The 144,179-nt window shown below is 41.1% G+C and overlaps 5 protein-coding genes across 5 annotated transcripts; 2 read left to right on the top strand and 3 right to left on the bottom strand.

The window, feature by feature from the left end:
* Positions 1 to 1,684: 1,684 nt before the first annotated feature.
* On the bottom strand, positions 1,685 to 7,408 carry gpr183a (G protein-coupled receptor 183a). The gene is made up of 2 exons (XM_073474331.1): positions 7,238 to 7,408; positions 1,685 to 4,575 (listed from the first exon to the last, which is right to left on the bottom strand). Exon 2 carries the CDS (start codon positions 4,550 to 4,552, stop codon positions 3,428 to 3,430), a length of 1,125 nt encoding a protein of 374 aa, XP_073330432.1. The 5' UTR covers positions 4,553 to 4,575; positions 7,238 to 7,408; the 3' UTR covers positions 1,685 to 3,427.
* An 18,464-nt stretch (positions 7,409 to 25,872) lies between these two features.
* Positions 25,873 to 27,466, bottom strand: LOC141001955 (G-protein coupled receptor 183). Its single transcript, XM_073473118.1, has 3 exons — positions 27,106 to 27,466; positions 26,229 to 26,743; positions 25,873 to 26,152 (listed from the first exon to the last, which is right to left on the bottom strand). Exons 1-3 carry the CDS (start codon positions 27,464 to 27,466, stop codon positions 25,988 to 25,990), a joined length of 1,041 nt encoding a protein of 346 aa, XP_073329219.1. The 3' UTR covers positions 25,873 to 25,987.
* A 17,403-nt stretch (positions 27,467 to 44,869) lies between these two features.
* On the top strand, positions 44,870 to 107,816 carry clybl (citrate lyase beta like). Its single transcript, XM_073473117.1, has 8 exons — positions 44,870 to 44,913; positions 78,981 to 79,194; positions 93,153 to 93,341; positions 98,102 to 98,203; positions 99,476 to 99,569; positions 100,409 to 100,576; positions 104,297 to 104,421; positions 105,946 to 107,816. Exons 1-8 carry the CDS (start codon positions 44,870 to 44,872, stop codon positions 106,039 to 106,041), a joined length of 1,032 nt encoding a protein of 343 aa, XP_073329218.1. The 3' UTR covers positions 106,042 to 107,816.
* Positions 107,817 to 122,389: 14,573 nt separating this feature from the next.
* On the bottom strand, positions 122,390 to 125,202 carry zic5 (zic family member 5 (odd-paired homolog, Drosophila)). Its single transcript, XM_073474014.1, has 2 exons — positions 124,137 to 125,202; positions 122,390 to 122,829 (listed from the first exon to the last, which is right to left on the bottom strand). Exons 1-2 carry the CDS (start codon positions 125,176 to 125,178, stop codon positions 122,390 to 122,392), a joined length of 1,482 nt encoding a protein of 493 aa, XP_073330115.1. The 5' UTR covers positions 125,179 to 125,202.
* A 5,449-nt stretch (positions 125,203 to 130,651) lies between these two features.
* Positions 130,652 to 133,359, top strand: zic2a (zic family member 2 (odd-paired homolog, Drosophila), a). The gene is made up of 3 exons (XM_073474010.1): positions 130,652 to 131,624; positions 132,835 to 132,998; positions 133,165 to 133,359. The coding sequence occupies exons 1-3, from the start codon at positions 130,652 to 130,654 to the stop codon at positions 133,357 to 133,359; spliced, it is 1,332 nt and encodes a 443-aa protein (XP_073330111.1).
* Positions 133,360 to 144,179: the final 10,820 nt, after the last annotated feature.

The following is a 144,179-nucleotide window of genomic DNA, read 5'->3' as shown; positions in this document are numbered from 1 at the left end:
GCGTGAGAGAGAGAGATCTTGATTATAATCTTAATCTTTTGGTGTACCAGCCAGGGGATTCACTGTCTAGGTTTCCTGTAAGTGCTACAATTACTGATTAGTATCACTTTTCAGACTAGTCTGCTGATCATTTTTTGTGATTAATCATTCAGCCTATGAAATGCAAATAGAGAAAAATTCTGATCACAATTTCCTTAACCCAAATATATTCAATTTACTTGCTCATTAAAAAAAACAAAAACAAAAAAAAAACCATAATGCACCACTTCATGCACTGTTTCAACGAATGCCACATCAACCGTTCCTGGAATTGAGCATTTTAAATAACTTTGCTTAGTGGCCCTCTTGTCATGTAATGAAAACTGAATAAATATTAGGGAAAAAGAAGTTCTATTGTTAAGTTCAAGTTTTCTTTTCAAGCAGGAAGTAATAAATTGTATTTTGTTCACTGTAAGCATGTTTTTCTCTGTGGTTTCTGTTGGAGCTTGGGCTGTGGTTATTATGTGGATGATGAACTTTGCCATCATGATCTCTACTGAACTTTTTTTCCAATGCTTCATCTTTGTCGGCTGTATCTTCATATACGGCTTGTTTTTTTTGTCATCCGTTGATGAGGCCTCCCGGATGTATGGGTGTGATCCATGGTTGAAGTGAATATTGTCTCTATTTGTCTTGCTATTCTGTCCTTAATGTTTCGCAAAGTGTTTGCAGCAAAGATTGAACAAAGTAACATTTTCTGCCAACGGCTTCGTGAATAATTAAATCCATTCCATTGTTACATGTCTCTTAGATATACATTCTGAATCTGACCTTATAATAATGAATGCAGAGGTCAGAATCGTAAATGTATTTATCGCTTGGAATGAACTGAAGAACACGTGGTAAGCACATCTAAGGACATGCAATATGAGTAGAGGTTTCATTATGTCTACAAACGACTTCCTTTAAAATGCAGAACTGAGAGCAAACATGTTCCAACAATCTTCTTCCTACAACTCAGCCTAGATGTCATCACAATTTGCAAACATGGTGGTCTGTTCAGTGTAAATTTTGTCCCTTTCAATAAAAGCCAGTCAATATTTGTGTGACTTTGAATCCCTGGGTCTTGAGAACAACGTGCATTTAATTTAATTTACTGATGTATTAATTTGGCATCGAAAAGAGCATCGTATATTGTATCAACGTAAATCAGCAGCACAATATGAAACTATATCATCTGCACATTGGAGTTGTCAATCACTCACACACACACACACACACGCACACACACACACATACACACACACACACACACACACACAGACGCGGTAGATTTCCACCTTCACTTACAACTTATGTGAAACGATAACCACATGTGCTCGCCTCTGCTAACCCCAAACCAATTGTTTTAGTTGCCATCTTAACCACACCCATGTACCATAACCCTGAGTGAGCATGATCTAGCTCTTAACTGTAACCATAATGTAGTAGCTTAGTTGTACTGTAGAAAGAAATAAACAATACACTTTTTTAAATGATCGCAGAAACATTGACCTCAAGGTTTTGCTTACCAATACTTTTGTTTATACTACACTTTGGTAGCATTTTCCATGTATGTTAAGTTGGACCAATGACGTGTATTTCTTCAATTTCTACATATAAGTTATGCTGAAGTGTATTTTAAAAAGACAAGTGATGCGCCATATACAAAATAAATCATATATTGTTTTGCTGGCTTGTACAGTGGTGACAGAATTGACTTGATTTGAACTGATGAACAACACTGACTCAAAAAATGATATTTGCGGAACCCTCCTAGTGACCAAATCAGGATTGGCCCATGTTATCTTATAACATGGACTCCTAAAAGAATAATGCATAATCGTAGAAATGGTTGAGACAGTGGATGGTTCACTGCAAGCGGGTTGATTTGGGTTTCTTGATCTAAAATTCTTCAACATTTCTCAAGACAGAACATTTTAACAACCAAACTACTTGTTGAATGAGCTGAAAGGAATGTTTGGAGGTGAACAGAAGAGGATTGAAGAGCAGACTATGAGTTGGATGTGTGTGTTAATCACACAGTCTACCAACCGTTTGACACCCAACATTCAGTCCCCACATCCCGTTACCGTTTCAACTGTCAGAGCTCTTAAAAGGGTAAAAAAAAACTCATCATGCCAACACAGGAACATTGAAACAGTTCATTTGTAAAGACAGAACAACATTCTTAAATCAATTCTTAAAATATGTATAAACCAGTTTGATCGATATTCCATGAAGTGCACAAAATACCCAAAACTGTTTTGACAACTGGGTTCACATTTTGTTCTTCTTGTCATCATGCACATGTCAGATGCCATTTCCGAGTCCTACCAATAGTTTCACACTATTTTACTGATCTACGGGTGGTGACAGCACACCACAATGTGATGCAGTTTGCCAGCAAATAAACGAAGAAGACAAGCAAGCTACTTAAACAAAGAATACTCAACATGTTTGTTAGACCCCAGGGATACACACATTGAATTATTATGAATAACACAACAATTTTAGCAAAACTTACAGCTTTACAAGCAAACTCCACATTTCCCCTTTAAATAAATGACATCATAGACCGTACCCACTGTTACTACAAGGAAAAGAATGTTAAAGCAGAGAAATATATGGAGCTTTTCTGACAAATTGAAGTCAATCTATTGATAAGCAGCTGTAACAATGGGTGTACAGTTTGCCTATTTTCCCTGAGATATTACGGTGTACTGAACTGAAACTTTCGGTAAAAACCCTGGGATTGTCTGGGTCTGAAACTCATATCTACTTCTGCTTTAACATTTCATTTCATTAAAGTTAGACTGTGGGGATGTGGTCAGATGTGAGGTCATTGTTTGGTTGCAAAAATTTAGTTGTTGCTTTCAAAAATGTTTTCGTTTTCAGCTGAGTATACTGCCTTTAGAAATATACTTCTTCACACACTGCACATGAAAACACTTTCTGACAACCCACCGATGTTCACCGATGGCTCTTTATCAGCTCTTTATCAGTTGACTGTCCACTTCCAACATGGTCTACCTCATTAAAACTCAGTCTATGATCAGGAGACAGCATGCTTTGTATGAAGAAGTATCCTCCGCTCCTCTCCTTAGCTGCAATAGTCTCTGCTTTCCTGAGTGATTCACTAATGTTAATAAGAAAACATACATAAACACAGGATGTGCTAGATTTTCCTTTTTCAAAATCCATGTTGTTGATGTACTATCAAAGAGCTTCCCTGGTGTAAAATAATCTGGTGCAAAAGAGCTGAATTTTTATGGATCCAGATGCTGAGTGGCTGCTTGGAGTCCCTGGTGACATGAGTGAGTCACATTATTTGACTGGTCTTGATTAAAGCAGGCCCACGCGTAAAAGGTCCTTCATCTTGTTTAACTCTGTGCCGCAGCTCTCTCATTCACTCATGCCTCAGTCCTCTCCTTTCTGTGAGTCTCTCACTGGTTGTACCCATAAATGAACTGTTGAGCTGGATCTTGTTGCCATCAATAATATCCTTCGAGGAGCCCTCAGGTGACGTCCTCACTGCACTGGAGAAGGACATGCTGACCTGTAGCTTAAACATCTTCAAGAGTTTCCTCTTGTAGCCCTTGCAGGCAAAGAAGTAGATGAAAGGATCCAAACAGGAGTTTAGATTCATCAGACACACGGTGATGTGCAGCGACACCTGAAAGGCTGTGAGATCAGCGCAGTCAGGCTTCGACGTCAGCTTGCGGATCATGTACTGCAGGATGTCAATGTGATATGGGCTGTAGCAGATGACAAACACTAGGGACACGCAGCAGATCACACCGATGGCCTTGCGGTTCCGGCCAGACTTTTCAGTCAGATGGTTCTTCTTGGCTGAGGAATGGAGTTTGGAGCACAAGACGGAGTAACAAATGAGGATGGTCACCACAGGGATGACGTAGCCAAGGAAGACGGCACCAATCAGTATAGTGGCAATGTGGTCAACCTTCTCAAAGTTGGGGTATTCCATACAGGTGATGTAGTCATCAGGTTCCTTGTTGGTCATATCCATGCCTAGTAGCGGAAGGGTTTGTGCCAGGACCACAAGCCACACAGCAACACAAATGTAACGCACGTTACTGACCTTCCTGAATCGGGAGAAACGCAGAGGCAGGACCACAGCGATGAAACGGTCTATGCTGAGGCAGGTCATGAAATTGACCCCAGCGTAGGTGTTGATATAGAAGATGAAGCCTGAGATCTTGCACAGCACCTCACCCAGAGGCCAGTGGAAGCCCTGAGCGTAGTAGGCAATCCTCAGAGGCAGAGAGAGGGCGAAGAGGATGTCAGAAATGACCAGGTTGAGAGAGTACAAGGTGGTGGAGTTGATCTTCTTCAGATTGGACCGGATGACGTGGAGGGCGAGACAGTTACCGAGCAGTCCCACAAAGAACACAATGCAATAGACAAGAGGCATGAGGACCCTGGCATATTCCCGGTGGGCGTACAGGGTCTCACAGGTAGAATTAGAGTCATTGTTGGTGGAGGAGGCCACAGACACAGCAGAAGAACCCATCCTGATAGTTTAGGAACCAGTAACTGCAAAAAGGAAAAATAAAATGTGTGAATGGTTTGGTTGAAAGAGCATTTCATTTCTTTATACATTTTCTTTTCTTATTTTCTTTTTCCTTTTTCCTTTATCCAAAAACATAATACAACTAGAATGGCACTCAGTAGAGCGCATACCTCCGCCAAGAACCAACAGTCCTCTTCTATTCAACTAAGCATAATCCAATATCAAACGTGATAGCCCTGTATCATTCTCAATTTTAAACCACCCATAACTGCTTAACCATAATTTAAGCCTGCTAAATATAGGATCTGCATCAAATTATAATCACTCATAGATACCAGCCACCTAAATATTACTGATTTTTTTCATCAGTATCCACGCATTATTACCTGATAAGATTAATGAAAATGTAGAAAAATGCTCTGTCTCGCTATATAAAAGAAAGTGAGAAAAAATTCCTGGATCCTCCTCTTTGTAGTCAATTGGCTCTATTCTGGGCTGAGACCTGTCCTCCATCCAAGTTTCATGGAAATACATTCAATAGTTTTGGGTAATACTGCTGAAAAACCAGCCAACCAACAAACCAACAGACATGGATATAAACATAGTGTGTATTTAAGGGGAGAAACCACAAGTGAAAACATAATTTTTTTCATACAATGGTCAATTTTAGGTTTGTGAGCTATTTGTACTTCTATAACTATAATAATATCTACTTTCAGACTATTGGAAAGAAAACCTCTAACATATACATTTAGGTGTTCTATAAAATGTATGCAAATGTGCACATTTCTAATCAGACAATGCCTCATTTGCACATTTAAGCATAACATTTCAGAAAACTTGCAATACAAAACATAATGTAATTAATCAACTAGGGGAGGGTTCGTGGCAATGTCTATCAATAAAACCCCTACACTACCCTTTTCACCTGCAAAGCATCCACTTAAAGGAAGCAAAATCAGACATACATTATGTCAATGAACGAAACACTGAGTCTGTCTCTATGTTGAAATGAAACTCTCCTGTCTCAGGCAAGACTGGCACAAGAGCACCAAAAGTTTACAGGTAAGAGCTTGCTTTCAAAAAGGAAGTTACTCGAGCACTTACTGGCAGTTTAATTTAAACATAACCTGACAATGACTGCCTGTTATAAAAGCGTGGGATTCTTTGAATTGTAATAAATTATAAAACACTCAAGACATGATTTAGATGATTTCATTAGATCTTGACCTTTCACCCTCAGCTAACTAAACATTGTTTTCAAGCATGTGAACTCTCAGCTGATTATTCATGAATAGGAGAGCTTCAGGGAATGAGAGGCAACCCATCCTGTCAAATACTGTACAAGTTGTTTTTTTGCTGTGTAGTGCCACCTTGTGGTTCTTTTGGAGCAAAGCTCGGCAGAAACCAAACTCTGCCTTTACTTTTGCCTCAGTTTCAATAACCAAGGCTTTGCACAATCAAGCCTGGGCATTTGCACAATCAAGCCTTGTTTTCAAACAAGATACCAAGATAAAATAGATAAAGGCCAAGGAAGGAACAACATTTTTTCTTTTTCTGACTGAACCTGTGTGTTTTTACTTACATACATTTAGCTTTTCATTCTGTTGTTTTAAGACTTAGCTCACTATTTGAACATCAAGGCATCATGTAGATAATTATGAGTACATTTTCAACCTGTTTACACATAAATATGACAATTAAAGAGTTAGGAGAAATGGTGTACATAAGCATCCGCCTCAACTATTAGCCCATTCCACCACTGATGTATTCATTTGACTCACAGGACATAGCTGTTTTTGTTTTTCAGGCCGTTTGTGGCTAAAAGTGACATGAAGGAAGTCGGTGAACAATACCAGGGCTTTACCGTGATTCTGAATGCAGCTGCAGCACTCTCACACGTATGCGGCAAAAAAAAAATTGGTGTTGAGAGATGGGCTTGCATATGAGGAAGTCAGCTTCCCCAGGGTGCTCTGCCCTTAGAAATGGCAGGCAGTTGGAAAGTCATATTGTTTGAGCTGAAATCATAACCCACGCGAGCACATGGTGCAGTGGAGGAACATGTTTCCTGACCCATTAACACAAGTGAAGAGTTATTTGGGGCAAACATGCAGCAAGGATACATTTCAGAAGCCTTTCTTATTAAAATAAAGTTATATTCATGAATGTAGCTATATGACATTAAATGCGTTTAAAGAAAAATACTTGTACTTTGTATAATTCTTTTACCTTTCTGATTACACAACTGTTGTGAAACTCTTGAGTGTCGTCACTGTGATTTCATTGCTTTCACTCGCATGTTAATAGGTATTTTCCAACACTGAATTCCCCAAGAAGACCGGTGTTATTTCACAATCCAATATTCTTTGTGTTAAACTAATGAGACTATTATTTATAAAGGTGTGATGAGTTACCATTTGAAAATGCCATGCTGCAGTTAAGATGCAAATTTTGTTTGTCATTTGTTTTGCAAGAGTAGATTTCAGACGCGCGCATATATCTGTACTATCTGTCCCTGGAAATACATCACATTTCTCACAACAGAAATCCAATTCAAGACGAACAGCCAACTGAAACAGTTACATATATCATACAAATACATTTTCCCACATGATGTCCCATCAATTTCACTATGAATTTTTCACCCTGACCCTAAAAAGAAAAAAAGTTGGAAAGAAAACTTACCTCACAGATGGAACAAGCTTTTCTTTATATTTACTGAAGACACATCGATCCACAAGTCATGACAAAGTTTATCTCAATTACAAGCTTCTGCCCTGACAGCCCTACAACTACACTGCCCTGAATGAGAACAGCATGACACAGAAATCAAGATCTGCTGCCAGTAACCATAGTGACAAAATATCCTGTTGCTCTCTCTCTCTCTCTCTCTCTCTCTCTCTCTCTGCCAGTGTGTGTGCGTGTCTCTGTGCCTCTCTCCCATTTGCTTAACGCTCTATCTCTAAGCACACACTTTTGAAACACCTACTGATTGCACCCAAAAAGTGTCAAACATCATGTGTCACTGGACTGACGTATGTAACATTTTGATTTGGCCTTTTTGATTAAGGGAGACGGGGGTGTTGAGCCATCTGTGACATATTTTGGGAAGGATAGGTTTCATAAGGCATGGCATGCCATGTGTGCACTCTTGGGAGGATGTGGCTTCAGCTGCACAGATAGAGCCAAACAGTTGTTTTTATCAGACAGCTTGTTGTATTGGCATACAAAGATTAATGCTAAAGCTGCTCATTAATTACATAACTCTCTCTGATTATTCTTAATATCCAAATTCAGACTTTATTCAGTTTCAGATCAGTTTCCTTTAGACTACGCAAATGAGTGACAGCAATAATGAGGAACTTCCCCTTTGCTCCAGAAGCACCTTTGTTATGATGTTTTGAGCTCAGAGTGACTTTCAGAAAAAAAAAAGTCACATATGACTCATTCTGGTACAGTTTCTTTTGAAGATAATTCAAGTCAGCCATAGATTAACAGTACTGACAAAATGTTCTTGCCAAGAACCACCAATCGCTTGTGCTGAGAGCACACTGATGCCACAGAGTCAAAAAACCTCAACAAACAAATAAAGGTAATGGTTTAAGGTGTAGGAGTGGCAGCATACAGTTTAGAAACACATACACTTTGGTGTGAGAGATCAGAGAACATTTGAAATGTAAGATGTGGTCAAGCCTTGATGCAATGTCTGGAAGAAAAAGAAAACAAAGAAAATGTGACTCAAACAGTGATCACCAAAATGTTTCATCATCATGTTAAGTAAAATAAGTAGCCTAATTGGCTTCCCAATATTTGAATCAGGGGTTACTGAATGCTTACTAAAAGTGTACATGCACTAGTGCACTGCTGTGTTACCATGTGGTTTTCACACCTTCAAATTTCTCCCGCCCTTTTGTTTCTACTATACATTTTCAACTATGCACTATTAACACATACATGACAGTATGATTACTCAGAAAAGGTCTAAACAGAAAAGGTCTAAACAGAGACAATTAATGAGTGCTCAACATTGACTTATAAACATATATTACTGTAAGGGGAATGTAAAAATTGTGCTGATACTGAAAAGCCTGCAACTTCCCCCCAGTTAGTTAGAACTGAAGAAGCCTCTTGGATCAGAGGTGAAATGTCTTCCAAGAAACCAAAACAAGTCCAGTGGCCTACGATCCAGCACTTAGATTTACCATGACCTGGATGACTGAGAACCTTCATCAACAAATTGTTAATATTTAAATACAAATCAAATATATCTACAAGAATAATGTATTTTTTTATTGACAACAACCTTCCTTTGTTCAAAACAAGTCCGGCGGTGAGACAGAGGAAGCAGTTTAACTTCCTCACAGCCTGGCCTTGTGGATCTGACTCACTGGGCACCAGACGGCCAGATCACACCCATCGCTGACAGACACCAGACATGGTATTCTGCCATGGCTATTCATAGAAGACAATGGGGCTGAATACCAAAGAAAAGTCCCTTGGTGTGACTTGACACTCTTCCTTGATGTTATTTGGATCTTATGTTTCAAATGAAAATATAAACAAATGATTGTTGTTTTTATGATAACATTTTTTTTTAAATTGATTGCACAGAAACTGTGAGACTGTGAGACACTGGCAGATCTCTCTGATCATTTGATACTAATCAGTACATCCTGTGCATAATAAAGGAAGTTGTGAGTGAGAAACTTAAAGAAGGAAATCCTCTTGAGGTGTAACTGTTGAAATATACAGCTATTTGCCATGGAGGACCATTGTAGCCTTCAACTGATGCTCTAATTTATATGTTGCCTGCCAAGAGTTAATAGGAGGTGGATGAACATAACAATGACCAGTTGAAATATGCTGTAATGGTGGTGCTTTAGTATATCCCCACCATAATCCACTGTTTTTTTCATGTATTTGTTTTATTTATGTATACATCTTATACATTTTATCAATATTCCCAGTTTGATTAATGTGTGACACTGCTGGCTTGAGTGAAAGAAAATCAGCAGCGCTTTTCCTTCGCAGTAACAAGATGAAAAAGTTCTTAAGCTACTACTTTCAATAGAAGACACATTCTCCTTACGGAAAATAAAAAACATGATTTTTAAATAACCTTTTCAAGTCTGAAAACAGCAATAATCTCATCATCAACACCCCTTTCACAGTATTCACAGTGTCCACTGTTACCAAACATGCTATAACTGTATTAACTATGGTAATGACTTAAGTGCCAATAGTTGGATAGCAGGACTCTGCTGGTGTGCTTTCAGATCAACACGTGGTTCAGATAAGATTGCAAAAGTTATACAGGAAACTACTGTGGCTGTTCTTCTCACTTCTTCAGAAAAAACAGCATTGGTTGGGTAACAACTTCCGACTGCTGAACTGATGATTTTTAACAGCACTTGATTTCAAAATTTGAATTTAAAATGTAAAGACTATTTTTTTTCATTCAAAGAAAAGTTTGAGTTTTGAACATATTAAGAAATCTTTAACATGTTTACTTTAGTGTTTCTACATTTTTACAACCATCAAATTATTGTAAAAAAAAAACTTTTTTGGTAACAGTTAAAATTTGACTTCATCTTCACCTTTAGTTGAGTCACTCACAGATTCTGATCAAACTTCAGACTAATTGAAGCATCACAGATGTAATATTTAGAGTAAGGTCAGAATGTATATATAAGACAGTGACTCATTTTTGTTTTGTAGGCTCTACACTCCAGCCCATTTGATATATATATATATGTATGTATATATATATATATATATATATATACATACATGGTGGCATGGTGGCATCTAGTTGTGAGGTTACAAATTGCAACCAATTAAATACCCCTCACCTCACCATCTCCACTAAAAACACAGAAAACATGTAAGGCACTGTCTGCAGTATGGTTTGGTTTGGCCACTGTAGAAACATGGCAGTGCAACATGCCAAACTCTGTGGAAGTGGAGCTGATCCCGAAAAGATTCTTAGTTTCAAGTGACACTAATGAAAACGATTATTATTTATAATTATGAATCGACAGTTTATATTCCATTCCTGCCAAGAGTTCTCCTTAAATCCTACACAATGGACCTCTAAAGTCAGTACTTTAACCTAGTCAATGTTTCACATGAAATCCAGTGTGATGCGTCTACACTGACCTTTTACAGTAGAGCAGTTGGATCTAGTTTCAGATCGTCAGAAGACACGTTTTCATAATTATGTTGTAATCCTGTACTACTAGGTAAGCTCTATACTGCTATACAGTATTTTCAAAACTGTATTTGGTTGCTTAGCAACTCATATATCATTTATTTTAATAAGACCCACAAGAAGTTTGAGGTGTAGACTCTTGAGCACATTTACCACATGGCCAGAAACTCTTTACCTCTACTTCCTCTGTGTGCAATAAACAACATTTTAGGACATTAAACTAGACAAATCTTAGACAAACATTCTTCTGCCAAAAATACTGAAGCTGTTGAGGTTAAGAACACTTGCAGAGGGTTCAAGGAGGACAGCATAGGGCAATGATTTGCATTTGACACCTGTTTATAGAAAACGTGCTGTAACTTCAGTAAGTCACAGGATGGCAGCAATGTCTCTGTCTGAGGCAAACTCTCCTCCAAATACATTCTCAACAGTGTTGCAGACAAAAGTTAAAGTCGGATAGATGTTCTGTCAAGTCCATGCATTTTGTTTCATAAAATCAATCTGAAATGAGATGAAATAGAGATAACCTGAAATAATACAAAATATCAAAAAAATTGAACATCTCGTATAAATTGTATATCCTAGGAAAATGAAAGACCAGAACATTATATTGCAGGCCATGTAACTGTGTATATAACTGTTTGGCTTTACTGATGACTGGTAGTTACATGTTAACAAGGGAATAGTTTATCTGATGAAACCAAGCCTTACTGGTAAGCGTGGCTTCCTGAAAGTTAAAAAACCAACTAAAAAACCACACAAAAGTATCAGAAAGAAATATGTAAATATCCCCTATTTATATAACTGGACTAAATTCAGGTGTACTTAGCTACTAAGAGAAACCACAAAGACAACAACAACTTTGTCTGCCCCCATTGCAGTCTGCGCCTGTCTGCTGTCTCTCCGTTTACATGCGAGAAGAGATAGAGAGCAGTGGCTACGTTTCTAAAGATTGCCAAGAAACTGATTTGTTATCTGTTGTTTTTAGTGTTATTATGGAAAGAACAGCCTTATCTTTAATCTAAGATGATTAAGTGTGAGTTTCCTGCCCAACCAGCAGTTAATGTTCACTTTAAAAAAAAAAAAAAAAACAGCAAGAGGAGGTATTATGAAAAACAAGATTTGACTCATATTCGGGTGGATTTAGTAATTCTTTACATAAATTATGATAATGCATAATGCTGTTACTGTATCTGATGTGATGTGATAATGTAATGAGCAACCGTTCTGAACAGCCCCTCTGTGTGATGTATCAAACAGAGAAACACACTCACAGATGTATTCTTTTGATAAAATATGTCAAGGGTTAGTTGAGGTGGTTCATGAATAATGAACAATAATTTTAATAAACGTCACACAGCCTATTTCCTGTTGGAAACCAAACAGATTTGACTGTGAATACACAACCTTAGAAGTGCCACTAGCATGCTTTATAACCACACGGTTATAGTGGCAACTATATAGATGGATACGTGTCAAACATTAGGAAAATATATCTCACTTTAATGAAGTGCTTATCATTTACTGTAGATGTCATGTGCAGATATTAAAGATTTTTTTCTTAATGTATTAAAAACTAAATGATTTGTAGTTAATGGCCTCAAACCTCAGCCTTCTTAAAAGTTACTAACTCCATACATTCTCCTAAATCTTCATATGAAATGTTCTATGGAAGATTTTCAATGCCAACATGAATGAAGTCAAATACTATACACATTATAATTTGCATTTGCTTTTTGTGTGTGCATTTACTGCATCATTACTAAAAGAAAAATATTTGTTCTTTAGTCTTTATTAGGTGAATTGTTTCTCATTGTCACACCTTAGAATCAAATCACAATACAGAACACCAAGCGAAAAGGTGTATTGCATTCCAGTGTTATCAAGCAGGGGGCAGTATACACCTGCCAATACTAAATGCAAAGTGCTGTCATTAGTTTTCATGAGGAGGTGCAAGAAAAAAATGTTTTTGACACAATAAATGCCAAAATGAAAAAAAAAAACAAAACCAGAAAACAACCGTCCAATCACATATTTAGGGACTGTTGTTGAGCTTATTGGCGCTGACATGAGCGGACGGTAACCAGTTTTGTTGTTGTACAAACAGACTCCTAGAGGGTTCTTCTTGGCTGAATTGTTCGCAAGAAAGATATCTAGAATAGATAGCTAGTCGCGTATACTACTACATACAGTACAGTACTCAATGGTAACTTGAATTTAAAGTATTTGAATCATATGAGATCATCATCGATGTTGTCTTCTGGGACAACATTATAGATAATACAATGCAAGGCAAGTGCACATAAAGTATTAGTTCATAATTTATATTATGTCAAATATTTACCATGAAGCCTGGTAAAACTACTCTTTGAGTTCGGTGACATTCAAGGATTCTGATGTAAGTAGTGTCTAATGCTACAGAAAGTCAAACGACCATATCTGATTTTATTTAATAAATATTTCTTTTTTTTTAAGTTAAGTAAAAAAATACAGAAATGCCCCTTTTGCCATCCCAGGGCTGTGTGCTCAGCCTCTTCCTGTTCAACCTGTACACCCATGACTGCAGTCCAAGACATCAGGAGCACTCTATTGTGAAGTATGCTGATGAGACCACCATCATCGGCGGCATTACAAACTATGATGAGAGTTCATATCGGGAGGAAACCAACAATCCTGCTCAACGTCAGCAGAACCATGGAGCTGATTGTTGATTTTAGAAAAAAGGAGGCAAAGACACACATCTCTGTCTACATCAGTGGAGCTGAGGTGGAGCAGGTGAACAGTTTTAGTTTCCTGGGAATCAACTTTACAGAGGAGCTGTCATTGTGATCACACATCACCACCCTGGTTTAGAAAAGGTTCTACTTCTAAGGGAAACTTAAGAAAGTTCATTTACGGAGCCAAACTTTCACCAACTGCCGGGGAGGCGTGAGGTAAAAGTGATAGCCAGCCAGATTGAAGCCAGGCTCACAACTAAATGGTCAATTCATCATTAAAAAAACAAAACAGGGGACACTAGGTTGAACCTGGTGTCTCACCAATCACAAACTGTCATCATAAAAAAAAAAAGAAACCCTGCCTGCACTGATCTCCAACCAGCCAGCCTAAATTTAGCATCAGCGGGCAGTTAGCAAGTCACCACAGAATGAATGGAGACGGGACCTCGAGTTTCTCCTAAAAAATTGCTTCACTAAACGTGCTTTTGAGGTGTAGCTGAAAATCAAACAGAACGGAAGGCCAACACCGAAGCTCGACCTGACTCAGGGGAGAGCTAAGGGAAAAGCGTGGTCTTGTTTTGAAGGTAACTACGCTAGAACTGAATGGCTAACGGAAAGTGCAAAGCTAAACCGGCTTTTCTGCTGGCCATGCCTCTTGTTTACAACCCATGTATTGTATTATTCAAATAAGAAACAATGCGTTTAACTCAACCCTCTTGTAGTGAATAAACAAAAGAGGAAAAAAAGGACAGCACTCCCATCACAATTGAATTCAATTCAATTGAATTCAATTCAATTCAATTCAATTCAATTCAATTCAATTCAATTCAAAACACTTTATTTGTCCCCGAGGGGCAATTTAAAAGGCATGAGGAGCAATGTTTATTCATGCCACATGGACGTTTCTGGGAAGATGCCCTTCCTCAGTGTGTATTCTGGCAATATCCTTGAGTTTGTATTATTACGTCATTAATATTGTAAATATTAAAATTCTGAGTTTGAATTTCTCTCCCAAAACTACATAGTGCCCCTTTAAACTAGTTGTTTACTGTTAGCTAATACTAGTTGGCACACACTAATCAGCTTAGCTGTAAACATTTAGAATTCAGGTAAGATCCTCTAAGCACCTGTACACTCGCTGCAGCCCAATCCATCTCTTAAAACTGCATATATCACCATTATCATGATTATCATGTCACAAATCATTCAATTATTAAAGACGAATGGCTAAATAACTGTCATTTTCCATGGTTTTCATTAAATGGATGGTAAATGCATACGTAAAAAAGAAAGTACATGTATTGTATTTTGTATTTGACTTTATTTCTGTATTTGATTTTTTTTATTTTAGCATTTAAAATCGTCCATATGTTCAATGAGGGGATTCTAAGCTAAAATGTTCAGCACTGGGTCACTGCCAGCACCTCCAGCATTCTTTGATGACTCCTCATTGGGGGTCATGAGGAGTAGTACAAAAGACTAGAGCTTTGGCAGGCAGTGCAAAGACCACCTCGCACCAGAATGTCCGTAAGAAAAAAGGAGCTGGTAGTTGATGACAGACTGAGAAGCCACAAACTGAAACTATCCAGGGTGAGGAAGTGGAGATGTTGCAATCCATCAAGCACCTACGCGTGTGTATCAACAATGAAGTTGACTCATACAAAAGGGCAAGGCGAGGTATGGCAAGTTTTATGTGTATGTAAAACACAGGAACACAGGAGGAGAAAAATATGATAAAAGATAAATACTAATAATGATTATAACAACAACAACAACAACAATAATAATAATAATAATAATAATAATAATAATAATAATAATAATAATAATAATAATAATAATGAAAACAATAATAACAACAATTAAAATAAAAATATGATTTTTTAAAAGACAGGAGAGACGGAACACATCTCCTATCCTTTGGGGAAACAATTCTACAGAGCCAGGACAGTGACTTTGAATTTTGGCATCGTAAATAAAATTTGGTAGGCTTTGAAAACAAATCCTGAACTGAAAAAGGAAACATTGGCATTGATAAACCATTGGAAAAAGTTGTTGGCAATGGAAATTGGCACTGAAAGATGTAATGGCACTGAAAAATAAAACACATGCAATCTTCTGAATTTTTTTCCTCATGTCAGTCTTTTTCCAGTGACAATATTTTTTTTTTACGCTTTTTTCAGTTTCACTGATTTTCAGTTTCAATTCTTTGTCACTCTTTTGAAGTAGAGGGAGGTTTTGAGGAGAGAGGCGAAGAGAGGGTGCTAACAATGCTATAGGGCTATACTATATTGGAATTTTGATGACTTGAATAGCTCTACTATTAATCTTCCTAAACTTTTTTGTTGCAGGTTTAACAATTTTAAATGAAGGAGTGTCTGAGTCATGTTTGACACATAATAATAGACATCACCAAAAAACAGCTCTGTGAAAACAAGCAAACCGAACTCAATTCAATTGTCAAATTACAATAGGCAAGTAAAGCAATTGTGGTGTGGGTCTGAGTCCAAGACTCGTCCCAGAGTTCAATCCACTTGGTGAAAGATTACGTTTTGTTTTCTCCACAATCCCAAAACAGTTCAGTTCCAATTCAGTTCACAACCATAAAAACAAAGACAACTAAACAACTGTGGATCCCCACAAAACAGCACTGCTAAGAAGAGGTATCTCGTAATGAATTTGTCATGGAAAATGAAGACCGTGCAAGTTTCCCTTTTGTATCAAGTAAGAACAAGCGAGTAACTCTTTACAATAAGGTACACAAAAGAGTGAGTAGTTACTAAGGAACAAGTCAGTAATGAATCAGGAACTACTTGATAATTAATGAATCATTGATGAGTAATCCCTGAATAACTGATTCAAGGACCATATAGTAAATTCTGATGAGTTACTAGAGAGCAGACTGGGATGATTAGGTAAAGGGTCATATATATCTGTGAAGCAACATACTGACCACTTTCTTTATGAGTTGTTCCTGATTAACTAACCAGCCGCTGAGTGGCACAAACTAGTAAGGACTCATTCATTACTCAATACCTAATCAAAAGTTACTCTTTTTGTGTACCTTCAAGTCAAGTGAAATATAATACTGTGTATTTAACAAGTAGAGACATTAGTCAATAATTACTTAATCATTAGTTACTCTAAAAGTAGACTCTCAGTACAGCAAGAATTTTAGAAAAAGCTGAGCTGAGAGCCCTGAATATCTCACAGCTTTTGTGTCATTAATGTTATGGTGTGAACCTTCAATGCTGCACCAAAGTTTGGTCTGTCTGAAGGAAACAAAGCTGGTGGGTGTAAGTGTCTGATTAAACATGGTGAGATTCTTCTGATATCACTTGAGGTTAGGGTTGTTTTTGCACAAACTGTGCAGTTTCCCAGACACCTAGATATTTTCACGAGATGAAATGACAACATTCTGACCTGCCCTGCTGCCTAATGTATCAAATGAAATGTTGAAAAAAGTCCCTCTCTACCTCTATCATTCAGAGATCAGGTCTGAATCAGTGTCATAAACTGACGCTCTGATCTTTATGTATGGTATGTCAAGAAAAGGAGTGGGGCAGCGATGCCAGCCAGTCAAAGTCGCAGTTAAATATTGATTAACCCCAAACATGTTTCATTCTTACCAATAAGAATATTTGCAGTGGACAATTCTGCAAATCCCTTGACTACTTTCAGTGAGATCATCTTTTCAGTGTACCTTGATACTGTTTTTTAAATATTCTTTTCGACAATAATGTACATGGCTAAGGTAAGAACACTTTGAGCTAAAGATTAGTCTTTTTAAAATGAAATAAAACAGGTTTTCAGGTGCATTGTTGAACTAATCTCACACTTTGTGGAGTTAGTACAATGGCCCTGAGGATCAAAAGGAGGAAAAAAAGAACAGCGACATTCAAGAAAACAAAAGAACATTTAAGAAACACAACGATAATTCAGGAAACAGAACAACAACACATAAGACACACAGCATTTTAAAAACACAACATTTCAGAATGGAACAATAAATTGTATTCAATTGACTACATGCACTGTGAGAGGGCTCGCTCAAGCGGCAGAAGAAAGTTAGTGTGCATTTAGCAGCTAAAGAGTCAGATTGTTTCCCTGGTGGATAGTGACATGGAGCTGGGTGAAATATCAGGTTTATGGAAACATAGCTCCAAATGAATGCTGCTGTTGCTCTGTGTCTGCTTGATGTGTAAAAAGACCCCACTGTTTGCATGTTAGCTATCAGCTATTTCTATCATGTCAAAGGTTTGTTTTGCTGTACCCAGGTGGACAAAGAATCTTTTACTGTGGGTTTATAGGTCCACTATAATCTCCTCATTGTACCACAGAAAAATGGGATCATTATATCAACACCACCAAATGTTCCCTCACAAGTGAAAAGTTGACTTAACATTTTAAGTCAATCGCTACAAAGTTTTGTCGATCTCTTACCTTTTCTGGATCCTTTGATCCCTCAGAACAGCTCACTGTCCTCTGGTTACTGCTCCTAGCCTTCAGATCAGTGCGCGCAATACCCGTCAATATTCGGGGGGTCCCCATCTCCCGATTGTTGCGCAATACCGTTCTAAATTTTCTCAATATGCAGTAGGCCTATAACATTACAATATTTCATGGATGCAAGCCAAGACAATCAGTCTATAGCCTACATGACAACACACACACGCACACACTTAACAATTTTTGATAATCCGATATGCTATAGTATTCGTAAAGCAACACTGACATAGGAGGTTGCATTGGCTAAAGTTGTTTGGATGCACGTTGTTTTATAACAAGGAGAGGCAAAGTTGTGCATTAGCTACAATGCAGACACAACAATAATTGGCACCAATCTGGTGCACTTACAAGAGCAATCACCTGAATAAATGCCAGGTATAGCCTATCAGAGACTGGCATGCAATCAGTGCAGTTGCAAATGAGAGCCTGCAGTATGACCGATCGTGTGACATTATTTAACCATCCATCTACAGCAAATACTATCAGACAGATACATCATTGAACACATACACAAAGCACATTCGCCTAACCGTGCAAACAGGCCATCTCTCAGACAGACAGCCTACAACAAGCCAAACATCACCACGGCGGGTGCTCTCTCTAAGACCACAACCAACCAAAAGGCCTACATAATTTGCGGTCTTTCCATTCGCCCACCTGCTTCGTTGTCCAACCAGCCGGCAAGTCACTTGTGCTAGCAGCAGTAGCAGCTAACGTTACCTCAGCACCTGCTGCGTCTTCGGAGCACTCGGCCTCAACTTCACGTTGTTCTTCTGGGGAGTCACTGGGTGGGAGAGGATCCTCTGTTCTGGTAGCGAGTGGGCCCACTGTGCTAGCTGCACCAGCATCGTCTTTTGGTGCCGCTTCATCTCTGAGTGCCACCTTTTTGGATGTGAACCCAAAGTGTGTGAGTGTTAGGATGAATATTTTTATACAAGCAATTATACAAGCTATTGTGGAAATCATATATAATGCTAATTATGATTATGCTCGCACACAGAGATTAAAAGCTTGCACATTTAAGGGCATCGACCTTCGGCGCAGGCTGCACTGAAGTGTGATAACAACATGTCTCAAATAAGCCGACATATAAACAACACCTACACATAGGCGATGTCTGTTTGTCTCAAAGACGTGTTTATGGTCAGTAAAAAACAGTTTTATTGAGGAACCAATCCCTTCTTAATAGTTAAAATCAGATGTACATTGAGGAACATAATCCTAGCTGAACTTTCTACTAAACTCTCCAACGTACCCCTTTAAAGGTCATGACAGATGAATGTAAACAAGGAAAGGCCCTTAACACGTGTGAGGCAGAGTAGGATTTCCTCCTTTAGGGTGCTGTCTCCTGTCATTGGAGGAATCGTGTGCCAAGAGGCTGGGACCAGCCTGAGCACCAACGAAAGGGGAGCTAAGTCTAAACCACAGCTCTTCCTCATCAGTTTTCGGACCAATCAGATAACTGCAAAAATACATACAAAATTCTGTGTAATGCTAAGAAAGTTACTCTTTTTTGGGACGTTGGCTGCAGAAACTGCTTGCAGGCAGCTGCTCGTGGACTGCGGTTTTCTGAACAGAAAAGATCCATGTACATGCCTTTTGATTCTCTAATGCTTAAAGAAATACTTAAACTGAGAAATACAATTGTCTTTGGATTCTCTTGAATCTCTCCTTCCTGTCCTCAGAATAAGCGTACACAAACCTACTATTAATTATCACTAAAGGTGCTGAAGTTTCTCATCTGGGTACTTTAAAAGCTCTGTTAGGTCTCTGATTAAATGTTTTTACTGTGCAATATTCACCTTTAATACATCATTTTACATATTTATGCAGATGATACTGAGGTTTATATATTCAGATTATCTTTCTTTTGTATTTTTGAAAACTAGTTACATAATGTATTTGTATACCTGCTACTAAAAAAAGCATACTTATTGTCATAATGGGTTTGCCCATTTGTAACACTGATGAATGAATATTAATGCATTTGATCATCTAGACTAGATTACTGCAATGTCCTCCAATTGAACACAAAGCATCAGTGCTTTTCTGAAGCCAGCTCTTTAAGCTGGTACTTGTAATGTGTGAAGTCATTCAGGGGTCAGTTCGAGCTTACTTAGCTGATCCCCTTAGCACTTACTATCCACTGTGCATGCTCAGATTAGCGGATGCTGTTATTTTTACTTGACACCACAGTGAGGCTAGTATTGGTTTCACCTTTTGAGTGTGTGTGTGTGTTTGAGTGTGTGTGTGTGTGTGTGTGTGTGTCTGTGCGTGCGTTCGTGTGTGTGTGTGTGTGTGTGTCTGTGCGTGCGTTTGTGTGTGTGTGTGTGCGTGTGTGTGTGTGTTTGTGTGTGTCATCATGGCAATAGACAACTATTGAAGTGAGAACTACCAGAGATGCAGTTTTGAGCACTTTGCCATGTGTTTATATGTCTGTCTGTCTGTGGACAGATTTTGTCAGTGCAATTGCATCTCAGCCTTGCAAGATGAAGGTTTGTAACTGAGATCAAAATGAAGGTGGGGTTCGATGATGGGTGTGGTCCAAACAAGGGTACTAAAAGAAGAGGGGTATGAAGTAGGAAAAGGGCTACTGTCCGCCCACTTTACACCCCCAGTCCACATTTGTTCATTCAATCTTTCCGGTCCACTCTGAGACATTTGGTAAAACTAGAGACCATCTTGCAATGGAAACACACCAGCTGTGTGACATGTGAATGGAACACATGACATAAGAGAAGTGAGATTGGTGAAACCAGTGAACTGTGCCATGTTTGATTTAAATCCTTTATATCAAATGATTTAATATTTCAGTAAACCATTATTACATATATATATATAGTATCTTACTTAAATTAACATTGAGAGATTAGGTCATTTTTCATATTTTTTATACATTTCTCAGGGAATATAATAATGTATAATGTATTGATCTTGATAAAAAATAAATCGGACATGTTTAGGTGGCTGGTATCTATAAGTGAGTACAATTTAATGCGCAGTTATAGATGGTTTAAAATTTAGAGTGATACAGGGCTATCGAGTTTGTTATTGGATTAGGCTTGATTGAATTGAAGGAGACTGTTGGGCTTGGACCAAGGTGCCATTCAAGTTGACTCAGCAACTGACTTTCAGGGACCCCGCATGAATAACCTATATAATTTGTTTCCTTCATCTGCTTGTGTATTCTGTGTCTTGACACATAAATCAACTGCACAATAATTCAAAAAACACATCAGCAATCATCAGTCAAACCAGTTTAATACTTCATGTCTCTATTTATGCGCATTACTTTCTACGCAAAATCATAGGGCAGCTCTTCCAAAAACCCAGGAAATGTTAAAGGTTAAATTTAAATATGGGCATGCACTATAAACAGACAATGTGCACCTGCTTAAATTTGTAAGACACACACAGCAGCTCCACCACAAGGTGTGGGACCCAGCAGGAATGAGGCCTCTGAGGGGGAGCAGGAAAGGTGGGTGAGGAAGTGGTGATGGCATTCATCTACGCACTCCCACACAGAACTCAGATGTGGGTGTAAAAAATAAATATGTGACATGTTCTCTTTTTGACATACCCAAACTTCTCACATAATGTAGAAATAATGTTTTTAATAGTAGGAGAGTACATACCAAAGATTTGTCTAATAATAAATTCCAGTGTCCCACAGTAAACTAATTACATCAACTAAAGTACATTAAAATGTTTGCCACATGTCCTGACACGTGGCAAAATCACAAAGGAAGTGAAAGCTGCTGTTGTACTGCATTAATAACCACAACATTTGTTGCAAAGTTGAAAAAAAAGCTTAGATGATTCATCTAGTTTAGGACATTTCCTTCACCCTGCACACATACACAATCAAACAAAGTGCTGTCTAACACACAAACACTGATGAACCAAAATTGTATTTAAAAAGTGAATGAACACCACTGTGTGACACTACTGCTACTGCATGACACACACGAGCAAGACAGACAATAAGAATGAGACAGTATATAAGATACACTTTCATGTACAAATAACAATATAACACATTCGGAACAATAAATTGTATACATTTTTCTCAAGCAAACATCATTGTGCTCAACACTTTGGGTGGGAGAATAGACATCTACTGCATATGTACATGCACAGTTGTCACGATATCTTAAGTGAAAGACTTGTTAGTCGTTTCCAAAGAGTGTCAACACAAGAGACTAAAATAGTCATTCTTGGGTTTAAACTAGGTCTTCTCTGTGGCTGGTTGTTGTTAGCATATCTCCTGCCAGCTCAGCTGTGGTTTCTCTCAGGTGTTGCTGCTGCTTGTTCTCTTGCTATCATTTTGCAGGAAGCACCAGAAGTGTACAGATAGCCCTTAAACAGGCTCAGCACCCACTTCTTGTAGGTCTTGATGGCAAAGAAGTAAATGACTGGGTCCAAGCAGCAGTTGAAGTTCATCAGGGAAATGGTAATCTGCAAGTAGAGGACATATTGTGAAAAGGAAAATTGATGGGGAATGTTTGAAATTAAATAAACAAACAGGTCCTACCTGTAAAGAAACCTTAAAGGCCCTCAGGCCCTTCTGATACCTTTACATTTTGGTCAACAAGCTTTTTATACTTAATAAACTTTGAGTGTATAAAAGTTTAATGCAATTTTAAACTAGCTTTTGTACATTTTTCTTGTCCTTTGTAAATGCTGAAATCTTACACATAAGTTCAGAATTGAAAAAAATAGGAGATACAAATAAACATGATAGTGTATTTGCAACTCAAAGCACTATTACCTGCATAGGTATTTGAAAAGAAGAGAAATGTGGTCAGTCTGCAGAGAAGGTCACCAAAGGGCCAATCATAGTGGCGTATGTAGTACGTAATTCTGCCAGGCAGCGTCAGTGTGAACAGCGTATCAGACAGTGCCAGGTTGACCAGATAGATAGAAGTGGTGTCATGACTCAAGTCATGGCAGCCCCTCCTTCTCCTCTGTTGTCTGTTTTCCCGTGTTTGTCTGATCCTCCTGTTTCTCCTCCGTCTGTGTTCTCTTTGCATGGGCGTGGCCAACTCTCTCTTGCAGGCAGCACCAGGTGAAACTCATTCCCACTATCAGACCCACTCCATAAAGCCTCTGGATTTCCAGCCACTCATTGCCAGATCGTACTATCAGCAAGAGTGTTTGCTTCAGCCGTTTCACCTGCCCGCTTGCCTGCCTGCTTGCCTGCCTGCTTGCCTGCCTGCCTGCCGTTCCTGCCAGCTTGCCTGTCTTTCCTGCCTGCTTGACTGTCGCCAGTCCCAGCCGTGAGTTCCTCGCCCTCTGAACAAATCTCCCAGTTGGACGCGAATCGCATGGTGACGCGGGTCCACCATTACACGTGGGGACACCAAACAAAGAGACACTTATTCACTTGCCACCTTCACCAAACCACGTAGGATTCCAGGATTCTCCAACACCCCTCCCCCCTGCACATTTATTCACCGTGTCACAAATAAATATTTAACTTTAACTGCTTTTCTGAGTTCTGTGTCTTGCATTTGGGTCCGGTCCCTGTTAACTGTAACAGGTGGAGTTGAACCTCTGCTTCTTCCGGCAGGTTACATAGAGAACCAAGCTGTTGCCGCTCACGCTGATGATGAAAACCACAGAGTAGAAAATAGAGGACCACTGCGGCTCTCTGGTAAACAAACACATCACAGCCGCTCTGGTTCAGAGAGTTTCTGGCTGAGTCCAGGGGGATATTTTCTACAGTCATTCCACCTGTCATTTTGAGCAAAGGATCACAAAGTCAATTTCAAATCATTATACATTAATCAGTGTGCATAAGCAAATGAATAAGAGACCACTGAACTAGATAAAGATCATCGGAGTATAACATACTCACAACAAGAGACAGGGTTCCACCGCGTTCATTCACTGTGAATACTCCTGAGTCAGGTGGTTGTGGATGTAAAATGAACTGCAAAACTTGAAATACCTCTAAAAAGGTTGGGTGCAGTGTTCAAATCCCACCTCTCCTTTTTGACATCACATGTCCGTCAAACATTGTAATACTGTGACCACAGTAGTTACTTAATGCAGAGATCATCATCGATGTTGTCTTCACATAAAGCATTAGTTTATAATTAATATTACAGATGTGAAATATTTACGTGAAGCCTGGTAAAACTACCCTTTGAGTTCGGTGACGTTCAAGGATTCTGATGTAAGTAGTGTCTAATGCTACAGAAACTCAGACGACCATATCTGATTTTATTTAATAATATTTTTTTTCTTTTTTAAGTCAAATAAAAATTACAGAAATGCCCCTTTTGCCCTCCCAGGGCTGTGTGCTCAGCCTCTTCCTGTTCAACCTGTACACCCATGACTGCACTCCAAGACATCAGGAGAACTCTATTGTGAAGTATGCTGATGACACCACTATCATCGGCGGCATTACAAACTATGATGAGAGTTCATATTGGGAGGAAATCAACAATCTTGTGGAGTGGTACACAGAGAACAATCTGGGTGGACAAATAATCTATTATTGTCGGTTTATAGGTTCACTATAATTTCTTTATTACGCCACAGAAAAGTGGGATAATTATATCAACACCACCAAATGTTCCCTCAGAAGTGAAAAGTTGACTTAACATTTTAAGTCAATCATATTGCTACAAAGTTTTGTTGATCTGTTACCTTTTCTGGATCCTTTGATCCCTCAGAACAGCTCATTGTCGTCTAGTTACTGCTCTTAGCCTTCAGATCCATCACTATCAAACTTTCTACAAGTAACCACTCCCTTCCTGTCTTCAGAATAAGTGTACACAAACCTGCTATTAATTATCACTAAAGGTGCTGAAGTTTCTCATCTGGGTACTCTAAAAGCTCTGTTAGGTTCATTGTCTTCTCTGTTTAAATGTTTTTACTCTGCAACATTTACCTTTAATACGTCATTTTACGTATGTATGCAGATGATACTGAGGTTTATATATTCAGATTATCTTTCTTTTTACATAATGTATTTGTATACCAGATAGAGATCCCTGCTGCTAAGAAAAAGCATACTTATTGTCAGTGTTTGGCCATTTTAACACTGCTGAATTAATATTAATGTATTTGTATCATCTAGACTAGATTACTGCAATGTCCTCCAATTGAACACAAAGCATCAGTGCTTTTCTGATGCCAGATCTTTAAGCCAATACTTGTAATGTGTGAAGATTTTGTCAGTGCAATTGCATCTCAGCCTTGCAAGATGCAGGTTTGTAACTGAGATCAAAATGAAGGCGGGGTTCAACTATGGGTGTGGTCCAAACAAGGGTGCTAAAAGAAGAGGGGTATGAAATAAGAAAAGGGCTACTGTCCGCCCACTTTACACCCCCCGCCCACATTTATTCATTCAATCTTTCCAGATTTTGAGACATTTGGTAAAACTAGAGACCATCTTGCAATGGAAACACACCAGCTGTGTGACATGTGAATGGAACACATGACATAAGAGAAGTGAGATTGGTGAACCAAAAAAAGCTTAGCTGATGTTTGTAGTTTATGACATTTCCTTCACCCTGCACACATACACAATCAAACAAAGAGCCGTCTAAAACACAAACACTGATGAACCAAAATTTAATTTAAAAAATGAATGAACACTACTGCTACTGCATGGCACACATATGAGCAAGAAAGGCAATAAGAATAAAACAGTATATAAGATACACTTTCATGTACAAATAACAATATAACAGATTTGGAACAATAAATTGTATACATTTTTCTCAAGCAAACATCATTGTGCTCAACACTTTGGGTGGGAGAAGCTGCAAATTGGCAAATGTGATCTTCCCTGTATTTTAATAGACATCTACTGCATATGTACATGCACAGTTGTCACAATATCTTAAGTGAAAGACTTGTTAGTCGTTTCCAAAGAGTGTCAACACAAGAGACTAAAATAGGCATTCTTGGGTTTAAACTAGGTCTTCTCTTTGACACTGGTTGTTGTTAGCATATCTCCTGCCAGCTCAGCTGTGGTTTCTCTCAGGTGTTGCTGCTGCTGTTCTCAGCTGTCATTTTGGAGGAAGCACCAGAAGTGTACAGATAGCCCTTAAACAGGCTCAGCACCCGCTTCTTGTAGGTCTTGATGGCAAAGAAGTAAATGACTGGGTCCAAGCAGCAGTTGAAGTTCATCAGGGAAACGGTAATCTGCAAGTAGAGGAAAGATTGTGAAAGAGAGAATTGATGGGGAATGTTTGAAATTAAATAAACAAACAGGTCCTACCTGTAAAGAAACCTTAAAGGCTCTCAGTTCCTCACAGGTTGGCTGGTGGTGTATCTTTCTTGACATAAACTGCATAACATTGAGGTGGTAAGGACTGAAGCATATGAGAAAGGTGAGGAGGATGAGGAGAATAATGGTGTTGGCCCTATGGCTCCTCCTCGATCGACCAGTCACGGAGTTCTGCTTGGCCACAGCTCGCAGCTTCAAGTTGATCTTGGTGTAGCAGCCAATGATGATGATGAGCGGACAACAGAAGGAGAAGGCGCAGGCCAGAAGCAGGAGATAAGGGGTGAAGCGGGAGCCATCAAAGTTGAAGTACTCCATGCAGGTTCGTCTGTCCTGGTGCTCATGCAGCATGCTGCGGAACAGCAGAGGAGCTATCTGCAGCGATACCAGAGCCCAGACCAGGCAGCAGACCCTGCGCACCACCCTCACACTCCGCAAACACTGCAGCCGGTGTGGGTGCACCATGGCCAGGTATCTGTCCAGACTGATACAGGTCATGAAGCCAATACCTGGTGGAAATAATAAATATCACATGCTCAACACATACCAAACAGAATGGCAAAATTAATTTCACAGATAAACAAAAGTAGAGAACAGAAATTTAGGCCAAATGGGCTTCTATAAAGTCAGATCACGATTTTGTAGAAGGTGTTTTCACCATCCATGGTCCCCCTTCTGATACCTTTACATTTTGGTCAATAAGTTTTTTATACTTAATATACTTTGAGTGTATAAAAGTTTAATGCAATTTTAAACTAGCTTTTGTACATTTTTCTTGTCCTTTGTAAATGCTTTGTAAAGTTCAGAATTGAAAAAATAGGAGATACAAATAAACATATGATAGTGTATTGGCAACTAAAAGCACTATTACCTGCATAGGTATTTGCAAAGAAGAGAAGTGTGGTCAGTCTGCAGAGAAGGTCACCAAAGGGCCAGTCATAGTGGCGTATGTAGTACGTAATTCTGCCAGGCAGCGTCAGTGTGAACAGCGTATCAGACAGTGCCAGGTTGACCAGATAGATGGAAGTGGAGTTGAACTTCTGCTTCTTCTGGCAGATAACATAAAGAACCAAGCTGTTGCCGCACACGCTGATGATGAAAACCACAGAGTAGAAAATAGGGAAGAGGACCACTGCAGCTCTCTGGTAAACAAACACATCACAGCCGCTCTGGTTCAGAGAGTTTCTGGCTGAGTCCAGGGTGATATTTTCTACAGCCATCCCACCTGTCATTTTGAGCAAAGGATCACAAAGTCAATTTCAAATCATTATACATTAATCAGTGTGCATAAGCAAAGGAATAAGACCACTGAACTAGATAAAGAACATCAGAATATAACATACTCACAACAAGAGACAGAGTTCCAACAAGTTCATTCACTGTGAATACTTCTGAGTCAGGTGGTTGTGGATGTAAAATGAGCTGCAAAACTTGAAATACCCCTAAAAAGGTTGGGTACATGTTCAAATCCCACCTCTCCTTTTTGACATCACATGTCTGTCATACTTTGTCATACTGTGATCACAGTAGTTACTTATTGCACTGTGCAGAGACTGTTTCATGGCTTTGATTTACAGTCCCCTCTTTTTTAATAGTATTTTACTAAATATATCATAAAACAGTACCATGCACTGTTTTAATGCCATTTGTTTTTATTATTTCACTTTTATCATCTTCATTATAATTTTAATCTTTCATCTTGTCTGCAGTTCACCACAAAATGAAACATAAATATTACTCCTCTTACCTGTAGTGTTATTTATCCTTTTAAATTGTTTTGGTGTGCGCTGCCCAGTTTTGGAGACATCAGCCAAAGAGATGACTGCCTTCTCGCCAGTGTAATAGAACTAGATGGCACTTGGCCTGTGGTGCTCAAATCAACCTTTGAAAAACTGAACAGCCACATCTCTTTCCAGAAATCATGACCTGGTTCCTCAAGATATACCACAGACCTTGTTGTGAGTAGTTTCATGTAGGAACTATTTTCTTTATACCAACTACACCCAACAGCATGCTAATCATGGACAAGAGACTAGCTAACTTAGCTATCTGACGTTACAGTTTAGCATTTAGCAGATGCTATTGATATTAAATCAGGATCTTGAGCCTCTTGTCCATAAGTAGATGGACTCATACTTCTCTGTAGTGATACGGTTGGCAGGTGTAGTTTGGTTAAAAAATTTTTAAAAAAAAGTTTCTACATGAAACTGCTCACATCAAGGGCAGTGGGTTAGCCTGTGTAACCGGGTCATGTTTTCTGTAAAGAGACATTGCGGTTGAGTTTTTTTGAATGTATTTATTTGGCACTTTGAGCACCACAAGCCAAGTGCCATCTTGTTCCATTATCTTCGAAAGAAGGCAGACATCTCTACCGCTGATAACTCCAAAACTCTGAAACTCACAACAAAATCTAGATGGATAAATAGCACTACAGGTAATTTTGGGGTGAACTGTCCCTTTAACTTGTCAGTCACTTGTGAAGGATGTTGAATTGCAAGAACCTCTTAAAAAGGCTTCTATACAAATCAAGTTTGACGGATACATTTAGGCGTACATATACATACAGATGAGTTGAAGAGTTTCAGGTGGTGCGCAGACACCCACTGGGTGATGTCAGCCAGACATCCAGAGATTTGTGCTGCCACCTTCAGACCAGAGAGAAGGCTGAACCAGTCGAGCACAAGCCTCACTGTTCTTACAGTGTTGTTAATACAGAAGTCCTCCTGAGTGCTTGTGTGTGTGTGTGTGTGTGTGTGTGTGTGTGTGTGTGTGTGTGTGTGTGTGCGTATGTGTGTGTGTGTGTGTGTGTGTGTGAGAGAGAGAGAGAGAGAGAGAAAAGGATAGATAGTGAAAGTGAGATTAAGCAAGTACTGATTGATTTATTGTTATAGAATCCATTTTATAGTGGTTGCTGTTTAACACATGCATATGCATATGACAATATCTAACTCTTGTATAGAGGTTAAATGCACAAATCATAATAATTGGGACAAAAACAAATGTAATGTGACATGTACAGTGGCTACTGTTCAATAAAACTGTGCATGTACACACGACACTGCTTGCAGTTTGCAAGCGTGAATTCGAAAGGTTAGATGAAGTGATAGGTAGGTGTGAGGTTTTATATTGCATTCCTGCCTCTGAGGTTTCTCAAGTCTGTTTCTGTGTGTGGCTGAGGTGAAGACAGACAGGCCTGAAGTTGGTGATGGAAGATATAGAAGGAAGTATCGCTGGCGCTTGTGCAAAACTGTCACAATCCTGTGATGTGTGGATGAATCACTTACACCTCTATGTACATCTCAACTACCAACCCCCCAAAAAAGATTAAAAACCTGAACAATGTAAACTGAAAAAAAAACAAACCATGGTGTTAAATTCTGAGAATAGTTATGGCGGTAAAAATGTGGCAATGCACGTCTGCTTCAGCAAAGGAAGATGCAGCAGATTTACTTCAGCAAACCAAACCGACTCAGTTTGCAAATGCTCACAACTTATTTATTTCACTGATTCAAGATTCTAAATGAATTTGTCATTATGCAATGAAGATTGCGCAATGGACCTTTTGTTGTAATTCCCTAAGCTACATACACAAAAACTATACAGACCTATTAAAAATAATGATCAAGTCAGAAAAATAAACTATTCATGATGAGGAAGAGTTTAGGAGTCTCACAGTGAGGAATGAAGCTGCCCCACAGTCTGGTGGTATGGATGCGGATACTTCTGTATCTTTTTCCAGATAGCAGCAGGTTGGACAGGCTATGGCTGGGGTGTGTGTTGTCTTTTAGTATCCTTCAGGCCCTGTGCGGAAACCTCACGTCATCAATATCACTGATGATCGGTAGATGGGTACCAATTATATGCTGGGTTGTGTTAAGTTTTCCAATCTGCTTCATGAGTGAGATTGTATTGAATTCTTAACTAAAATTAACAAACAGCATTCTGATGTTAAGGTATTCTTATTGTCAAGGTGTGGGAAGACTGAGAGGAGGGCAGTGGAGATGGCATCCCCGGTGGATCTTTCAGTTCTGAATGCATACTGCTCAGGGTCCACACTGGCTCGGATGTTGCCTTTGATGCGCTGGAGAGCCCAAAGCACTTCATCAAAATGGGAGTGAGTGGTAGTCATTTTGACAAGACACTGCAGACAGTGTCCTGTGAGAGTGATATTTGAAAAATATCCACTAATGGACTAAGAAAACACTCATCGGCTGATATTAATAGAAAAAAAAAGTATTTGCTCAGAGGAGTAAACATTGGCAGGACCCTTGAAAGGAATTAAAGAAAGAACAGCACAACTTAATAACCATTAAGACTTTATTATTATCCCTTCAACCCTCGATTGTATTAACAAATTTAATACAACACACATTCCAATCAAGGTAGTAGCACTGAAGTACAGTAGAAGTACACTGGCTACTGTATCTCATCTTGCTCGCCCAGCAAAGCTTTCCAGGTCGGTGTAATTGAAATGGATGGCTGCTGGATAGGCAAAAGGTCACTAATTGTCACCAGTCAAATGCGGTTATAATACAGCTCACTTAGGCCACAATGAGAGCTTCATGTAGACAATGTCACCTGCAGGTTAGGAGCCTGCTGCACTTCAGCCTACATTTCATGCTCCATTAATTTTGTGCCCAGAGTTAAACATCTTGTATCATCTGAACGGCGTGCTGGAAAAGGAAAAGACAGTCGTTTGTTGAGCGCTCGCTAGGTGTCCTGAGGGTCTCTCAGTGTTAAATACTGCAGTGGCACTGGAGGACATGAAAAGAAGGAGATGATCACTTCTGCTCACACATTTTCATTTCTCAAAACAAGAATTTAAACATATTTTAACTATGAATTTCACGAAAGAGACACTTTTACTTCTCTTTTCACCTCAAATATGATACATATTGTATATCTGTGCATATAAATGGGAAGCTTGAAACTGTGACAATGACTCTGGCGTTTTTGAAGTAACTCTCCACTTATAAATAAATAAATGTAATCAAGTCAAACGTGCTGGAATGCTTGGAATAGATCACATTTTGTTTAACATTATTCTATTTTAGTTATCACACCAGCACCGTGAAAATGGCACACGTGGTAGTGTGTAGTGTGTAGTGTGTTTGCAGTTTTCTGGGTTGATGGGTGTGTGACATGAAAGGTCTTAGGAAATTGAAAGTGACGACCCAGCATGGAACATGCATGGAAGTCACTTCTCAGAAATGTGACCTTTTTCTGGTTGTTAAGTCAGGGGTGGGCTGAAAAAAGGGGGGGTGAGAAGGGGGAACAAACTGATTTGAAGAGAATTATACAATAGTCAATGGTGCAACTGCAGCCCATAAAAGAACACCCCAGAAGGCATATCGTTTTAAAGGCACCCTCATGGTGGAGGGGGACCAGTGGTGTGTTGCTGAGGCAAACTGGGAATGACTTCTGGTGTCCACGACATGTGTGGAATAGCCAGCGTGGTTCCACAAATGGTGCCTAACCAAATTTGGGATGTTTTTTGCTGCCAGAATGAATTGTGTATGAAACTTCCCCCACACAGTTTAAATTTAAATCTGCTGTATCAAACCAACTTCACTGTGCTGCTGTCAACTCATTCAGCAGCCAAAGCAATGGTGTTGTTGTGTGTTGATGGATAATGATTTTTAAGTAACGGAATGTATTATTAGTAGAATTGCATTGAATGTATATATGTATGAACAACAGGGACACATTACAATTTGGTTCAAAGAAACCGAACTTGTTATATCCTGAAGAATGGGATCATGTCTGGAAAACACTTCACAAAGCATCTAAGTAGCTTAAGAAGAAAAAGATCAACTATATTTTTGTACATAGAACATATTTCAACCCTGTTCAGTTGTAAAGGATGGGTGTATCCAACTCTGATCTCAAGCAGGATAAAAGTGCTTTCTGTCATATAGTTTGACTCCAAAGTAAAAACCTTCTGGGAAAATGTTACGCAGGTCCTGGGAAAGATCACTGGCCATACAGTGCATTGTGATCTGGTAGTGTGCCTTTTGAATTACACTGAAGTAACCTGGTCCAAACACACCAAACACATTATAATAACTGAATGCATGACAGCTAAAAGAAACTGGAAGGATATAGATCAGCTGAGAGATTGACTGTGGCTTCAAACATTCCTAGAGACTATTTCCATGGAGGGAGCTGCAGCTAATCTTTCTCAAGTTTATAATGAGGAAGAATGATTGTGGATGTAATATAATGGACTCTGTAAAATACCTACCTTCCCCAGAATCTTGAATCTTTCTTGTATTTTTATTATTGCCTTTTCTGCATCTTTGACAGACATCTATGCTGATACGTAAGTAAACTATTTCCTTTTTTTTCTGTTGTTTGGAAAAATAAAAATAAAAATGTGTAGGTATCACATACAAAATCACTGTTTATGTGTATGCAGTTGCAATGCAGGCTTCTAATTGTTGTAAAACATAAGACCACTAGAGGGAGTGCAATCATTACGAATCAGAAACTGAAAATAATACAGTGCCATTCACAGTGAATAACAAAATGTATTTCAGCATTATGTTACAGGTCTTAAACACTTTTTCATTTTAAGTTCAACCTTCATGTGTTACATTTTTGTCACATTTTTTTTTTTTTCAAACTCACTGCTGTAGTGTTAAATTTGCGTGCTTTTGTGTGCATGCCTGATTTATACATGCCTGTGTGTGTGTGTGTGTGTGTGTGTGTGTGTGTGTGTGTGTGTGTGTGTGTGTGTGTGTGTGTGCGTGCGTGCATAAGCAGACTGCTGGACATACCGCAGGGGACTCCTGCATTGTCAGGGGGCCTCATGTGGCTCGTGTCTGTTCTCATCATCACCATCTCCCCCCATGCATCAGCCGCCGCCTGCCCGGCTCAGGCCCTGTCCCCCACTCCACCACCACGCTCGCGTGAAGACTCTCCGTTCACACTTTGCTTCACGCTTGTCACCTTTACCACTGATGAGCTATTTGTTGTTTTTTCAGCCAACACTTTTAAACCCTTTGCTTCACAGAGACTAGTATACTACTCCACTCTACATGCTTTATTTGATGCAAGAGTGATATGAAGAGAAAAGTGTTCTTGTGCTGACTGAGATTGTATGAGTGTGAAGGAGTATTGTTATGTATCGTCACAGGTGTCTATAGACAGCATCTTAAAGAATGCCTACAACCCCTTTTGTTCATTGTGATTCCTTCTTAATCTAACATGTCACAGTGTTGACACTAGTGTAGCTGGTTGTGAAAAACACACACCAGCTCATTGTGCCGGGTGTCCTTTTGAACTGCTCATGACTTCACACCCATGAACACGCTGTGAATTCCAGTTTCTCCCACATGTAGGAGTATCATGGTTCATAAAACATGAAACAAAAATAAGTTTCATAGGCTCATCACACACATGCACAACTCACAAGAGCGCCCACAGATGGGAAGCTCTCTGATTGGCATATATAGGGATTTCTTGATTGTTAAGACTTGAAAAAGGACTGAGTTTAATGTGTTTTAGTGGTCTGATCATTGGTGCCAGTGGCATCATTTTTAGTACCTCAGAAGTTGCTCCTGAGCTTTGGGCATTTTATCAAAAACAGTGGCAGAAAAAGCTTTGTTGTAGCTTCAGACAAAAAGAAAATGATGCTGCACATGAAACACACACATCAAGATTTGAAGGCCCAATTCTGAACAGAAAGCTTTTTAGGTGACGCCACTGCTGGAAACCAAGACATGGTATTATTGTCATTTAATGACTTACTGCAGTATAAGAATAGCTTTAAAGTACATTAAAACCAGGAGAGGGTGTAGAGCAAGAACAGCATTTAAAACATTATTTTTCTTAAAGCCTTCAGTGTTGTTTCTCCTGATCATTTCACTTCATTTGTAGATGCAGTAGCCAGAAAAGTACTTTGTTTTCGCTGTCCAAGCAATCACTACACCCTGAAACAGATCATTCCCAATCAGACATTTCTTATGAACTAATATTCAAAAGCACCACTCTCCACTTGACAAATCACAAAGAGTATCTTCTGTACTCGACTGTTTTAGGTGAGTTGTATGCTGAGCACTTGATTCGCATAACAACCACAGAGCTACAGTAGCTGGGAATATTCAGTGTGAAACACAAATGTTCATACTGCATAACACAGTAATTAGAATCTTACATGCACAGTTCATTTACGGTGTTTATGCAGCATGACTGCATCCATATGCAATGGTGTATTCTGAGCTAATGAATACTGAATAATGAATACAGGCCAGAATCTGTAGTCAACACAAACAAGCTCTGGTAGTCGTAATCATACTGACAACAAACACATAATGCAGACACAGACATGTGAGTATCTGTAGCTTGAATTACTCACTACTACTAGTTTTAGATTACTTTATTATCAGCGTGATACATCATTGGTACTCATGCCAATTAACCCACTCCTCTCCACAGGTGAGTACAGTGCAGGACCCCTAGGGCTGGCAGGGATTTAGTGACTTGCTCAGGGATTTTTAAGCAGCATGGATACAGGATCTGAAACCAGTGTTGCAAAACTGTCCTTTCGATGTGGTGTGGTTTTGGGTGTGTACTTCTGGTAAAATCATTTGCAAAAACCTGAGAAGATGAGAAATGCAGCTGAGTAGCACCATCTTCAGGATCTGCATTAAAAAACAATCCTCTAGTGCTGGTGGTTTTTACTTTATTCTTTGTGTATCTTCAATTTTTGTTAACATTGATGTTATCACTGTACATACATGAACCTGACATTGCACTTTTCTGCTGTTTCTGATATGTTGAATGTTGAATGTTATAAGAAATGATATTGTAAATGTCCAAGTCAGTTTTAAACATTAAAGAAGCAGAAGTGCAAGTTTTAAGTGCAGCAAATTGTTAACACAGCTTCATAGAGGCCGAGTGCATAGATCTGAACTAATGAACAGAAGTTCAAACAAAAACAGTGCCAACAACTGCTGTATTTTTGGTCACTGTTCCTCTTCACTGCGTTCCCCAAACACATACATACTACACTTAAACAAAGCCTGTATTCATCTGTGGCCAGTGACCGGGGCTGCGTTTGAAGACGTGGCCTTGTTCCACGGTCCGTGCCGTGGCTGGTTTTCAGGTCATCTGAGGCGATGTGCATATTTTGGATGTCATCTTGGCTGTTGTATTATTGTTTTATTCACAGGGCATGGACTAATTATTTCAACAGCTCTCTTCAGTGGGGAGCAGACTGACAGTTGCCGTTATTGGAGTGATCAGTCTGTTTCTCGGACTCGGCTGAGGCTATTTGATGTATATTAACAATAATTGGTTCCACCGCCACAATGATGTTTAGTAAACCTTTGTGCTATTTTCCACGAGGATGCCCATGAGGAATTTCTGAGTAGCTGCATGGTCTACAGAGACGCCTTCAGAGTCAGGACAGATGGGAGGACTGCTGTCCTCTGTGGATCAGAGACACCACGACCTAATCATCATTATCACATACAGGACATACAGTCTTTGTCGTTGTCTTGTTGTCTCTTCTGATCAACAGAAAGGCTCAAATCTACCACATACACTCCAGTTCTATTACTGTAACATTTCATCTACTGAAGAGTGACGCAAAAACAAAGTGGCATTTGCTTTCCTAAATACATGTGAGATATCTAAATGGGATATCATTGGAGTTCAAATTTACCTTATTATATAATTAGTAAGAAAGTCACACTTATCAAAAAATTAGGTTTGATGACTAGGATGTAAAAAGATAATGATTAAAGAAAAAACATGTTTTACATAAGAAATCAATAAGATTTATTTGCAATCCCAAGCAAACTAATGCTAAGTAAAAATGCAGTGTTTTTATACAGCTGCAAAATTGTGATTACATTTCTATTTTCTTTAGTCATTCAAACTTGCTTGTTAACTGTCATGCCTTGTCCTTCTAGGCGGATGACAAATCATGACTCAGAATGTCTCTGTGTTGTTATTGTTGTTTGATTTTGTGGCACAGCTTATTTTGTCTGATACTCGTTAGGTAATCTGGCAACCATGGGCTGATGCAGCGAGGTGGAGGTGTCTCCAGTTCCAGCATCTAGCAGTGACTCCAGCAGGTTTGGAGTCTGCCAGATTCTACAAGTGAATGAGAGGCAGATGTGCGGTGACAGCACTACGCTCATTAGGCCGAATCAGTGTCACACTGTGACAACTGGCCAACTTGAGGCTTCTCTCGTCACTCAGTGCTTAATCCATTCAGCCAAGACCTGCTCGGACTCTCCCAGACCTCATTTCAATCCATTAACTGTTCTGGCATCTCTCTTTTGCCTAAAACACAACCTTTTAGGTTAAGCTAGGTGTCTGCTATGTTTTTAGACTAATTTCTTGTGTCCTGTGAACGCAGCCTCTCCACCCATAATATTACAACTTTTTCTCCGCACCTATCTTTGGTCCCAGTGGTATCCCTGCCTCTGACCACTGGTCTACCCCTGCTCCACAAGCCCAGCTGTGTGGTCAGCTCCGGCCCCTCAGGGCCTCCGTCCCTGGGCTGAAGTTGTGATATCTATTTCAGTCAGCTAGAGACCAGACAGCCGCCACTGTGGCTCCAGAGAATTCCCTGTCCAGCGATTACTGATGGTTGCGCTCCGCTCATATGCTTTAGCATCTCCTGTGTCCAAACTGCTTAGCATCTGATGGGTCGCTCTAAGCCATTAAGGCCAGTTTGCAATTATAGATGTGTGGCTGCTGGACACAGAAACAGATGTGCTTTGATCTATTTACGGTAGGGTGGAGGGGAGGGTGGAGAGTGGGGGTCATCACAGCTTACTTCCATGCGTGGGTCAGCTCACGCACCTCTGACACCCCTTGTCTTTCAGTTCACTTGACATGCACTTGTGTTTTCCAATCAGCAGAAAGTTTAGTGATGAATGGGCATTAAGAGAGAGCAGCGATAGCAGCTGCTATGTGTGTGTGTGTGCATGTGTGTGTGTGTGCACACATGTGTGTTTGTGGGTGTCAGCACACATACATAATCAAGCATGTGTGAATGTACAGCTTGTGTGTTTTATGCCTTTAATCTGCATGTGCCAACCACAACCAGGCATGTGTGGAGGTGAGAGCTTGCTGAATGGAAATTCGGACGATCCTGTTGCACTAAATAAAAGGGAACCAATTCGAGCCCCATCTGTTTAAGCACCGAAATTCACCAAGGGGCAAAATAGTTAGTGTTGCGGTACATTTTTAACGCCTTGTCTCCTTTTTTCCCCCCTCAGCTTGAAGTGCTTTGGGTGGTGAAAAATGGAAAACAAATGTTCTGTTGACAGCTTTCTTATGCCCAGGGTGTGTGAGTATTTATATCATAAAGGTGCCAACACATCCTGGTTTTACAGGCTGACCATCGCTGGGGGGAGAAAAGAGGGGGGCAAAGGGGGGTTATCCTGTAGCTCATTCTGGTAATTACTAGATCAGTGATGAATAGGTCTTGATAAGCCTGTGACAAATTAGCTTACAACTAAGTCCGCTGTGGTGTGAAATTCTTATTCATTTTAAAAGAATTTAGCTTTATAATCCTGGAAGGACATCTGCAAATGGGACCTGCTGATTGCATGTTGGGTCCTGGTGTGGGTACACTACAGTCAGGACCTGGACTGCATTAAAGGGTAACTTCCCTCTGGAGCCGCAGAAGACTTCATCCTACTTTTTTAACATGTGCAATAGTACTCCCCAAGACCTGTAAACACACTTTAATGTGTGATATTAGTGGAGTTGCCCTTTAAGATCGAGGGCATGGTACTGTTGCTCCTGTATTAGCTCAGGGCACAGTAATAACAGGACCCGACCCAGAGTTTTAAGCAGAGCATGCCTCAGTAATATTCAGTTCCATAGTCATTTTTCCTCCTTGTCACTTGTCTTATTGTCACCACTTTGCTTGTATTAAAAATTCACGGGTCACTTGTATGGCATTTAGTGCTTGTCTCCAGTGTACTGCACGCCTGTGCTAACTAGTCAATTGTGACCACTTTTCACAGCAGCAGCAACGCCTCTGGCGAACTGTGATTTCATAATGTTTACGGTGTCAGTGGCAAGCCTGACGGGGAAATGGTAATAACTCCACAACCAATATGAATAATGAATGAACTCATATCATTTCATAAATCAGATGGGATGTACAACATATGGAAATAAGCAGGCATATTCGTGCCACTGGGTTTCACAGTTAAACAAAAGCACCACATTTTAAGCCGCTTTTTACTGCTATAATACTGTATCCTGTACGATATAGCCCGCAGCATGCTATGGGAACTCTGTCTACTGTACCATCACAGAGACGCATTCAACAGAGTGCACAGAGGGAGTCCAACATTGACATTGTGCTGTAAGCAGGTCTGTCCTGAGGTGAACCATGTGTACACAGCTTTAGGTCCTCTCTGATGTAGGTGTAGCTCGGTCCTCCAGTGTCGTGTTGCGAGGCCACGATCCCACTGTGTTTGTTCCGTGTCAGAGTGCTGAGAGGAGTACTATGGGAACATTCATTCACAAGTTCAATAGAACAGTGGTAACACCACACTACAAGGCATAGATCTTGATAATTAAAAAACAGTGCTGTAATTTTCACCTCTCTTTGTCATTTGTGCATCATAAACTATCTTACAGCTCATATTTTATCCACAGAAGTCTTTGTGACCCCCTGAAAGGTAACCCAAGTAAACATGTTTATTTATTGTAAAATTATAATATCATAATCGCTGAACAACAAAAGCTCAATCTCTGAACAAAATAACGGGTGCCCAGGGAAGGTAATATTCTGAGGTCTGGCTGGACCTGCTCATTAATTCAGTTAAATGAAGTGAGAGAGGGGGAATCAGAGTGAACCGAACGGGAAAAAAGCCCTTAAAACCATTTCCTGTGATTTGGGTAACATGCATGCAGAAAAGTCAGAGGCTCAGTATTTGTCTTTCCCTCTCTTGTTCTCTGCCTTTTCTCTCCATTTCTAATTCTTCTCACTTTGGTTCTCCCCAACATGTTTTTTTCCTTTATAGCATTCCCTTTCTCTCTCTCCCTCTCTCTCTCTCTCTCTCTCTGTTTCTCCCATGATTGCTGGGTCAGTAACTTGATGGTGGATTGGGTCAGGGGGCGCAGTCGGGTTTTGTCCACCAGCTTTGGGCTGTGAAGGCTAATACCTCCTGACACACTTAGCTCCATCAGTCCCGGCCGCATCATTCTAGTAATGCAGAAGTCATCAGGGCCTGGGATTGCGTGAGGGCTCTCATCTGGAAACCCAAACAACCTTAACCTCATTGAATTCCTGTTGAAGAATGCAAAAATTAATGAATGGATTAAGTTGTTGCTTTGTCTCATTGGATTACACCGTATTGTTTGGGATTGATGTGTTTTTGGAGAAATGTCTCTAAATGTTCCCATATAGTGATCTGGCATTGCAAGAAGAGATAAAGGAATATCCAAAAATATTTGCTCATGTTAAAATCCGAAAGCTTAACTACTGAAAGCGTAGAGGGGATGTTGTAATTTCTGTTCAAAGGCCAAAGTTTAATCTGGATTGTGTGGCCTTTTTAGCTGGTGTGCTGGTCTTCTCCAGCCATACTCCACTTCCTTTACAGGCACTCAGCTGAATTGTTGCTTAACCTGCGCAGTGACCCTGCCACATGCTATCTGCATCCCTCCATCCCAGATCCACCACTACACTATTCCCCTTGTGGGCACGGGATTTGCTATGCGTCAACCAGAGCCACAGACTGGCGAAGGGAAATCCATAAACCGTGTGTAAGGGCAGAGGAAAAAAGTCAGCACCAGTGCTTACTCATCTGTTAAAAACGGAGTGATCTGCAAAGTTTGTATGAGAGGGTTTTTGACGGTGCCCTGCTGCTTTGTCAGTGCAGCACATGCTGCAGGCACTGGCATCCCCTATTGCCTTCCAGGTCATTGGCCAGGCTCAGCAGGAGGTGGGCTTCTAGCCCCATGACACGTCCCTGATTCACAGCTGGATCCGTAACAAGGTATCATAGCAAATGAGTCGGTAAAACATCACTGGTTTGAAGAGCGTGAAAAATTGTCATGATATCATTTGTAATTCCTGATCTGGACTGCCGTTGGTAGGAGAAAGAGAGAGTGAGGGAGAGAGTGAGGGTAATGAAGGGGTTTTTATTCCTCTTCACCATCTCCACCAGTCTTGGCCCCCTCTCCTCCCCACCACCCCACAGCCTGACCCCCAAACTGATGCCCGAGGGGGGAAGATCCAAGCTAATGTAAGGAGGCAATAATTAAACATCTCGTGATTCTCAGCCAAGTGGCTTAAAGGTGTTGCACCCTTAACATGAGAGCTTTATGACACATTGTCCTGTTCTTGAATGTTGTTTTTTGCTCCTCATTACACATGACTCATGAGTGGACGTGATGTGTCAGATTGGGCCTGTCCTGGTGTGTTGCAGTGCGAGGAGTGGTGTTTGGGGAGGGTCTACAGGGTAAGTTGGGAGTAAGTCAAATTGTCATAGAAGCATTACAGCTGCTGAGCATGTAATTTAGTGCATGATGCTAGTTACAATTTGCACAAAGGAAAGTGTTAAAATTTACAGTTTAGTATGGCTTGAAATTGAATTACAAAAAGCCATAATTCAAAGACAGACAACACACTTTAAAAAATTAGTAACCATGTTATTTGTTAACATGTTAGGCAATTTTTTTAATGGAAAAAACTTTAAAAAGAAGATCTGGTGACACTTTTTAATAAATATCATTAATAATTCAATTAAATTTAGTTACTTAAACTTTAGTTAATAGTTGTTTTGCTGTTAACAAACAATGGAATGTTTTATAAAGCATTTATTAATCAGTTGCAAACTTTATCGGCTATCAAAATGTTTATAGAAGAACTACACAGTATTTATCAACCATTTACAATATTATAAACATAAGTTGCAACTTAACAATAAACAAATGCTTAACAAATGGTTTATAAGCACTTCATTGTTTGTTAACAGTGAAATAACTATTAACTTAAGTTAAATAAACTATAAATTTAACATTTATCATTTACAAAGTGTTAGCTGTCATTATCATTAACCAATTCTTAATTTCTATATTATATATTGGTTATACTTCAGATTTAAAAAACAATTCAAGAGATCACCAAAATTGTGTATTTTGTGTAAAATATAGTTAATCATAAAAGATTATATAAACCACACTATGTATTACGCAATAAAATTACACACATAAGCCCTTATGATCTTTAACCTTTCTGTTCTTAGAGTACAGTTAGCTGTGAGACTGTGTGCAGGTTTGATGGATGCAAAGAATGGACAAACATCAGCTCCCTCTAAAACCACAATGGAGACCTTGGATCTAAATGTCATGGTTTCATAACGGATACACTGACATTTGTGTGATGGGATTTAGCCATGGGTTAATATAGCCATTGCTGGCACACTGCATTGATGTCCATCTCACTCGGGCTGTGAAGTCTATCTCACCATTTTTTTTGTGGTGGCCTCACAGAAGTTTCTTTCAAAGGGATGAATTGGATTCTATGCTGGTTAAAGCCAATTATTTTATCAGGAAAAAAAACTGTTTGATATGTACGTTTGTTTTATATGATGTTAATGTGCCTCAGGAGCTGTTCAGATCATTTTTTTGGGTGAGTGTCGGGCTGCGGGTGGGGGCTATTGGGGAAGGCAGGCGATCAGCATTAAAATCAGAGCCATGTAAATCTAATCAATTATACAGTTTTTCAGATAAAATGTTGGTAAATCAAAACACATTTTCCAAAAGTCACAGTATAATGAGAAATTTAAATTGGAAACAGAAACCATTTGTTTATTATAAATGCCAGGGTGAGGTGGTGACTTGCCATCCATAAATTTCGTTATCCTTTCATATTCTTTTTATCTATGACTACAGCTTTGGCACTCATTCAAGATTTTAATGAACCCAGACTTCTGAGGCATCAAGGCCTAGTGATGCATTGTCCATTTGGATCAGGGAGTACAGAGGGGGGACAAAGGGAAAAAGCTTTTGCCTTTGACATAATATTTTATATTCTATTGCCTTACAGGGGGGTCATTAGGTGATTGCAACATTTAACAACTTAACAGATTGACAAGAATAAACACATATTCAGCATATATCTGGAATTAAAAACCAGACTGTCTATCTGCTTGTATGTGTATGTGTGTGTGTGTGTGTGTGTGTGTGTGTGTGAGTCTGAGTGTGTGTGTGTGTGCATGTGGCAAGGGGTGACTTGAATCAAAAAATAATTTTCTGTGCTTTATGAGGATACAGAGAACCCCCCCTGCTCTGGCGCGACCTGGTGTCGGCTGCTTTCTTGGGCTCAGAGGTTCCTAGGGGAGACCAGAATGGAAGTTGAGCATCTTGCTGTGATCCAAAGAAAGTGTGCCAAATGCTATCAAAACTGGATTAGTAGACAACAATTGTGTTCGATGAACGGAAAGGGGAGGGAAAGAAGTAGTTTCCAAGTAACCCATGGATGGAATTTTCCAACTCCATTGCATTTTTATCTCATGTAGGAATGGATGCTCACATAAGCCCCCTTTGTTAAGGGATAAAATCTATATAAAATAATCCAAGTTTTCGTATCTGATCATGAATGTAGCAGAGAAGCAGAAAGCACACTGAGATGTATTTCAGATGTAGTGTATATAAACCAATGGCCTATTAATATGTTATAGGGGGATCACTCACATTTCCTTTATTTGTGTTGAATGTGGTTTTTATGTATTCAGCCTCTGGAAGAGAGGGGAAAACATTCATCATGAATATCCAACAAAAAGGACTTGGAGAATAAATAATGGCAAATAATGACATTATATCAGTGGTTGACTGAATCTTTTTTTTTGCAAGTCCAAGTCAAGTCTCAAGTCTCTTATGGCTGTAATGAGCATTCTATCATTTGCTGTGTGCCATCCAGTCTGCTTCGAACACTGTATAACTATATCTTAGGAATTCAAAGCATGCACTGTGTTATTATCACTCCTTTATCTATTAGCTTACATTATCAGCATTAATCAGTTTTTTGGTAAATAATCACTTTAAACAGGCTTATTGCATTTCAATATGAAACAACACACAATAAAAGCTGTCCTTTAGAGTTCATAGCTGTATTTTTCCTTGTAACATAAACATACAGATACGATATAGAGCAAGTATTGAGGTCCTACTTACCTACTTAGCCAGCAGAGAGGTGGCAGCAGAATGTGGACTATTAAATTACCTGACCATTTTTACAGACCTGGCAAAGTAAGCACTATGTGGCAAGCAAACATTCATCTTTTCAAAATATGTCCATGCTTGTAATGGTGTTGCTTTGAGCTGTCATCTTGCCAGACTTAAAACAAAGATTGTTCATCAGTGCAAGATCGCAAGTCCGAGTCAAGTCTCAAGCCTTTTGAGTACAAGTCCAATTCAAGTCTCAAGTCTCTGTGTGTGGTGACTTATGTGCGACTTGAGTCCAGGTTGCAGACTCGAGTCCCCATCTCTGCTTCTGACCCATAACAGCGAAGCAGTCTCCATGTGCCACCCTATGTTACAGTATCCTTACAGTATGTCTACATGAGTTGCAAAAAGTTGATGCTTCTTGTTCACATTGTTTAAATACAATAATTTTGAAAGGTCACTTATCAGCAATTAAAAATAAACAGCAAAAACAAGAGAGATGTCAGAGAAAATACCACATTTATCCCAGGTTGAGAACTACTGTATTATATAATAATTTGCTGGTGTTTAGGCAATGAATGTACACTTCGTCTCTGTAAAAGGGGGGAAACCACAGTTTCTCACATACATATAGATAAATACAATTTTTGTTTTGCTTTGATATGATCTGTGATGTCAAAGCAGGGAATTTCCTACTGAAGACCAAGAAATGGTCATCAGGAACTTAACTCTATCCCATCTATTTCCACTCAAGGTCTGCCACCAAATATATTTGGCTCGACAGCCTTCATACAGTGAAGTAAGTCCAGCAGCACATACAAATTTAAATACAGCCACAGTCCAATGGCTGACATTTGGAGCAAATCCCCTGCTGACTTAATCATGGCAAATATTGCGTGTCATTTGTGCACCACACTTGGACCTGGCTGATGGTAGTGGTAGTAATTCACCACTGCTGTGAGAGAGAACTCCTGGGGTGACGTGCCTTGTGCTCAAATCTCTCTCCTCTCTTGTTCCTCCCCTGTGTCTCTCCATTGCGAGCTTCAGTCTGTCTCTGTCCCTTCTGTCTCATAGAGCAGAAGGACACCAGAGTTATTGCAGACAGAGACCATCTGTGAGGCGAAGAATCCTAGAATATAGAGAGAACACAGAATATCACTGATTCAGATAACCACTGTTTACAACTGCTTATCGTTTAAAGTCATTTCTAATACTTGTTTTGAATTAAATTGCACAATAAATTACATTTTATCATAACTGTAAATAACATATCTTGGTAATTTCCCAACTCAGAAAATGCCTCCTTCCTCCTCTCCCCACAGCAGCACCCTCCCACTAGCGACTTGTCCGCTGTTTACCTACCCATGTGCTTTGAGTCCTCCAGAGCCCGCCCCTCTCACTGCTGCAGCCAATCACAAAGCTCGTGAACGGCTTCTGCAGCCAATCGCTGCTTGCTGTCACGGCGCGTCATCCAGGGAAACATGGCGGCGCACATCACCAGAACTGTGACACGACTTGTCCCACAGTAAGTCAGTTTATCTTTTTATACATACATCTAATAAATGTGCTCTGTCTGTTGTAGAAAAGCCGGTCTTTAAAATGTAACGGAGCTAGTGCTAGTTGATAAGTACCCCTCCATTTCACGACAGCAGCTGTTCCTCCCTTGTTTTGTAAACCAGGGAGAAGTTCAGCAGTTGGCAACGGTGTTTTCCAACATTATATTTGTCTGTCATCGTCGTTTTGTGAGCCGAAATGACTAATTACAGACTTGTTTGTGGCTACTTGTCTGTCGTGTCTTGAATGGGTTTTTAGAAAAGCTGGAAATGTGCACAGAGCTTGTATTGACACGCTTTGCCTCCGAAGATAAACACGGCTGTAGCCTGTGCTCTGCTGTGGTCAAGTGGCTCTGAATGAGGGGGAGGTGCTCGAGGTTAGTCACTAATACCACAAACACACTGACAGCAAAGTAAGAAACAAGTACAGGCCTTGCTGCTGGGAGAAGTGTCGGTGTCAGAGTTTGACAGTGAAAGCTTTCCTTTCTGGGTTGTCACCTTGTAATTCATTCAAATTCAAATTCAAAAAACTTTATTTGTCCCCGGCGGGCAATGTAAGGTGCAGGTTTGAGTGTGTTACTGTGTTACAGCCACCTCAACCACCAAACTGTTATAGTGTTGCACAGCCGGACTGGACGTCGCTTGTAATGACTTTCCTACTCTTGTCTGACGTTGACCCATGTGTTTAATGTTGTATTCTATTGTGTTTCCATCTCGTTTTCACTGTACTTATTATTATTATTATTATTATCAATTACAGTGATGGAAAACATTTTAAAGTTATTTTCTTTACTTCGTGTCATGTTGCATTTGTATCTTCCATTGCTAAATATTACTAACTGATCAGGTAATGTCAGTCTGAGGCAGCCTGAGCTAAACAGGCCTGTGATACAGGAGCCGGGAGAGGTCAACACACCGCAACTTAAAGGAATAGTTGAGAGAACATTTGGGGAAATGCAGAGTTAGAGTTAGAAGAAAGAGCGATGGCATTGTCATGCCATTGTGATTTTAGCCTAGCTTAGCATAAAGGCTGGAAGCAGGGAAAACATTCCGGCTGTCTCCTACGTTCAGAAATACCTGACCAGCACCCCTAAAGCTCTTTTGTTCAAGCAATCTGTTTGAACAACAGATAAAGCTAAAGATAAGGCTAAACAGTTAATTGAAATAATAACAAAATTGCAGTATAGCCAAGTCCAATATCTGAAACGCAGGAGTTGCAGTCTTTTCATCATAGTAAAATGTGCCACAACATATCATTATAAGTGAAGCATTGTTGTGCTACAGAGATGCCATGGCCTAATGTTACAAAGTATATTTTCCCGATGTAAGGGAACATGATGGTTTGGTACAGACCCCAGCAAAAATCACACAATTATCATCAGTTTTATATTTTCAGTGCAAATGAAGTGCAAAAAATACTATTCCGACTTAAGGTTTTGTGTATTGTTCAGCCCTAACTGAAAGCTTCCGGTTACGTTATTGACAAGCCATTAGCATGCTATTAACAAGGTAGACAGACAAACCATGACCTTTTCCCCATAATAGCCTGTGTAACCCCCCCACCCCTACAAGCTTTGAATATTTGCATGTAATTGTCAATTAAGCTTCAAATCCCCAAAATGGTATGGACAGCCATATTATTGACTTTTCTACATTGTGACGTAATCTTTCTCAAGAATATCGCCCACCTATTCCTCCAACCCTTAAATATTGCTTAAGAAATTAACAACACCTTTTGCATAACTTTTACTGATTACATTTAGTAATGTAGGGCACTGAAGCTGGCTCTGAAGCTTCTATCACTGCTGTGGTGTTCAGTGTCCAAATCGGTATTTTAATGTCAAGTGTTTCTTTTCGTTATTGTTTTTTAAAGAGGAAGGAGATGATGCCTTGCACCAAAAAAGAGGCAAGAGACTGGTAAAGAATGAGACATGGAGCCCCTCAAAGGCATTTAAAACCAGAACAGATAAAAAATGTACACAGAGCAATATCTGCAAGGAGAAAACCACCCATGTGAGGGAGTGTTTCTGCTGCGTATGCACAAATGCAATCTCCCTTCACAAGCTCGACTCTCCAGACTCGTAACTTTTTAACGCTAGCACATCTAGGCAGTGGCTGATGTCTTTCCTCTTCTCCAAATAGACTCATAATTACAATAATAAAAGAGTATATAAGTAAATAATGTCCACCTGTGAGTTTGAGGAAAGTATGACTGCTTGTGATTCACCGCCCAACTCCGAATAAGCTTAGAATATTTGTGTTTATTTCTCACTCAACCTTTGAAGCTTCGAAGCTTCGAAGCCCCAAAATTGATATTTGGGACAGCACACAAGGACAAGGACGTTATATTAAAAGCTGGTCACAGCCTTGGAGGCGGAGCCCCATTAATTCCTATGAAAGCTGCTCAGTTTGTCTTTCTGGCTATGAAATTACCCAGATCTTCCATGTTGTGCGGCCCATACAGCATGCACAGTAGAGAGAAGGATAACTTCCGGTTTAGCGCCCTGCTAACTTGAATGAGGATAAAATAATTTAATCTTTCTGCTCTTCTAGATTTTCCAAATTTTATTGGACCGAATGGCTGAAATTATGATAGTAGAATGAGTCGTTTCATGGGGGTTGTGAGGCTCAAAAAAATTGATCGGTGGCATCACGTTAAAATGTAATTACACGTTTGGCCACTATGAAAACTGGCTTCAAAGCTTGGCGCTCTTCCTGGGCGAGGGGCAAGGAAGTTATAATTATACCTGGACACTGCCATGGAAGCGAAGTCCCATTAATTTCTATGAAAGCTGCTCAGTGGTGCATGAAGCCAAATGACTCGCCTGTCTTCCGCATAGCTTCCACATTGAGGGCCCCATAGAGCGTAGGGCCCCATATCTTTGTTGAAGATCCCAAAATACTTTCATACACTGTTTCTAAAATGCCATGGGTTCATGGTTGTCCACTCATGATGGCTTTGCTCGCTCTTGTCCTCCACTTTCGTAGCAAAGAAAATAACAAGCTTAATTTACTGATAGGTCAGTAGGGCATGCAAAAGGTCAAGCTGATAGTAAATTTTTAGAGCACCCACTGCTGGATCACAAGGCAAACTACTTCAAACGGTCTAAAGATTGTAAATCTTGAAATCGAGCAGCATTACGGTTCAAATATGAATTTTTCCCTAAGCTTGAATGAATGTTTGAATTTCAAATAAAAGGTTGCAGCCCTAAAACACATGCACATTAGTTTTGTGTGCATTTCTGCAAGACTATGTCATGAGATTCAGTGACAGATGGCTACAGTCAAAGTTGCCTAGTGGTCTTGAACCTTTTGCAAATTGTCACGCAAATCTCATAGGAGTTATAACGAGGAACTTCAAACAGTTTGATTGTCAGTTACAACGAACGTAAGTGGGTTTAATATTCTAGTAATGTGCCTGTGCTGGTCAACTATATTGTGACATGTGGCTCTAATTCAAGGAACATGAATTTCCAGAGGCACAACGCTGACGATCCTGCCAAATTAGAGGGTGAAGTGACTGTCACGCCAGTCTGCTGTGTGTGTGTTTGCTTCTTGTTCTTGTGGTGATAGAGCGAACAGATAAGAAATGAAATATTTTCTCATTCTCAACGATGCCTCTTTTAACTAAACATCTCATATTTGTATTTTTAGTCTTTTAAATTGATTTATAAAGTGGATGTTTGAAAAGATTTTTGTGAAATGTGATGTGAAGACTTGTGTACATAATGCGTACATATAAAAAGTCTACCTCTAATGGGATTCATACTTAAATTTGGCTGGTGTTTCCGGGAAGCAGTCGCTACATGGTTAAATGCAGCCCTCTCAGATGGCTGGAACTAGGAGAGGAATGTGTGTGCTTGTTTTATGGACAGCCTAGAGCCCTCGCCCTGGCATTGGCGGCAGACTGCTCTTTGTCACAAACACCCTCGTGTCAAAGATGCAACAGCATCCTGGAGGAAGCATTGACTGCCGCTATGAAGTCGACAAGTGATGAAAGTAGCCTAGAGGTTGTCAATTAAGACAGCCAAGGCCTGGACCTTATAAGTTAATGGGCAGTTTCCCCTCTCAGGGCCTGCAAGGGCTTTATAGCACAGCTTATAAAAACCCCAAGTGTAATGCACCCCTATAAGGTTTTCAATTAAGAGAAGGGGCATAAAGCAGTGCAGACACTTGGCAGTCATGCTAGAATGTTTATAAAGTGGCATTTGGCATAAATTGAGAGGGGAATTTTCAATTGCCCCAGTTGTTTTAAAGCAGCAACTACTGTGCAGAATTTTATTTTGATGGCACTTCATGCTGTCTGGAAGCATTACAGACTTCCTGGTGTCTTCCCATTACCAGTTCCTTTAGCTCGGTCATATGGACGCACAGCCTGAAGTTAAAAAGCCCCGTCTTCTCAGTTGTAAAAGACATTAGAATAAAAGACAAGACATAATTTTAATATACACTTGTAATATTATACTCTCAATATTTGCACAAGTGTCATTATAAAGGCATTAGCTTAGTCATTTAACAGAAAATTAGCTAATATCCATTTAAAACTGCCCTATTATACAAGAGGAGGCAATTAAAGAAAATGAAATAAAACTGAGCAGATTTTTTTTGTAAACATAATTAGCAGTTTTACATGACAAATCCCTTGTTTGTAATTCCGTTAGAAATAAGAAATAATTCTAAATGCATAACGAATATCCCTTCAATCATCTGGTGTCTTCTGTGGTCAAGCTGGCCTCGGCTTCCGGTAGAAAAATAAATGAGTGTTGAATAAACACCAGTGTGTTGACACCTCATTTCCTCATTGATTGGTGGTGGAAGCTGAGCTTGAGGTGTGTGGCCATAATCCAATCAAGCAGGAAAACAACCATGTGGACTGTGTAACCAAATTCCAATAGGGAGAGAGAGCAGGTTGGCCAGTGCCTTTCTTAAATAATTTAATGGCTTGTTTAATCTTTTTACTGGGCATATTCTTGGCCATTGCCTCACTATACCAAAGTCTGAATTCTTTTGAAAAATATGTGAGACACTTTTAAAAGCCTATTTTCCTCTTTTTCTCTTATATTCTGTTTGAGACATAGCTGTTTGGTCAAGCTGAATTAAACTTAACTAGCAAAATACATGACAGGGTTCAAGTATACACCACAACATCACTGCCTGTGGATGCATTCACAAATGCCTACAGGGGCATTTTTGTTACACTTTGCCTTTTTTGAGCCAATGAATCAATAAATCGCTCTATTACCTGTTGTTGACCCAGCTAGTCTTGCCTTTGAAATTTGTTACAGAGCATTAAGTAACACATGTTGCTGTGTGAAAACAAAGCTCTGGCGACTGGCGTGGTGACCAGCTGAGTAAACGTGGTCGAGGGATCAGTGTGGGATGGCAGGAAAGAGGGGCCTACACTTGTCCCAGCACTGACCAACCAAGGTGGATCCATGCGGTTGACAGATGGATATGTTACCGTGTATCCCCATTGAAAAAAAAAAAAAAGCCCAACCAAAACAAGTGCCTTTGCTCCAGCACTGAAGCCTTTGATCAACAGCAGATCTTTGGCTTCAGAGTAGGACTTCTTTGGACCCCAGAGCGCACATGGAATCGCATCTGTATAAACACGACCAGGGAGGAATGTGTGAACAATGCAACAAAAGAATTTTGTTCTAGAAACGTGGGGTGGACTTGGCTAACGAGTGGTTTATGTGGTTAAGATTTTGAGCGTGGTGGTCGGATTGAATTAGAAGCTGGGGAAATAGTCTCTGTTTATAATGATAACACGAGTGGGAAACTTGTGTTTTTGCTTTTTACTGATGTGAGCCAATACAAGTGCAGTGATGAAATGATCCCTTTTAAGACTAGTGCGGGGTGTCAAATATTTTGACAAAGCAATATATTGGTATAGATTACTAATGATGTTTTTCGTTATAATCTTTAATGAAATTACATTTTAATCAAATAGCTAACTGACATATTTTTTACACAAACTGCTATATACATCTTTTTTTGTGACCAAACGTCTCTGCAGTGAAGTTGTTCAAGTTACTTATCCTTTTTATACTATTATGTATTTGGTCTGTGAATAGCTATTATTGTAAACATGACACACAGACCTCCTTATAGAGACCACCCAATATCCTCTTGATCGTCCTGACAAGTTGAAGCCTGTGTGTTTTCTATTTATTGAACTGTCTTAAAGCATTTACTGTAGGCATGACTAACAATTTCTAATAAAGAGTGTGTTGGGCTGGTACAGTTTAGCCCATGTAGCATTAATTGGGTAGCAGTCAGAGTTGTGTGTGGGCAGGATATTGCTTCCAGATTTGGAGTCAGCTCCACTGTCAAAAGGCCAAAGGGGTTGTTTTGGCTATTAAATAGATACAGATTTGGGTTCAATTTACACCTCAGAAACATTACAGAGTACATTTGCATCACTGACTTAGATTCTTTATATCAGTTAATAGGGCGAACTTGTCCCGTCCCCTTTTTCCTCTGCCATGGTGGTGTTTTGGTCTTCTCACGGCACCAAGGTTGGCTCATTGCCATGGTGATGGTCGGCTAGTTCCAGGGTGATGAGGTGTAATTTACCCAGCATTTCCTGTCTGATACACAGCACCCTAATGAGTAAGAGAGCTGCTTTTATAGCAGAGTGTTTGTTAACCAGACACAGCAGGGGGGTTATGAATGTGTGTGTGTGTGTGTGGTTCTCGGAGCCATTCTCCCTTAACATGTTTGTTTAAGCGCATGTACACCTATAGGTGGGACCGTCTGTAATAGTTCATGGGTCCATGCTGTGGCCACATGACTGCAGTTCTTGGTGTAACCCCTCGGTGTCAGTATTGACAGTGTGCTTTGTGAGATGAGCCTGTGATATTTGTTCTTGTCCCAAGTGAAGTTTCATCACACAAACTGACCTCATTAAATAGTCCCACATTATTGCTGAGTGACAAACCAGGAAACTTAATTTGCAATATCAACAGCTGTGTCTGCATGATAAAGCTGTGCTGCCCTGAAACAGCCTTTTCTCCGCTTGTGAGAGACATCTTGCATCCAGGAATGAAATTAGTAAAACTAGTAGCAATTTAAGTTATTAGCAAAATGTACTGGTATTGTTACGTTAAACTAACAAAAATGAACAAATGTGAGTCACAAAAACGAGAAACCTGCTGCTTTGATTAAATATAATGCTTAGAACTAAGTCAAATAAATGATAAGCCATTTGACAGAAAATCAGTGGGTTACCAAACTATTCAGGTTCAGGTAGCGACCAAATATCAGCCCTCAGATGTATTTTTTTCTACTACTTATCACCGTAATCAAAACATCTTTGAGTTTTTTTTTTGACTGCTGAGTAAGTAATTGTAAGACATTCCATGGGCAGTTGTGGTGTGAATCTGTAACTTTTGACATTTTACAGACTTGTAGATGATGAATGCTAGTATTAATCAGCTGCACCCCTTATTGGCTGTATCAGTCAGTTTCTGTTGTAATTAAACAAACAATGTTGCTGTTGGATGTACATAACATGCTGCTGATGCGTGAAGTTAATGTAGTGGTCCAATGTACAGAGAATATCCAGGATAAGCTACTGGGCTCATGTAACTCAAATAATAAGGCTAGATTTTCCCATGGTATGTGTGTTTATCTGTGTGTTTGTGTGTGTTTGAGGAGAGAGAGAGTGAGAGGGAGGGGGAGACAGAGAGAGAAGGATTATTTTCAATAATCCTGGATCAGACCTATGATGTGGTTAAATATTATAGTATTTTAGTAGAATACAAAGTGAATAATATTTTGTGGTCATTTCACTATTATACTCCTACAGTTTTATAGTGTAATCGATCTTGTGCTTGCCATTATATTTCTCCACTGACTCCACAGTGTTTTGCACAGTAAGAAAATGACTTATTGACCACTCCATATTGAACAGCAATGATGATTGATGATCATCAACACAGAAACCCTCCAATGAAACAGGATAACTGTCATGTGACTGTCTCTCTGAAGTAATAGAACATAAGACAAAATCCTTTGTGTTTTGTCTGGCCATGCAGAAAAGAGTTTTCTTGTTTGTCTTGGTGTTTTGCCATATCTGAAACTAACTTCTCATCACATCACTGGCACAAGTTGCAGACAGGCCGCCTCCTGTTAGCACTGTACTTCATTAGAACCAGGTTTCAGTGGTACCACACACGTTCAAACAGCGGGGCCATCTCCCCAGCATCAAAGGAGGTTTTATACAAAGGGTTGTCTCTGTGTCTGTCTCCCCATCAGTGTCTGCTAATGATGCATGCTGCACACGTTTTTAACATCGACACCCTCTGCTCCCTATCACTCATTCACACTCTCAATCTTTCCTTCCATTTCTCCCTCTCTTTCTCTCTCCTTCTCTCTCTCTCCCTCTGCCATTCGTGGTGTTTGTTTGGCTGCTGGGTTTTGTTTGTTTATTGTTTCCAGATGGCAGACGCAGACTTCATTTGTGCGGCTTTCAAGTTCCCAGAGAGCTTTTACAGCCTTGGCTCAAGCGCTTATCCTGTTTCCTCTAGCCGGGCTTTATGATGGGCCCTTTATACGTAGCAACTGGAAACAACTGTCACTACCAGTCTGCATCGGGGAAGGCAGGAGATAGCTCAGAGAAAGTGTCTTTTTCTGTGGGCTCTGCATCTGAACATCTTCATTAGCGACAGAGCAGTCGAGCCACAGATGAGGAGGATGATGTGGGTGAACTTTACTGGCTTCATAGGAGAGAATACGCTCAATTGTGTTCAGTACTCCAAGCTTCAACTGCACCATCAGCAGCCCCACAGAGGAATGCGATAAAACGTGCTAAACAATTTTTTTGTTGACATGACGGTTAGGCAGCGTGCTCACAGTAGTAGTGAAGCCGGTAGTGTTTTTTTCAGGACCTTGCTGAGTCTAGTCTGGGCATCATTAAGCGCTGTGACATCACTTATTTACAGGAACCCAGGAGGGCGACTTGCCCAGTAAATGTGGGGGAGGACCAGTGCATGTCTTTACTCATCGGATGCGGTTTTAAGACGGGGCAGTAATCAAAGCTCTCAGCTATATAAAAACCCACCCCTTCTCCTTAAGGAGGCCTTTTCTTCTGGCTGCTGCTGAATGAGTGATTACCCTGGCATTCCAACCTGCCTAATCCCATTTTTAGCAGTGATTTAACACAGAGTAGCAGTGGCTAAAGCACTGCAGTCACTGACCTACCCTCCCAAAAATTTCGGCAGCCGGTTTAACTTCATATATCTGTAACATATGAACAAATAAGTTGGCAGACACTTTTTCTCCTGTCAGGACTTCAGGAAGCCAGCTGTTTCACTGTCCCATTCTTCATGCGTTGAAGGTAGCTCGTGTCTCAGATGACATAATCTCAGGATAACAATTGTGCTTGCCTGTGATCTAACAGGGTCCATGGTGTGCACAAAGGTAGAGGTGCCATCTCCAGTACATTGGTGATCGTGGAAGAGTCATCATACTAACCCGCTCGTGACCCAGCACAAGGGGATCCGAGCTGAAGTGTGAGGGGATCCGACTTTAATGTTCACGTAATCAGTGGTGTTTGTGTTTTACCACCACTGAGCGCCTGGCTGGTCGGCTAATCTCATCAGGGTTTGGGCTCTGGTGCCGGGGTGAGCAAGAGGACAGCCTAGCATGACCCATATCTCCCTGCCAGGACAGCTACAAAACTCCAGCTCGACTGTGCAGTTCCATCAGAGTTTACTACAAGGCCCCTTGCCAGGGTGTTTACTACTGAACTGTCTGGCACAACAAGATAATGCCTGTGCTAATGCCCTCTAAGGACACAGCCACTCTCACTAAGGAGGGTCTGCTCTTGTTCATCATGCCAGACTCTTTGCTACTACATAATAACATTGCGCAGTAGAGATGGGGTATAGGCTAGGTTTACATTTTAGCGGATCAATACTGTAGGTCATGATCCTTTCTCTTCAATGCATACGTACAGGAATGGACAAAATTAGGAGAAAATGGAGAATGTCAGATAGAAGCAGGAGAAGGACTTAATGTTGTTTGTGGACAAATTTGATGAAATATCCTAGTTTTCTTATGTTCATATTGTGTTTGTTTAATTAGCATTATACAGCCGGTTAGAAAGCCGTCTGAAACATATCCTGCCCCATCTCCCCAAAAGCTAATTGTCTGCTTTATCACAGCTGAATCGGAAACATATCGGCCAATTTTGTTGTTGCACTGAAGTAAGCACAGTTTCACAACAGTTTCAACCATCTTGGTGTGGCTGTAGGACGTCAAATAGGCATGGAAGAGGAGGATATCAGACTATAACCAGGTTATTCTAAGATTAGACATTCAAACATTTCACATTTGTTCAAGTACTCTGATGGGATGAGCTGTAAAAGACTTTAGTTGTCTGTAAAAGACTTTAGTTGTGAAACTATGCGTATGCGCAGTAGAATGTATAACGTGTGGGGAAAAGCGTTTTAAGTCACCAAACTTTAGAGGTGTTTTTTTTAAATCTGATTTGACGGGTGATTCTATATATGCAATTTTGTGACCTCATGACCAATAAAAGTGGAGCAATAACTCTCTCCCATGGATTTAGATAGGGGCTTGGTCTTGTTCGCCTGAAATTACTGCCCAGGGATGTTGCCAATATGGCTGCTGAGTGGCAAGTCTTGCCGAAAAGGAGCAAGCAACATTGTCTCTAACTACGGTTTCAAAGATGGTTATAGTTGGGATGCACATATAGTGAAATTCTTTGGCCAATACGATGTTTAATATAAGTATTTGGCCAATAGCCTGTGCCAATTTTTTGTTGTTTATTCCCCCCTTTGTGCCAGGCATCATTACAAAAAGTCATTCATCCCTCCATTACATTATATTTGAAAGAGCACAAATCTGACTACATTTATGAAACAGCCTGTAATATAACCTTCTTTCCCATGAAAATGATCCTTTTTTGAAAATCAACAAAAGCCATTAAGCCTGCAATACAACTACCCATTTAATGCTGAAAACTACATGGGTGTCACATTAATTGCATATTTCCAAGTGCAATATATATACAATTCTTTGATAAAGGAAAAGTTTGTGACTTAACATTGTGAGAATGAAGCACTGTAGTGCTGCAAAGATGCTGTAGTCTACAAATATGTTCTCCATATTTAAGAGAACACGTTTGTTTGGTACAAATATTTTAATAATTTTTCAGAGAAAATGAAAATTGCAATGCAAAAATGATGATTTTCACTAATTGTGATAATAATTGCAATATGATGTTTTTTAAAAAAATTTTTAATGCCATACCATGTTGCTAAACAGATAAACATCAGCTGCTGCTATTGGCGAATGTCATCTGATGTTGCACGATAAATCAGTGCACCCCTAGATTATAGAGTTGTATCAACAGCTGACAGTGTGAACTGAGACTGGACATTATAAAAACTTACTCAAGAGTGAATTAATTTAATGTTAGCTGGTTCTCCATTGTGAAATACCCTCCATTACACATGTTGTTGTTTTAGTGAACTGACACCAGTGCACTCACTCTGCTGCACCCATGGGAGGTCAGAAACCTGCTCAGTCCCCTCCCTCAACCTATCGTCCAACCTCTGCACGCGCACACACACACACACACACACACACACACACACACACACACACACACACACACACACACACACACACACACACACACACACACACACACACACAGGAAACAAATCAGCAGCTGGCTGTTTGATGGTCTAATTTAAACCAGTGGATATTTTTTAGCCATTTCAATCCCCTGACTTCTGTGCGTGTGTGCATGTGTGTGCGTGTTTGTGTGAGTGTGGACACAGGGGCATAATAAAGGAAGTTCCTTTATGTGAGAGATGGATAGTTTTCCTATTTTGCTGTTCAGATGTATTCTAAATATTTAGTTTTCCATTTTGCAACAAGGCTAGTCATTGATATGGATGCCAGGAATGGCTACACCACCCTTCTGTGAGTACCTCTTGATCCACGGTTCACATTTACTGAGATTTCATCTGCCTCTCCAGGCTCCAAGTAAAGCACACAGTCCGTATCTGTTCTCACCGAAATGCAGATCCACCACAGTCATGAAAACATCAAAGATAATTTGACCTCAAGTCGATGACTTCTTACAGTTTACCCCATGATAATCCAATACGCTCTGTTATATTTCTGTGACTGCATTTCTAGACTGCCATGTAATATTTGTGTCTAGTCGATTGGGGGAGAACTGCTCATTAAACCATCAGATCCAGTTTTTGCGCCGGCTTGACTGGCCTTTCATTTGCAATAGTAATTAATGCAGGGTACTCAGACATCCATCTGGGAACACATGTTCAGATCAAACAAACCATTTAAAAGAGTTGAAATTCTCGCCTAGACCTAATTATCACCTAATAGCTGATGTGGCAACAAACAAGTAATTATTATCTCTTTTGCTTCTATTAGCCCAACCCATGAATAGAGACACCTCTGTGTGTGGTAATAATGGGTTTGTGTATTGGAAAATTAGCCCTGAGTGCTAAATGCATTTGGGTTTTAACTCAACTTCTTAACTTCAAAATTATTTCATTTTGTGCACTTGTGTGTACGCGCAGATGCCTGCATGATAGGGCTGATATTATATCATGATATGAGACTATATATCATCTTAGATTCTGGATATCATTATTTTGTGATATGGTATGAGTGTTGTTTTTTCCTTGTTTTAAAGTAAAGTAATTTTCTGGACTTACCCGACTGTTGTACTTGTTCCAATACTTGTCTTTACCCACTTGGTAATTATATCCACATTACTGATGATTATTTATTAGAAATCTCATCAAGTTAATACTTTGTCAAAGTACCAATAGTCATTCCCACAATGTTGTTGCAATATCAATATCGAGGTATCTGGTCAAAAATATCATGATAGTTGATTTTGTTGCCCATTCCTAGCATTTATGAAGGGTTTTTGATGAGATTTCATATAGCATAAAACATTGCAATTTTATTTTAAGGCTATATCGCTATATCGCATGAAATGTTTATGAAAAGACATTAACTGTTTTTCCACAGAAATTAAACTGTATCCTCGACTGTAAATTCCATTATTCATTCATCAAACACAAAGCCGTTTTTTAGGACTAAATATGTGTCACCTCACGACTGTTTCATTTGTTTAGCTGACAGCCTGCTACCTAAGCTTATTAAATCAATAGATTAAAAACATGCCTCGCTGTGATGTTAAAGACTAGACTGCAGACATGCACACATACACACACAAACACAAGCAGCATGGTAAGTTGGCTTATCTTTGATGTATCCCGATTGACAAAGAGACTCCCTCCTATCAAAGGATTACAAATAAACTCCAATGAAAAGACTGATGCACAAAAGGTGGCCTATGTTCTTTCTGTTTGTTTGTTTTGAAATAAAGTCTGTTATGAATTAGTAGTTTGTGTTTCTGCTTTTGATCTAAATGTACCACATGATGCTTTGTCCTTTTTTGCAGTGGAATTTGTTCCAAGATCCCAGATCCCAGTTTAAGTGTGCAGCATAAGAGTAGTGAGTAGTGAAAAGTGGACTGTGCACTGAATCAGACAGCAGTATCGGCCAGACCACAAGCAAATTGGCACGCCTTTTAGTCCCATCTTCGATGATGCGGTACTTCCTCAGGCTTTTGTCTCCTGTTTGGGGCACAGCTGTCAGACTAGGTGCTATCCACGCTCCCCTCCCAAAAACCTCAGGCCACGCGCCGCTGCACCCCAAACACTAAATAGGAGCATTAGACACACCATGTTAAGGGCTGCTGGTGTTTGAGCTGTGGCTGTGGGTGCGTGTCTTGTCCCATAGCCAGAGACATGCGCATTATCACAAACACACTCACAGCTGCACACCAAAAGTTATCCTCTGCTCCTTACCCTTCTATAAGACAATAGATTTATTCTTTTGTGTTAAATGTCCCATTGTCCTACTGCTGACTTCTGTTTTGTGTGTTGCCCCGTTGACCCCGCTCTCTGCTTTTAGTTTCCCCCCGCCCAGCTACAGATCTGCACCGTGAAAATACCCACAAGGCCTATCTACCCATATGTAGTGTTGCAGATTTTGATTATGCGCCACCGGCATCACACCTCAGCAGGGTATATCCAAACATGAAAATTAATTCACAGCTAAATGCTGCTATATGCAGTCCGAGAGGGAGAGGAGAGGAAAAATCAAACACAGGTTTACACTAGTGAACAGCCCCAGAATTAAGAAAGAGAGCCTAAAGGCAGGCAGAGAGGGCAGTGTTCATTAATGTGCAAAGCAAATGGAACAGTTTCTTCCCCCACTGCCCCTCCAAACAACACACACACATGCACGCACACACACACACACACACACACACACACACACACACACACACACACACACACACACACACACACACACACACACACAGATGCAATGGTCATTTCAATAGAGGGAAGGGCCCTTTTTCAATGGGCATAAAAAATTGACCTAAATAAAATAGATGTAAAATATTCCTGTAGCTGCTTAAAAATCAAGTTAATGGCAAAAGAAGAATAAAATCAGCATAATGAGCTGTAATTGTAAACAGAGCTGAACACTCACAGGAGAGCTACATTGATTAGTCTCAAATGAGAAACTTTGGGTCAAGCTGCTCACTGTGTTTATAAAGCAAACTTGTTATTTTAGAGCTCGGAGATGTTGTTCACCAACTTACTTCAACACCGTCAGATTTTTCAAGTTCTCTCTCCAAGTATTTTAAATCATCAGAGTTCTGAAGAAAAAAGCATCATTATCTCAGTTTGATTTATCTGAAGGTATCGGTAAGGTTTTTAGCTGCAGCAATAGCGTCCTTTTAGACTGTCTGTTATGAACTTTAGCATGAAAGTACTTGGGCATGACTTTGTCTCAGAGCAATGCAAATGGAATTGCCCCCTGATGGTTTGGAATGCACCCAGCTGGCCTTTAAAAGGTGATAATTGGAAAATACAGGATGAAGCCACAGTCAAAGTGGGGATGTTGTGTTAGACTGAGTTAGCCATAGCAAGGATCGAGGAAGAAAACATGGACAGGAGAAATCAAATACATAAATTAAAATTGATTATTTTGTCTTTGTATTTTGTTTCCATTGTTTGCCAAATGCAAACTCCCATTTGGAGTTTGGAGACGAATTAGTTGTAGTTCAAGGTTTATTTATGAGACGCTTTAAAGACTAACAAGACTTTGGAGGAACATATCTGCTGTGTACTGAATTTGGCAAATTATAGCATTTTTCGAGTTGCCTGCAAGCATCTACTTTTCAAAAATGCAATAGAAGAAGCACAACTTGTGTATCTGTTTACAACGCACCTTTTCAACCTGTAGGTTAAGAGGAGTCATCTCTTCAGGATGTTTAAATAAGGAACACTGTAATAAGCTCCTGATCAGACTTTGTTGTTGCGTAATTATGTTTCATTTTGTAATGTGTAATGTGCGTATCTCTGATGTGTGGGTTTGCAAGTATGCCACATTACAGAACCAAATATGTTGAATTGCTGTTGCTGAAAAAATGCTGGTTATAAATAGTATCAAAATTGAACTTAATACATTACACATCCTACAAAATATAACTATAACATCATGGCAACACATAAGAAGATGATATTGACTAAAAGCTCTGATTGTCTTTGAAATTGAGGGAGCTACTAAAGGAAAAGCTAAAATATACATCCCTACGAATTCATAAAATCTGACACAGCATTCCTTTACTTCTCGGGAAGGAAGTGTAGTGGGGAGGTCAGGAGGCCTGTACAGGAGCTCTTCCCTTTACAAGGCCACATTCAAAGCATTTTTTTCACTCCTCTCCTTGTGTTAGCCTAACCTAGTGTAAGCCTGTGCATCCGGTCTCCATTACTGTGTTCTCTTCCGAGAGAATGTGACAGTGATAAGGCTCTTTTGAAGTCTGGCTTTACTACAGGACCTCTAGAGAGGGACAAAGCCAGCGGCCAGCTGCTAAACAGGAGAGAAAACTAAAGCCAGCTATCTTTACTTTACTGAGCTTCAAGTTTGAGTTTTAATCCACATTACCATTCAAATATATTTATGTTCTGGATATCATTACCACATGATTTTTTTTGCAGTTGGATAGTAAATAATAAATAATAATTTAATAAATGATCTTATTTCTGTGTGGATTGATAAGGATTTCCATAACATTTCAAAAACACTTTGGTCATTAGGCTACACTCCAGTCAAAACAGTCTGCAGCACGTCAGCCATCATGCCCCGTGTCAGTCAGCAGACATTTCCAGCAACAATATGCCAACACCCATTCTGTAATGTGTTCAGGAAACCTTTTACTAACTCCAAGTGGAATCTTCTTAATGACTTCCTGTACCTGATGCCTACTATTGCTATTTGAATCCCAGCAATGGGCTGCTTTGACTGAACTCCTGACGTTTTACTTTGACCTTACATTGCTATTGCGTTCAGGAATCACCATTGAGGGTAATGTCTATGCAAAAGCTTCAGTCAGCTCCATGCCCTATGTGTAGTACGGGATAGTGAACCCCCCATTCAACTCACATTTTATTCTTCATGCAGACTTCAGTTGCAGATAAAAACTCACCATTTGTGCAAGCATTGGGTCTTTAGTTGGACTTCCATAGGACATTATGGATTATTTTAAACTTTGTCCTTCAGGGTTGTATAGAATGTCATTTTTTTGACATTTGAAGCTTCATTGAGGTTTTTGAATTATGGTTCAAATGTATGTCTTCATATTTTATGACATCATTGCCCTAAAAAAGATATACAAACTCCTCAATATGTATAAAGTAAGACTTTGGATTAAATTGTGCACTGAGCGCAAATCACAATATGATAACGCCTAATTTACAAAAGTGTTAAAACGTTTTTTTTGTTATTGTGGTTATATAAATGTAATTGCTACTAGAATGCCCCATCAAAGGGGAGTGATTCTGAAGAAAGACAGTTGATCATTGAGTCTCATTACTAAGTTTGTTAAATACCAACATTTTAGATTGGTGGCTCAGTCCGAGCCAGTGTCTGTACTTGACTACCTGTGAATGAGACTCCGCAATCAACTTTCTTTATCCAACTTTCTTTCTTTATCAACTTTTGGCATCATCATTTTTAGACCCCATGCAGTTGGCTAACATGACTAATCCAGGGGGCTAATGTACTGTATGGTTAACTTTAATTTTGGACTCAGACACAAGTGTCTTAAATTAAAAAGCATTGTGATTGTAGATTTGTAGTTATAGATGAAAGGGATGGAAGTTGCTTTTAATAACATAGGAATAAAAATCGTTATTATAGGTTTATTGTTGTAGTTGCATAATAGACCAATAATACCTTAGTCATGTTCAGTCAAAACTGTGCAGCTCTAAATTATGGTTGTCCAAAATCAATGCATAAACATGCATATGTAAGTGATCTTTTCAAATGCTAATGCCCGACTGGGGAAAAGAAAAAAATGTATGTCTTTACCTCCTTTACAATTACAGCCTGGGAAAAACCTGTTTGACATGTTGAAGGGATCTGTCAAGGCTTTGCTATGAAATGTTGAACAGAATGTTCGTTACTTTAACAACCCATTAGCAGTCAGTTCTAGCCTGTTCACCCAAAATTACATTTTTGATCAGGATTGCAAAGTGGAGGTTGTTGCTGACTTTAAATTAAATCATATATAGTTTATGGTATTTCCACACCTCCTGTCCCCTTTTGTGGAAAAACAATATTGTGTGAACGGCATCAACACAATATTAACCTACTACCAAACATAGGTTACACTCAGCTCTACATCCCAGGTTTTAAGCTCAAAGGGAATTTTACTCCCACGCAGCTGTTGTAGCATCCGTAGTAACATTCTTTAACATTCTTTAAATTAAATTAAATTAAATCCTCTTTATTGCCAAGCTAGGTGCAATATATTCAGATATCTGTCTGGTCCTGGAATGTGCTGATGCCAAACAAGTCAAAAAATGTGACTTTGAGTTTCCATGATCCTCCCAGTAAGGGAAGGAAGGGGCACTGGTTATTGCCCACTCCCACCCACACCACACCCTTAATGGAGAAATAGGCCAAGTTAGGGTCCTGCTCTTTCCTTGCCACTTTCCACATTGTGGTCAGGTTGATGTTTATGTTTCAAAATGTGTCATCTTCTAACACGCCATCATTAAGTTTGATACATCAGCCGTTACAGCCAGTATGACAGTACAACACACTCTGTTCACCATTAGATTACCATTTCTTACCTTTTGTCTCTCTACAGAACTATCGCTTTGTAGTGGATGAAATGGAGTTTCAATGACTTTAGTGTGGTAAACAAAAGTGTTGGCCTTTTTGTCTAACTGTATAATTAAAACTTTAATATTTGCTTACATCAAAATAAAAATTGACATCTAAATGACCTTTTCAATTGTCCCATTCCGTCTGAACATAGTTTGTAAATGATGAGCCCAGTCACCAGAATGAAATGTTGGTATTGTATGGTTATGGAAACCATGGAAACATAAAATGTGTCTGTTTCTGCGTGTCTTATCAGCTTTTCTACAGTACATGTCATGTTTCATTCAGAATATATATTGGCTTACTTTCATGTCGGGAGGAGAAGGAGGAGGGGATGGCAATTGCAAGACAGCTAGGTGAGACGTCTGCTAAGAGAGACCACCGCATTTCAACTTTTGTAAGCTTGATAAGCTTGTAAGCTGGATATTTTTTTAACAAGACGTTATGACATTTTCCAGCCATGGTAGTGGCAACAAAACCAGATATTTTTTGACAAGACATCAGAACAATTTGTGGCCGTGTTTGTGGCAACAGAACCGGGTAAACCAAAACACAATCTTTTCCTAACCCTAACCAAGAGGTTTTTATGCCTTAACCAAACCTGAAGCACAGCACTGTCACAACATATAATTGAAGATTGAACTTAAAGAAATGCAAAGTTGCAACTTAAAAGAAATCTGTGGTTTGAAAACGTACATTGCCAATATTTATTCTCGAAATTACGTTCAGATAAGCTGTTGATAATGAGTTTGATGTGCATGGACACCCATATCCCTCAATAGACCACATTAAATTTTGGTGTGAATTCAAAAAGGACAGATCTGAGATTTTTTTTTCTTACTGCCTTTAACATTGTGAGGTAGGGCATTTTTATTTTACATTTTTGTTAATTTCTCAGGGAATAATGCATGGACATTGATGAAAAAATCTGGCATATTAAGGAGGCTGGTATCTATGTGTGAGTACAGTTTGATGCAGATCCTAGATCTGGTGACCTTAAATTATGGTTAAGAAATCATGGGTGGTTTAGAAATTTAGAATGATGCAGGGCTGTTTAGTTTGATATTGGATTAAGGTTAACCTTGGCCTTGGCAGAGGTATGCACTCTACCTCCACCAAAGTGAGGCCAAAAATAGGACAAAGGGCATTCTAGTATTGTAATGTAAATTTAATATTTTGTGGTTAAATAACAGGATTCTTCTCAGAGAAGTTGATATACTGTAACAACTAATGTTCCACACACATTTTCAAGCATATTTGCAATAGAGAAGAGTAACCTTCTTGGCTGAGAGACATACAGACCATAGTGATATTACAGTATTTCTTTGGTATTGTTGACTTAAGTAACTCAGACCTTTGTGTGGCTCATGTTTGGAGAAGGTCATGGATCCTTTCACATCAGTGGGACACTGATGGAAAAAATAACATTTCTGTTGATATGAGTGGGTCAGCACGCATTATCTGACCCAGGTCGGTATGCTGCATGGTTGTGGTATACTGTATGTGCTAATGCAGTACTGAATGGCTGTTTTATTTGATTGCATTACATTGTACAAGTGTTCCCTTTTGTTTTGTCCACCCCTGCCGGTAACAGCTTGGCTGGTTGGTTGGATTTCTCCTCGAGCGGGTCAAAGTCTTTAACTATACACTCCCCACTTCTCAACTGCAACACCTCACACATCGCCTTGGACACATCCAAGCCCCTCCGGTTGTCATGTGGAAGCTCTTTCACACTGTGAAGACTCGGGGCAGTTTGTCTAAAATTTGCATTGATTTGGCATTTTGTAAACTTTATTTCTTCCCCCAAACCTTAGACCTACATATGGCTTTTTAATCTTAAAGGATTTTCTATCAACTTCTTGTAAGCTGTCACACATTGATTTAATTAACATACATTAACATTATCAAGGTATTCTGGTTCTGTGAAATACTAGAACACCATAACATGAGGGCAGCGTTTGTGGGTCCCTTGCACTTTCATGGGGCTCACTGACTCATCAGTGGCTGTGTTGCGGTGAAAGCCGGTACAAGAATTCTCTCCATGTGGTGCACAACACCTGCAGCACACAGAGCTCTGACAGTCTGACAATCCCAGCCTCCCATTTGCATCATAGCTTTTGCTACAGGAAATGTGTTGTTGGTTTTATGATGTGGTGGTCAGTCAGCCTGTTGTTTTGGAGCCATTTTGCTGTAGTTTTTTTCTTTTCTTTACAGTGTATTGTAACAGACATGTCATGTCATTTTGTGGCAAAGAGTAAGTGGGAACATATATTACAAACATTGTATAAGTGTGGATGGAGAATGCAGAATGTGTAGACATAGTACGTCAATCATGTAAGGTTCCCTAGACCGACTAGAAGGGCTTTCAGCTTACAATCCTTTTTATGTGGGCTGTGGGGAGGGGCTGTGGGCTGCTATGGGGGGTTGTGGCCTATATAATACTTCCATGGTTTTGGCAGTCAGATTTTCAAGAAACTTCCTGGTGTGTCAGGATCAATCGGGCCTAAGCCAGTCTTAATTAAAGGCTTGGGGCTGGGCAGAAGTTGAGGGCAAAAGGCATCGCTGTTGGTTAAAAGAATGAAGCATCTGTCATTACAACACTATAGGGAGCATCAGCTTTATTACTTAAAATTCCTCTTTAAAAAAGTCTCACCCGCGCAAAACGGGTTAAATATTTTTGTTTTCCCAGTAAAAATTAGTGGAAAACAGCAGCACCGTGGTAATAATTAAAAAGATCACTTCATATTTTAATTTATTTTGTTGCCATTTAATTACAGCAAAAAAGTAATAAAACGTGTATAAAGAAAAAGTGATATATTTAAGATGAACATATTGCTCAGCTGTTTGTTGTTACATTATTAGCCCACATAGATGTTATTCTGACATCTTGTAACTCACTGAAGTTGTCTAAAGAGTAGATATTTATGTATTCAGCAGCATTTCTGTTCACATGTTGTGAAGAGGCAGAGTTGATCTCAAGCACTTGGCCATGAAAACGAGTAATGCCCACTTCTTTTTTTTTTTTAAATATTCATTCAGCTCTACCTGCAGTATAATTTTAAGTATTCTTGAGTTCGGTAAATATATTGAGTTACAAAAAGAACAAATTTTGACTTACGCCATCTTGAAGCTTCTCCTTGTTTCCAGTCTCTTCTTTTCACTACTTGTTGAATAGTACACTAGTATGAGAAGCTGAAGCTTAAAAATAAAGTTTACAGTGAATGAGTGAGTTTCAGTGCTCTCGGCTATTGAAGCAGTTGTTTCCCAAGTTTAAAGCAGATGCAGTTATCATTTTCAACCACTTGGGGGCACAGGCAACTTACAGGGAAGAGACGAGGAGCTCTGAACTGGAGTGTGAGTGTTGTGTGTGTGTGTGGGTGTGTGTGTGCGTGTGTGGGAGGGGGGTGGCTTCATTAATTAAATGGAATATGATCCAAAAGACTCCGTGCTCACTTATGACACATAATGTCCCACAAGAGAGGAAATAAGACAAATGCCACAGATGTCCATTTTTCTCTGTCCTGTTTTTCTCTGGTTGTCATTTCCCTCCAAATCCAAACGTCAGACAGACAGCGCCTTAGTATGTTTTGGTCTCCTGAGTGGATCTTTCCAGCACACCCATCTGTCAAGACTTTTTTCCGAGGTCCGAGGAGGGGTACGGGGGCGTGTTTGTGTCTGGGCCCGGGTGGGTGGATGGGTGGGGGCAACAGATCAGACGCGGTACATATCACATCGTAGGCCAAATATCCTAATAGTCTGATGTACCATCTGATCTACTGTCCCAGTCATATCCATATCCAGGGCCCATCCAGGCACACCCCAGCCCAGATTGTCCCATCTAGTGCGAGTTAAAAGAATGTTTTGTAAGCTTGCCCATGCCTGTCCATTCCTTGCTTTCTCTCTCTTTCTCTATTTCAGATTCAGCCAATGCATCTGCTTTATCCTTTATCAACCCCTCTTCACTCTCATTCACCCTCTCTTCCTGTTAATTTTTTCTTCCCCACCAGAGGACCCTTGACACCTGTAGAATCAACCAGGCGTCTTGAGTTGACTTAAACACAACTGAAACCATCCTTGGATTGGGCAAATACCGCATCCTGTTTGGACGCTCTCCCATGACAGTCAGCATTGAGTTGTTTTACCTTCTATAGATCATTAACTTTGACATGCTGCAGTAACATCATCTATTATGCAAATGCAAGGCTGTACCATGTGCGAGCAGTGAGAAGTGTTCTCACCTGCACGACTAATACTGTTAACGCATTCATATCATGGAGGGTTATGTAACTGTGCTAGCTGAGATGGAAAGTGCAGCCACCTTGCCAGTCTTAATGCATTCAAGCTCCACAGTGTCAGATGGCCCCGGTGATCCAGGGGGCTCAAGATGGCAATGCTGTTTTACAGTCCGGATATGTGTGTGCAGTGCCGGCCAGAATGTGTTAGGAGTGTGTATGTGTGTGCGTCAGTGTTTGTTAGATTAGGCCCGGATGTGTGTATCCATATGGTTCAGTGGCGACACATTTGGATGGTTCTGGCCTTGTGCCAAATGTATGTAGTAGACTTTTGTGTGTTTGAGTGTCTTTACACTGAACCCCTCCCAACCTTGTATGTGTGGACTTTATATCCGAATGGGCTTATTGTGAGTCCTTTGACCTATGTATGGTCATCTCACTATATGGTATGTGAAGCAGCCTGAGTAGGTGGGGGGTGGATTAATCAACCCATGACAGTGTCGAGGGAATGCTGGACTCTTTGCCTTGCCATTGGTCGAGAGCCTGCTTAAAAGTAAACACCAATCAATCCTCCCTGGCTCCCTGTCTCTCTCCCTCTCTTTCTCCCTCTGCTGCCATTACAGACAGACCCAGTGACATGAGTTGTGGAGAAAGCTCCCCACCTCTCCTCCGCCTCTTTTCTCCCGTGCCCTGCAATCCTGACACCGAATACCACCCCTCAGAGAACAAGTGTCAGCCTCAGAATAGAGCGTGCAGTCAGCCCCCCCCCGTCCCCCCTCTGGATAACATGTTAGAGGGTGCTAATGTTGATGGAGGTGACAATTAACTATACAATGATCACAGTGATGGAGCTTGTACTGCCGCCTCACAGCCTTGCTAAAGAGATAAGAGACTGATCTCGACATGACTGGGAGTGGGCAAATGACAGATAAGCACATAAAGGGACAGTTACTTTGGGTGAACATAGTGTAAGCTTGCCCACCAGATGTTCTGCAGGCGTTCAATGCTGCATATTTGACTTGCTAATATCAGCAGCCTATTTATAGTTCATGTTGACGCTTTGAAACCTTAATAGAAGCCTCATCATTGTGTATATATAGGGTGAAGATTGCACATCATACATGTATATAAGATGAATCTCTATGTTAAGTGTTGCTCTTTGAAAACAAGATTTAAGCTGTTAACATGAGAAAGAGCTGAATTTCCATTAGAAGCAAGTCTTTGGGGGAACATCACTTGCTATGTTGGAAGAAAAGGGATTTGCCTTATTTGTGCCAAGGACTTGTAAGCACATAAGTGCACACGTTCATTGCCGCTGCCGACGTCTCTGCCAGGCACCCGCGGCTGACTCTGACAAACAGGGGAAAATGTTTTGGAGAGATGACCTGAGATATTGACCACCTCTCAGCCCCCACTGTCAGCCTGTGAAACGGCCCAAGAGATATTTGCATGAAATAAATGAGAATCTCTCTCACGTCCGGCCCTGCCACGGCCAAAGGTTTACTGTCGCAGATGCATGCTCCATCTGGCCCTGCTCTCCTCATCTTCAGTCTTTAACTGTTCAGATACACTATTGTGGTTTGTGCAGATTTGTTAGATGATTCAACTTCTAAGTCTTTAAACGTCAGCATCTTGTGTTTAGTGTAGCAGGACATGCCTGCTGAGCAAAGACACATCCAAAATATGCCAATTTAAAATCTTTGCTATTAGTTCAAAAGATGTTCACTGAGGAGCCAGAATTATAGTTTTTGCAACTTTTTAAAGGATGTCCAAGTGACAGTATTTTATGATTTCCTTCTTGGACTGACTTCAGCATTCACATTCATTTGGATGGTGTATGTAGCAGGATATGAAAGTCAAAGAAGTCTGAGCTGGCATAGCATCTCCAAAGTGAGTCATACCTCTTTTGTTTGTTCTGTTTTGGATTTCGGGGAAGACGGGGTTGAAGGGGGGTCAAGTGGTCCTCTATCCTGAGCAAACATGGACATGGTGACAGCCGTTGGGACAACAAACCTCCACGAGAACCAGGCTGTCCTGCCAACATTCTCCCCGCCTCTCCACTACCGGCACGACCCCCCTCACCCCTCAGCCCAGGGCTGTGATCCTGCATAGCTGGTATAATGAAGCCATATAAGCCTGTTATTTGCTGCTTTATGGCTTGTTTTATGAAGGTGAGCTGACAAGCAGCTCCCAGAATGGTTCCTGTCACTTTAACAGACAGCATTACCAAGAGAAAAGGAGCTTTGGGGAGGGAGGGCAGGGCAGGCTGGAGAATGGGCCGGGGCCTTTATGTTAGCCCTGCCAGGGCTTTGATGGGTAGAGGTCTGGCTGCAGGCTATCACTGGTACATTTTACGTCTTCCACCTTTTGTCAGAGGGACATTATTGACGTTTGACCTATGTTCTTATTCCCACCTCCTCTTCACTAATCAATTACCGCATCGATCCATTAATCAGACAGGGTGATGGCCAGTGAAAGGGCCCGTGGGTATGTGTGAAGAATTGTGGGATAGGCCTCAGGCTATCGTGGAGGAGGGCCTTCACCTGTGGAGTGCACTGTTCAGCATTTGGCTCACAACAACAAGTAGTTTTAGGCCTTACTTTAGAGGGATCTGTAGGTTTTTATTTATGAGAAAATGCATTTTTCTCCATATGCAACACATGAAATTTGTTTGTGTGCAAAATTATGTATTGATGTAAGCAAAATGAAGCTGATTTCTTGAATGGCCGTCTATTCCCGCAAATTCCTCCCCTGGGTGCACAGAATGTCATGGATGGATTTTAAATTAAGCCCAGCCATCCATATAAGGTATCACAAACACAGTCATAGCTGTGCTTTCTCATATTGAAAAATATATTTATTTCCTGCAGTGGGAAATACAAAAAAACACAGTTGTTCCCAGCCTAGAAGCCAACAGGGTGAAAATCGGCAGGAAGTGTTCCTATTAACGAAGAATTTTTTAGGATGACTTCTGAAACATTGGCTCAAATATCAGCAGTCATTATAGTGTCCCTAAAAACAAGGATGCTTTTTGAATGAGAGCAAACATGTTTTTGTCCGTCTGACTGTTTCCATGGAGGTTAGGCAGTAGCATAATTGTGTTTAGGACACAAACAGAAACAGATCAGACACACAGACAGCCAACAGATCAAAACGGAAGCTGCGGGAGCGGAACCCACCACGCTTTGATTAGGTTTGGTTTGGTTTCGGTTTGGTGTGTGCAGACTAAAGCTGTCACCCCAGTCCGTCTCTGCCCTTGCCAAGTTGTTTGCCAAAACAGGGAAAGATTTGGGAAAGAAAGTTAGAGAGAGAAAAGCTGTGGGCTGTTATAAGTCCACCCCCCTCGGGCTGGCCAGGGCCAGCCGACAGTCACCCAGCTCTTGTGGGTTTAGTGAATTGAGAAGACACTTCTTGTGTGGATTTTTCAATTCTTCAACATGTCATTTGGCCGGGAGTGCTATTGTCCCCTGCCCCTTTTCTCCCTGCTCCTTCTGCCGAGACGAGTCGTGTCATCCCCTCGTGATCAGCACTTTTGTTGCCTTTGTTTTTGGCCCTACCTCAGAAGTCCATCTTGTCTTTTATGTCCCTGCCTTTCATGCATAAGGGAACAGTTGTGGCCTGTTGTGGGGCTGTTCCACTGCATTTCCACCAGTGGGGTTTCCTTTCATTCTCTTCAAAGTACTACAATGGGGCTCTGAAGGCCTGAATGGCCAATGCAGAGTGCACAATCCTACAGAGCCCGCTCATTTTGTTTTGCCAGAGTCAATAAAAATGCTAAGTTAAAAGCTAACCCCCTTATGCCCTCCTCGAATGGAGCGACTTGCTTGACCTTTTTAAGCTCCCCTCTCAATTAACTTTTAATGATGAATTCATTGATTTTTTTTTACTGTCATCTAAAGTATATTATTCTGCACTAATTAAAAGTTGCATTTTATTATTCATTTGTTCTGATTAATGTAGCCTGTACTGTATCCACACCATAAACTGTACTTCAATGGATTTATGGAGTTGTCTCTGACAGACAGAGAGAAGATAGCTGAACAGATCAGTTCCATCAAAACCAAACCAAATCCAAACCACCTTATAACTCTTGCAAATGATAGCTCTGACGTCCTTTACATTCTGACTTTTCCCTGTCCTGAGACCACGATAAAGACATCTCCCTTCTTCTGAGGAGGAGTGGGATTTAACTAGTTTTATGTTGAGGGATGAGAAAGGAAAAGAAAACAGTCGGCCATCGTCTCTGGGCATTACGGCAGAGGCCTTGCATAAAAGCATTGTGTGCCGATTTGTGAGCTGGGAGAAAGCCGGGGACTTTGAGAAGGATTACAGGTAGGCAGACATTGGCTGCTGAAGATAACCGCCATGACTTCATCCTCATTGTGTAGATTAAGGCATAAAACCCAAAGTAATGAGACCAGAAAGGGGGAGAAGACAAGGATGGGAGGAGGAGCAAGGGGTATTGTTGATGGTGAGGGACATTGTCACTGGAATTAGCTTTTTAAAGCAAGAAGAGGAAGATGTGGGTCCAGTGATGATATAATTTGAGGAAGTGAGGTTAAAAAAATGGATTCTTTAAACAGGAGATGCTAAATTTAGTTAAATGGCTGAAGACTTAGGGTAAATCATAATCACTTCTGCATGTAGGAGCGGGGTATTTCATTTTTATGATGGCAGTGTGACACTTCAACAGCAAGTGTTGCTACTCATGGTAACGAGGTGTTGCCATCTTAACTGCTCAGAGCGATTGAATGTCTTGTGTTTGTTGGAACTTTAAATTAATTGTTTGTCTATTAACACAATACTCGTGTACAGTCGATTCAGTCATCATCAACAAAATGTTAGGTCCAGTATTCTTTTGTCTGAGAGACCGGCCCCCAGTAAACTCTGCAGCCCCCAGCTGATCTAATCTGGGGGGGGAACGGATTGCTCATCCCGAGCTCCACATTGCTGGAGGGCAAGCAAAGAAAGCAGGGGGCAGAGAAGAGAAAAAGTAGAAGAAAAGTGTTTGATTCTTTCCTTTCCCTGTCTTTGGTGTCTCTGGTTAATTTTTCAGCATTTCTCTGCCATCCAATTGTGTCTTCAGACCTGAGGCAGTGTGAAAAACAAACACACACACACATACAGCATCATGCTGGGAGGAGGACCGTGTGTGGGGAATGCTTCAGCTCTCTTTTTCATTCTAAAAAACAAGAAAGTGTCAGACAGGCAGGTGGACACAAAGCTAGGTAAATATTGATGACTTTTTGACCATTTTATTTGCCACCCGCAGACAGCTTTCTGCAGACGGAGAGCCTGTTTATGCTTCGGGAACATCGATTTCCTCCCTACTCTTTATTCATCTTTATTTTCAGCAAATTTAATCTGGAATCTTAAGCACCACAGACCTCAAAATGTAGTTTGCATATTAAGAAGTAGCTGATTATCGTGGGGTAGAAACACAGATCTTTAATTTTGTGCATTTTAGACACAGCTTCTGCCTGCACTGCCATGCTGGAGATAATTGTGGAAATCTACATATTGAGAGGGAGGCTGTCGTCTGGGTCTGTTTTGGAGTGGGCCTCTTGTTATCTGCTATAATTCATGTGGTAGGATGAATATTACCACCTGAATTAGGCTATTATGCTGCCAGGTGGAGGCCAGTAGAGTTACAGGAAACAGTGATCATCATGTCATTATAATGAAGCAATTACAACAGGCTATTCATAATTCAGTATTGACTGCCAGACCACAATCAACAGTGGCCAGATATTATGTCATAGATCATATGTCAAGTTGAATATTTATTAAGATCTAATACCCTTTCCCTTCCCGTTCCTGCTGGACAAAGTGTGGCAGGCGGCAGCTGAAGAGGCCTAGTATTTGGCATTTAGTTAGTTATGTTATTCATTATCATGCTGATACAAGTGCCAAGCCCAAGTGGAATGCACAAGGCCCCAGAAATCCACTGCAATATTGAAACATTTGTCAGACAAGAACATTGTCAACAAAAAAAAAACATCACAAAAGGCTTCCTTCTTATTGAATTGATCAGAAATCAACAAAACGCCCTTAATTCTAGAGCATCATTTGGCTGTTATTAGTTGTCCAATATGTACTCATTATGCAAAAAAGGAAGCTCAGGGTAATTATTTAATGCTCAGTCAAATTGGCTATTTCAGTCATTTCAGACTTTCAACTGTCAAATATCCTGCCTCTCTTACATATCACAAGTGTTTGAAACCACATTTGAGGGATCATTGCAAAAAATGTGTGTACGTTGGCTGTTAATCAGTATCGGCATCAGCCCCAAAATTGAGCACTGATGTGCTCTACTTCATGAAACAAGGGTTAAAACATGAAATGGACCAACAATCTCTTTACCATCAATGTCTCCTGAATTATAACAACTTTAATGGGAGATTATGAAAAACAAAATGAATCATACAAAATATTTCAGTCCTCAAAATGAAATGACAAAATACAATGTTTGCAACAGCTCTACATATGAACTGATATTATGAATTCTGATCTGAAACAAACCGTCACAAATCAAGGTTTCATATTTGAAATTGCTTATAAAGTGAAAATGTTCTGGTTTAGGTTTGGTTAGTTTTAGACATAAATATGAGTTGGTTAGGGTTACGGAAAGAATGTGTTTGTGTTAAAATAAGTACTTGGTTAAGGTTAGACAAAATCTTGGTCTTGTTAATAACCACTTCGTTAAGGTTAGGGAACACCCACTGTCATAGTTGAAAAAACCTATGGCCAATTCTCTGGTTTTGCTGCATCAACCCATCCACCCACCCTGTCCTCTACCCCATGCAGACTTTGTGGCTCTTCAGTAACCTCACCTGAATTCATTAAATACAATACATTACATCCTGCACTGCTGCTCAGGCACATTCACAACTCTTTTCCAAAGACAGGATCATCTCAAATTGGAGGATCCCATCCAATATCACCAACAAGAGTAGGGCTGCAACAAACAATTTTTTACATTAGCAATTAATCTGCCAATTATTTTCACGATAAATCGATTTACTGTTTAGTCTACACTTGACTAATACTCATCACAATGAGCGCAAAGTGATGCAAACTGGTTGCTTCTTTTGTTCAACAAAGTCAGAAATCCAAAGACTCTTTATTTACGATCATACATGACAAAAAATCGTTACACTTAAGCTTAAGCTGAAACAAGCAAACGTTTGACATTTTTGCTTGAAAAATGACTGAAAGAATTAAGCGATTATCAAAATAGTTGCCGATTAATTTTCTTACAATCAACAAATCAAATAATCTACTAATCTCGATCATAAGTATTCACCGATTAATCACTCTGTGATGATCTCTGTTATATTTTATATGTTTGAACCCCAAGTGTCAGAAGCATAATCTGGACATGCAAGACCTACCCAGTCGTGTATTGGTGTGAAATCCCAGATCTTTACCTCGTTTGACATTTCATATTGACATACCAGTTACCTTGAGAAATATTTGGTGAACCTGTCTGGATTACATGACAGGATTGTAGAGATAAGCAGATGAAACAGACGCTGAACATGATAAAAGTGTCCATCACTGACAGTTGTCTGAGAGTTGTGAAGATGTGTAGTTGAAGGATATGTGGTTCAAGGTGGCCTCATTGTAGTTAAACACTTGCAGTGAGTGTCAGATCATCAGAGGCTATTCTGTTGGACTGAAGATCAGTTGATAGTTCTGTACCAGTGAACTGCTTTGTCCAAGACACTCTCTGGTGTTGAAGGGAGGCCGACAAATCTGCATGAAAAAATGCTGCTCAGCCGGCCTGGAGGAGTGCCATATACTGTAGACAAAAATAAGTTAATAAGAAAAATATTTTTTTGGCTGTTGACGATAATTACTTGTTAGACAGCAGGTCCAAATATGACATACTGTGCACTGTTGGGTCTGCAAAACTAATGTAAGGGCCTGAGGAAGGCCCGTGTCTTGTCTAACACAGAGCTCACCATCCTTACCACATTCCGCCCCCCCATCCTCCCCCTTTAATGCCATTGGGCTGGGTCTACTGCTGCCTCTCTGCTAATGAGAACCAGTCCCATCCAGCACCATATAAACCCACTAACACACACTTACCTCTGATCTCAGACCAGTAAACATAGTCACTGTGGCCGGGTCCCACCACTTTACAGCTGCTAATTTAGCCACACAGCCCTGTGTTATCATAACCTTTCATGTAAAAAAGAAAGGCAAAGAGGGGAGAGGAAAAGAAATAGGTAACGTAGGTGCATATGGTACTTTGGGGACTGTTAAATATATATAACACAAGTATATAGTGATCTAATAATGGGAAAATGTCCACCAGATGTGGGATGGTGTAAATAAAAATATCCAGATTGCGTATATGCAAGTGATGTGTGGATTTGATGGTGTAGATCCACAGCTCTGCTTGAATCTTTCTGTGATGTTTATGGCTGCCAGACATTACAAGCAACTCCTATGTGTTTTTATGGGAAAATTGAAATGTTCAATATTAGCCACCACTTCTGACGTTTTATTTAATAGCTGTCAAACAATAATGCAAAAACTGCACCAGAATAAACTATTTAAGTGCTATTTTACATACATCAATTAATACAAAATTGCAAATAAATGCTAAATAGAAGAAAAAAAAAAAGCGAGAAAAGCGCGATGTGGACACGGGCCCTAAGCTAATGCACTTGTAAACTGAATGTGATATGATATTTATGATATATCAAACTTAATGTTGCATTATCAATATTGTACATATGACACGTACAATTTGCACATACTGCCAACATTTCATTCTGGCGACTGGGCTGGCAGTCTGACTTAGTAAGCCTACCTCATGCATCCTGTTGGCCGGCCTGCATATCATGTTTTTGTTTAATTTTTTAAGGAGAACAGAACATGTTTTGACTTTTGCCCCTTGCAGTTATTTCCATGCCAGGCTGCGTTTAACTGCCATAGTCCTTCTTTGTCATGTCTCATAGTCATCGCCTGTTAGCTATAACAGAGCAGAATCAATTAGCACAGTGGAATTTCTAAGAAATGAGAGGGAATATGCTGATTTGGTCTGTTATTGACCTCTGCTTCTGTGTCTTGATCTAGCCAACTTCAAGGCACTTACACTTCCTCTCCTGGTCTCACTTTTCCTTGCCATACATACATACGGCCACCATCTTTTTTTTCTCATCCCTTATATTATAATATATTAGCCTTTTAAGTGGCCACTTAGTGTGGCCTTTTTTGCGCAGAATAGACTAATTTCATTTAGGTCTCAACAGCCCCCTCTTGCCCCCTACCATTTAGCACTCCCACCTCCGTCCTCTTTTCCACTATTTTCCATGTCCAATTTTGCTGTATGCTTTTTGTCCTCTCTTCCATATCAATTTGGGGCTTGTAGCCTTTTGTCCCAGAAATAACTGTGAGCTCCACCTATTTTCATTGGTCCGCAATTTGCATGTTGGTGTGGCATAGTCCTCCCTCCAACCTTTGCCATATTTTCTCCCCAAGCCTTTTGTGAATACTATTCCCCTCCCACATAAGGCTCCATGTACCTGGAAGCACTTAAATACTGGAAGCAACCTATATTGCTTTTAACTGCCTGCTACAACTGCAGCGTCTCAGTGCAGATTAGGCCTGATTGGGACTGGAGGGCATGTGGAAGCGTAGTTGACAGGATTAAGTGGCTATTGAAGTGACTTTAGCTCCTTTAGAGAGCAAACGACAAGAAAAAGAGAATAATTCAGCCCCCTCTGTCAACAGAAGGAATACCCTGCTCCCCTTCTTCTCTTTCTCTTGCCTTCCTTTAGGCGAAGAAGAACACTATGCACAAATATGATCCCTTGAAGGGATGTTGATACCCAACTAGAGTTAGCAGAGAGAGAAGCTGTTTCTTACTGTAATTAGATATACTGTATCTGATACTAAACATGTAGTCTATTCATTAGGGCCAGTTGTTTCAGGGACAAATAATTAACGTGTTTGCAATGATGATTACTAGTGCGCATAGTTGTGTGTGTGGGTGGGAGCGGGGACAAGCCAATGTCACTGCATGTGTTTGTGACACATGTGAGGGTGCATGAGTGGGAGATGTGATGATGAGCATGTCAATAACCGGTCATTTCACTGCAAGGCAATCTAAGTAAAGAACTTATATTTTTACGTTGTTAGGCTGGAAAATCTGAATGATCCCCTACATTTTGCTGCAGCACCCAGTCACACAGTGAAAATGAAATGCTCTTTTTGTTTTTGCATGTTTTTCTAAACTTTTAAGAAGCATCCTCTGAAGAGCAAAGACACTGCAGAACATTTGAGAGAAGCACTCAAAATGAAAATGTAATGGGCATGCTGTCAAAAGATAACAGAGGATTTAAAGGGTTGCTTTTTGCAAATTCTTTCCTCATCAGTTAACCGTCCTGAGGAAAATGACTGGCATTCATTCTTGTGCCTTTGCAACAAAAGGGCTGTAGCTAACGATATTTTTCATTACCTATTAATCTGCCTATTACTTTCATGATTAATGGATTGATTTGTTGCTTTTCAGTTTATAAAATGTCAAAAAAAATGTGAAAAATGACCATTGCAATTTCCCAGAGCCTAAGGTGTCATCTTCAAATTGGTTCTTTCACCAACCAACAGTCTAAAACCCCAAAACTCTTCTTTTACGATCATAAATGTTAAGAGGCAGAAACCAGCAAACGTTGGACATGTTTACTGGACTTTACTTGAAATGATTTTAGCGATTATTTAAATAGCCACACAACAATGCAATAATGTACTAACCTTCAATGTTTCAGCTTATTTACCTTTTTAGAAACAAAAATTCAGTCAAACAGCTCTGAAAGTTCTCAAGGACATCTCAAATCTATTACTATTTTACAAAAAATAAAATACCCGTGCTTTTAAGTACTTTTATCCATTTAGTCATTGTGTGGCTAATTAATCAGTATATTTTATAAGCTAGGTTTTGTACCTGTGACAGTCATAGTAGTAACAAAGGTACAGAATATGGCTGTTTTAGACATTAACTACAATCCCACAGCTACAGTGGTAGAGTTTCCATGACTCAGCTCCAGCCACTACTGACACCCCTGCTCATTCACTTTCTGCCCTGCCTAGCAGTGTGGCGACATTAGCATATGAGTGGCTCAGTGTTTGGGTGAGTTTGTTCCCAACAAAGACAGCCAAAGCACAGGTCAGCGTCTCTCATCCACTTCAATGGACAGCTGAAGGGCAAACAGAACTCCCAAAATGAAACGTTTCCAAACTTTCGCTCTAGTCTGGAGGAAGTGGCCTCCTTCTGGAAGCTCATATATAACATAAATCTGTAGGTATTATGAAGATGAATGCAGCAACAACCTTTAATTATTCATTGCCCTTAGCCCTGTATTGATGCTGTGTGTACTCATGAGTAATGTATGCACCAAAGACATGTATTTATGCCTTCATGGTGCTACCTCTGAGTGTTGTGTATGTTTATGAAGCATACACACGTATATGTTTTTGGGCCACTGTGTGCTAATGTATGTATATATCTGTGTTGACAGGGAGCGCGGTTGGCTCCTGCCCGCAGCCTGGCAGTTGTGTACCGAAGCATGGCGTCCTCACCATCACTCTGCAGGCCCCTCGCTGCGCTACATACCCCGCAGGGCGGTTCTCTACTGCCCTGGCAATGATGAGCGAAAATTGAGGAAACTATCCTCACTGGATGTCGACTGCGCTGTCTTGGACTGTGAGGATGGTGTAGCCCTCAGCAAAAAGGTACATAAACACACAGCTGCACGTGTTGTAACTGAAATGCAGCTTGGAATGAAAGGGTCAGGCAAGGAGCACACAAACACACACAAGCACAGCTGTGTGATCTTGAATGATTTTTAATTCCATCTCCCTCCTTCAGACAGGTGCTCGGTCTTAATCACTGAAAGGAAAACTACCTAAGGGAGATGTTTAAAACAAGCACATTTCACTCCATTATGATGGTATAAAGGCAGTGGTGCCCCCCTATCAGGGTCCTTTAAAACAAGGTGACCATGTCCCACTGGGTGAGCAGCGGGAAAGCACCAGATGCAGCAGGTTAAAAGCATTCTCCTCCCGCCCACATGACCTCCCCATTGGCCCGGCTGAACTGCCCATGAAATTGTGATTGGAGAGTGGGATAAAGAAGGGGCCCGGGTAAAAAGTTAACTAACAAAGGTTTTTAAGTCATGATAATAAAGATGATTGATATGGCTGGAGGCTGTTCCTGTAGTAGACAAAGACAATAAGATGATGGCCTGTGTGACTGACAGGCTAAAACTGTGACCCTGCGATGGAGTTGGTGGATGTCAGAGCTTCTGTCTTTATTATGTGTTAGAGGGGAAATGTAGAGAGGAATGCAGCCCTGAAGCAGTCATTCAGGCTCGAGGACAACTCAAGATGCAGGACTCTTGAGCTGTCGGCATGTGACAGGCCCATGTCTCTATCTTATTTCAACAAAAGTGCCCTGCTCCAACTCACTTATTTCTTTCACCAACCCACTCATTTCACATAAAACATTAGGTATTATTAGCTGTTAGCAATTATCTGGTGGGTTGTACCTGTAGAGCAAAGCATTAATCCCATATGCTGTTAAAAATAAAGTGGGAAATAGCGTTAGCTACAGGGCAGTTTTATTCCCTCAACAATTAGAACTATGTCCCTCTGCAGGCTTACCTCTGGCACCATAGGTCCATGTTAGCTTTAAAAGAGTCTGACACAGTGCGAAAAAATACTGTAAGCTATTATGTGTCTGCTAGGTTGTACTGTGTAATATAAAAATTAGTTATTTAGTCAGTAACAAAATGCACCTTTCCTACTGGCACCATTTCTTCACTTCCCACACTCTCAGCTTCTTTCTCCACTGTGGCAATTGGAAATCCATGGGGGTTGTGTGTGTGTGTGTGTGTTCGTGTGTTTGATGTGTGTGTGTGTGTGTGTGTGTGTGTCTAGGCCAGCAGAAATATTATATTATAGTTGTTCAAAATTTCAATCTTCATAAATTTCATGTCTTTATTTGTATTCTTATTACGTACAAAAGGGGATATTTGCTAAGGATTTACAGCCCCTCTTTAGCTACTAAACAGTTAAATTAAATTTGTCAGCATTTTCCACACTGAGGAAAAATTGTGTGTTTAGAGACATCTACAATCTATTTACGGGTCTTCCTGTGAAGAGATATACAATGTGGAGTACGGAAATTGAAATGTACACAAAGAGCCAGCGCATCTGATTTATTCATTGTCGATTAATTTTAACATCAGAAATTTAACATCCAAACATGTGACCTCAGTCCAAAGTGTGTTTTTACACTTTTTTTATTAATTCATTCATTCATTCAATTTTATTTAGTGAGACAATGCATATCAAGTGAGAAAAGAGATGTGATACATTTTGCAATTTGACAAGGCTGGCAAGAGGGGGGTAAGACATGCATTGAGTACATAAAAAAATTGTTGGGACTGAATATGAATTGAAAGTGATGTGACCAAGCTGCAGTAGTTCCTGGACCTGAACACATCCTGAGTAGACACTGATGCTGTTGCTGTGGTGCTTCTCAAGGTATCACCATATAAGGTATTACATTATTATTATTTTTATTATTATTATTATTGTTATTATTGTTAGTTACATTTACCCTGAAAGAAATGAAAACAGAAGGTTTTGTAATTTGAACAAACATTTTATAATATCACAAAATGTTACGTCCTTAGACATAAAATTAGATATAAACTTAAAGTATATATTTAGTTAAACTAATGGTAGAAGTTAATATTGCAATATAAGCGAATGTACACGGTACGATAGCCGTCAGTTTTAATACCACAGTGTACCTTGAAACCAGTATATCACTGCAACCCTAGTGGGCATGGTGTTAAAATCTGTGGGCACAGTTTAAATGGACATTGAGAGGAACTGGTGTCTGTTAAAAATGGTCCCACATTTTTGGTCTGTCCACAGTAATAATTCAGATAGTGAGCAACTAAGCTCAACTTTTAACTTAACTTTTATTTAATTCTTTATTTTGCTGCTTCAGTGGTTTTACTTCTCTCTTTGCTCTAATGATGTAGAGTTGTGCCTCAGGGTGTGTCAGTGCAACGTGATGTCACTCTTAAGCACCTGTGCTCTAAGTCTCTGGAACGGTTTAAAACTGTTTATTTGGGCTTGTTGCAAGTTTCGACATCTGGCTCATGTTAAGTTATGATGCTCTTTTAGTAGTTATGGGAAAAAATCCCCTGAATAGATTGAATGTAAAGATTCTTAATAGCAGCACTTGGTTAGTTATTTGTGGGAGGCTTTCTTAACATCCCCCATAATATCTTGTCAGGAAGAGTACCTCCTTTCCTGCCCTTATTATCACATTGAGATCTGTTCTGGAACCAAGGAAATCATAAATAAATGAGAGATTATGCTTTTACATTATGAGTGTGTGTTTGCACTACAGTGTGTACAGTAGCTTCCATTATATTCACCATGACGACCACACAGTCGGCACTGTGTGTTTGCCAAAAGATGCCAGTCCTGAACAATGGTCTCATAATGCATGCTTTTTTCTTTTCTAGGTAGAAAAAGCAAAGCAGAGAGTGAGCTTGCTAAATGCCATCCTGAAGCGTCGTTTTGGCAACGGCAACAATGGGTTAGGTGAAATGCGAGGTTAGTTACCGGGTATGCGTTGATAGGCCTTAAATGGGGCTACTGCCCACAACCACCCTCCTATTATGTGTTCATTAATGTATTCTTTTCATTATCTCTCACCTTCACCTTAAAACAGGGAACGATATTCATGACAAAAAGGTACGCCATGAAGGTCAGCCCGCCCCCTCCCCTTGAAAATTGAAATCCAGGAGTGCCTGCTTTAATTGCCTGCCGCTTTGACTCCAAAAATGTCTGCACTCCGTCTTGGCAGCAATGTTGGCTGCTTAAGAGGCAGGGAGATGAGAAAAAGGGAGTAAAGGGTATGAGCCACCCAGAGCTTGCTAACTGTCACCACAGACCCAGAGGGGAGAGCAGGAGGAGGAGGAGAGAGGGGAGGGAAGACAAGGCTGACTGCTCTAACACTCTTACACATATCATCATATCTGTATGATCAGTGGGGTGGAGGAAGAGGGAGGGCAGGTTGAAACCCCGGAGCGGAACTGACGGCTACACCTGTCCTCTCTCCTCCTCTCTCCCTCTCTGTCTTGTTCTCCCATTGTCCCTCTCTCTCGCTCATCTCCCCTCGCTCAGGGTCCTCAGGGTTAAGATTGTTTATCTCTCTCTCTCATGTTCCCTCTCTGTCTCTCAGTGCCCTATGGTCCAGTATTCCTCCTGGTGTTTCTCTCTCTCTCCCTCTCTCTTCCCCACATGGGTCCCTCCATCCTCCCTGACTCCCCCCTGCCTCCCTGCCGTAGAGATTCTCTCCTAATCCCTGGAAGTTTGGAACTAATGAACTAACTGCTGAGCCGCTGCCACGGAGCTTGGTCCCAAACTATACTGTACTTCACACTCGATTTCCTCTCCAGATGGCATGGTGGCGCGGCCGACACGACGGGGAGCACCTCTCGCACACCAGCACGCGCCTGCAAATGCACACGAGTACGCGAGACATGCAGAACACAAACATGCACACACAGGCGAGTGTGCGCATGCAGACACAAACAGACATTCAGACATTCACACACAAATGCGCACACTAGCAAGCACACATCTTGTTACAGTCTGCAGCCCACTGTACATCAGTGGAGCATGACAGAGGGGCCAGTGTCCTGCATTCACTATCAATGCATTACAGAAGCAGGGCCACTTGTTAGGGCTCACAATGAGTTTATTCACTATTTGTTCATGTGAAGGTTTATAAACCATCTCAGATATCTTCCGTTGATACTGATTTACCCCCTCCGTAGCTTTTACTGGGCCCATGTGGAAGCCAGAAACCTGTCACCCCTGGAGTTTACAGTTTTATGAGTTCACGGATGTGATTCAGAGTGCGGCTTGGGTAGCATTTTCCTGTCTGAACCCAACCGAGTCCAAGACAGTGGTAACCAAACCCGAACTGAACCAGGCAGGTGTTCTGTTTTTAGGTCCGAACCATACGCGAGTTTGTGTTACCCTGTCAAGCATTTGTTACCATGTTTACAGCCTGTCTTGTTTACCCTGATTATAGACATGTAGATGATTATGAATAGGCAATGTTCTAGGCACATAGGTATAAAATAAAATAAAGATAAATCATATGTCAATTGACGGGACCAAGCCCGACCCAGACTCGTACGCCATTTATAGATCATTCTCACGTGAGAACCTCGCCCGGACTATCGGGACTCGTGTGGCCCAATTTCACATATGGCCTTGAGACACATGCTTGCAGATTACTTGTGTTTTCACACCTTTTTCTGTGATTACAACCAACAGATATAAATTACAGTAATACGCTCTTAGTGGAGATATTAGGGATCGTAAAGGTTGCAGATGTGATTTTTACTGTTCTCTTCATTAATAAACTGTTGTATAAATGTACCAAAACCTGTACCAACAGGTATTGTTGCGTTACATAGAAGCTATTGAAAGTACTAAATATTATTAATTACCAATTATTTTGCATATTGTACATAAAGGAGCCCCATAAAAACATTGAACACCATAGAATACAATGCAGTCCTATTGATCAAACAAACTGCAGCCTCAGCAATTAGTTGAGAACTAAAATCATAAACTTCAAAAATGTAATATTTATTGTAGGTCTGTTGTATGGTAGGGCACAGGTGTCTTGTGCCCTCTGTAGATTATAAACAGTATCTGTAACTTCTTATGCAAGAAAAAGCCAATGTAGACTGAGCCACAGAGAGCCTCTCCCAGGATAAACAAACATGCAGTGGATGTTGCATGTATAACAAAATAACAGAATGTACACATTTCATTGACAGAATATCTGATACAAGTACATTATAAAAAAATATAAGTGAAGAATGTGGACCATGGAGAACGACTGAGCAGGCTGAGACATCGCTAAGTGATGCCCAAGCCACACAACTTCCCATCCACTTTAGTGACTTGGAAGAGGACAGGCCACACAAGATTAGCATAAAAATATCAATTTATACAGATTGCATTTTAGTCCAGACGTATAGAGATGGAGACTTTTGGAAACGATGACGCAGACATCCACGTCCCTTCCCTGATTCGTCACAGCCCTGTCACGTGACCATTTACCAGAAGATAACAGACAACAGCCTTGACTACCAATTAATTCAACATGAATAACGAAATACTGCTGACCTCGTTGACTATGCTAGCTACATTTTATTTTCTTACGTTTTCACCATTGCTGTTCTTCATTCGTAGTATTTTTTGCAACTAAGCAAGCAACTACAGAGTAAACCATCTGCCTCCTGTTTACACCAGCTTGTGAATGGTCACGTGATATGGGTTTTCAGGCCTGTTTGAATGGACGGGGAATATTCTGCTCGCCTGGTCAGAGATCGTTTATCTCTGTCCAGAGACAGATGTAGGCTAAATTGCATCTGCTATTGCGTTGACCATTTAACATAGTCATAGTTACAACAGTAAATGGACATTTTTGAGTGGTAAAGTCACATTTACTTGTTATTAGTTATATTTCCACTCCTTTTCCTAAAAGGCTGTTCTGTTTCTTGAGTTCATTAATTATCAGCTGAAAAACTGATGGTTACATGTTTATGTGGTAGTGATTCATTGTTAAAAGTAAACTGTTACCCCGACTGTTTAACCTAATGCCATGTCCTTCCCATCAGTAACACTACTAGCCACAGGTCTGGAGACAGGCGTTTGTGGTTGCAGTGAGAGCAGCAGTGAGAGGGTAGAATAGACAGCACATTGTAGAGAGCATGACATTATTACGGTCTATTACCTTTATCTGGTTGTAGTGCAGTCAATATATGAGCTACGGTCTATGCATGAACTGTGTCTGACACCAGAGATTTTCAACTTAACATAAATTATGCAGCCAACTGTCAACTGATACATGACCTCAGTTCAATGCTCACTGTGTTATTCCAGAGGACACTGAAAGATCTGCTCTACATTTAAGTGGATTCAAATGACTAAACCCTTGACAGAATAAGCTCCTGGGAAATAATGTTAGCCAGTTGAATTATGAATACTGAACATTTGTATTTAGTGTGTATTTACATCCGTGTATATACATGTGTGTGTGTTTGTATACTTGTGCACTCAACACCTCAGAGGACCCGGGAGACTTGAGAGAAACTCCCAGTCAGGCTGCCAAGACTCACAAACGGGATGTGAGCCGCTCAGCCAGAAAATAGGCCCTGTCCCGGGCAGATCAGAAAGACCTTCATTTCAAACCTTACTGTCTGTCACAGTGCATGTGTGGGTGTGTGTTAAGTGTCATGTGTCGGGTATCGATTGGAGTCCCCTGGGAGGGTATGATAGGCGAGCGAGAGGTCAGGGTACATAGGAGAGTGATGACAGCGCTGTGATTAGCATTTGTTCCTCGGGATTGGAGAGGGCTTGTCTGTTGGCGCAGCACAAAGAAAGTAGAGGGATTTAAAGGAAGATTTAAAAAATAAAAAATTCTAATCTTTTTAGATATTGATATAAATCATAGATTACATTTCAGCTTTCTCAGGTTGTTTGATTGTCTTTTGAAACTGACACTTGTGCGGCGGCTCCAGATACCGCGGGTTAAGGGTGAGGACTAAGACCAAGCGAGGGAATCGGAAAATGCTGAGACGCAGAGAACAGAGAGGCCCTCTCTCCCTCTCTCATTATCCTGTTACACTCTTGTGTTTTCACTGGCAGAGCCGCCGCCCGCACCGCTCCATGCTACGTGGGCTGCGCAACGCAACACTTGGAGAGTAACCCCGGTAGGAGGAGTGATGATGGAGAAGGCGACGAGAAGAGGAAAACATGAAAGCAAGGGAGGAGAAGGAGAAAGGGAGCGAAGCAGATGTTGGCGCAAGAGGGGGAAAAAAATAAGCAACGCTATGCCTCTCTGATTTTGAAGAAATTTACTCAAGTTTATCTACGGTTAAATAGCAGGGCATGTGAAATTAATCGGACTACAGCTAGCTATCTGAAACCATTGTCAAATTATTCTCTACTATGGCTACTAGAGCAAATGACATTATCCATGAAGAAAAGAGGGCATTTGTTTGTGTAAAATCATATCAAATCAGTTCAACATAAAAAAATATACAGTCAGTTACACTCGAGGTTAATAGGTTATTTTTAAGTAAAAGAGGTCATAAAAACTGCTTTGCACATTTTGAATGGCCATTTATGCTTCATTAACGTATTTCTCTTGTCAGTTGACTCATTTGTGCATTTTTGTAAAATGCTCCCTTTTTTTAATTTAGTCTACTTAAACAAGTTATTTATCCATTACGATGCAGTAAGCACTGTCATATGGTCATATTGGGTAATTGTTTTGCAAAGTTTTGTCCAATTTTATGATTGCTGGTTAGTTGTATTTAAAAAGTAAAAAAAAAAAAAAAACTTTTATTGAAGCCTTTGTTTGTGTGTATAAAGTTTCGTAGATGTAATGCAGACAAGTGAAACACGGATATCAGTTTTAGCTATATTGCAGATTTTTACCTTATGGTCTGATGATGGTCCAGATAATCTCTGCTAATGTTTCAGTGCCCATTCGATGTTTTCATTATGCATCATGCCAGTGGCAGTGATATTTACTTTTGTCCGTCATGTTTCTGCGTATATTAGTGCATTCATCTGGTTTCAGAATAATCTGAAAATTGAGTTTTGATTGGAAGAAACGGCCCCTTAAGTCAAAACAACAACTTAGAAATCAAATTTTTTGACAAATTTAAAAGGCAGCATACATCATATACGCACATACAGAAATTTTCACCCACTTGACAAGTTGTTGTTCTGACTTGAGGGGGCGTTCACATGAATTTTCTGAGTCTGGAACTCATTTTTCCAGGTTTTCGGATATGAATGCGCTATAAAGCCTGTTTTTTCTTTTATTGGATAGTGACAGCTGAAGAGAGACAAGAAAGGGGGGAGGGAAAGGGGATGGGATGCAGCAATCGGCCCGGGCTGGAATCGAACCTAGGCCACTGCGGTACTACTCTACCAGATGAACTACCAGGGCACAGGATAGTATTTAGTTTAGAAAACAAACACTTGTTCCAAGTTATCTTAGGCCTTGTGCATTATTCATGCCAACTTGACTGCAGCCATAGGTCATGTATTTTTCATTATGTATTTATTGCTTGGTATTTGTTTTCCCAATTCAACATTTCCTTCAACCCGATCCACATACTCATCACCCTCTGGCACAGACTCACCAGCCTCAAGTCACATTTGAAACCAGTGCTGCATTAGACAACTTGATTTTGCTTGGAGCCATTGTAGTTCAGCCTAGATGTAGGAATACCTGATAAACTCATGAAATAAAGATGCTCTCCAGCTCATGCAGGCTTAAGAGCTCAGTAAAAGAGGCAAATGTAACTCGTCTATATGCCTTAAAGGTATACTATGCATGATTTCCCTGAAACATTGCTAAAACAATGTATAGACTTATTCATCAGTAATCCCTCTCAGTCATCACTTATGACCCACAAGAAGTGTGTGGTGGTCTCTATCTACAGAGAAACTGCCTTCTGCCTGCATTTTTTCTTGGTCTGTTATGGATGTATAAAGAGCTACGGTTCTGTGTGTCTGTTTGACCAAAGGTGGGGCTGAGCGACACACGAGGTAAACAGCGGACAGGATAAGGCTGTACTCCGTCTGCATTTACCCATTATCCATAGGGTTTTGTAGAGGTGTGGGCATGTTTATTTGTGCTTTAGAATGTAACTGCCATGATACAATCAGAAAAAAAACGTTTTACTTCTCTGATTCACAAGTTTGTTCTCGGTAATGCCGCCCTATCTTTCATTCCCTCTCTAGCCCGCTCAACCACTGCTGCTCTCTCTCTCTCTCCAATTGAGCTGAGGAGGAGGGGCCAACTTCGAATGGTGTATTAACAAATAGCTAACAAATCCTGCATAATATACCTTAATAATAATCACACTCTTAAAATCAGTCATTAATTTCAAAGAAAGCTACTATAGAGACAAATTAGGCATAATTATTCCTGTGTTAGTTGTTCTGAGTAGTCTGGATGGACTTTATTGGTTGAGATGGCTGTGCTGGGAGTTGCAAATGAGACATAAATCATTAGGAAGCAAACTGATGCATAATCACTAATGAACAAACAACACTCACTAAATAATTGTAATTATGCAGTGAATAGATTATATATCTTGTAAAGATACTAAATGATAAGCCTTCCCCATTTCTTCCTACAAAATGGATATGTAGCCTTGGGAATTCATTTCCCAAAAAACATTGCAATGCAGTTTGTAATGAACTGTAACCAAAGAGCTGTAATGAGATGTTTTCACGGCTAATTAAAGTGAATAAACAGTGTGTGATAACTAGCTGTTTTTCTACCTCAGGCTGTCAGTTTTGACCAACAATGACAAGCGGTTTCATGATTTACAAATCCCTCCTTCTCTATCCTGCTAGTTATGTCTTGTTGTCTGCCCTGACAGGATAACGGATAACACGGTGTGCCTCCAACTGACAGAAGTGAAGGCCCGAATCTCCTTCTGCTACATCTCAGTTATCAATGTAGCCTGAATTAGTCAGTCATCTCGCTTCGGCTTTCTGGAGTGCAGCGTGTCACTTGTCAAAACCCATCCACGATGACTTGAAACCTGCTAACACACACACACGGACACACACATACTGTCAAAGACAGATGAACAAATGTGTACAGTCGCACTTCAGGCAGGCAGCCTTCACCTGAGATAGTCTACAGCTCATTTTAAATGGCATCGTGAGTTGCACAGCAGGATGCAAAACGCCAGCTCTCAAAAGGAAAAGAAAATGGAAAAACAACTGGGCTCATTGTGACTCATGATTTCCCACTCTTTTCACAGAAAGCACATATACACACTTTCAGAATAAAAAAACACAGCACCGCTTGAGGGCACCATCAGTAATGTACACAACACAAGTTGTTTTTGCAGAATGAACACAGCCATTTTTTTAAAATGTTGTCCATGACCCTAATTTATGTTTTTTGCTATTTATCAGGCTATTAATACTGCACCCATAATTATTTGATTGTACCCCTTCTTATGCTCTTTCTAAATTTAATTTCATATCATGAATTCTTTATTTGTCCTCGTGTATATCCAGTATATACAGTAACTGCCACTGCGCTGAGATCTAATTCAAATTGAAAGAAAGTACAGAGTGTGAGAGTCTAGACCCAGAATGTGTCCAGAGGCGATGCTTGACGTTGCTTGTTTCAAGCTGCATGACGGCGCGGCTGGCCATCCATGATCTGATGCTGGACAGGAAGGTGGTCCCCGCTGTGGACTGTACACACATCAGTTTGGACGCTCCAGTCTGATGTGGTGTCTACAAGGCAGTGGCCATGCTGTGTCACGTATACACAGCACTCTGTAGGATCCTGAGCGTCAAGGCTCAGGCTGCGTGTTAAGGAGCTGACCTCACTCTCTGGAAGGTCATCCCCTCTGTACTTGAAAAGCTTCTCGTGTGCATCTATGCGTTCGGCGGCCCTGCCCGCCTGGCCGACTGCTCGCCCGCCCGCCTGCCTCGTGTGTCAGCTTCTAATGATGAGGATGATGGAGGGAATCAAAGAGGAGATGGAGCTGACGTCGGGGCGAGCTCTCCATGGGACACCAGGTGATTGGGGAGGGAGCTTTGAAGCAACTTGTTGGATGGCTGTCCATTAATGTAAAATATCTCCTTTTCAAAGGGCTTTATTCAAGCTCGGAGTAGCGGCACCCATAGGGGTCAAGGTGTCTGGCAGAATAATCTCTCTCTCGCTTTAGAGGGAAAGGGAGATAAAAGAAAGGTTGGCGCACAGTGACCTGGCCATCTCCTTAGCCATTCCTGGCGTCGTTGTTTCAGAAATACCGCCACAAAAGGAGAAAAGTGCAGGAGACAATCCTTGCATGAGAGGCCTCTGGTTACATTAAAAGAATGTTATATATGCAGGCTGCTAGTATATCAGGCTGAGTTTGGAGCTCCAGTCAATTTGATCTGTGAATGTTATAAACCATGCTTTTTGATCATTTCTGGATTGCTATTTATTTTAGTTTGGTCAGGGATCAATGTAACTCCTGCCATAAGAGGCAACCAGCGAATCTCGCAGATCAGTTTCTCCGGTCACTGTGAACTGGGGAGGGACAGACTGAATTTTATCCACCAAGTAGCAGGTTTATGAAGAGTAAGTTATGGCTGTGTAAATCGCTCCATCCGTTTTAAGTTACCACGATACAGTTACGGGTCTATGTTGGCTTATGAGAGCGGCAGTAAGAGAGAGGTTACAGCAGAATCTGAGTAAGAGTCAAAGATCACAGTGCACTCGTCATATGGTGTGACAATCCCTCTTGTCTCATTCAATGAGACAAAAGGGAGACACAGATGACACACAGCAGTGCAGCCTGCTCATGACCCCTATTAAATCCGAGCAAATCTTTGATATGTACTTTGATACCATATTTTATTGATACTGGAGGGGTGTTCGTAATATCAAGTACAGTTCTGCATTCCAGGAGATCAGAGCAAGGGCTGTTTTGTCTCAGAAGCTGTCCCATGACCCTTAAGGGCTCCCCATAAGATCTAACACAACTGAACCGAGGTTGACTGTAGTCCACTTTAGTTTTTACAAGAGAGTGTGATGTATGGGCTCTCCATGTTGTATCTGTCCACAGTTTCTCTTTCATGCACACAACCACATGACTTCAGTGTTATGTGTACTAATGATCAGCCTGTTTAGATTTTTATTTTTTTTTTACAGTAAATCACAAGCATTTGGATCACTTCCCCTCAAGTATGAGATTTCATGATGCCACATCCATCAGGGCAATATTTTAAAGGGTAACTGCACCATTTTTACACATTAAAGTATGTTTACGGGTCTCGGGAAGTGCTGCTGCATGTCTGGAAACGGTAGTGTAAAGCCATTTTGTGGCTCCAGAAAGAGCTACATGAAATCTGATAAATTTCCCCCAGTGATGTCACTCAATGGCTAAGTTGCACTCTGGGTAATGTACGTGCCAGGTATATTATGGACACTTGAAACAAATGATCAAAATTGCTACAACAGAACCAGAGATATCACCAGTGTTATTCCACCCATTCGTCTTCCTTTTCAAAACCCGGCGCCTACATAAAACTGTTTATGACCGCCATTTTTAACAACCAGTTAGTGTAGCGTGTTCTAACTCATCCACGGGAGAATAAACAATTTTTAACTATTTTCACTAAGCGAAGCCACAGTGGTCCGAGGATCAGTCATGTTTGGATGCCAAAGTAGGCATGCAAAGCCAGGAGTAACACTTGTAAAGAGTCAGTGTTGTCATATTTGTTCCACGCCCATAGTCGTTCCTAACAATGCTGGGAAACTGGAGATGTATACAGTGATGCAACTCTACAGTGGCTCTCATGCAAGTGTAAAAGCAAAACCGGTTCTTAAAAGGTTCACAGGTTAAACCGACTTTGAACAGCACTAGCACCAGCCCAGAACCAGCACTCGAAAGGGGTATGAGTGACATCACTGGAGGTAATTTATCAGATTGCATGCAGCTTCCTCTGGAGCCACAAAACACTTTATAGTACTTTTCACATATGTAGTACTCCCCAAGACCTGTAAACACACTTTAATATGTAAAACTGACTAAGAAATTTCCCCATTTGCAGGACAAATAAAGGAATTCTGATTCTGATTCTGATTCTGATTCTGAAACTGGTGGAGTCACCCTTTAATTACTTACAGTATATTTAATGACCAATCATCTCCAAAATCTTTCTGCACAAAAAGTAATCTTTACCGGTTTGAGAGTATATTTCTTTTTGAAATATATTTTTTAGTAGAATACGTGGAAACTGAAAAAAATAAAAATCCCAATTTGATCATCTCCACCAGACACACACTCTCACACACACCAGCACTCAAAGGCCCCAGTCTCTGATCTGACCTGACAACTCCTAAGCTACCGTTTCCTCATGCTGCTTAACTCAGACCACATTTCTCTCAGAGAGCCTCTCTCCTCTCCCTGGCCGGACTTCTCTCCCCATTCCATCTCTCCTTCTCTCCATTCTCAAAGCCCAGCATCTGGTTTGAATAAAGCGGCGTGTGCTACTGTGTTACTGATAGAAGTTGGGACTGTAGGCTTCCCTTTGATTTTTCCATCCTCCTCATGTCTCTTCCTGCTCAGCTTATACAATGCCTGCATTCAGAGAACAAAGTTGAGTGTGCAGCCTGTGTTTTGTTGATTTGTGGCATACTGTATGAAGATAAACTGCAGTGAAGGGAGAGGGAAGATGTCTGCTTCATCAATCACCCACTTTGATAACACATTATTGGTGTCTGTAATGCAGTGTTTATTTTTTATGGTCATGCTTAATGGTCAATATCATATATATAGCGACATTTCCTCGGAGGAAATTGGATTTTTACGGCATTCTTCAACAATTTATGCAGTCGTTTTTGTTGGTGATTGTTGAATGGCGCTTGAACAAACTGTTTTCTTTTATGTATGTATTTATTTTGCTTATTCTTAGTTAGCCGTCTCTCATAATAACTATGCTTGCTTTTAAAATGTTCCCTTCTGAATCTGAACTCTTTCATATGTGAGTCACGATTTCTGTGTGTTTTTCATTCTGCTGTGCTCCAGGCAGAGGCCAGGGAGACCATTCCCAGGATGTTAGCAGAACTGGACCTGGGCCGGACAGAGAAGTGTGTGAGGGTGAACTCTGTGTCCAGCGGCTTCGCTGAAGCTGACCTGCAGGTCATCCTGCAGGCTGAGGTTCTCCCTCCTGCCATCATGTTGCCCAAAGTGGAGGACACAAAGGAGGTGCAGTGGGTAAGTTACAAATATTTGCCCACCTTACAATTGCTCCTTGAGACTTTATAAAGTCATCAAGGGCTGAATGGAGTGATCTAAAAGGGATTTTTTTAAAACCACATGTAACCACTTCCTTAAAAAAGACAAAAAACAAAACACCAAGTTGCAGTACATGCAAAAACTAAATAAGATCAAAATTCCCATGACATTCCTCTCTTTAACCTCTGGGTTTCTTTTAAAAATCACAGTGGTGCTCCTCCACAAAGTCATGAAGTAAGAGGAAACCACGGGAATCTTCAAAGCAATCATAACAAACTTTTCCATTTCCCAGTAAAAGTGGGAATCGATCCCTGTGGCAGGACTCGGGGACAGACAGAGTGTTTTTCTTGGCCGCCGCTCAAGAAACGGATGACATTTCTTCGGATTAGCTTCAGAAGCCCGATAGCTTTCTGTAACAACACAACGGTGCCTTCTGCCACTGCGGAACTTACTGGAGACTGCCTTGAACGGTGTCATGTTGTGGCTAAAGTATTAATTTAATCGGAGTAAAAGCACTCAGCCAGCCAGGTATAATGAATAAAAATATGCTGCAGACCTGCATTACGTTCCCTTAAACATGCCTTCCCAGAGGTTGTAGTGTATGAGAAAGATGGCAAACTGACATCTAGAAGTACAAAGTCAAAAGCAAGTGAGAGCTCAAATCCAGTTGCTTTTGGCCTGGCGCTTAAAGATCTCACACCTCTCTGACTTCTGCCTTCACAGATGTATGATAAACTGATTTGACGTCAGATATTGGAGGCTTTTATGCTTTTTAGGCTTTTATTAGATCTACATGTGTAAAATTATTCCCATTTTTTGTTCTTATAAATTACTGTTTGCAATTTGTCCACACCAACTGGACCTATGCTCTAGTTAAAAGGTGTTTGTCTGGGCTCGGCCATCCCTCTGGCTCTCTATAAAGGGGCGCTGTACGGATGTCAGGTCCCGAAAGGTCAGGAGACAGTGACATCATTAATGCAGGCCTTTCTGATCAGCTCCATATGGTTCACTTACCAGGAGGAAGCAGGTTACTGTCTGCCCCCATCACTGTTTGTTTCTGAATACAGTTCAAAGGTGCTTTATTGATCTGCAGTTCAAAAGTACTTATTGTTCAAATCTGTCACTGCTTCAGCTCTGTGTTTTTTTTATTTTCGTTTTTTTTTTTTTCAGGCAAGCAGTTTACCGAAGTATTTTTTTTTAAGGCTGCTTTACTTTTTTTAGCTTTCGTTAGTGTGTCAAGATACAAACGCTCAGAACAGGGTTGGGTGATAAAGAGAAGAGAAGATTATTTTAGTAGAGAGAAAGCTTCAGGGGAGAGAAAGGTGGGTGTGTAGTCTGACTTTTCCCTGAGTGTTAATACACTCACACACACACACACACACACACACACACACACACACACACACACACACACACACACACACACATACACATATACCATACATTTGTACATGGTCTTGGGGCAGGAGCAGGAAGTTTTTAACTAGTGGTTTTAATTAGAACACGTCTATTTCCTGCTGCCTTTTCTTTCTTCCAAGTATAATTGCTGACAGGTGTTCACTAAGGCGCTCCCTCAGCTCAGCCGGCTCTCCCTTTGCTCCCTTTTCCTCACTAAACTAAGAAGTCAATTTTGTTCTGTATAAATTTCTCTTTTTTGAAACACAGTTTTATTATTTCATTATCATTATCATTATCATTATTTTTATAATTATCATTATTATTATTATTATTATTATTATTATTATTATTATTAGTGCCAATTTATGATTCAACACTGAATCTGTTTGCACATTTGATTTGCAGTGTGTTTTTTCATCAGTGTGTTTCCGCACCAGCAGGTGCATGTGTGCTCCTGTGGCAGAGTCAGCAGCTCTGGATGGCACCTTGATTTGTTGACGTTTGCTCATCTTATCTCATCTTTGTCCCTCCAACTTTTTTCTGTGTCCTCTTCACACATGCATCGTATGTAAGCATGTGTCTGATTGTCTCCACTCGTGTAAGGCTGCGCAGTAAATCCCTCACTTGTTTATTTTTCTCCCTTTTCTTTTTTTTTTTTTATTGATACTAGCGCAGGAACCTCCAGACTGATTTGTCGCTAAAAGATGGACTTGCTTGTTTCCCTTTGTGTGGAAATCTTTAGCTCTGCCTTTCTCCTCTCCCCCAGCCCCTTGTGTGACTGACAGGCCTTATTGGGCTATAACAGGCGTAACTCCCTCCTTTGTCTGAGGACAATTCTCACACAGATTCGGAGCCGTGTGCATTCTTTGCCCACCACACTATTTGGTGTGCAGTGGGACCGAAAGAATCGCACCCTGTCCCGCTCCTCCTCCTCTACTCCTCCTCCTGTCCCCTCCCCTCATCCCTTTCTCCGCTTCCCCTCTGTGAAATGAACACTTCAGCAGGCCGGAAACATTTAATCTGGCCCCCTTTTGAAGAAAATTAATTGAAACTTGTCCCACTATAGCCTCCTTTCTCTAGCTCCATCTCTCCCTCCTTCTCTTTTCATGATTGGGTGGCAAAACTGTCAGAGGGCTTGTTTGTAGCGTGGCTCTGAATGGCAGGAAGAGGTGTTATTTCTTCCTTTTTCTGTTCTTTTTTCCCCAATTCAGTAGTGAATAACATCTTAAAGTGTCCTAGTTTTGAGAGCCATTGACAGCTAATGGTTGCTCTACGCGCCGGAGGAACAATGAACAGACACTATAGCACCTCTTATGCAGTGTAAATCAGGCCCTCAAAGTGTATAATAGCTGAAGAGGAGAATACAGGACAAGGGCAGAAACATGTAATCAGAGAGGCTACGAGGCTCTTTATCCAGCAGTGCCGCATTGAGCTGTCATTTGTTTTCCTCCGGCAGAATCCAAACAGCCTCCGCCGCTCGCCGCAGCCTTGTTAGGGTTTGCGTGGCACGGCGTCGTGGTGGTAATCTCTGTGTGTAATATCAGCCAGGTTTCCCCACAACAGCCCATATCTATCTAGTTTCCTCTGTCACCGAAATAGGTTTATCTACACCCTCTTTTCACACTCCCTCTCGGACACCCCTCCCCACCCCTTCCTGTGTTTGCGAAGGAGGGGGGATATTATGCTAAGCCCCCAGCGTTAGTTTTTATGTTGCCATAGCAGCCTTGCTCCCACAGGGTTGTGACCTCAGATGATTACAGTACAAAGCCTATTGGGTCTTGAAAACCTCTTTGAAGATGAAAAGTCTTTGATGGTTTGTATTTATGCAAATCTCTCAGATATGATTTATCCAACTGAGATTGAATGGAGAGATGATTAAAATTGCCCCTATTTTTTGAAAATCCTTCAATGGAGGCCCACTCTTTCAGTTTTTGAGAACAAGAGTGGTGAGTGCAAGCGCGGGGGTTATTTTGCTCTTCATTTAGAAAAATAGCAGTGCTCTACCTGAGGTTATTTATATCTGTCTTTTTCCTGGTGTGTCAAAGAGGGAGCGAGAAAAAGGAGAGGAAGGGGGGACATGGAGTTAGACATTTCTACTCTGAGCTTTTGCGCCCTCTTCTTTTTTTTTTTCTTTTTCTTTTTTTTTTTTTTGACTGGCTTTGAAAGGAAATATCTGACGGAGGGGGCTTTTGTGTGTTTCCAGATGATAGATTTTGGAATTTGGGCTACCCCACTGGCAGTCCAGGGCTAGCTGTGAACTGGTCTGTTGGAAAAAATTGAAATGCTTTGGTCTTCAAAGAATTAAACTTGGTTTTAAAGCCCTACTTAGGTGAGCTTGCATATTAGCAGGAGTCGTGCAGAATAAAGGCCTCAGCAAAGTGTCACATCACACTCTGATTGTTGCTCCAGTCTCCCTGTTCCCTGCCATGGAGGGAAGGGGGGATGCAAAACAGAATAATGTTGGAGTAAAACACACTCAAAGACATCCCAAATCTTGTTTCTTCTCCCCTTTTCGGTATTTTGTTTCTTCTTTGGTTTTTTGCCGTGTGTATGCATGTGCTCGTGAGTGCGTGTGCACATTTCCATGTGTGCACGCTCTCAGGGGAGCACATGCTGTAGTTGTGCAGAGCCTGTGAAAGAAGGTAGAGCAGAAGACTTCAGACGAAGGGGGAACCCTGGTGATAATGTAAAATATTTCATTTCACCCGCTTTTGTTGCTGCTCTCCTGTGCTCGCATTCTCCGTTATTTGAACCCTCACAGATGTGTGTCTGAATAAGGACTGAAATGGGAACAGTGCAGGTAATAAAGGTGTCAAGATTCGTATCACAAGTGAGTCTTTGCACGTTAAGATTTCTTTTCTTTCTCCTCTCTGTCTCTTACCCCACAGTGGATTTTGATTGATGTCATGTCATTTATGCGTTTTTTTTTTGTTGCTGCTGAACATTCTTTATCCAGTTTATATTCACTCTGACGCAGTATCTCAGTGAGTTTCCTGTTTTTCTCACTCATATAACTGATAATGCATGAAGTCCACTGAGAGTGGCAGCTACTTAACAGAAATACATTTCACCAGACTACATTTCCTTTAACAGTCTGTGCACATTATAAACAGTGTCACGTAATGGATTCATTCTAATCAAAGTCTGAAAGGTATTTTTTAAAAACAACAAACACTACAACAAAGTATGAAACATCTAATGAATGTGACGACTGTGATTGTACAAAGCAGCGAGAACAAATTAATTTATTGTGATTGTTTGGAGGGTTATTGTTCTCTGTCTTCAGAAAAAAAGTGGGTGTTGTTAATGAGTCGTGCATGAGAATGTCCCTGTGTGTTTAGTTTGTTGACAGGTTTCAGCACAACTTGAAAGGACGGCCGCTGACAGAACCCGTTCGCCTGGTCACCTTTGTGGAAACCGCTGTGGGCCTGCTCAATTTTAAGGTAAATTACAAACAAGTCCCCCCTAAAAAAAACTGCCTGCGTAAGACATTTTGCTGTTTGTCCATTGTTCACTTTAGATTAAAGACTGTGTCAGCGAGCTGAGTGCGCTCCACGTGTCCAAAATGAAAGGGATTCAAAGCATTCGGACAGTCTCTCAAAATGAGCCTTTTGAGCTTTTTTTTTTGTTTCCTCTCTGTGTCTGTCTGTGTGCGTCTCTCCCTATCCCTCTCCAGACACGCTGACATTTTTTAATTAGAACTGTTTTAATATCATCATAGTGGAAAAGTTCTTAATGATATTTTGGCAAGCATCAAAGCAGTTCCTGTTAAAGTGCAGCACGACCTTCAGCTGCATGGGGAAAAGGGCATGGTTTGGAGCATTTGGGGAGAAACAAGCTGTCCTTCCTCCTTTTTGATTTGTCTTCTACTTCTCCACTCTAATTCTGTGGCTGTGTTTGTTTGTGGTGTTTAGTGTGTGTGTGTGTGTGTGCGTGCGTGTTGCGCGTTGCTGTCTGTGTGTGTGTGTGTTTCGATGGCAGGGGGTGCGTCTGTGTGCTTCCTTGAGAACACCCTGTATCTTTGCCCAGACTGAACCCCAGGTTACAAGCAGGAGAAAAAAAATCACTGTGGCACAGCTAGTGGTGAAATTAATTTGGAGGCCAACAAAAGCAGGAGACACATTCTTATCGTTTCACGCTCTTCAACACAGACACTCACATCCCAGATTTTATTTCTTTATTTTTACTTTCCTCATTCCATAATAATTGTGGTCAGTCGTCTTTTCTTAGAAATAACGTGTGTTATTGTTCGACATTTTTTGGTGCTTGAATGATATTTCATTACCTCTCTTTAAAAAACATAAAATATCCTGCTAAATCTGACATATATATGTGTCGGTGATTAATGTTGTCCACATATAAAGTAACCATACTCTAGTTGTACTGAAGCGTTTAGAATGGTACTTAAAAAGTATTGACCCTTAATACTCATCACAACTTGGCTCGCTGTCTTGGGACGACTGAGAATGAAGAGTCTGTGTTGCCTTGCTTTTATTTCTGTACAGTATGTGTGTCTGCAAGAGGCATATTTGGTGGGCGAGTACATTAATATCAGTCATTGTGGAAAGGAAGCTGGAAGAAGGAATTTGTCAGATTTCCGTTCATTTGCATATTTGTTAGTAAGAATTTAGGCTATACTGGATGCTCAGATTATTTGAACATCTACATTTGCATCTGTGTCACTTTACTCAGCCTATATATATATATTTTTTCAGGCAGTGTGTGAGGAAATCCGTCGACTTGCTCCCAAGGTTGGTCTCCATCATGACGGTGTGGTGTTTGGTTCTGATGACTTCTGTGCCAGCATAGGTAGCTATCAAATTTTCTGCTTAACTTTCTCACTATTTCTTGCTAACATCCGGTTCTCATGAATTGTAAAATCTAAAAGTTGAATGGCTGCCTGTCTTTAGAAGCACAGATGTCACAGGTAACTTCTCTTTTCCCTGTTTTGAAGAAAGGAAAACTGGCTATAAATGTAATATTTTCTCTGGAAATAAGACATGATCTGTAGAGGTCTAATCTGTGGGTCATACTACAAAATTAGGTGTCTTGATATACAAAAACAATAATTGAGATGGAGGTAAAGATGCATTATCTGCAGCCTGTGGCCACTTGCCATAAGTAAAAAGGGAAGTTGTGTATAAATCTATTGTATCTCTGTAATATCTAAGTTTTTTTGTAGTCAGTTTGACCTATGGAAAGGTGTGTTTTAAATAAGAGAATCAACAGGAAGTGAAACACAAAGAACAGTTGTTGAACTGCTGATCCATTCTCTTCCTGATATATAATGACATTTGAATGTCATGAAGCTTCCTAGAAACAAGTATTACATAGGTTTTTTTTTACATACAGTAAACTGGATTTATCAGCAAAATCTAAACATTTCATCTAGATGGGTTTGCTTATCTGATAATAAGGGGAATAAATATTCAACTACTAAGAAGAGAAAGATATTGACACACTGTATAATCAGTGTAATTGCCCTCCTGACTTCAGTCGTTCCTTCATTCATCTGATCATCACCCTTACCATCCCACCTCCTCTGCGCCTCTTATTTCCTCACTCATCCGTCCACCTCCCTCTGAGATCTTAAATAGCATGTGACCCACATGATGATGTTTGTGTTTGCCTCATATTTTGTCCTCTAGGTGCCACGCGAACCAAAGATGCCAGCGAGCTCCTTTACGCGAGGCAGAAGGTGGTTGTGACGACCAAAGCGTTTGGGCTGCAGGCTATCGACCTGGTCTACATCGACTACAAAGACGTGGAGGGGCTGAGGCGACAGGCCAGAGAGGGAGCTCTCATGGGCTTCACAGGTAAAGTCCCTCACATCTGCCCATGCCCAAGTCCTGACCTCAACATGTCTGTGCACCCCGGATACCTCTGATTTCTGCATTGCTGCACTGTTCTTCACTCCACTTCCTGTTCCAAGCAGCAACAATTCACTTTTCACTCCTACCTTGGCCCTTGTTACTCTCTTGTTATTTGATACTGTTAATTTCAAATGTCTCAAAATGACCATATTGTCTGTGGTCTTAGAAAAGGCTACTTGTCTTCGTCTTTTTTTTACCACTGTAGGTGCTGCTGAAGTGAATTCTGAACAACTCTGCCATCCTTAAACGCTTGTCTTGACATTTCTGTCTTACCAACTATAAATGGTCTGCATGTGTGTGTGTACCTGCACATGTGCAAATATGTGCATATGTGCAAGAATGATAAAAGGGTGTTATTAGCAAAGAGTGGTTGCGTCTACTTTACCAGCGCCCTGTGTGTGTCTGTAGCCAGGCAACGCTTTCAGAATGTGTGTGTGTGTGTGTGTGTGTGTGTGTGTGTGTGTGCGTGCGTGCGTGCATGCGTGTCTGTGTGCATGTGTGTGTGCCCCGCAGACTGCGCGTAACAGACCACAGAAGGCAGGACAGCCTGTTCCAAAGTGGATATTCCAGTCATTCTTCCTGCGCTGCAGCAAATATATTTATTCTGCCTTCTCATCCCTTGAAGACTGATTATTTCAGGATCAGACATATTTCCCACTGTGGTCTAGGTCCAAGTAAACTCTGAGGGGGGGAAAAAGAACTTAATCTCATAATATAATGTTTTATTTACTATGTTGTTATGTTTACGTTTTTTTCACTTCAGCTATGCGGTCACTGAATAGCAGAATGTCCTCAGTAATTAGTCGTCTTTTCACACTGAAAAGAAGTGGAGGAAAAACACCTTTTTGTTTTTTTAGAAAACCCCGAGCACACTCTCCATGTTGCTCTGGCCTTAACACGTGTGACCTGCACATCACATCATCAAATCATCCTGTAGGAGAGCTTCTTGCTGTCTCATACAGCAACTGATTTTCCAGATGACCTCATTTGCCACCTCTGTTCTGTGTGTGTGAGCGTGCGTTACTGTGTGTTTACATCTGAATTATTCAGTGATAGCCATGTGCAAATGCCTTTCTGCTTAGATGATTTACACCTTTTTCCTGAGCAATTTAACGTTTGTCTTTTCGCAGTTCTACAATCAAGTATATACACACTGCACTGTGATTGGTTGCCTCGTGTTAATTGATACATTACAGATATAATAATTGGTTTCTATTCTTTGCACCTGTTTGAATCAGAACAATTTTGAGCAATTCTGTTTTTTAGCAAATAGAAATTAATTAAAAAAAAAAAAATTACCTTGGCGCGCTGTTCATGTGAGGTAAAAGCTAACGATGGAAGCAGCCACTTGATGAAATAAATGGTTAGATTTGATATGGAACACAACCATTCAAAGCACTGGATTAGTGGCTTACAAGCCATGGGCACTCTGTATAATCTTAGTTAGTAGCTATTACTGGCCCGAGTGTGCTTAAGCAATAATACGGTGCGGCCAAAAGCCTCTACCTTTGCAGTAATTGACCTTGGCAGCACCTAAGCCGCATCCAGCACCCATTAGAGCACACTGGTGAAACACAAACACCCAATGCTTCTTACTGGTAAACAGGGCAGTAGTAAGGCAACATTCTGCAGAGGCTTGACATGTATCAAATCAGTTCGGGTGGAGGGTCATTTATTTGGGGATCTTAATTGTCTTCACTTCATGAGCACCTTGTTTTATGTGCTGTAAAGTACTAACTGATGCAAAGACTCAATGATCCTTCTAATAACGTTTGAAAACGGTTTCCACCAAAAATGCTCTGCTTTCAGGGACCACATTTCACTTCCATCCCCGGGTACCCCTGCCCATCATTCGCCTGAGAGCACTTTGCTAAATAGCAATCCTCCAATGAGACGCCAGCACCACATGGCAGGCTGGGATTGGCTGGAGGGCATGAATGATGCATTTTAGGAGAACCAATGGGTTGTAACTGAGGGCACCTGAGTCACCCTGTCTGTTTCTTCGCTCTGTCATTCGCACACGCAAAAACACACACACACACACACACTCAAAGAGACACCCTCTTTGAGTATATTTAAGCCTGCCAATTTCAGTGTGGAAACATGCTCCCGTCTTCAGCCCAGAAGTAAAACAGGTGGCAGAGGAGGGAATGCAGGCTCCTCTTGCCTCAATCCTTATAGAGTGCAACATACATGCTCATACCGCACACACACACACACACAAACACACACTCAAGCACATCTCGAGCTTGGCCCTGGGGATTCCTCAGGCTCCACCAGAGAATGTGCAGTTACAGTCTCTCCGCTTCACACAGGCCATGACGCATTCACATTAACACACAAATACGTGTCAAATGTCACATTTTGTAGGACATACACTTCCCTCAAAGGTATCTATTAATCATACGTCGCACTTGAATGAATTGTGTTCCCTCATCAGTAATTGTTCAAGCCTTCAACTCCAGCGCGTTGATTCTGTAACTGCTGTGTGTGTTTTTCAGAGGTTAACTGGGGTGAGCGGAGCTGGTTGAAGGGAGTGGGTTCTCTCCTCCCCCTTCTCCCCTCTCCTCCTCTCCTCCTCTCCTCATTCCCGCCTCCTCTTCCTCTCTCCTGGGCGAAAATTTTGAAGCCCGCCCGCTCGGCCACCTTGAAGGATTTGTTGTCGGCGACAGAGCTAAGCCCTAAAGTGTCGAGTTTCCTGCTGGCTGCCGCTGAGCCGTCGTTCTCACCAGACGTTTCATAACCTTAAACTTATCGCTACAAGTTTGATCTGCAAATGTACACGGGATTATGTCTGTGGCGTTAGCCCACATTTAACTGAGAGGGAGCGGGAGCAGGAGGGTTGGAGGGGTTGAGGATTGTGTCAGACGGAGCCTTGACTCCATGCAAGGCTTGTGTTTTAGTTAGATGTAGTGGTTGAGTGTGAAAGGTGTGCAACTGCAGATAATTGACACTTATTTAAATTGTCGAGATTTTCTTTATTTTTTTATAGATCAATAACAGAATATTTCTAGTAAGGATGCATGAGAAATGTGTTTGCTATCTGTTTGAACTTGGTGATAAATGTATTACTTGGTCTGCAAGTAACTTGTCTTATTCTGTGTGGTGTCCGTGGCAATTTTAAATATTTTACTCGACTGTGTTCTGTCACATGAAGCATTCAGCAAAGTTTCTGTTTGACAGCAGGGCGAGCAGAGGGGAGACAGTTGATGTCCTTCATGATGACCAGCGTCCTCTGGTCCTGTGCTGGCCACCTGACTCATCTCAGTGCCATAGGACTCATAAACACACACACACAATTTAGTCTCCTCTATTTCATGTTTGTCCTGTCTCGTTGCCTCTCTGTGTTGTCGCTCCTCTCCCACAGGACCAGCTGAAGCCCTCTGAATTTTTTCAGACTTTTTTTATTCTTTCAATCCAGTTCTGTACAGCTGTTTGTTCATAGAAAAAGATATTTTCTGTTTTGATAATCAGGGAGGGTAATTGGCACAAACCGTGTTATTGATAGCTCTGTGGCAACAAGTAAAAATATAGTTTTTTTCATTTCTGGAACAAATGGCTTGTGTCTTTAATTTTATTAGAAGCCACAGATAGCCTGCTGTTGTCATTAGCATATTTCACTTTCTTTCTCTGTGTGTGTTTCTTTCTCTTGTTTCTGTGCAGGTAAGCAGGTTATCCACCCGGGGCAGATCCAGGCTGTGCAGGAGGAGTTCTCCCCCAGTCCGGAGAGGGTACAGTGGGCCAAAGAGCTCATAGCTGCATTTGACCAACACCAAAAGGAGGGAAAGGTAACGCCAACATCCTTTGCCAAAAGAGCTTAAAAAAAATATTTTAATCTGATTTTCATGTCAGTGTTTTGGTCTAGCATTGCAAATCACAGTTGCTCATGGCTGAGGAAATTCATGTAGACAAAAGTTGGTACTAAAAGGGAGTTGTATATCAAAATGGATAACTTGAAAGATGCATGTATCATTTGCATGGAATTCAATGCATAAAAACAGATAAATGAAAATGCACCTTGCTCGTTATGGTTGGTGAGCATTTATCCTCGTTGTTCACAAGAATATTTCCAGTCATTTCACTCAAAATACAATCTTATGTAGTTCCCCTTTCAAAAATCTTTTTCTCTGTGAATGTTTGAGCGTCACTGTGTAGAATGATGCATGTGCAGAGTCTGACACTAGAAGGCTGTTTTCACCTTCATTGCTCAGAGCATAAATTTTCTCTGTGCTCATTGAAAATCTGATTTAAAGAGGCCGGCCTATAAGCATGATTTGTGACATCACAAATGTTTTTTTTTTGCAAAACATACATCAGAGAATTTTTTGTATGACTTCATATACGTGTGGAAGGGGTCTTTAAATGTCACTTTAATTCTTTAACAGAACAATGATTTTTTCCGTACGAGTTAAAAGATGCACAGACTTTGCTAAAAAAAAACATTTTCTTTAAAAATTCTTTCACAAATTAAGAGCAGGGGAAAAACCTTTGTATAACCAAATATTTGTCTCTAGTATGACACAATATCTGTGACTGTCTCTGAGCCTCGGACCGATCGCTGGCGTACCCTCTCACACACCTCTTCAGTTCCAGAGAATACATACTGTACACCCCTGGGTGACTCTCAGAGACAGCACAGGAAAAGGTGGGGTGCGGGAGGGGTCTGGTGGGGGTTGGGCCAATTAAGTGTACAATATTATTGTTCCTAATTTAGTGCATGGTTGGATCCTGTGTGTTGAGCTCTGTGGGCTATCTGCTGAGGTAATACACAATCTGCCCACACCTCTCTCCATGCCAGGGCTGCTCCTACTAAGCATCGCCCGAGGGATTCATCTCCTACCCATCCCTCTGCCGCAGCAGTGTGTGTGTGCTTGTGTGTGTGTGTGTGCTTGTGTGCATTTCTGTCTGTGTGTGAGTGACTGAGGGTTTGAACAGTGAGCAGGGTCAGTCTCTTTGTCTTACAACACGACAGGTGCTTGTTTTTCATAATTCTCACCTCCAGCTATTGACTGAATATTCCTGACTGGAGGTTTTTTGATCTTTTAAGGTAGTATTTTATACCAGAAGATGTATTATTCACAAATGTTCTTTATTGAGTTGAAGCTTCTTCTTTAACACCCTGTTTGCTGTAATAAATCACTGTATTTACTATTATTTATTACATGTTAATTAAGTCTTAAAAAGCCATTTTCTGTACAGTGATCTACTTCCTTCATATATAAACAATATCCTTCAACATTTCATAAGTGAATATACTCTGCATATCCGATGTGTCTCTTTCTGCTCTTTCCTCTGTTGTAAAAACTCCTCAGGGCGCGTTCACCTTCCGCGGCAGCATGATTGACATGCCCTCGGTGAAGCAGGCGCAGAACATCCTAACCCTCTCCGTCGTGGTGCCAGAGAAATAACACGACCCGTGAGAAGAAACTGGGAGAACAACGGAATTGAACCCCTGACAGAAAAGGTTGAAGGAGACTGGAAATGTCGCAGGCTTCATGACAAAAGCCGCACTCTGAAAAAGCTTATAAAATATGGTTTCTGACAAAAGTGGACATTGTGGTTTAAATTTAAGTTTTTAATCAATGTTTGATTCAATTCATCTGATTGTTGTGACAGTTAGAGTTAAAATCTACCTTCAGATGTTTTCAGAGGTAGAAAACCTGCACACGGCGACAGCAGATCCCTGCGTCTTGAAGTGTTGAGGATTATTGCCCTGTGTGGGCACTTTCTTGGCACACTCTGCCGTGTGTGTGCGCCATCATGTCGCTCTCTATAGCGTGTTTGTGCCCATGCCTCCCCATCTCTCCCAGGTCATGATGAATGCTCCCCCATCTCCACGGTCCAGGCAGCTGGGCGAAAGGGTAAACAAACACAACAAGCCACTGTTGTAGAATCTATTCATTAGGCCCCAGCCCTTCCAGTCAGGCCTCAGCCCCCTGCCCAGGGCCTGACTCACACACATCAAAGTCTTTCAGATGGAAGTGCGTAAACTCACGATTTGGCTTTTTTTTGTGTGTGTCAGCCTCCTTAGTAAAGACACGCAGCTCGCTCCGTGGCAGCTGTGAGCCTGTGGTCTTGATGGAGAAGGCGTGTGGCGTCAGACGCACCATGACCTGTACGAAAAATAAACACCGCATACATGCACATGCTGCGGCAGTATTCTTTACCTGATCTCTCATTTAACACAGACAGATTAACTTGCTGTTGTTTCTAGGTGAGCATCACCTGTTTTTATCAGCGTCTTCATAAACTGCTTCATCTTATCCACAGTTTTAAATGGTCCATAAAAAAAAATGTAAAAAATGAACTCCTGGACAAGTTCAGTAAAGTCGTTCGTTGTGCTGTCACAAATAAAAGTACAATGGGGCTCTGTGGAGCGCTTGTGCACGTCTGACTTCCAGAGACAGTGAAGTGGGTGTGATGTTGGAGTGAGACAGATTAGTGGCCATGTTGCTCCAGCAGACCAGGACCGAGGCTTTGTCTCTCTGACTGTGGATGGGAGGATAATTGGGGGGGTGTTGAATGGTTAATAGTGCCATTGGTGACCATGGTAATGAAAGGCACCATACCTCCCCTACCCCACCTCATCCACTCATCTCTCTCTCTCTCCCTTGCTCTCTCCCTCTCTCTCCCATACTGTATGAGCTATTGTGTCTGGGGCAGGACTGTGGTCTGTGCCAGGCCAGGCCAGACAAAAAGATCGAAACCACTCCTGCGCCCCAGCCAAAGACCCTAAACAGTAAGCTGTCTCTTTGGCATTTGGCCACATATTTCTCTCACCCCTGGCTCACTTTTTCTGTCGGGAATTCACATTCAGCTTGTTTGTTTGTTTTCACCCGCTCTAACTATTATACCCTGAGGTTGGTGGACAAAACTGCTATTATGTATGACTTTCATTAAGTAAATCAACATCATTATTTGGGGAGAGCCATTTTGTGAGGCTCTGCGGATCTTTAACATAGATGTTGGCGAAGTCTTGAACTCGGTCCAGTTAAATGGTATAGCATTTGAAAGAGATGTTTGTGCACTGATTGCTTAAAATCATGTCTTTTTGTGTGTGCCTGTGTGTGTTGTGTCATTAAAACTGACTGCAGATTATGATCGAACCTCGGAACACTTTACTGTGACTTTTTAAACTTTATTTTTTTGCTTGCATACAAATAAAAAGCTGTTCCTAAGAGTTTCACAGTTTCACCTTCTGGTTTCATTTCATGTACGACAAAGTTTTGTCACCGTGAACACACGTTAAAAATCAAAGACAGCCACCAGTGTACAACAGTAGATGTTAAAATTAAAGAGAGAGCTGCAAAATATATGAAAAGGTGTTTTCGTCTTTATGAGTTAGAGCATTCACAGCCTCACTCTGTCGGTTTGATTTAAAAAGTTTTGTCTCCATCAGCGTGTTAAAATGAAAAGACAGAAACATTAATACATGTTAAAACTCCAGAAAGCTGTCAGTGTTTCCTTCAGATCGCTGAATTAAACATGAAATGCTTTAAGATGTCATGTTTCCCCTCCAGTAAGTGTTTAATAAACCAGCTTAGACTGTCCCTATTGACTCCGAGTACAGTTGAACTGCACAATAGACTGCACAAAGTCCTTGGCTGTGAATATATCCAGCACTCAGACTTCAACAGAGGCTCACCAGGTGACTTCAGTGGTGAAAGAGGTTCCAGTCTGACGGGACAACTTAGCTTTTCCGAGCTGCTCTGCACCAACAGGTGTCCCCAGCACAGACAGGAAGGAAGATCTGTAAGCAGAGGAAGCAGCACAGGGCATCACGCAGGGACCAAGCAGAAAGGGCAACTCTTCAGAGGATGATCAGGAAATGATTTGGGCCATGTTTAACAAAACAATCCCCTGAGTGTTTGTGTGCCACATATATTACCTTTCCCCCCCCTGTTCCATCCAATAACCCTGCTCTTTGTGATATATCCGCCAACATCCACACTTTCTCTGCCCTCCCCTCCACTCCTCTGATTAAACCTGAAACAGACAACATCCTTTGACGACTTTGCAGCTGAGCAACACTTGAGGTCGAAAAAGCAAAAAGATTTCAGTGACATCTCTGTTGATTAGAGGAATGCATCCCTGTCTGCCTGCGCTGTGTAATTCTACATGACATTTCTATTATGCGTGGAACTGATATAATCTTCTCAGTCCGCTCGGCAGTTTTATTTAAATACATCTCTCCGCTATTCCCTGAGAGAGTAAATTACAATTAACACGATTATAACCTCACCAAATTGTGACGGGAATCAATTAGGCTGCGAGCAGTATTTCATAGCCCGGTAATGTGTTGGTCGAGATTGCTTTCATAAATTATGAGGGACAGCGCAGGCGGAGAAAATGCATGTATGCAAAACACTGTCAGAGGAAAATTAAAACGAAATGTTTTACATATTTTTCCATTAATCTAAATGGGACCCGTGTGGCAAAGATGGTTTTATTCTAATTCCCCGCCCGGGGATGCCCAAATAATGACTTGATGTTTTAATAGACTTCTAATGACAATATATGACAAAGTAATTGCAGCGAAAGATTATTCTACAGCAATAAAAATAGCTCGTTACTGCGGCTGCAGCACAGTTTGAGGAGGGTTAACCTATTAGCAGAGACGTCTCGAAATATAACAGCTGATCAGCAGAAAACATTTAGTTGAAGCTAATTAACTCTGTTTCAATATTTAGGATCATTGTTTAAAATGTTTTCATTTCAGCTGCTGCAACAAGGCCATCCTCTGAGAAATTGTGTCAGTCAGCTGGTAATTTTTTTAAGGAGACCTTCAGCCCTGAGGGAGACAACAAAATGCTTCTTCTTCTTTTTTCCTTTCTCCCTTCATCAATTTTTGCTTTCCAAAATAATAATTAAAGGCTTTAAATTAAAAGGAAATTGGTTATTTTTTTACTTTCCTCTTAAATAAGAATTATTGGATTGAATTTGAAAAATATATTTGGAATAATTCAGCTGCAAGAAAAACTGATTGCACCTTTTTTTCTTTTCTTTTTTTTTAATTAAAGATGTAATTTAAGAGTAAATTATTTTCGGAACGAGCGTGCCCATAAAAAGGCGGATTAATTTAAAACCATGCTATGTTAATAGAAATCTTCTACCTTTTTTATTTTTTCTTCACTCTTATTGATTTTGTATCCTACACACTGTAATGCCAGGCGAGCATCCATGACCACACTGTGTATTTCTCCAGTATTATCAGCCACTTTATTCTGATTGAAAACGGATTTTAAAGGAATATTTCTTTGATATTTTTCCTCCAAAAAACTACAAAAAGCACACAGATTTCTTTCTTCTTTTTGAGCGCAGAGCCTTTTATTTCCTCCACTGCTGACAGGCGCATGTCCTGCCTCCTCTTTTTTTTTTTTCTTCCCCCTCAGTGTGTTTGCATGATATGAAATTCACCGCGGCCTGTCTGTGCTGCCTGAGTGATCCGGCACATGTGGACCATTACTAACTTCATTTGAGGAGAGCTTTTGTCTGAATGTCCCCGTCAGCAGGGCAGTCCGAGGGGACGAAGCAGCGGCGAGACAGCAATCACCATCACACATGTTCAACTTTTTCTTTTTTATATTGTGACATAAATCTCTCTGATGCCACCAGAACATCAAGTAAAGCTGAATAAATTTTCCAAACAAACATACATTTATCTACAGTTGATTTTATTCATATTGGTGCAGGTTATTCTGCAGCTGCAGGTCAAATCTGGAAACACATTTCCTCCAGGCAGGTGTAGCATATAGATTTTGGATGTTGTGGTGATGTGGCTGCAGCCCAGCCTGTCTGTTTTAAAGGTGATGGGCGGGGAGCCGTCCATCTCCATTTAATGTAAGCCACCAGACTGGTCCAGGCCTCCATACGTGAAGGCCCTCCATGCTTCCTGCAGAGTTTAGGTTTCTTTTAGAGTTTACCTGGCGGGTCAATGTGATATAATATGATATAACAGAACGACTTCTTCATACATCCTAACCTCAGAGGTGCTCTCTCCTAGATTAAATTCTAGTTTTTACAGACGAGTTAAAAGAATATTTGTAAGGTGACTTTACCTTCCTCTACAGCCCTCCTCTCGGCCTGACTCCCCCCAGACTCCCTTCTCCTTAACGGGCTCAGATCAAAGGCTGAGCGGCCCCGGCGGAGACCACTAAAAACCCGCCCGCTTTGTCTGCTGTTGCCAGGAGTGAGGGAAGGGTGTCGGGGTGGTGGTGGTGGAGGAGGAGGAGGAGGAGGAGGAGGTGGTGGTGGAGGGGAGACATGGTAATGAGACTCGTTACAGAGCGACAAAAAGTCTCTGCATCTTTTTTCGTTTCTTCTTTTTTTTTTTTTTTAAACCTCAAGTATCCATCTGGCCCCGGAAGGTACTCTCATAAGTTTCCACTTCAACTTCACTGCAGCTCAAGTTCATTATTTTTATCTCCAACTATCTCCCCGGTTTAATTCATTTAGAGTAGTTCCCCCCACCTTGATGAGCTCATGGGATTTGTTTGTGTGTGTGTGTTTGTTTGTTTGTTGTTTTTTTTGCTGTCCCTGAACGCACCAGACAAGACAGACCAATAGAAAAGTTTACTCGGCCCGACGCAGACAGTTTAAAGGAGAAAGAAAAAGTCCCAGCACCTCATAAAACGAGCAGGTCTGCGGCCGCACAGACATCACATCTCACACCTGCCTCCAGCAGCTAATTAGGTAGTAAAATGTTAAAAAGAAAAAAAGAAAGAAAGAAAGAAAGACAAAGAAAAAAAAGCAGAGTGATGGTTGCGCATTTTTCTCCCGTTGAAAATGTGATTAAACATTCTCAGAAACAAATTCTCAAAAATTCGACTGCGCAACTTCTCAGGCAGATATGCGGGACGTGTGCCCGCACTGATGCGCGTCTGATCCCGCTCTGCTCTCTCTTTGTTCCGCCGGGTCTACCTGGACGCTGTTAATATCTGAGGGTCCTCCATTAGAGCCTTCTTTTCATCGCACGTCTTTTTTTTTTGTTTGTTTCGATTCAGAGATGATGTGTTTGAGCACCAGCAGACTTTGTTGGGACACCCAGAACTTCTGATCCACCGGGGGAATAAAATGCTGTGTCAACAGCTCAAAGTTTTTTCTTTTCACCCATTCTCTCTTCTTTCGCACGTTTAAAGGTGGGTAAAGCTGAACCGCACCGACGTGAATCCGGTGATAATTTCCTATTTCCCTTCACAATCGAAAACCAAGCTTTTGATCTCCACCCCCCCACCCCCGTCTCTCTCCCTCTCCCTCTCCTTTCCTTTCTCTCTCTCTGTGCCGTTGAGCAGGTGGAGGCCGCGCACCTGCACGCACAGCTGCGCGCACCTTGTTATTGCTGCCGCTGCTTGACGCACAGATGAGCAGAGCGCACAGCCAACAACACAATCCCGACAATATGAACCTCTCCAGCGCCACAGCTCTCATCCTCAGCGTGTTCTCTTCTTTTTTTTTTATATGGAGGGCACAACAAGACGTGCACTCTTTCTATGAAAGATTTGGGACATTTATAAATTATTTTCTAAAATAAAACAGCAACAAAATGTCTTTAATGTTGCGTTTATTTGATTAAATGTTCTCCTGGCGGGACAGGGACGTGTGTATCCCGGCCGTCTATCTCTTGTTTGTCATGCTCCGGACTTCAACATGACACCATCTAATCCAATTAAACACGATAACCCTGGACTCACGTATTATTCTCTTCTTTTTTCCCTTCAAGTTGCTGACAAGCACTCTTGGTTTTGTGTGAAAGAGAGAGTCAAGAGCCCTCTCTTAATCCCGGCCACGACTAGGAGTGATTGAAAAGTGAAAGAAACCCCTCATTGGTCCTCGAGCTTGATGGTGTTTTCTTTGTCCAGTACTCTGGCTTCTTGTTTAGTGCGGTCTTCATGCATGGCGGGACATTATACTGGGGAGATCACGTCCGGGCTGAGCTGGTGACAGTTATTAGTTCGAATCTGCTTTATTGAAACATAATAAATAATCACTAACTAATCTGCATTCATTAGCTTGTTAAATAGTTAAAAGTTGTTGTAATCCAAGCAGCCTGCTAATTGGGATTTAGGAAACAATTACACTATTTTTGGCGCCTAATTAGTCGTTTGTTTTAAGCAGATTAGGCCTGCGCCTGCTCTATAAAAAGTGACAGATAACGCTCAGTTTTAATCACCAGTAAAATTCAGACTGCAGCTCAGTAAACAGCGGAGACAAATCTAAGTCGTTCAAATGAAACAAATTAAAACGTGAAGTTTCTCTGCTCTCATTAAAAATTCACATTTTGTGTGTGTCTCTCTCTCTGTGTGTGTGTGTGTGTTTCTGTGTTGCCATTAAGCCCGCGCCGACGTAACATATTGTAGGTGTTGCAAAATGACAGGTAATTGACATTAATCCGCTCTCTCTGAGACTCAGGGGGGATCTAAAGTAAATGGGGATACGGTTAATGAAGCACCACTTGCCCTTTGAATCTCGGTCACAGTGTGCAGCGGGGAAGTTTGGAGAAACTTCATTCGTTTAACATACTACGACTTTCCCAGGCACCCGGGCATCATGAAATATAAAGCGCACATCCACGGAAATGACCGAAGGTTTCAAAGAGGAGAAGTTCGATCATTTTTTTAAACTCTTGGAAACAAACTGAGAGCAGGATTAGCGCAATAATATCCAACTTTTAAAGTGATGACTCAGTTCATTGCTCTCAGTTTATGTGACATCTCTAACCGGCTCTAATAACTCGCCATTAACAATAGCCGTTCAGTCTCCCTGCATCCACACGGTTGTTATTATGCTTATTATAATTCATATTGGGAGTCCTCCCTATAGGAGCTGTGACAGACAGACAGAGGCCAGGTGGGAGAGGTAGACTTTGAGCGTAAGGAGTCGCACCTCTCCGCTCCATGCGCACGCCGCTCCGTGCTACGGGGGCCTGCGTAATGAGGGCGCCTATGGGGCCCTCCTGGATGGAGAGGTGTCCTAACCTCGCCACGGCCGGTCAGAACTGAGGCACCGACACCTGCGCGTCACCCCTCCTCCTTCCCGGCTCCCCCCGGGCAGCGCCTGCCTGCCACAGCCCTCCCCCCCACATCACCGAGAGTTCATACTCCGCGCACAACTTTTGACAACGATAATGATGTGCATGGTGATGCTGAAAATCTAAGGAGGGGCTGTAGTAGGGAAATAAGGACTCTCCGTGTCGGTGCAGGGGAGGGGCCCTCGTGTTTCTCCTCAGGACCAGTGCAGTGGTGATGGAAAAGCACCACTCTGCAGCCTCCCACTGAACTGATGAATACATAATCTGATGGCTGGAGGAAAACAGTTTATATTCAAACATCTGCAATGAAATGTGAGAATAGACTTAAACAGAATAAGTAATGCTTCTAAAACCAGGCAGAGAATGTAAACACTGGACATTTATAACCACCACACATTAAGTGCCCTCTTGAGAGTTTCATCCCATGTTTTTTAGATTTTTGCCCAACTATCAGTCATGTTAATAAAATACCGCCATCTCTCAAGGTTTAGTGTCACTAAGATGGATAAGCTTTGATAGTTTGTGAGATATACTGTCATTTACCATGGCAAGTGTCTGCGAAGGGCCAAAAGGTGCCCCATCCCCAACGGAGCTGGCCTAATTATACAATTAGTCTTGTGATTGGGACAGTCCAGAGCTAAGTGTCCTGTGGGACAGGCAGACACATTATGGCTGTCATCAGTATCTTCGCAGCAAGTAAAAAGAGCTCAGCTTAATAAGGAAGCTGCTGATGTCCTTAGATGAGCTGGAGGGTTGTTGATTTCTTTGATTCAACATGTTTCACATGTTCCTCAAACAGAACCAGAGGGCTGGGCGGTACAGCCTTCAAATAATATTGTGATATTTTTAGGCTGTATCGCGATACTTGATATATATCTAGATATTTTATCTCCCCAAAACTGGGTGACAAATCAATTATCACAATCATTTTTAACCAAATACCTCGATATCAACAACAGTACTGTAGGGATGACTGTTGGTATTGTGCAAAATATTATCAAAAGTTGAGATTTTTGATAAATAATAATCATTTATGGGGATATAATGACTAAGTGGGTAAAGGTAAGTATTAGTAAAGGTAGAACAGTCTGGTAAGTTCAGAAGATGACATCACTTTACTCTAATGCAGCCTTTAAAGGTCCAGTTTGTAAGGAAGTTGAATTCTGAGTCTCGTTCCGAAACTCGTCAAACACCGACCCCTCGGGTTTTTTAGGTCAGGTCTGCCACAAAGCGACAATATTTGATAAGTTTCTTACAAATTGGACTAACTATTGGAAAACTAGATAAGGACAAAACTCATGCCATATCACAATATATCCAAAATCTGAGACGTTATATAGTCTCATATCACGCTATCAATATACCACCCAGGCCTGGCACCATTTTGGGCCTGAACAGGTTTCCTTCAGGACAAAGCAAGGCAAATAATGGAAAAAAAAGTGGATGGTGAGCTGCTTCCTGGACACCATTAATACCATAGGTCATCTTGGTATTCAATCATTTATGTCTTAAGCCTCATCTGGGCCCTCGGCGGACCAACACCACAACTCTTTTGAAGCCTTCGGTCAGATGGAGACCCCCATATCTCAATCTCATTGCCTATCCAGCCATATATCCGTTCTGGCTTATCCCTGGTCAGTTGGAAACATCAAGACACCACATTTTCTCCTGCCCATCCAGAGCCATATCTGTCATTTCCAAACCTGGGAGTTGTTAAAGAGAATGGGTGTGGGGGCTTGTGATGTTTGGGATCCATGCAGACACCTCCACGAAGTCAGAGGGAGGTCTTGGCTCGGTATGGTTGAGGAGGCAGTGGTGCCTCCACACTGGATACTTTAGTGCTAGTGCACTGGCTTATCACATTGGATTAGAGCTCCTACAGGGAGACTGGAAGCTGAGGATGATTGGTAACCAACTTCACCAGTTTGCCCAAGATGAACTTACAGTTGTCCAACTATGCAAAAACCTTCAGATTATTCATTCTTTGAGTGTATGAGCAGCAGACAGAAGCTCATCTGCTGCTGGGATGGATGAGCGCTTGTCCTTTTTGATTACCAACAACGATTCTTGAGTACAGTCCGCTCATGCTTCCTCTCTCCTTACCTGGACTCTTCCTTTTTCTCACCCCCACTCCCCTTTCCCCAGCTGTGATAGGATGATTTCCCCCTCTCTAAATGCTGACCTTTTCCACAATAAAACCAGATGCATTCAGGGCCAGCCCTCTGATGTTGCAGGCGTGATAGTTCTGCACAAATCTGGCGCTGATACCAATCTTTGGCCACAATGGGGAAAGAGATGGTAAGAAAGGAAAGGCAAAGGAACGGGGGTGGATTAAAATGGTGGACTGGCACTATGCTTTTGAAATCATTTTTGATCAATCATAGATAGGTTTTTAAGATATGTTAAGTTGAAAACGGAAGGGAGATACATGGATAGACATTTTTTTATCAGTGTGGTGGTGAAAGTAATCCACGATATGTGAAGAAATCAGCAGAGGCCTCGACCTGCTATTTTTCCCAGGTCAGTTTGTGAAACGTGAGGAGTAGAAGGTATTATGAAGGGTAAGGGTTTGGGTTAGCGCCACTGCCTGGGAGTGAAATGTGTTTTTATTCAGAAAAAAAAGTGCTTGTGGTGCTCTCATCATGTCGCCACTCGTTAAAAAACAGCCCTTGTCAATATGGAATCCTTATTTTAAAATGCCTGAAGCAGAGTTAGAGTCATACAGGATGTGCCAGAGATGAAGTGGTTTCTTTTAGTTCAGTCTAAAGTCACTAAGCAGTATTCTCCCTGGGCACAAATCAAAAATATCCTTCACTAAAAAGTCCATCTGCTTCACTTTGACAGAGAATACAGTCCTCCATCTCCCTCCACCCTCATCAGCTCTAGTTTCCAAGTACGCTGAAGCCTACATCCTGCATTTAGAGGCTTTTAGGAAAGCCCTGTCATTCAGTCAGAGACTACTGGGGCAGCATGCTCACGCTTATCTGCACTTTAGTTTCTACTTTCTGGCCGGTGGGCTATATGAGGGCCAGGTAGCAGGGCCTGGCTCATGCGGTTGTCCGTGGACGACCTTGCTCTCCTCACCTACTGCCTTGGAGTGGCTCCCAGTCCTGGGATGGGGCTTTTGGACCGGCACCAAGTCTCTACCCCCACAGATGTTACTGAGCCACCAGATATTATGTCAGGTTTCTGAGTGATGTATCATGCTCCTTTCTGCAATAGCAGCCGTGATACACGTGACAACAGGAAATCAGTTGAGGAAAGATTTTAGTTTCCAGTGTTAAAATGATGGCTCCACTGGTGCGACACAGACTGTCAGCTCATTAGGATTTATTTATTTTTTTGAGAAGAAAATGTTTCTATTATAACCATAATTAAATAATTATTTGAATGCCACACAATTTCTTGACATAATTCAAGGTGGTACATGAAATATTCTTTTCAATTTATTTGAGCAATTAAAAATCACATCAGTTTTTAAAATTCCTTTTCTTGGTGTTGCTGCAAACACATAGACATGTAGAGGCCGGTGTTATTGCACCTGTTATTGCTAAAAAAAAAATCAAAATAGTTTAATTTCTTGCTGATTAAAAAGTTATTTTCTGTTCTTTTATATTTTTGTTCCCCGTTTTTGTTTCCCCCCTTTTTGCGGGGTATTTTTTTAATCACAGCAAAATTAAAGAATAGATAAATAAATAAATAAATCCAGGATGGTTAATGAGTCCAAATGTTTTTGAAGATGTTCTTTTGGAGAAACAAATTTCGGTTATGCTTTGACTCATGAAACAATGTGTTTTTTAATGAAATGTGGCAAACAAGAAGGGGAAGTTTTTTTGGAAAATGAGGTCTCTCGAACAGAAGAACAATGATGAGCTGTCGTGACTGCTGACATTCTGTCTCAGTGCCACTTAGCTTGAGATTGAAGCTTGAAACAACACTGTCTAAATGTCAGAGCAGGAATAAACCAATTTCCCTCCACAACACACAGAGTGCTCAGTGCAGGTTATGATTATAATCGGAGGGTCGCCTAAACCCGCAAGGCAGCACCATGTCTTATGGAGCAGGCCAAAACTATAAAGGAAAAAAAAAGACATTTTTGTCATTTAAAAAAAAATTCAAAAATCATGATGTGCTCACTGGGAATTGATTTAATGAAGTTCCTATGAAACTAAAACCAAGTACAGGTCAGTTGAGTAACCCCCCGGCGCGCACACTGTCAGATGTTTAACTCTCGCACTCCTTGGGGAAAGACATCGGGGCTAATAGGTGAAACCACAGCTGCTGAAGTCGGGCTGGAGAGGAGCGACATTCCCTCCTGCACACGTCCGACAGTCAGAGTGTAAAAGCCGGACAAAGAATCTTGAGTTGGCCCCCCACTCAGCTTCCATCATCCATGAATCAGGAGGAAAGGAGTCCTAACTCAAAAATCAAAAAAAAAAAAAAAAAAAAAAAAAAGAAAAGTTCTGAGTCTTTAACTTGCTGTCGAGTTGTCTCCTACAGACTACTGTAAACTGAGTGTTCGCAGGGCAGAAGGAAAGCTTCAGGAGTGTGTGCGCTCGCTTCTATTGGAAGAAAAGAGAGAAAAAAATCAGCACCGAAGGCAGTGTCGGAGTTGAGTCTCGAAGAGCGACTGGACTGCGTTTGTTTTCTGACTTGATCATGAAACTTAAGACAGTAGGCAGGTAGGGAGCGGGCAAAAAAAAAAAAAAGTTGGCAAAATGCCTGGAGAGCAAATATGTGGCCGTTAAAAGCTGTGTTTTAAAAAGAGGGAGAATCTGAGCGCACTGGGAGCAAACTTTAAACCTGGACAGGCACACACATACTTTGATTTAAGTGATGGACATAGCTGGTATTTGTAGTTTACAATAATTCTGTGAAACATTGACTAACTTTACAGCAAAAGTTTGATATTAAACCCGCCTTGCATAGTGATTTAATAAGTGTATTTACAGGTTGAGGTGAGAAGCTGCAATAAAAAAATGTTAATTCCTCACATTAGGCAACACAAAAATGAAAGGGACAGATTTCCCCTCTTGTTGAACACATTGCTCATCATATCGGGCTTAACTTTACTAAATGGATATAAACGTGACCAATTCTACTCCTCTCCATTCACCCACACTGTCTTTTTCTGATTTCCAGGGACCTCCAGCTCTCATCCTTCACTTGTCATATTTAGGAACAAGAGGAGTGTGATTTCATTTTGAGTGAAAACGGGCCAAAGCTGTCACAAGGTGCTGCTGTTCTGCTATATTTCATTTCTGGGTGGTGGTGGAGGAGTGCTGTGTGCTTCTCCACACCTGCTTTCTTGTTCACACACACACAAAAAAAAATAAAACCAAAATGTTTCTTCTCCTTTTATTTTTTTTCCTCCTCCATAAACTGAACACTTTTCTCTGTTTTGCCGTCAAGGTGACGCTCCCGGTCCGGGCGCAGGTGCTCGGATCAAATGACCTGCATTTTTTTCTCCCTTTTTTTTTTTTTTTAAACTGAGCCTCTTAACTTTTGTGACCAAAATGATCACTTCACAAGCGCATTTTCGTGCGCATTGTGCCAGCAGCATTCAGGAGATGGATAATGCTTGTAAAGTCTGACAAGACGGCATTTGTTTTGGTTCTACGCTCGTCTGAGAAATTATCTTTCAACCCCTTTAAAGGGCGCAATTGAGAAGCAGCGGCGTTTTCACTGCGACTTTTTGCTTTGTCCTCTCCAAAGTGGCGTCTGCATGTCTGACTCTGCCAGTTACTGATTTGCAGGCAGTATGTTAAGGTGGCCCATGTAAGTGATTTCCACGGGCATCACACTAAAGGAGAACAAATCGCTGACAAAGGAGCGCCTTTCCCATTCAGCAGCGTCGTTAGGACAACCAAAAAGTATTTCTCAGATAATAAGTTCTACTTCAAAGCGTTTCTCACTGAAGGGTGACTGCTTCACTCCTTTTATTAAGTCTCCCTCCTTTTAATGCCGAAGGAACTGTCTCTGGTTATTTTTCATCGTGTTTATTTTGTAACATTCATTGAGCGCTTGTTTCCAAACGGGACCTACAAGAGCAGGCTCCTCTTCAGGCCCCTTGTCCCTATAAAAGTCCGAGAGGAGGCCCACAAGTGCTCCTGCTTTGAATGAAGCGGCAGATAAAGTGTTTTCTTTCTTTTTTTTTTATTTAGAAATGCTAAGAGGACAGCTATAAAATTGATAAAGCCTCTTAAACACAACCTGAACAAACCTGCAGTTGTTGTGTTTTTCTAAAAGCCTCCTTAATGCTGCTGGAGTGGCTGTTCCCTCGGCCTGTAAACTCTGCTTAATATTTTCAGATTGTTCGCACTCCACTGCTGATTAAGTGTGCGCATTTTATGGCCACAGTCCCAGCATCCTCCAGGTTGACCTGAGTCAAGTGTCTTAATTGCTGCAGCATGGAAGCTCGGAATAATTTTCAAGACGTGTGTGTGTGTGTTTTTTTAATAAGGTTTTAATTTGTTAGTTAGTTGTGTTTTTTTTTTAATCTTCTGAATTTGTCAAATTCTCACCAGGCAGGTGCGCGTCATCTACCTGCTCACTGTGCATTGGTAGCGACACATTTTTTTTTTTCTTTTTGGAGAGGGTGCATCCTGAGCTTTGATTAGAGTTCATTTAGTGGCAGTTAGTGTTTTTCAAGCAGACACATTCAGATGTGAGCGTCTCACTAACCCAATTGCCATAGAAATCCTAACGCACCATGAAGACTGTCAAAGCGGCCAGCCTTCCTCTCAGAAGCTGCAGCCTTTGAAGTGGTGCAGGACTCGCGTTGGTCCATTTTAATTCTATAGACTGGACAGGCAACTCTTTGAAAGTGAGATTGTGCGTTTTAATGGAGGAAATAAGAGGGGGAACTTGTTTTATACACTCTATACAAGGCATTGCTTATTGTCAGATATCTTTTATCTTTTATTTTTCCCATGAATGATTCATGCCTCGGCTGCTTTGTGCTGTGTGCGCCTTTCAGAGGTAGCGCCATCAGGGGGCTATAAGTTTTCCCATTAGCTCAGTGATTAGTTTATACCAGCCTCCTTGGCCCGTTAGGCCCTGCTCCTGAGATAACAGTGGAGATTTTATAGAAGTGTCAGGAGAGGAAGTGAACAGGGATAGCTCTCCCTTCTAGGGTTTTCCATTTGAAGTGGTTTGGTTGCATTTCACATTAAATTTGACATAACTGCTTGACAACAAATGCACAGCCTCCTAAAATTATTTTACAAAACGCAGCAATCTCACAATCACCAAAGGTCAAGCTGAATTTATGTATGTGTGCGTTTATCCAATATCCCAAACTCCTATTAATCAGATTCACTCATAAATCATAATAATTTGACACTTGTTAATTATTAACTGTATACGTCCTGTTTTTTTATTAAGTGTTTTTTTAAGCATGAAATTTATATTGTAAATGTATTTTTTTGAACATCAACGGTCTGCACAATCATAACTGATTCATCTCTCTTGTTTTTTTTTAATCCACCATGTCCAACGGCACCATGCACCTCAAAGAGAAAGACAGATCACTACAAAAAGGCATGCGAGAAAGGGACTTTTCACATTACACAGCTTATTCAAGTCAATGTTTTCTTCTTTTACAGACCACAATTAAAAACTGGAAAAAAAAAGTGAACCAAAAAATGTAACATAAAAAAAAAAAAAAAAAAAAAAAAAAAAACATCAGCAGGGTACTATGCATCACCAAAACTGATATTATTATTCTTTGGTGTTCCTGTAAATTCCAGTACAACATTGATACCAGCAAATAAATTACAATGTACAAAACGACATTTTTTTTTTGTAATTAAAACTACACAACATTCACAAGTATCAGTACAATTACATATTTACAAATCCTACAGGGTCAAAGCCTGTCAGTGTAGACATTTAGGGTCTCAAGGGACTTACTCGTACTCTTTAACGAGCATAACACTTGTGTATTTTGCATAAAATATAGTCTTAAATAGTTCTTAAATATTACAAAATTCCATCCAAACACATGTATTGTATAAATCTGAAAAGGTAAATGAGAACCCTTAAGACCCTCACATGTTTGCCTCCTCATTTTTTTTTTTTTTTTTTTCTGTCCTTACTGGTTCATCAAAGTTTGTACCACATCTTAAAGAAATCAGATGAAATAATTAAAAAAAGAGACTCATCTGCTAGATTCTGTCCAGTAAGGTGTTGCCATTCAGTGGTGCTATAGAAGCAGTAGGGCTTAGCTTTTGTTTTCCTTTAAACGTCTGAGTTATGACAGTGATTGATAGCAGGCGAGTTATTAAACTGCAAAGGGGATGATGGGAGGTCAGGTGAAAGATGTCATTTCAGCACACCAGTTGAGTCTCAAGTCATGCAGTTAATTAAATCCTGCATATCGCTCATATCATTTTGAAAAGTTCTATTCATAAAATGCCTCACTTTTAAAAAAAATGGTTGGTCCTTTATATTAAGAAGGAAGGATGTTTTTTTCTCTAACTTTTAATTTCAGATGTGATGTCAGTGTTAAATGTTTTATTTTGAAAGGTCAGGGGGTCACCTCAGAGAAACATGCCCTCGGGCCTGCTTTGCCTCCAATATGACAGTGAATCACCTGCGTTTAGCACAGTCTTTTAGTAACACTACAGTGTAAAATAACTGATCAACATCCCATCGTGGATCTTAACACACTTTCACGGGTCAAGTAGATGACAAGTCTGCCAGTCACGTGGGTTGTTGACAGGGCATCAGAGCATTGTCCTCGGGTCTGAATTTCTGAAAGAGTCCTCGTCGTCTGACTCCGACGTTGGCACATCGCTGGAGGGGGTGTGGAGGTGGTTGGGCCCTCCGCTCCCCTGGCACACGTACCACTCGTTGAGGTTTGTGACCTGAGGGGAGAGGTTCGCGGAGCGGTTCCTGTGCGGCTCGGAGCCGGGCGAGAGAGGGTCCCCGAGGGGGTTTGTGGAGGATATGTAGGTGACGTTGGTGGACGGGGGCGGCGGGGACTTGCAGTGCACCTTCATGTGCTTCCGCAGCGAGCTCGGGTGCGTGTAGGACTTGTCACAGCCGCGCACTTTGCAGTAGTAAGGCTTGTCGCTGGTGTGGACGTGAGAGTGCTTCTTCCGGTCGCTGCTGTTGGCGAATTTCCGGTCGCAGCCGTCGAACTCGCACTTGAAAGGCTTCTCCCCTTTGAATAAATGAGAGACAGATGCAGTCAGTGTCAACCAAAGTTTCCATTTACATCACACACACACACACGCACACACACACACCACAAAATTAGAAGTGAAAACCAACTCCCCACATCAGCTTCTCACCATTCCACCTTAAATAAAGACAATTCTCTCATTTCCTCATCAGCACCCCCTCCACTGAACATCCACCGTAGCAGCCACCACTCCACACCCACTTGTCCAAAAGCATTTTTTCCTGTGTGAACACGTGTAACATGCCTTTAGGCCTTCTGGTTACATGTATGTGTGTATGTGAGGGTGGCACTCAAGAGACCACCAGGAGTCGTGTATGTACCGTGGTGGACTGTGGTTATAACTCATCACACACACACACACACACACACACACACACACACACACACACACACACACACACACACACACACACACACGCTGTCACACTTATATGTGAAACATGCATTTTTTTTCTAAATCAAAGCCTGCATACATGTACAATTATGGATTTAGGCGCAGTGTGTGTTTTCAAATTGATTTTTAAAAAAACAACAACAACAACAAGCTGCCTCTCTGATGACTTCTGTTTTTTTTTGCTAGAGGACATATTTATTTCCCTGGGGATTTTACATCACTCTATAAGGTGTAGGGGCCTATCCAGGTTGGTGGCAAAGGGCCAAAATTGAGCTTTCTCTCAGCCAAAACAGAGTCTCAATCTGTGTAATAACAACAACAACAGATCTCAACAGAACGCTCGTGAGATTTGTGAAAAGTTCGCCTGCCGAGGCTCCTGAACTTTAAGCACAACGTATGTCATCACGACGTTGTTTTGGTTGGACAGTATATCCGGACAGATCTGATTTCTCTCCAGGCAGAGCTCATCCTCCAGCACACACAGTGACCCGATGTTTAAAACTAATAACCCTGACACATGTTAACCATGTGCACGGGCTCGTGGATATATAAACTGAGCTTTTGCGTAAACGTCCTACGCCGGAGGATAATTACATTTACGCGTGTTCCAGCGCTGTCCTGCATGTACGTAAGCACGTTTTACAAATGATATGCCCTAATCCTCTCACGCCTACTGCAGGCGTCTCGGCGAGTCAAAAAAGTTTATATTTAAGAGAGGAAATGAAACACTCTCTGTGCGAATGCGTCACTGAGAATACAACTCATTTTTGCTCGCTTCTGTGCGCAATTACGCGCGCTCGCTCTGCCCATCCGTTTAGGATGCGAGCAGCAAGACATGGTCAATATTTTTCACACTGCGGTATGCAAGTTTGACACAATTAGGCGTACTGACCTGTGTGAGTCCTCTTGTGAATCTTTAAATTCTCCGATCGGGCGAACACTTTCCCACAGCCCGGGAAGGGACACGGGAAGGGCTTCTCTCCCGTATGAACTCGGATGTGATTTATCAGTTTGTACTTCGCTTTGAAAGCCTTTCCTTCCCGCGGACATTCCTCCCAAAAACAGACGTGGTTGCTCTGCTCCGGTCCCCCGACATGCTCCACCGTGACGTGGTTGACCAGCTCGTGCATGGTGCTGTAAGTTTTCGAGCAGGGCTTTTTCTGATTTTGCTCCTGGTCAATCCACTTGCAGATTAGCTCTTGCTTTATGGGCTGCCGCATGTATCTTAAAAACGCCCCCGCCGCTCCGTGAGGAGCAGAAGCGATGTTCACATTGAGGTTCATGGAGTTGTAGCTGTGGAGAGAAGAGGGTCCATAGTGCTCTGGCCTGTGCCCGAAGTGCTCTGGCCTGCCGTAGATGTCCCCCGGTATACCCAGGCGCATCTGCCCGTTGAGGGCATGGTGGTGGGCACCTGGGGACGCCTGGTCGTGAAGTCCAGTGAAAAGTGAATGGGCCCCACTTTCCGTGTGCCCATAAGCACCTGTTGGGGAGATGAACATGCCATGGTGATGAGGGGAGGAGGCGGAACTATGCTGGTCGCCAAGTGCATGCATAGCAGAGGCTGAGAGTTCTCTCCTGAGGATGAAGTCCCTGCTGCTTGAGTAGCCTGAGTGGGGGTGAGCCACGGGGAAACCAACTGTGGTCTGAGCAGAAGTGAAAGATGCCGCGGTCTGGGCTTCGGGATGGCTCTGAATGTGCTGAGATGGGCTAAGTTTGAGAGCATTTGTCTGTGCCATGTGCTCTGGTCCAAATGGAGTGAGTGCCACTCCGGGGTCGTTGCCCAGCTCCCCAGGGTGGAGGTGGGCATGGTGGGAGAGAGGGTGATGCCCCCCTAGCCCCGGGAAGCCTGTCATATTCTGATGAGGAAGGGGTTGAGTCGCTGCCAAATCCGCTAATCTTATCGCCGGATTCCTCTTGCTTAAAGGGGGTTCCATAACTACACTGACAAGTCCATCCGCACTCACCGCAATTGTTTTTCACCACACACCGCTCTCTAAAACATTAGGAAAATATGTATATAAGGGCTCTATAAGTTCTTTTGTCCGGCTTCTAACTCTGCTTGCTCCTTTTCCCACTCTGTCCTCAAGCGATTGGCAGAACATACAACAGTTGGAGGACACAGTGGGGAATACAGTTTAGAAATGGCACTGCGGGTATTGGACGGATTTCGGTGACTGGCAGTTAGGAGAACGAAGCGATTGGCTGTCGTTCAGCGCAGGGGCTCAGCAGGGTTCCGCCCCCTCACTCTCTTTATCGCTGTTGACTCCAAAAAGTTGTACTCACAAAGTTACCAGCAGATCTGTTTGTGTGGCTTTCTGTTTACCGGTGCTGGCGCATGTGGATGACCGAAATGTCTGTGTATGTGATAAATGCAGCCGGGTTTATGTTCGGTGAGGTTTGTCCGAGTGTCTTACTATTGATTTGATGTCGCCATTGAGAAAAAAAAAAAAGAAAAAAAAAACAACAACCAAAAAAACAAAAAGCCCGCTGCTGGTGGATGGATGGATGTGAGTAGTGTAAGAGATGTGAGCAGAGTATAGATTTGTAAAATAAATAAATAAAATAAATTATAATTAAAAAAGAGATGAATTAAAAAGTGCATGTTTTGTGTTAACCACAACAATTTCCAAACATGACATAACATGATCTGTCAGGGAAATAACAAATGAAAAGAGCGCACCTGTGCAATGGCACTGCAAAAAAACAAAACAAACTATTTTAACAGAAAAATAAAAAATAAATAAAAACAGAGAAAATAGTCAATAAAATATAAACATCAGACTCATAGCTTTGCGTCCGGCTTTCTGGTTCTCTTTTCAGGTGTTGTGTATTTTAACCCTGTTGTCCCCGCTGCAGATGTTACTCAGTATTAAATAAACATGATTCATTCTTCCTTTGAATGTTGACAGTCTACTACATTTAAATTTACAGGAGCTCCAAATGGAGTTTCGGGTAGTGTAGGCTGACATCCAAATCCTATTATAGTGAAGTTAAGAAAAGCAATAAAAATGTCTTATTTGTTCAGATATTTTTCATAAATCCTTCATAAAAAATTCCCATTAAAATAATCTGTCTTGGCTTAAATGTATTAAAGCGTAAGGCAGTGAGTTAAACACGTGCAGCAAGTCAAGAGTATTACAGCGCAACCCATCATGTTATTCCAGCGAATGTCATGACCTGTAAAAAGGTGTCATGAATGTTTTCTTTTCTCCAAACTCGTCAGCTAAGTATTATTTAACGCCGTGTAATGCTCGTTATAATTGAGGCTGTCAGACTCGTGTTAAACTGCATTCAGGTTCACTATGACGGATCACGCCATTCGAACAGTCCCTCCTGACAGCAGGACGTGTATCTGTCATTGATATGTCTCAATCCAGACACCTTTCCAATCGATTTGTGATAGCTCGCCTCAAACTACAAAAAAGCAGCCCCTAAAACTTCCTTTAAAAAAAAAAAAAAAGTAAAACTTCAGACATGTAAATCAACACCACATTTGCCCACTGATGAACATGTGTTAGCCTGTAATTGATTTCCATCGTGTTAGAAGGGGAATGCTTTACATGTTATGGGCCTGTTGCACGTGCTGCTCTGTTGAAACTGATTTATGAACTTGATGATCAGCAGCCGAAACATGGTTTTGGATTAAGGGTTTGTGTCCAAACATCTAAAATTGATATATAACGTGTTGCAGGCTTACAAAATATAAAAACAAATAAAAAATGTATGAATTTACAGTTAGACCTGGTGGTTTTCATAGGTCTTTATACTGGTGTTGACATCAATCCTGCCTATTTATTGCTTATTAACAGTTGCACGTGTTTTCATTTTATTTTCACAATCACTCTTTGTCATATTTTTATTTTTATCCGAATTAAAAAGTTACTAAAACAATTCGGCCATGACCACATGTGTTTGTGTGTGTGTGTGTGTGTGTGAGAGAGAGAGTGTGTGTGTGTGAGCCGCTGTCTCGGGTATTTTGTTAAATAAATAAAATATGCTCAGCTCCAATGGGAGCTCCTGGAAGCCCATAAAACCCAGAGGAGCAGTGGGTGCATTGTTTATGATTTGTTTAAGGGCCCCTGTTTCATACACATTCAATTAAACACCACATTAAAGGAAATCTAATCCATGGAAAATTAGCAAGAACGAGAATTTTAATTTTGATGGAAGAAAAAAAAAAAAGGCACCATCCCTGCTGCTTAATCGTGACAATTTGTGAATGCCTTGCACGTCCAATTTTTGCAACACACATTGCACGTCCTGGTGTTTTTTTCTCTCACATTTATCAATTTTTATGTCAAATGAATGGAAATTACTTTACATTGCGCATCTAAATTAAAGGGAAACTTCCTGAAGGAATGGGTTAATTATTATTGAATATAGCTTCCATATAACCCAGAGCTGTCGATGCCTCAGACGGAAGAGGGGGACATGTTAAACCTCTCCCTCTCTCTCCCTCTTGTCTCCCCCCTCCTCTCTCTCCTCTCTCTCCCTCTCTTTAAAACAAAGACGCTTTGTCATAAACAGGGTTATTTTACCAAAAGGAGTCAAGAGGGCAACACATGTGGTCTTAACGGGTCACAGGTCAAACATCCATGAAACACAAGGTCACGGAAGCCACACTAGTAACCTTCCAGTGTGTCAACATATTGATATTGTCAGATAACAGAGAGGAGAAATACGCCTTTGGCCCCATCCATTGTAATACGCAGGCTGAGTGTGATCAAGTGTGATCAAGACCACTGACTTTATCGATACGCTTTTGCTTCAGACTTTTCGTCAGCTCTGACTTCAGATCTCAGAGTAGTTCCTGTGATTTATATTTAAAATCTCAGGCCACGTCTCAGTGTGTATCACTAGTCCTAAAACCTGTTGAAATACTGGTCTTTGGGGGATTTTCAATGGGCTAGACCCCCTTTCTTCTCCAAGCAGAAGGGAGAACCCGCAGCCATGTGCCTCTCTACCCGATAGATTTTTTTTTTCCCTTTTTAATTTTCTTTCTCTTTTCCCCCTATCTGGGGAAGGTTTTTGTGGTTTTCCACAGAAATAAAGAACTTCTTATAGGGGTCGGCAGACGTGACTTTGAACTTGGATCAGCTCCTGCGTTTCCTGCGGTGCGGGTTGAAATAGACTTGGAAGAATGGCACACACAACGCTCAGCCTGTCCCACTCTGAGCTGAGAGAGACACACAATTAAAAAAAAAAAAAAAAAGAAAAAAAAAAGTTTTTAAACGTTTCCCTCGCCTTCACCGTTATTTGTCGCCTAGAGAGCACCGCAGAGCTGAGGCACACACAGTGAAGTGTCGTGTGAAGGCACGGGAGGACTTGTGGGATCTTAATTTGGTGAAAATGTAAGTAAACTTCCTTTGACTTGGACATGAATGAGCAGCTGTGGTGTATGGCCTGTATATCCCCATTTGCACGCAGATTCAGTGCATTGCTTGTGATGGAAAGTTGCCAGAAGAGGAAGCAAATCTTTGTTTAAAAAAAAAAAAATGACTTCCATCTGTCAGGTATATGTGTTGGTGCCTGTATGGGAACCAAAAAGGAAACCTCATGAAGAAAACGTTGTGGTGGACAGAGTGTCTGAGCGTCTGCAGCCTGTTGTTTTCTTGTGCGCTCAAATCAAACATTAGACAGAGCCATGCTCACAGACAGCACCATCACATCTTCACTCAGTCTTAACTCATTTGCTAAAACTTTGTCATTGTGAGTCCAGCACAGACTCGACCTCACGGGTCACTAATGGTTAACTCTGATCTGAGCGCAGTTCACCACCATAACATGTAACTTAATTGCTGTGGTGAATGTGAGAACCACCGAGGAGGCAGAACCAGCGACATGTGGAACCATTAAAAAAAACGAACCAACAACAAGCACTGGCGGTTGCGCTGAGCACTGGAGCACCACTAAAGGCCCAGTTGTGGTTCCACAACCAGTGAGAAACCACTGGACTCCATATGGAGCCACAAATGCTTTTTCAGCTGTGGGGAATTAAAGTGGCGAGAGTTTCGTCACATTTGAACGACTCTAAACTTAATAACACATTATTAACATACATCAGCATTTAAGATGTGCTCAGATAGGCTGCAACTATTTATTAAAATATGGTCTTATAATAAATAAATAAAAGAATAAAAAAGGGGAGGTGTCACAGCTTCACATTGAGTTCATTTAAAATATATTTTGCATTAGCACATCAGTACCTGATATGCATGATTATTTTTTGTTATAGGGGCTGAATGCAGCAATTTATCATTGACTTTGGAGGTCAATAAATCATGTAATATTTAAACAGTGTATGAAGCTTTAAAGTAGAGATGCTTGGAAATCATTTCTCTCTGCAGCTGAAGGCTACTGGCTATGCGTACTGCACATCTTTCGCTATATTAGACTCTTTTTAGATATCGTGGTGGTCAATCCATAGCCACATATTTAATCGCACGGCTCTGTGTAGGTGGCTTAAAGCAGCGTGCTCATTTTTTTTTTAACTTCCAAATTTAAAAATACAAAGAGCTGTTGCGTAACCTAAATTTAAACAAACTCTCTAACCCCACCACTCTGATTTAACTTTTCCACCTCCATATAAATAATTGCACCCATCTCGAATCTTATCATTCACCATCAAATGCCTCATTTCTATCTTCTAAAATACACTACAGCCCTGCGCTCACGCCATACAAACAACAAAAACACGTTCTCTCCTCTCTCTCGTCGTGATCCTTTCGCTCGTATATACCCCCCAAATCTTCTCCTAAAAGTAGGCGGTAATTATTAGTGGAAAATGGCGTTGCACTATTAAGTCGCCAAAGCGCTACCTGCTATTGGAGGGGCACCTGGGATTGATGAGGCGCAGTGGCCAATGAGACGGCGAGGAATGAATGAACGGGCTCCAGTTAAAGGGGGCGGAAGAAGAGGTAGAGCCAGTCCACGGAGAAACAGGGACCCTCCGCGATAAACACAGACGAGCCAGAGAAATAAATACATACCCACTCGGAACAGCGTTTTTTGAGATGCTCCGACTACTCTCGCCCTGTGTACGCAGAGGACACCTAGTAAGATAATTATTTAATTCTTCGAGTGCATTTTTTAACAGCAGCCAACTGTCGCAGTCGAGAGAAGCGGACGCAAGGAAACTCTTCGTTGCATTTGGATTTTTTTCTGAGGCACAAGTTAACTAGAAGTAAATTCAGTGTTCGATAAGACGAGCTGATTTTTTTTTTCCTTCCTCATGAGCGGAGCAGCGTTTTTGAAACACGCCTGATATGGTGTTTCCAAGGTTGGAAGTTGAATCGTTGCGCGCCAGCATCAACATTTGATTTTGTTCTTTAACTTATTCGCTGTAGACACGAGCCCTGCGCTGATTTAAACAGAAACGTTTTGTTTTTTTTCCCCCTGACCGAAATAATGCTACTGGATGCTGGTCACCAGTTCCCCGGACTGGGAGTGGGGTCATTTGCCAGGCATCACTCAGCGAGCGACATGCAGGAGAGAGACTTGAGTTTGGCACAGAATAGCTTTGTAGACTCCGCACACATGGGTGCGTTTAAGCTGAACCATGATCTCTCTCCGGGACAGAGCTCTGCCTTCACCACCCAGGCGCCGGGCTACCCCGCTGCGGCGCTGGGGGCTCACGCTGCCCATGTCACGTCGTATGCAAGCTCTCCTTTCAACTCCACCAGGGACTTTCTCTTTCGCAGTCGAGGCTTCGGAGAATCCTCTCCGGCGAGCGGCCAACATACTATTTTTGGCCCCACGGCGGGATCCCTCCATCACTCCCACACAGACACTCAAGGCCACATTCTGTTCCCCGGGATCCACGACCAGCACGGGTCCCACGGATCCCCGAATGTCCTGAACGGCCAGATGAGGCTCGGACTACCCGGAGAAGTTTTCGGACGCTCCGACCAGTACCACCAGGTTTCCAGCCCGAGGACCGACCCGTACTCGGCGGCGCAGCTGCACAACCAGTACGGCTCCATGAATATGAACATGGGGATGAACATGGCAGCCCACCACCACCCCGGTGCCTTTTTCCGCTACATGAGGCAGCAGTGCATCAAGCAGGAGCTCATCTGCAAGTGGATCGACCCCGAGCAGCTCAGCAACCCCAAAAAGTGTTGCAACAAAACTTTTAGCACCATGCACGAGTTGGTCACGCACGTCTCCGTGGAGCATGTCGGCGGACCGGAGCAGACGAACCACGTCTGTTTCTGGGAGGATTGCGGCCGGGAGAGCAAACCGTTCAAGGCGAAATACAAACTGGTGAACCACATTCGGGTGCACACCGGGGAGAAGCCTTTTCCCTGCCCCTTCCCCGGCTGTGGAAAGGTCTTCGCACGGTCGGAAAACTTGAAGATACACAAGAGAACGCATACAGGTAATTATCACAACCCACTGAAGTTCATTTTATTGATTTTATTTAAACAGACTGCCTTATATTGTAATTGTTGTGACCAGGCGGCCATGTGCATTTATTTCGCTGATATAAATCTGCGCCCTGCCAAACCCGAACGAAGATCTAATTATCTGTGGCTATTTCGGGCTCTTAAAGTAGATAGTATCTGTAGAAACAGTCAAAGTAGATTTAGGACCAAATCCAGGAAAGAAAGGGCATGGGTTTAGCGGAGCCATTCCTCTTTTATACGGGCTGCATCGGAACAATTCTTCTGGCGTGAAAACATTTTCCAAACGCGCAGAAAACAATTTAACCGGGCCTGTCGGCGTTTTATTATTCGGGGTGAACTTTAAAATGGGTCAAAGGGGACAGTTGGAGGCGCGTTGCGTGCATCGTAGAGTAACCAGGCTGGTAGTAAATCATATCAATTGGTTGTTCTCGATGCTGCGCTTTTATGGCTCACACTATTCCCCCTTTTCGTATAGATTTTCCATAGCCTACTTTGGCTTTAGATAATTTATTTCTACTTAATTCCTGGTCGATTTGTAATTCCTGTTTGTTTTAGGAGTTGTGTGTGTGTGTGTGTGTGTGTGTGTGTGTGTGTGTGCTGTGTTTCGGGTTTAGCCGAGCTCAGCAGCAGCAGCAGCAGTAGTAGTACTGTTTATGCGTAAGGAATGTCTTTTGTTTTCTCATGCGTCCCTTTGATAGGAGCTTAAGGTGCTAGACAGGGCCATTACCAGCCTTTCACATTTGGACTTATTTTCTTGGGAAATGCATTATGGTGCCGTGCCATGAAATTGGTCAGGTGCTAATTAGATTTTTATTGTCTCTCAGCAAATGGTGCGCCTTCTGTAGGCCTACTGAGGACGGCCTCGTCCCCCCCTCCCCATCTCCCACCCCCTCCAAATCACTATGCGCATTATTTAGGCTAAATAAGATGTAAGCGACCTCCTCCCCCCTCTCATCTCACTTTAAAATACGCTTTAAACTCATCTGGGCTGTTGATACGAGTTTGTTCAAAACTGTGATGTTAGGAAACACACCCACAGCTCCACACGCTCAACTTTTTCCCCCTGCATTTTTAATTTTTACGCTTCCAATGAGCCGCACAGCTCCATGTTCTCACACACGCACGTCTGTCAGTAAATCTGACCATGTTTCTCCTTTCTTGTCTCTTTTTTTCCTCCTGCAGGAGAGAAGCCGTTCCAGTGTGAGTTTGAGGGCTGCGACAGAAGGTTTGCAAACAGCAGCGACCGAAAGAAACACATGCACGTTCACACGTCGGACAAGCCATATCTGTGCAAAATGTGTGACAAGTCCTACACACATCCCAGCTCTCTACGGAAACACATGAAGGTAAATATGCCGTGTCAGGAAACGTGTGCTGAATATTCATGTGTGTTTTTAAGGCCTGTATAACGCGCACATATGGTTTTATACAGGTCGTGTTTGCATCATTCGCTCCCGTCTAAATTCTATTCGCCAAAGCCCAAACACTCATTTGTCTTTCTACGTTTCCCAGGTCCACGAAGCGTCTCCACCAGCATCAGACTCATCACCAGCAGCCAGCTCTGGTTATGAATCCTCCACACCTCCAGGCCTGGTGTCTCCCACCACCGAGACCCAAAGCAACACCACCCTGTCCCCAGCCTCAGCTGTGCACAACACCACCAGCCACAGTGGCCTATCCTCCAATTTCAGTGAATGGTATGTTTAGGACTAAAAGCTGAAATGAAGCAACACACACTCATTTCACAGCACTGGACCATCCAGCAGGAGATTGGGACACGTGCACACAAGAGGCACACAAAACATTTGTTTATTTTTGATTTGTATTATTTTTGATTCGCCAGGGAAGATGACGATTACCAACAGAGGAAAATATGTATAATAGTCGAGGTGTATTTCATATTGTAAATAATTACTAAAAAGCCCACTTTCCCATTGGTTGTGATAGTTTGTCAGTCTTTGGTGTATAGATGTTCCTTCAATGGTAGCTATTTCTCTAACTGGACTTTTAGTGCACATATTACGATAAAAATTGTACTATACTGTTGAATATTGTGATCCTAAGGCAAATTGATTGTACTATACTAAACATCTATAAACTGGAAAGAGTGCCAAAGTTAACATTTAACTCAAACAGACCACAATATTATGCTTGTGAATGTATATTTTAGTTTGCTGGGCTTAACTTGTGATGTTTTGTGCTTTGCAAGTTTGAATTGTGAAATACTATCTGGAAGATTGTGAGGAAAAATAAACGTTGTGCCGTTCGATTTTATGTACCTACACCCTTCCTTTTGTAAATATCAACTGCCATATTTATCCATTTGTAATTAAATTATGGTATTTACTTGCTACAGATGAAACAGTATTTATAAAGAATGTTTCTTTACTATAAATATGTACAATTACGAGCTAAACATGGGCAGTTGTTTCGTTATGTGCTTTTGTTCAAAGTTTTAAGAGGTGTTTTCTTCCTTATTGTGATAAGAATTTTACTGCATACAAATATAATAAAAGGTGTTGCAAGTGATAAATATTTCCTTTGCTTTTTCATGCTTTTCCTCTTTTTGTTGGTTTGCTGGTGCAGTTGAGGGAGTTGCGTCTTGTTTGGCAGGCTTTTTTAAAAAATGAATCAGGCACAATGAGGAAAGGTGATCACGTCTCAGGCTTTATAACTCAGTCATCAACTCTTTAAACAAAATCCTCTCAGTTCTTGTCGTCAAAGGCTAAAAAAAAATCGTGGTGTTTTACCTCAAGCTTTGCAAAGCATGCTCTACAGGCCCTGTAGACAGTGTGGCTGTTGTGGTGATTAAATCAACAGGAGATTTGGGGGGAATTTAAGCAAACCGTGTGCATGGTCTGAATATTCTAACTAATTCTGTGTGTGAGATTTTAAAAAAAATGATATTTAACTGATAGGCAAGCAAACGAAGCACTTTCATTCTGCACACTCACTGCCAGTTTTCTTCAATCTGGTGGCACAGCGAAGCCCTGTTTCTCCTCCATACATCACCATATCTTATAACACACATATTTTCCCAGGTTACAGTTTATTAAAAAAAACACAGCCCGTAAACGCACCACACCTCCCTCCCTCCCTGCCCCCCCACGCTGGACACTTCATTGCACAAGCGTTGGCTGAACTTGAACTTGACTCGGGTTTATAACCTCTGAGAGCTTCTCCCTGCTCTGTGTAGATGGCCATATGTCTCTGTAGCTCTGTTATTAATTTGGGTGGTTTTAAAGGACGCTTCGGGCGTGTTTGTGTTTTAATTTGACGTTTTGCAGCGCTGTGAGCGCACATGATGACATATGTGAGCAGATCTGAGGCTCCTTGAAGAGTAAATATCTCAGTCTGAGCAGGCATAAATTAAGACTATGGGTGAATTAAATAGGCTGGAGAAGGATAACGTCGGTGTCTGTCAGCTGGCTGTTTGACTGAGCGTTCATCTGTGTGAATAAGTTCATGTCATTCTTGGTATAAGTGTTGCGCTTCGTGTTTGGAGAACACGTAGCCTGTAGTGGGGACTTGTCAGTGCTTGGTGGATATCCGCTGCAGGCCGACTCTGCGCTGTAGCAGCAAGTGGCACTCTGTCTGTGTGGTGGAGCTGCTAGACTGCAGGCAACGCAGTCTCTCCCATTATACAAGCTGCTCACATTACTTGGCTCACAGGATGATGTGGTAAATAAAAAGGTTGGTAGGATCTCCAGGGGGGCGATGCTGATTACAACCAGGCAACGATATCTAACTAAAATCAATTAGAACCTACTAAAAATTAAAATGTTTTGTTTCTCTCTCCTCTACTTAAAATCCTCTCATTAGTTTCTTTTCGTTTTGGGATCGTTTCCCATAATACACCGCCACACATATTTACACCACCAGCCAATCAAAAGAGGCCAGGGAAAACTCTTTTTCTGGCAAAAGAAAGAAATGCGTAAAGTAAGATTGCTGTTGGCTTACATGAAATTATTGCTTCATATGCGGCTTATTTAGCTCTGGAAATCACCTCCTAATGGCCCTTTCTGTGGCTGGCCCGGTGACCTCTCCAGCGGAGGAAGGTATGACCTGTGGGGAGTGGGAAAGGTCAGCTCCACACAGTGCGTCGATGCCGGTTCCTGTTCGGCTCCAGCTGCGCTGATATTGATCCGCGGAGAAGGAAGCGCTTTTTTTCCCTCCCTCTTCTTCTTCTAACAGCTCCCTGTACATTGTTGTTTGTACTGTAAGGAAACTTCTAAGCGCGCGCGCACACACGCACACGCGCACACACACAACCTGCCTCACTGGGCCCGTGGCTTGTAGGTGATATATTTCGGGAGTCGCACTTGAACTCAGGCCAAATGTAATAAGTTCACTGCGCAATTCGCAATTTGCGCGAGGATCGTCAAAGTTGCACGCGGGGCTGCGGGGGAAGAGGGAGACCTGCGTGAAACCGGAATACACACGTTTTTATTTGCGAGAAAATAATTGGATTTGTTGTTGACATCAGACCTTATTATAGACAGTGAACATTGTGACTGGTCGCTGTGGTGTAAACATCTGAACACACAGATCTTTGACTTTGTGCATCACGCTTTATTCAATAAGAGACAATCAACAGGGACACAGCAGGTTTTTATCTGGAGTCATGATGTGGGCTACTTCAAGAAAACAATTCATTAACAATTAATAGCAAGGCACTGTGTTTATTCGGTGTATACATGCTGGAGAAATAATTAGTGGAGGATAAATATTTATTCACCTCATCACCAACTTCATGCGTAACTGAACAGTAACTGTATTTACAGTGACTTTGAGCTTTGCCCAGTGTGTGTGTGTGTGTGTGTGTGTGTGTGTGTGTGTGAGAGAGAGAGAGAGGGAGAGAGAGAGAGGAGGGAGAGGGGGTATGGGGCTGTCACAGGCCGTATTTGGGAGCACATTTTTGACCAGTTGACAGAGGCCAGCACGTCGATATTTGGGACAGCACTGTTGATTTCAAGCTTCATCACAGTCGCAGTTCAGATATGAGCTGATGCTGTTTGTCTGTTAATTGGGGCTAGGTTGGAGTTTGAGGGAGAGAGCGAGGCAAAGGAGCGGTTCCGACTGTCAGGCCTCCAGGGAATGACACCCAGTCGGTGCGTTAAGGGGATGCGCGCGTGTGCTCTGCGTGTCCAAGGTCCGTGTGCACTTGTTGATGCGAGGCAGGAGCGACACGTCAGACCTGTCAGTCATGTCAGGTGAATGTATCTGCTGCGTGTGTGCTGGCATCAGCGATCAGTGCGTTTATGGTTGTGTTTTGGTCATAATGGATTAACTCTCTCTCTCTCTCTCTCTCTCTCTCTCTCTCTCTGTGTCTCTCTGTCTCTCTGTCTCTCTCTCTCTCTCTCTCTCTCACACACACACACGCACATACACACAAACAACACTAATGTGTGATTTACTACTGTTTTACGTTTTTCCCCCCCGCAATGTAAACAAGTTTGATTGTTATAATTGTTTAGATAAATATAATTTATTTCAACGTTTAAAATCCTACAGTAGCCCCGCAGCACAGACTAATGCTCCAACTCATTCATAATTCATTATTTGGCATGTAATTGTTTTTTTTCCCCACTTGTGTTTGTTAAATTTAAATCTTTTTGGTTGTTTACTGTATTTTTAATGGAGCACGGAGACAGGGCCACACCTGTTTTACATTTACTGGACAGGTATGAAGCGCCGTAACGCACTTTATGAAGGTTGTAATGATGCGCAATCATTTTAGGACTAAATTTGGGGTTCACTGGACTTTTCAATGATAGATGATGAGAGTGGTGTGAAATAATAATGATGTAGCCAGCACATGGAAATAATTATTTCCACACAAATAAATAAATAAATAAATAAATAAATAAATAAATAAATAATTAAATAAATAAATGTCCTAGTGCTTCTTTAAAACGCCGCGTTGTGTTCTTTTTTTTAAAAGGATCATTATTTTCGTTTTGAAGCAAACGCACAGGCTTGTAAAGGCAACATAAATTCTTTGCAAGTTTACAACAAATTAAAAAAAAAACAAGAAAAATAAAACCAATATTTTCCAAGTTCTACCTGTTTCTCCTGCACGCGCCTTGTTCTCATTCTAAATGACGTAATGACACGTTTTATACGTTGTTAGAAAGCAGGTGAAGGCCTTTACCTTTGAGAATAGCTGCGTCATAATGCACTCTGTCAATTCCAACAAATTTCATAATGCACTTAAAAATATTTGCGTTGGCTGCACACCTTCAAATCGCATCTACTTGACCAAATTCGTTTCTTTATGTGATACTTCCCAAACGGGCCTCCTCAGTAGAAATAACAGAGACACTCTGAAGAGTTTTGTCGGCGACCGTGTTTGGAGAGAAAACCTGTAAAACAAACGCCATATCCTCTGATTGAAACTGGACTGCTCCAATGAAATGAACGTGTCCGCTCGCCGGCCCGTGTTATTTATAGTCACACTCAAGTGTCACCTCAGACAGCGGGCCTGCTCGAGCCCCTCACGAATATTTCAACATGCTTATTACTATTTTACAAAACATTTCATAAACATCTACTCAACAATAATACAGATAAAATAAAAACACAGTGTTACAGGCATAATGGGGTTTATTTTTTCTCCCTGTGAAATGAGCAGAAACCTCAAAGAAAATGAAAATAAAAAGTTTTAAGGCCTGATACGAATTAAAGTGGCAGTGACAGAAATATTTGAACTTCTTTACTGAGTCACGTGTTAATTTAGATATTTATGCGTGCATGCTTTAAAGGAGGCTGTTTGGGACAGGGCCTTCCCTGTCTGACTCAACAGTTAATGGAGAGGTCCGTTCAGTGTGCAGAGCAGCAGGACATCTTATTACTGAGTGAAATAGATACATAATTCAAATTTAAACACATTAGTTTAGTAATAATTTATATTAATAATAATAATTACAGTGCTTTCTTTCTTATATTCAGGAAGGAATATTTTTCTTTCTTTCTTTCTTTCTTTCTTTCTTTCTTTCTTTCTTTCTTTCTTTCTTTCTTTCTTTCTTCCTTCTCTTTGAATGAATCCCTCTCCCTCCCCATCCCTCTGTCTGTCTGCCTGTCTGCCTATGACATGGCTTATGTTGTGTTTGTACTGAAGTCGATGTACAGTCTGCCTTCCTGTGCAACGCAGCCCCCATTGGCCTTTCATCTGAGTTCAGCGGCCGCCTTTTCTCACACAGATGAATGTGTTTCTGTGAAAGAGCCGGAATGGCTGTCACTTCTCCTGGCACGGCGGAGAAACAAACAAAACCCCCTGCTCCTTTAAGGAAGCTGGCGCAGGCACCTCCCATTGGACACAAACACTACAGAGTCAGGAGCACAAATAGCCTCAAAAGCTAAACACTCTCCCTTTCATGCAGAAAGCTTGGCATGACTGGTCCTCTCATGCACACAGAGGAACACAAAGTGGAGAGGTGCAGAGTAAATGACATACTCAGGCTTCTTGACTGAGGTGTGCTCATTGTTGTGGTCTCCCCTCCCTAAAAAAAAGTGTTAGGACTCAACTAATTCCCCCAAAACTCAGCATCCTCCCGTGCTGTTGCTTTTTGCAAGCGAGGTTCTCAATATGGCTCCTCCACAACAGCTTGCCAATTGTGTTTATTTGTCACAATCGCTGTAAATACGAGGCATTTTCAGGTAACTCTTTTCTGCTGCAGCCAAGGCTCCTCAAGTCAGGAGCAGGTGTACCATCAAAGACCAATTATCAGCAAGCAGAACACAACACCGAGCATGCACACAGTGATATCATCCTCTTGCTTTTTGTATTGATGTATTCACACTTTATGCATACGCATAGTCCACTCAGACGGTCTCTGGAACATGTGAAAAGTTGATGTGAGAGTGCAGATGCTAGATGTTTTATAAAAATTTGCATGAGAACAACAACACGGACACCAACACACACGTACGAGCGCAGACTTCCTCTTCCATTCAAAACCACACTCAGCCAAGGAAATTTTCAATTTCCCAACACCTGTAAACATGCTGTTTTACCTCAGCTGCTTTGATCTTCAAACAGACCAGAGCTGTGCCCTGGGGGACACTGAGCACAGAGGTGACTGGGCTGTGTGTGTTTTCTGTTTTATAGGAATGCTGGCAAGTAATGGAACATACCTCGTGGCCATTTCGCATTTCATATTTTAAGCTCATGCTGGAAAAGTCTGCCAGACTTTGGTCATAAGCACGACCGCCTCAGACGAAGTCAGAGTTAAGGTCGAGAACAAGAGGCCAGATCAGGTCCAAACTAAGATGGAAAATCACTGAAAACTAAAAAAGTGCTGCTTTAGCTCCTAATGAGTGATTTCAGCTTCACAGGAAAACCAAGAATACCCGTTAAAGACTAAAGGAAAATATATGGAACCTTTGATAATTGTGAGAGTCACCAGAATCAAATGTTTTACTTTCTACGATTTTAAGTTTCTGCAATGTATTCGTGTCATATCAACATTTTTGTAATATGTGTCATATCACATTCCAATTACAAGTAGATGAGCTAACCTTCATGTGAGGAGGTGGTGGTGGTATGACGGGACGTAGGGACGTTTTCCAGCCGTGGTAGTGGAAAAAAAAAAGATAATTTTGACGAGCCGTCAGCCGTGTTTGTGGCAACAGAACTAAGCAAGCTGAAACATGATCTTTTCCTAACCGCAGTGGGTTTTGAGCCTAAACCTAACCAGACCATAAGCACAATGTTAGCTCAACATAAAATTGAAAATTTAACCTGAAGAAACATAAGGTTGCGGCATAATGAAAAAGTAAAGTTTTAACATATCCCTTGCTTGCAAAAATGTGCACTGCCAACTGGCAGCTGGGTTGGCATATTTGTTCCTCCAAGGTTGAAAAAAATAATCCATGAAAGCGAGATAAGACAAATACAAATGTGAGTTCGGTCATTCAGTCTCGTGTGAAAACAGGATCGTGCTGAACAGCCTGACATCATCTTCTATGAGAGTCAATATCTTAGTCAATATCTTTATTTAAAAAGACAGCGTTGATAACCCATTAAAAAAGCAAATTTGTGATTTTTATCCTGCAGGTTGAACACGGTGAACAGCATTTGATTTGTTTTCTCTGACAGTAACAACAAAATCAAAGGTCGCAGAGGAAAACGTACAAAGATGTGAAACTGTAATCTGTAAGTCAGAGCAAATCAGCTCTCCTGGTTGATCTTCCTGTCTGAACATTCATGGTGACACATTAGAAAAGTTTCAGAGGGACTGCTTTCTTTTTTATTTACTTATTTATTTTTTTTGGAAAACAATTCATGCCAAGTGAGCCTAGGTATGAGCGCGGTGCTCGTGCCCCCCTCTGCTGTCACTCACATTCAATTCAAGAGTGATCAGAAAACAAAAGTCACTGCTCATATTCAAATAGATTTATATGACATGACACGGGAATGAGTCGAATATGCCCCCCACTACTCCCCCTACACAAACACACAAACACACGCGCACACACACACACACACACACACTAGCCTCCCAGCCATCTGTCACCTGCTCTGTCTTCTCTTCTTTTCAGATATTGTTTATTGATTTTTTTTCACTAAAATCTTACAAGACAACCCTTGACATGAGCTCAATCTAAAGAAAAACAGAGAAGAGAGTTTTTCAGTAAATTTCCCTTCACTTTGAGATGATTTAATTTATGATGTGTTGTGACATGACTGTGTTGAGTGTTTAATGTCTTAAAACACATCAGTGGTAAAAGGCTGCCTGACTTCCACAGGTTTATCTAATGAGACAGAAATGAAAGAGGACAGGGATCAAACCAGTTGCAGTCCCCCTGATGCATACTCTTATTCTGTAAGTCATTATCACTCTGATCTTAACAGCATTTCCACTGTCTGCTTCTCTCCAGAGGGTTCCATTCACCAGGGGAGACAAACAAATAACACACTGGTGTAGGTTCTGTCACATGCAAATCAGCAGTGTGAAACTTTTTTTTCCCCTTGTAGCATTTCCATCAAAACCAACACTCCGTAACTAGATTGATGCAGGCCATTGATTGTATTTCTTGATATATTTTTAATTTCCAATGGAAATCTGAAGAGATCAGACACGTTTTTTTTCAGGTTTATCAGTACGAGCCTCTCTCTGCAGGGCACCGCTCAGATTGCACCCCATAGACACACAGTTCCCTTAAAAGAGGCTCTGGTTGCCGGCCTCCAGTTCCTGAGTTTAGTGGGCTGGAAGGAGCTAATTTGATTGACTTTCACCTCCATTTTTTTCTCTCTCTCTCCCTTATACCTCGCAGTCCCCTGACAGTAAGAGGCCTTTCTGGTCAGTGAGTGTATTGACCGGCAGTCAGTTAGCACTTGACATGTCAATGTCAAGTCCAGTCGAGTCCTGTTAGGTTCTGAGTGTTTCTGTACATTTCTCAATGATGGAATTGATTTATTTGCCAGTAATCTAACAGATTAGAGCAGTGTTTTGAAGGCAGTGCCCTGTTATTAAGTGGATACCTTCACTAAAATTGTATAGTTTATAGTTTATATTTTTTGTTTTTATTTTTATTTCATTTTGCAGGCTTTTATTTATAGGCATATCAGAATAAAGTGCAACAGGTTAAACACAGCCCAGTTGTCAGATTTTTTTTTGGCATTTAACGTTTCTGCAAACAACAGATTTGTTAAATTTGTACATTTCATGTCAACATTTCTACAATACATGTCCTATGGCGTCCACATTATCTGTAAATGAGCAATGTAAATCAGGTAAGCCAAAAGATGTCCCTTTTCCTAACCTGAGCTACGTTGTTTTTGTGTCTAATAGCGTTGGGGCAGTTACTTAAAAAAGTGATTTATTACACATAACTTGTTACTTTTGGAGAAAAAAACAGTAATGTATTATTTAACCCCTAGGTGTCATTTACACTGAGGACCTATTTAAACGGCCAATTTTGTCCCCATCACTTTTTAAAAGCATGTTCTGAAAAAAATATTTTCACCAAGAAATGTTAACCAACACATAAAACCGACATGCACCGGTGCTGTCTACGGTAGATGATTGACATTGTTTGATTGACATGGTGTTCAAGTTGTGGATGTGATGCATATGGATGACTTGTACTGCACCAATGTTACTGCGAAGTCTATGCTGAATATTTTTATACTGTCAACTCTGTAGTATCCTCGGCTATGCCTTTTGATGCGCGTTATGCATTTTTTTTTTCTCACCTTAATTATCTACTATAACATTATATTGCCTAAAATTTCAAATATTTAAAAAGCGTCCCACCACTCTTCAAGTGATGCACTTGACTTTTTACTTATTTTCTCCCCATAGAAAGTAATTTGTTACACTACTCGTTGCATTACTTTTGTGTTACTCCGTAACTTCACCTGAGATCATTGCCACATAATTGCCAGTCAACACTATGAGGATATCAGCACAAATCCAAAATACACAAAATCTTTCCTTTCCTCTTTAATAGAACAAAGCCGACAACAAAAATGGTGAAAACCAGCCCAAAGAGCCTTTCACAGAAAAATGTCCTGGTGAGAAAAAGGCTAGTAGGATCCATTCAGCACTGGCAGTAAGCTATTACTGTCTCAAAATATATCTATATCAGCATAAGACAATATAAAAGAGGACCGCCTCGTACAAATATTTATTTCTTCGAAATAATAGGCTACATCAATGAATAAAATAATACCAGAGACTGGTCTTCATAACACCACGACGTGAAAGACTTAAAAGGAAAAAAACAACATGTTTAAATATAAAATAAACTGCATTTAACAGGCCAAACACAAACAAAAAAAATCGCTTGCTCGCCAAGCCATGGCTTTAAAGTAGCCTAGACAAGTCCAACTTATTTGATGAGTGAAACAATAAAGACAAGATGTCCGAGGCTGAAGAGCCACTCCACAGGCCCTCTAGACAGTGATTCTGTGTTGAAGTTTATGGACATAGTCTTTATGTAAGGAAACAGTCCAGAATCTCAGTCTGTGAACCCAACTTAAATTATTTATTGACTTAAGTCTTAGAGTTGAAGGAAGCTGCATCGTCCTCACTGCAACTGGAGGCGGGGGTCCGCTGCGTTGCATCCTTCTCATTGAGGGGGAAAGTGCAAAACTGGGTGGTCAGCAGTGTCAAGGGCTTTGTCCTCTCCTCTTTTCTCTTAGCCAAGGTGCTTTAAACTTCTCTAATGTGAGCAACTTATGTAGGCCAAACGCAAGTAACAACACGTTTTGATTGGTGACTGTAATGTGATTGCTGAATGAAATGCTGTTTTTTGTGCCTAAACCTAACCAGACCATAAGCATGGTGTTGTGCCAACATAAAAATTAAAATTGAACACAAAGAAACCTTAAGTAATCGTAACCCCTATCCCAGACCGTAACCATACCCAAAGAACGATAAGTTGCAGCTATAAGAAATGCAAAGCTTAAACATATCCGTGGATTGCAGAGACAAACATTGCTGACATTTATTCTGGCGACTGAGTTGGTTAAACAACAAATGAAATCTTGCATTCTGTTGAATTTGGCCACCCTGATT

Source organism: Pagrus major, chromosome 9, assembly GCF_040436345.1.
Source record: "Pagrus major chromosome 9, Pma_NU_1.0".
In the NCBI taxonomy this organism is placed as follows: Eukaryota; Metazoa; Chordata; class Actinopteri; order Spariformes; family Sparidae; genus Pagrus; species Pagrus major.
Note: the sequence above shows the minus strand (reverse complement) of the source record. Positions and strands in the feature narration are given on the sequence as shown.

What these genes read in the sequence shown, in the direction of transcription:
- gpr183a (XM_073474331.1), bottom strand. Translation starts at nt 4,552, where the DNA reads ATGGGTTCTTCTGCTGTGTCTGTGGCCTCCTCCACCAACAATGACTCT.
- LOC141001955 (XM_073473118.1), bottom strand. Translation starts at nt 27,466, where the DNA reads ATGACAGGTGGGATGGCTGTAGAAAATATCACCCTGGACTCAGCCAGA. An exon ending in CTTTGCAAATACCTATGCAG is followed by an intron (nt 26,744 to 27,105) that starts GTAATAGTGCTT and finishes TATTTCCACCAG; the next exon opens with GTATTGGCTTCATGACCTGT. An exon ending in CCTTTAAGGTTTCTTTACAG is followed by an intron (nt 26,153 to 26,228) that starts GTAGGACCTGTT and finishes CTCTACTTGCAG; the next exon opens with ATTACCGTTTCCCTGATGAA.
- clybl (XM_073473117.1), top strand. Translation starts at nt 44,870, where the DNA reads ATGGCGGCGCACATCACCAGAACTGTGACACGACTTGTCCCACA. An exon ending in GTGACACGACTTGTCCCACA is followed by an intron (nt 44,914 to 78,980) that starts GTAAGTCAGTTT and finishes CTGTGTTGACAG; the next exon opens with GGAGCGCGGTTGGCTCCTGC. An exon ending in AACACCAAAAGGAGGGAAAG is followed by an intron (nt 104,422 to 105,945) that starts GTAACGCCAACA and finishes AAAACTCCTCAG; the next exon opens with GGCGCGTTCACCTTCCGCGG.
- zic5 (XM_073474014.1), bottom strand. Translation starts at nt 125,178, where the DNA reads ATGGAACCCCCTTTAAGCAAGAGGAATCCGGCGATAAGATTAGCGGAT. An exon ending in TCACAAGAGGACTCACACAG is followed by an intron (nt 122,830 to 124,136) that starts GTCAGTACGCCT and finishes ATTTATTCAAAG; the next exon opens with GGGAGAAGCCTTTCAAGTGC.
- zic2a (XM_073474010.1), top strand. Translation starts at nt 130,652, where the DNA reads ATGCTACTGGATGCTGGTCACCAGTTCCCCGGACTGGGAGTGGGGTCA. An exon ending in ACACAAGAGAACGCATACAG is followed by an intron (nt 131,625 to 132,834) that starts GTAATTATCACA and finishes TTCCTCCTGCAG; the next exon opens with GAGAGAAGCCGTTCCAGTGT. An exon ending in CTCTACGGAAACACATGAAG is followed by an intron (nt 132,999 to 133,164) that starts GTAAATATGCCG and finishes TACGTTTCCCAG; the next exon opens with GTCCACGAAGCGTCTCCACC.